At 40.7% G+C, this 144,179-nt stretch overlaps 2 protein-coding genes across 3 annotated transcripts; one reads left to right on the forward strand and one right to left on the reverse strand.

Annotated features, from left to right (window-relative positions):
* Positions 1 to 14,933: 14,933 nt before the first annotated feature.
* On the reverse strand, positions 14,934 to 23,629 carry LOC134222879 (uncharacterized). The gene is made up of 2 exons (XM_062702023.1): positions 23,571 to 23,629; positions 14,934 to 15,972 (listed from the first exon to the last, which is right to left on the reverse strand). Exons 1-2 carry the CDS (start codon positions 23,627 to 23,629, stop codon positions 14,934 to 14,936), a joined length of 1,098 nt encoding a protein of 365 aa, XP_062558007.1.
* Positions 23,630 to 25,378: 1,749 nt separating this feature from the next.
* Positions 25,379 to 110,314, forward strand: LOC134226410 (protein TIS11-like). Of its 2 annotated transcripts, XM_062707170.1 has the most exons (4): positions 25,379 to 25,707; positions 25,982 to 26,449; positions 93,083 to 93,765; positions 108,227 to 110,314. In XM_062707170.1, the coding sequence occupies exons 2-4, from the start codon at positions 26,390 to 26,392 to the stop codon at positions 109,050 to 109,052; spliced, it is 1,569 nt and encodes a 522-aa protein (XP_062563154.1). In that variant the 5' UTR covers positions 25,379 to 25,707; positions 25,982 to 26,389; the 3' UTR covers positions 109,053 to 110,314. The 2 variants fall into 2 exon arrangements, with proteins under 2 accessions (XP_062563154.1, XP_062563155.1); XM_062707171.1 differs by lacking the exons at positions 25,379 to 25,707; positions 25,982 to 26,449 and adding an exon at positions 81,045 to 81,295.
* Positions 110,315 to 144,179: the final 33,865 nt, after the last annotated feature.

The raw sequence follows: 144,179 nt of genomic DNA on the forward strand, positions 1-144,179 counted from the left end.
CCGGAAGTTCCTCCAGGAATTCCTCCGGAAGTTCCTCCAGGAATTCCTCCGGAAGTTCCTCCAGGAATTCCTCCGGAAGTTCCTCTAGGAATTCCTCCAGAAGTTCCTTCAGAACTTCCTCCAGAAGTTCCTCCAGAATTTCCTCCAGGAATTCCTCCGGAAGTTTCTCCAGGAACTGGAAGAACTTTCGATGGAATTCCTGGAGGAACTTTCGAAATAATTCCCATAGGAACTTCCGGAAGAATTTCTAAAGTAACTTACATTTCCCGGAGAAATTCCACAGAAATTTCTGAAGGAACTTCCAAAGGAATTTCTGGAGAAACTTCCGTAGGAATTCCTGGAGGAGCTACTGGAGAAATTCCTGGAGGAACTACCGGAGGAACTGCTGGTAGAATTCTTGAAAAAACTTCGGGTGGAATTCATGGAGGAACTCCTGGAGGTACTTTCGCAGGAATTGCTGGAGGAACTGCCGCAGGAACTCTTGGAGGTACTTCCGGAGGAATTCCTGGAGGAACTTTGTGAGGAATTCCTGGAGGAGCTTCCAGTGGAATTCCTGGAAAAACTTCCACAGAAACTCCTGGAGAAACTACCGGAGGAACTACTGGATTTATTTCTGGAGGAAATACCAGAGGAATTCCTAATGGAACTACCGGTGGAATTCTTGGAGGAACTTCTGGTGGAATTCTTGGAGGAACTTCTGCAGGAATTTCTGGAGGGGCTTCCGCAGGAATTGATGGAGGAACTTCCGACGGAATTCTTAGAGCAACTTCCACAGGAACTCTTGGAGGAATTTCCGGAGGAATTTCTGGAAAAAAATGTGGGGAAATCCCTAAAGGATCTTTCCAAGGGATTGATTCCTGGAGGAACTTCCGGAAGAATTCCTAATTGAACATCCTAAAGAATTTCTGAAGGATATTCCGAAGGAATTCCTGGAGGAACTTTCGAAGGAATTCTTGGAAAAACTTCCGAAGGAATTCCTGGTGGAACTTCCTGAAGAATTTCTGAAGGAACTTCCGCAGGAGCTCCAGGAGGAACTTGCGCATGAACTCTTGCTGGAGCTTCCGCAGAAATTCCTGGAGAGACTTTCGGAAAAATTCCAGAAGAAGCTCCCTGAAAATTCCTGGAAGAAACTTATGAGGGAGTTGCTAGAGGATCTTCCGGAGGAATTGATGGAGGAATTCCAAAAGATTTTGAGGAGATATTTCCAAAATTTCTGGAGGAACTTCCGAGGGAATTCCAGAATGAATTTCCTGAGGAACCTCTGGAGAAACTACTGGAGGAATTCTCGGGTGAAATTCCGAAGCAATTTCCGGAGGACGAAAAATTAAAAATTAAATAGGAGGAAAGACGGCTTTGGCAAGTTTTGTTCCATTATTGTCAGGGGGTTTTTGTCGACCAAATTTTATGAAATTTGGCCACAATATTCTTTGATATGCAAATAATGTTTAGGCCAAATTTGAGCATAATCAGTCATAATAGAACAATAATAGAACAAAACCTGCCAAAACCGTCATTCCCCCTATAAAAAATAAAAAAAAATGAAAATTTAAAAGATTTAAAATTAAAGATTGAGAATTAAAAATTAAAAACTAAAAAATAATTAAAAATTAAAAATTAGAAAATTAAAAAAAATTGAAATTAAAAATTAAAAAATTGAAAAATTGAAAATAAAAATTAAACATTAAAATTTTAAATTTTAAATGTTCAATAAAAAATAAAAATAAAAATTGAAAATTAGAAACTCAAAATTTTAAATTTGAAGTATAAGTATTTGTAGATACAATAAAATGCGTTTTTAATAAATAAAATTTGAATTTGTTTCATCTGAAAAAGTGTTTTTGAACATAAAAGAAAAAACCCGAATACCCCTAACCCCACTGCTGAAAGCGGGATTCATCCTGACCGGTTTTTACGTCGTTTTTCCCAGTTACATCAAAAATATTACGTCGAATATAAATTACATTGCTCTTATTTGAAGATGAAACATCAATTACGTCAACTTTTTGTTACGTCATTCAGATGTAATAACACATTATATTTACGACGGCGATGATGTGTATCAAATCTGATGTGATATTACTTTTTATTTTTTACTGTGGACAATGTTTGGTTCCATGACCCCATTTTTGGCACTTACGGCACTGGGTAGGGTTTTGGAAATTTCCCCCAGGCCTGTGGAAATGTTCCCATGTAACACGGGCATGGGACATAATACAGGCCTTTTCCAAAATTTTCATATTATTTAGTTCACTTTTGTTAAAATGAACTGAAGAAAATTCTTGAAAAATGCCCCTCTGGGAAGTAACAGAGTGAGATTGCATGTAATGTAATCAATAAAACTAATGTAAATGCAGACCATGTAATCGTTTTCTCAATGTAATTATGCGTTTAAAATCATGCACATAAACAGAGCATGAATTAAAACGTATAAATACATCACCTTACCATTATTACTACACTCTGTTTATTTATAATCCATTAAGTTTACATGATATTATGTGAACCGAAACAAAAGATGGCCACGCTTGCGACGAGATCGGTAGAATGTAAACAAAACAAACAATTCCATCAACGCAGCTGCAAATGCAGCGGGAAACCTCGGGAAACCTTCGTTTTCGACCGCCGTCATACTAAAGTGAAGATTTTTCATTGCGACTACAAAGCAGAATCCATGATGCTGCATTTCAACGGTGTACTTCATCAGGAAGCAAGACCATGCTGAGGGTGGCTGGGTTCGATTCCCGGTGCCGGTCTAGGCAATTTTCGGATTGGACAATCAATTGTGCCAAATTGTTTCAATTTCGTTTCAATAGTTTGCATGTTGGATAATAAAAGTTCGACCTGTTGATGCTTTCCTTGCAGCTTTATGTTCAAGCAATTCAGATGTTTGGTGACATCTATTATAAAGGCCAAGCTACTCACCCATTCAGGATCATGCAGCTTGGGCATTGGTTTTGCTTTATCTTGTAAAAGTAGTGTGATTTCCTTTCGAAGAGAATAAAATCTCTCAAGCAAGGTACCACGGGTTAGCCAACGAACTTCGCAATAACACCGCAAATCTGCGTATTCTGCTTCCATTTCTGTCAACATAATTTTGGAATTAGTGCCGGTTGAGTTTCCTTGCATAGGTAAAGATGATTTTCTTAATAAAACGAGCGTCGCTGCACCACGAATATTGGTAATTTTTTGCAAGCAGGTGGCTTTCTCACTAAACGTAATTTTCAAATTTTCTGGGAGAACTTTAACTATCCACAAAACTGGCCCATTTTGGGGGTCCCGTAGCGTAGTTGGCTACACGTTCGCCTTATAAGCGAATGGTCATGGGTTCGATTCCCAGCCCCTCCACCAAACCCTCGTCAGTCGCCGGATCCGCAGCCTATACGGTGGCGTTTGGGGTACGCGCCTTACCGTCACGGCTGCCTGATGACGACTGACAACCTGTTCTTCTCGGAGGCATTCCTCCAATGTTACCCGGATTAAATGGCAAGCGAACAAAGCAACGATCATTGGATACACGACATGGACAAACGGACACAATGGACTCACGACAAAGATGAACTGGCAACGACAACAATAACGAATATGGATATCTAAAAATAGATTCTGTGTGGATTCTGTACAGCAGAGTACCACAGTAGATCACGGCACAGTAGCGGTTAAGAACACAGAGTGCCTACCAAATAAATATATGAATAAAAAAAAACTGGCCCATACTGCGTTATTCGGCACCCTGCTTGTCCAGATTGAATGTTTTAATCAGTAATCAGTAACCTACAGTATTTTTCAATATAAAATAAGAAAGAGCATCTCGAGCCAGATAGAAAAGATTTCGTGCCGGTTATGAAGTATTTTTCCTTACACGCCGCGGGCCACAAAAAATAGAGCCGAGGGCCGCATCCGGCCCGCGGGCCGTACTTTGGGCAGCCCTGACTTAGTCAGAACCCGATCACGACGAGTTCCATACTGTATGTTTGAATCGCCATAACTCAGAACCTGTTACACTTTGGGTAACGTTGGTTTCAAGAAGTGAAGACGATAGAGTGGAATCAGAACGGGCTATCACTCTGCGGACCTGAGTTCGTTTCTCATGTTAACCGTTTTTTTATTTTTATATATATACATAAAATAGAACATATAAATTTAAAACAACACATAAATTTGAGATGATAAGTGATGTAAATATAAAATGAAATATAAATTTCTATCGTTTATCATGCTCCAATTATGTGCATGATATTTGATGTAAATGTACATGATTCGTTCGAACAGTGATTCGATTTTCTCAAATTCACCATTAATCAAATCGAACTGATTGCTCAGTTCGATAGGAGAAGAAATAATGTCAACGTTAGATTTACAAGTAATATCTGAAGTCTCCAGCTTCCTTCTATTTTTTCCGCGCTTGGGCAGGACGGTCTTGAAACCTTGTTTCTTTGAAGGAAGTGGAGAATTCAGAGACTCCCCCTTCCTCTTGTTTTTGTTAATGCTCATTGCTGAGCGTGGAGACGTGACCTTCTAAGAGGTTTTTTTTTTCCAGAACGGTGCCCCTGCAGGATTACCACCGCTTGCCGGAATTTTACTTCCGCAAACGGGTCCAACGTAAAACGATGGCACGAGTCCTTGCAAAGATCGTAACGGGATCAGTGGGTACAAATAGCACTGAGAAGCACTGTTGAAATTAAAACAGCTTCGGGTAGTATTAAAAACTTCCTTCCGCAAAGAGAGAAAAGAACCACACAGAACGAAAGCACGATGCGGTCTGACTCCAAAAAAGTTTGGAATAAGTTATGTAGGAAGGTATGTGGCTATGGCTATTAAACTACCAAATATTTTTTTTTCCAAAGTTCAATTTCGAGCAATTTCATTACTGATGCCTCGTCATACTGATTCAAAGAAGTGTACTCTTTGTGTGCCGTTATAAGCATACTCGAAGTCTTTGCATCGATCTACAATATCAAACCCGATTTTTTTTAATTCGTTAGAATATTCAAAAAGGCACGTAATTTATTCACTACAACATTCTATCATCATACATTAAAAATACATACAGAAGCCTTGATTCAAACCTTCCCTTATTTACGATCATCTGATCGTGGTGCGATCGTGATGAGAAGCCAAAATAAGAAGCAAAAGAAATTCCCCTCAATTTAAATCCCAAAATCCACCCTCGTCGTCCGATCACGACAGGCACCGAATCGTTAAAACCAAAAGGGGCGATTTAGATAACCCTCCGGTAGATGAACACAAAAAACATAAAAGAGTCTGAAAGAAATCACGATTCATGCTGATTGATCAAGACACCGACCACATCGCAACCGGTAGAACGAGGGAGGACGATCTTGCCGAAATAACGACACGGTAAGGATATCTATACGCAAGACGCCAAGTGCAGCAATGTTCACCACCACTATTCCTGTACACACCGGGATGGAGAACACAGACTTAAAGCAGCATCGAGGGAAGAACACGACGAGGAAGCCCGAAAAATATAAAACATCGTATTTTATTTTCTCGTTTTTCCTTCTCTGCTGGTCGGTGATCATGGTCGATCGGTCCTACAAACCATGACTCTAGCAGGTAGAAAAAGAATCCTTTTTGGTTGCTTTGGTGTTCACTTCTCGCTTATCTTCTTTTTGGCCCCTTGGTTAGGGGTTTCTGGTAATTTCTGGTTATTTTTTTTTCTGTTTGGTTATGTCCCAGAACAATACAGTGTGGGACAAGAAATAGTTATCGTCGGGAAATTTTTGAAAATCGGACATTACATTCAAAAGTATGTGCTTTTTCTGACATCGATTTCATAAAATGGATAGATATTCGATGGTGCGAGCATTAATTAAGACACTAGATTCAACGCAAAGCACAAATTTTGCAGCATAATAGATACAAAACTTGCCAGTATAATTACGAATGATTTTCAGAGCTTCACAAAGTTTTAATTCAGGCGACTGTCGATAAATGTTACATTAGAGCCTCCTGGGAAGTTGGAGGATCGTTGCTTTAGATTTGAAAATAATTTTATTAATGTCCTGTAATTATATAATTTATGAAAATCTCGAATTATGAACATTTTCAGATAACGACACTTCTATTGCCGCAATCTTAACGTATCAATAACATATTTTGAAGGCGTATTTCATTTCAGAAGCCTTATTCTGTGAACCACACTATACCGCTTTTCAAAACCAAACTAGCACAGACGATGCTTGGTTTGCTTCATTGCGTCAGGACCAAGATACGATGGAAAGGTCCTCTTCCACAAATGGATGATGAAGCCAGCGGAACCGAAAGAAACGGGCGACGCCAGCAACGAGAGAAACAACAACAGCAACTCAAAAATTGGATATGAATCAGGTTTGAAATGGAGAACGAAAAAAAGGTTCCTTTTTCAAACATATTTACTTATTTTTTATGAGCGAGTCTACAGAACATGACGGAATGGACATATCGCTTTGCTGCGTGTTTATTCGGCAAATATGTATAAAATTTCGTGAGGATCGTACGGCTTTCCCTGGTATAGAACGTGCTGGGCTGCGGTGCAGAATATAAGCGAGTTGGCTTAGCGCGATCAATCCAATGCAAATGAGGCTAAAGATCACGACGATGGTTATGATATGGGACCGCAACCTAATGGTGTTTCATTTTTCTTTACTGATAAGGATTAGCAGAACTATCGAAAAAGAACTCGCTTTCTGGATATGCAAATATGTGTTTATCGTGGTGATGGAGACGATAGACGTTCTTGAATTTTATTTTCGGTATGGTGACAGACTATCAAATTTCGTATTTACACGTGCTTAGTATAAGAATTATAGAAATAGTCGATCATTTATCCGTTATTAGTTTGTTGGGAAATTATAAAAAAAAATCATAGTTCATCCTTAGTAGAATCATACTTTTCGTAGTAGTGGTTATTATTAGCCGCTCTTATCCAGATTTCAATCCCCTTTTTTCACTCTGCTGGAGATATTGAATACTAGTATAAGTCTAAGGACAAGTATAAGAGCTGTACGACATGCAGGGCTTACTTGAAATTAGGAAAGGTTTCAAAATCAGTGGTGCGGATGCTCAGTCTCGGTGAGTGAGATTTGTAGGATATTGATACCATTGCCTGTTCCCACTCACTTCCTAGCAATGAAAGCTGAAAATGGTTAGCAGCAACAAGGATAAAGTTAACAGAAGATTTCTTGATCACTACGAAAATCATTCAATTTGATTATTCATAATCATTAATCATATCGATCGTTAATCATTAATCATACAAATATTGTGTCAATATTCAATCACGATCGGTAATTGTTAAACATTCTTCAAACTTTTATTCATTATTCATAATCGTTAATCTTTGTCAAAAATTGATTTAATCGTTAACCATAATCATTAATTATTGTCAAGAAACCATTTAAATGATTTAATCATAACGAATGTAATCATTCATTGGAAACTTTTTACACTAACGCTGCATATATTATTATTGCCAATCTAGCTGGAAAAAAACTATTTTATTTGTTTAAATCACTCAAATTACTTTATTTTTCAATTATTGTGATTTAAAAACAGTCTGAAGGATAATATGACCTTTATATTCAGCGAGCTCACTTTTTAAGCGTATAGTTTTCATCAATTTTTCGGTCACCTCAAATTCCACGACTTTTTTAGGGATCGCAGCAAGCCATGCGCGCGGACGTTTGCTTTTAAATTTGTTGTCACGGTTTTTGTTCGTCTCCGCAAGAAATAGATTCGGCTGATGTATATATTTTGCATATGTGGAAGAAAAAAGTTTAAGTTATCTGAAGTTTGAGATTCACGAGTTTGGCGACTTTTACTCAAGTGTATTCTTATTTGAGCGTGCGAAATCGTTTGTGCAGTTTGAATACGGGGATGTATTTGGTGAAAATATGTATGATAATCCCAGGAAAATGTGGATCAATAAAAAATTGCTCGGAATAGCGCTGGAAGAGTAGTGATTTTTTATTGGAGACAGCTTTCTTACATAATGCCACTGCCGGACAGTGGGGGTTAGATTGAAGATACACACACACACACACACCTCAAATTCCACGACTTTTTCAATGCCATCTAATATTTTCTTGGTTTTTTGTAGATTTTTTCGAGCCATAAACGTAAAGTATTATTAGCTCCAAGGGCCAAAATTAAAGACAAAATGCGTAAAAAGCTACCCCAGTGCACCCCGTATAATAAATATATGACTGTATGTCGAATCCGATCAAAATGCTAGTTTATGAGGGTGCAGATTTTCCAACTGTGTAGGTGAGTGAGTGAATAAGTAATTGAGTGAGTAAGTAAGTGAATGAGCGCCAAATATTGAACCGCTAATTTTGTCGCCTATTGTTGAACTTTCGTGCACGTGCGTTCAACAATAGGCGAAAAAATTAGCCGTTCAACATTTGACGAATTACCATAATCGTATTAGAGAATGAGTGACTGCTTAAGTGAATGAGCGAGTAAGTAAGCGAATGAATAAATGAGTGAGTTAGTAAGTGAGTGAATGAGTAAGTAAGTAAAATAGTAAGTGAGTGAGTAATTAAGTGATTGAGTGGTGAGTTAATCAGATGGTGGGGAAAACTTGAGATTTAGAAATAGTGAGTAAACGAGGGGAACGAGTGATTGACTGAGTTAGTAAAAGGACTTGTTAATCAATTAGTGAGGAAGTAAGCATATGAAGCATATAAATAAAGGGGCCCTCCTTAGCCGTGCGGTAAGACGCGCGGCTACAAAGCAAGACCATGCTGAGGGTGGCTGGGTTCGATTCCCGGTGCCGGTCTAGACAATTTTTGGATTGGAAATTATCTCGACTTCCCTGGGCATAAAAAGTATCATCGTGTTAGCCTCATGATATACGAATGCTAAAATGGTAACTTGGCTTCTAAGGTTTCTAAACCTCGCAGTTAATAACTGTGGAAGTGCTTAATGAACACTAAGCTGTGAGGCGGCTCTGTCCCAGTGGGGGATGTAATGCCAATAAGAAGAAGAAGAAGAAGCATATGAAGCAGTGAGCAACTGATTGGATGTAGCAAATAAATAAGTGATTAAGTTTATGAAAGAGTGGGTAAGTGAGTAAGTAAGTAAGCGAGATAACAAAGGAATGATTATTAGAGTTGTAAGAGTAAAAGAGATAACAGTCGAATTAATCAATAGGTGAGAAAGTGAGTGAGTAAGTGACTAAGTGAGTATGTGAGATAGTGGGTGGGTAGGTGAATAAGTGATTCAGTGAGTGAGTGAGCAAATGTAAAAGTATATTAGTGGGTAAGGAAATTAGTTAGTGAGATAACGAGCAAATATGTGTGTAAGATAGTGACTGAGTGAAAGAGTTAGAGGTTATATAACCCAACAAACAATTGTGGCTGAATAAGCTAGTTTTTTAGCTGAAGAAGATTATTATTGGTCGAATGAACGCTCTCTCCCTTAGCGATGTTTGTTGGGAAGTGAATGAGTAAAATAATCAGTTAGTAAGTAGATGAGAAAAAAATAGCAAATATTTTAATATGTGATAATTTATTTATTTATTTATTTATTTTATTAGTGACACTTCACCACGATCGTGGCATTCATGTCAGATTGGGTTTTAATACATTACGTATAATTGTTTGTAGGCTATTTACATTACAATTGTTTGAGTTAAATTTCATTAAATAACTTGCATTCTTTGATAAACTTGAGTACTGCTGCTTCCTTTTGTGAATTGAAAGCCAGTGTTTCACTGAGTGATCCGTTGATCCCACACTCACTCCGCTGTTGAGTAAATCCTCTACAATCAGTAAAGATATGCTGTATGGTAATTTGGGTGCCGCAATAAGTACAGATGGGTGGACTAGATTTGCTGAGTAGGTACGAATGGGTGAGACGGGTATGTCCAATCCGAAGTCGTGTAAGGATACGTTGTTGTGATGCGCACGTGCGGTCTAGTTGCTTTACAGGAATACTTTTAATTTGTCTTAAATTTGACTGGTTTTGGCGCCATTCTAGTTCCCAAGTTGACCATACTTCGTTTCGAATAGCCTTCGAGACGTCCTGGGATGGTATTGGTATGTCAAGCTTCTGTTGGTTCCGTGATGCTTTGGCTAAGTTATCAGCTAGATCATTCCCACTGATCCCACAGTGTCCTGGAACCCAGCAGAAAGTAATATCCTTGCCCTCGACGTTTCTCTCCACGGATTGGATCCATGGATGTTTAGATCTTCCTCCCTTTAAGGCGTCAAGACAGCTGGCAGAGTCAGTAAAAATAATTGTTTTTTCTTGACCATGAGCGGTGCTTACTGCCATATGAAGAGCGTATGCCTCAGCTGAGAATACACTGCAAATGCTTGGTAGGCGAAAACTTTGTTCCTCAACACCAGCGGCAACCCCGGATCCTGTAAAGTCGCTGTCTTTAGAACCGTCGGTGTAGACGTGTGTGTGGTGCTGATATTGCCCTGTGATGAGTTCCGTGAAATGCGGGAGGACGATGTTCTTATTTGTACCAGCTTTAATTCTCCTCTTCAGTCGATTGTCGATACATGGGGGTTTTGCACTCCATGCTCGGTCGGCTGCTCTTAGGGTACAATGTATGTTCGGTAAGTCGAACCCAGTTGTTTCGTGGAGGAACTCTCTTGCTCGTGTTACTACTGGATAATTTACAGCCAAGGGATCTTTTTCTACCAATCGTACAGCTAGTTGTGCTAGTCTTTGTGCTACTACCAAGCGAAAAGGTAGGCAGCCAGATTCAGCCATAATGGAAGTAATTGGGCTGGATACAAAGGCACCGGAAGATGCCCGAACTACTTCGTTATAAGTTGGTCCTAGTATTCGTTCTAAGTCTTCGATGTTTGTGCTCGTTAATCCCAAACCAAAGAATAGTTTCGAGGTTACTAGTGCTGATCCTGCTTTCAACAGTGTTGATCTACTGCTTCTTTTCAATCGGCATCCGAGAATTTGTAGGATGTTGAGTCGTTTGCTACAGCTATTTTTGACGGATGAAAGATGTTGTTTCAAGTTGAACTTAGCGTCACATAGGATTCCAAGGATTTTCATTTTGCGTACTTGAGGAATAGGTATGCTATCGATAATAATTGCACGACCTCTTTTACGATGGTTTGACTGGCAGGAGTGTAGAAGTTTAGATTTTGTTGGCGCAATGGAAAACCCTACACTAGCAGCCCAATTAGTGACGGCTAGGACTGCTTCCCGTAGGAGTCTTCTAATTGAAGCTGGCTCTGTTCCTTTCATTATTAGGATAACGTCATCGGCGTAGAGCAAGATTTCGACGCCGGGGGGTATTTTGTTGAAGATGGGCTGCATTGCCACTAGGAAAAGCGTAACTGACAGTATTGATCCCTGTGGCACGCCGTTTTCAGCTTGCCTGAGACTGGATGTTGAGCCATTAGCGGAGACTTGAAAGTGTCTATTTTCGAGAAAGCTGGATAACATGTTCATCATACGGCCAGATATTTTCCATTCTTTCAGTGTACGTATAATACCGGGTTTCCATGTAGTATCATATGCTTTGGCAATATCAAGGGACACTATTTCGACGTGCTGGTTATGTTGCAGGGTAATGAATGATTCGAACTGTGCTAGGTGAGAATCGACACCTTTACCAGAGCGGAAAGCGTGTTGGCGTGGATCCAGTCTCTTGTTCTTTTCAAGTTCAGTTATTAGGCGGCGGTTTATCATCCTTTCAAATAATTTGCCCAAACAGCTTAGGAGTGATATTGGTCTATACCCATCGGCCTTGCTCCTATCTGCATCTGGTTTAGGTATTGGGATAACTGTGCCTATTTTCCATTGCGCTGGAAAACTCCCGCTGATCCATATTCGATTAAGCAGATCCAGCAACGCCGTTTTAGCGGAAAAAGAAAGGTGTTGCAGCATTGGGTAACTTATGTTATCGTTTCCGGTTGAGGAGCCGCTTTTTCTATCAAGCGCCCACAATAGCTCGTCCATAGAGAAGTCAATGTTGTATTGCTTGTATAAGTTTGGACGCTGAGTTGTGGTGGATATGCCGATGTCTGATTTGTGCTGTTTTTGAAACCTGTCGGAGTAGTTTGTATCGGAAGATTTTTCTGGTATTCATCAGCCAGAGCTTCTGCTATCATTTTCCCATCATTAGTGAAACCAGATGGAAGGTTGAGAGTGATTGTATTACTCGTTCTCTTACCTTGGAGTCTATTAAGCTTATTCCATACCTGGCTTGCTGGGCTATTATCATTAATACTTTCAGCGAACTCTTCCCAGCATTTCTGTTTTGCTTCCTTGATGGTTTTGCGGCTTATTGACCGGGCTTCTTGAAATAGTCTCAATGCATCAGTTTTGCGGGGATCATCACTTCCGAGTCGCCTGAGGGCGCGAAGCCGCTTGCGCCTTTGTTTTACTGCTGCTTCGACATCGTCATTCCACCATACTACTGCCTTCGTTCCATGCTTGCCGCTGGTTTGTGGGATGCATTCTTCCGCTGCAGAAATGATTCTGGCTGTGAATTCTTCCACCGTCAAGCGATGCTCAAGACACAGGGTTCTGCTTGTAAGCGCTTCGAACCGCTCCCAGTTGGCTTTGTCTTGGATCCATCTTTTTCGGTAGTGTGGCTCGCATGTTGTGCTTGGTGTGTCAATTACGATGGGAAAATGGTCGCTATCTGAACAATCCGGTAGGGTTTTCCATTTGAATTTCGATGCAACGGATGTTGAGCAGATAGAGATGTCTAAGGCCTGGGAATTCCCAGTAACCGGGTCTATTCGAGTGTGGGACCCGTCATTGAGTACAATTAGGTCGTGTTGCACTACAAGTTGCAGTATTTCGTCACCTCTTTTTTTTGCTTCGCATTGTAATGAGCCTATCCTGCTGCCCCAAGAGACATGGTGTGCATTCAGGTCTCCCAATAGGAGTATCGGTTTCGGAAGTTCCTCTATTAAGGCGTCTAGTAGTTTAGCTGCTGAATCGTTAGTTTTGGGTGGTAGGTAGATCGAGGCGATTGTGATCTTCGTCGGAGCTTGAAGTTGTACCGCAATAGCTTGGATGTTGGTTCGTATTGGGATCCTTTGGAATGGTGTTCCGCTATTGATTGCCATACCAGCACCTTGTCTACCGTGAGGAGAACAATGGCTGAAGACAAACTCATACATGTTGCCGAGAAACTTAGCTGGGGGTCGCTTTGGATCCATATTTGTTTCTTGTAGGCAAATCACAATTGGACGGTATTTCGTGGCCAGGATTTGTAGCTCATTCTGATGTGTCCGTAGACCGCAAATGTTCCACTGTAGTGCGAAGGCTGGCAGAGTATCTTCGCCATTGTTGGGTTCTAGGTTGGTAGAGGAGTTTGTGGGAGTTGACTGTGCATTGAATGGTACATAAGAAGGAATACTTGCCATGAAGAATGGCTCAACCACGCCGACTGCCGCCAGAGGTTCATCGGAGAGTTCCGGGACGTCTCTGGTCAGGGTCGACGTGGTAGGCCTCGCACTTGACGAATCAGATGATTCCATACTGGTCAATGGTACACAGTCAATTGTACGATACGTGTTGTATTTAACAGGGTTTGGAGGAATGTTAGCAGGCTGGGCTGGTAATTTCCTCATGGCTGCGGTCCAGCTGGAAGTTTGATGGTCAGTGGGTCGGGAGATTCGGTGCCGATTTACTTCGGTTGCATAATTTGTTAAGTTCGATGAAGCTGTCGGTGTGATAGCGCTGTTGACGTTGGGCTCGACTGGATTCCAGGAGGGTGGAGGAAGCGCAAAGCACTCGTAAGTGGCTTCATTCATATCCCTCCAGACATTCACTTCAAGTGGTTGAAGCGGGGAGCTCACTACATGCTCTCCATCTTCTCGTCGATAAAATTCACGGATTTGTCCTAGATTGGTAGAAGATCTTGTGGGATTTGACTGTGCATTGTATGGTATATTTGAGGGGATACTTGCCATTAAGAATGGCTCGACCACGCCGACTGCCGCCAGAGGTTCATCGGAGAGATCCGGGACATCTCTGGTCAGGGTCGACGTGGTAGGCCTCGCGCTTGGCGAATCAGATAATTCCGCACTGGAGAGTGGTGCACAGTTATTTGTACGATATATGTTGTATCCACCAGGGTGTGGAAGAGTGTTAGCAACTTGGGCTGGAAATTTCCTCATGGCTGCGGTCAAGCTGGAAGTTTGATGGTCAGTGGGTTGGGAGATTTTATCACGGATCGTTTCGGTTGCATAATATCTTGAGTTCGAGGAAGCTGTCGGTGCGGTAACGCTTTTGATTTTCAACTCTGCTGGATTCCATGAGAATGAGGGAAATGCAAGTGGTTGGAGGGGAAGTTGCTACAAGTTCTTCCTCCACTCGTCGATAAAATCCACGGAATTGTCCTAGATTGGTAGAAGAGCTTGTCGGAGTTGACTGTGCATTGAATGGTATATATGAGGGGATACTTGCCATGAAGAATGGCTCAACCACGCCAACTGCCGCCAGAGGTTCATCGGAGAGATCCGGGACGTCTCTGGTCAGGGTCGACGTGGTAGGCCTCGCACTTGGCGAATCAGGTGATTTCGTACTGGACGATGGTGTACAGTTAATTTTTCGAAAGAAGTCGTATGCAGCAGAGTTAGAAAGTGTATGAACAGGCAGGGCTGGTAACTTCCACATGCTTGCGGCCAATTCAGAGATCTGACGGTCTACGGGTTGGGCGATGATATTCCGGATCGTGTCACTTGCCAGAATCGTCGAAGATGGAGGGGGTGCTGCATGTTTTCTGCCTTGAAACCGCTTGTCGTGAAAGTTGATGTTTGTTTGTTTGGTTGCGTTCATGGTGTTAAGGCGTTGTTCTAATTCATGATCCAAGTGGTTGTTGCTGGGGTTAGGTTGTATACTGGGTGTGGATGATGGTTCTTTCATTTTCGTGTCCATATTCGTGGCTATGTTAGATAGGGAGTTGTTGAGATTGTAGGGTTGGTTTTGAGCCATTAGTTGTCCGAAATTCCAGTGTTGCTTTTCGTACCGGACTGTTGCAAATTACGTTTTCCACGATTCTTGGCTGCATCGGTTGGGGAGATTTCAAATATACGTTTATTGCTACGGCTTCTGGTGCGAATGTTGTTGATCGATCCAATATCACGATTGTCTCTTTTTTTTGCGGGTGGCGAGACAAAACTGTTGTCCTTCCTTGAGTGGCGTTGATCTGTAGTCTGCGGTGTTGCGGGTAAGTCGGGTTGTGTAGAGGATAAGTAGCGTTGATCTGAAAACGGTTGAGCATCTATCGGAGTTAACGGCTGAGTGAGTAAGGTTGTTTTGTAGCCAGACTTGAAAGAATCGAGTTCTTTCGCTAGGATGGCTATTTTATTTTGAAGAGATGCGATCAAATGGTCCTTTGTCACTATTTCTTGTTTCAGTTGTTCTTGAACTACGCGGGCGATATTTTCTCTCCTATTTTCCTCTAGGTACCGGCGTCTTGCTTCGGCGAAAGAGATACATTGATTAACTTTCATGTGGACAATCTTGTCCTCCTCCTTGAATTTTGCGCAATCACGCGATGTAACGGGGTGTTCGCTTTTACAATGGAAGCAATATGGTGTGTTTTCGCATTGCTCTCCATCGACTAGGTGGGATGGTTGAGAGCATCGCATGCAGATGCCGGATTGCTGACAGGATTTGCGTAGATGGCCATACATACCGCAGTTGAAGCACATCATAGGAGATGGATAATATGGTCGTACCTTGATTCGCAATAAACCGAAGTACACGTAGTCTGGGAGAACAGTTCCGTGGAAGGATAAAACTAAAAGCGGGGTGTTCTGCAGTTTACCATTAGTTCGCTTTTTAATACGACGCACTGCATGCACGTCTTGGTCTGCTAGGTTTTCCGCGATAATGTTTTCGTTAGTGCAGATGGAATCCGGTTCGTAAACAATACCCTGGACGGTGTTCAGCGTCGGATGTTGAAAAATTTCAATTGGCGTGCCGTCGGTAAGTTCCGTCAGCGTAATGAGCTTGTCGATAACTTTTCTGGAGTTTGAGCGGAGAAGGTATCGAGACCCACGCCCTCTCGAGAGGCTTTCACATTTCTTGCTTGTTTTACACCGATTGCTAATTCAACAGTTTTTCCGATGATAAAAGGTTCAGGAAGGCGAGGTTCTCTGTATGAGCCGTTTGGTTCCATGTGATCGTCGTCAACCTTACAACGCAAAACTAGGACAACGGTTTGTCCTATTTCGTCGTCGGTTCGCATCCATCCTGGTGTTCTGGTGGAACTGGGCGTACTACAATAGTCATCCGGGCCCCTCCCCGATGGGGTGGGTTTACCGGCCATAAGACCGGGCGTCAGGGGCACTTTTTCGGATCCACTTTACTTTTTCGTGAAACCACAACAAAAAAGTGGGATTGAGTTTCGGTTTGTTTTTGGAATCGATTCGCACTCGGGACGCGGCGATAGATATAGCAAATGACCGCAACGCGTGTGTTGGTGACTTCAGTATTGTTACTCTTACTGCACCGTCGTGAGAAAAATGTCACTTAATATGCACTGCTACTGGGGTTATTTACTTGGATTTCACCAAAACTGCACAATGCCGTGCGGGGCACTGATTCGGACTATCGCGTGAGCACTTTTTTGGGAATAATGGGAGGTGTTATAAACGAAATAAGCTGATTAATTTTTCCAGCACTTGGCGCGTGTTGATATACAACGTAACCCGATTGCTTGGAACTGAATATGTGATAATGTGAAAGACTGAATGTTTGAGATTATAAAAATATGAAAAAGTAAGTCTTCACTAAACCATTCAAACATTGCAAAGATTTCACCTTTTGTTCTAAGGCATGATCAATCTTTGTTAATTAGTTCACCAGCTGACCAGCTTGGGGGTAGCAGGGACTATGTCCAAGGGCCTAATGATCCCTCCTCAGGCCATCTGCCAGTTGTGGTGCCTGCCTACGATGTGGTGGGGTTTGACAGTGGGCATTTAAACTTCTATAAAAAGCTGCATGTATCCGCAAGTAGGCTCCGCCAAAGCGACCGTGGGCCGCTCAAAGCGCACAAGCCCAAGTCCTGGTGTCAGGTGGTACGCTAAACAGCTATGACACGACGGCCCTCAGACGAGACAGGAGGTTTGAGCAAGCCGCCCTTAAAACCAGCCATTACGAACGACATAGAAGATAATACGACTCGATACAATCGGCAACGACCTAGGCGACGAATAAAGAATCATGATTGGAAACTTGAAACATGCAACTGCAAGTCGCTAGGCTTCGCAGGTTGCGACAGGATAATCTACGATGAATCCCCGCAGCTTTGACATCGTAGCGCTGCAGGAAATATGCTGGACAGGACAGAAAGTGTGGAAAAGCGGGCTGGGAACCGGCTTCATAGTGCTGGGAAAGATGCGCCAACGCGTGATTGGGTGGCAGCCAATCAACGCAAGGATGTGCAAGCTGAGGATTAAAGGGCGTTTCTTCAACTATAGCATCATCAACGTGCACTGCCAACACGAAGGGAGACCCGACGAAGAGAAAGAAGCGTTCTACGCACAGCTGGAGCAGACATACGATGGATGCCCACTGCGGGACGTCAAAATCGTCATCGGTGACATGAACGCACAGGTAGGAAGGGAGGAAATGTATAGACCGGTCATCGGACTGGATAGTGTGCACACCGTATCGAATGACAACGGCCAACGATGCATAAACTTCGCAGCCTCCCGCGGAATGGTAGTCCGAAGCACTTTCTTCCCCGCAAGAATATCCACTAGGCCATAAGGAGAACACCGTACCAAGAAACGGAAAACCAAATCGACCACTATGCACTTACCGCAGTGCGAATATTGAATGCGACCACTACCTCGTTGCAGTATGTCTGCACTAAAAACTCTCGTTGGTGTACAACACGCGTAGGAGTCCTCCTCCACGGCTAAACATTGGGCGGCTACACGACGGTAGACTAGCCCAGGACTACGCGCAGCAGCTGGAAGTGGCACTCCCAGGAGCACGCGTGCAGAACATTCGACTTCCGGCTCCGAACCTCCAGGAAATTCAGGAGGAGATCGGCCAGCTGAAAAACAATAAAGCCCCTGGAGTTGACCAACTACCAGGAGAGCGGTGGTGAGGCACTGGCTAGAGCGCTGCACTGGGTAATTAACAAGGTTTGGGAGGATAAGGTTCTGCCGCAGGAGTGGATGGAAGGTGTCGTGTGTCCCAGCTACAAAAAGAGCGATAAGCTGGATTGTAGCAACTACCGCGCAATCACATTGCTGAACGCGGCCCTGCAATGTACTCTCCCAAATTTTATGCCGCCGACTAACACTAATTACAATAGAGTTCGTGGGGTAGTACAAGTATCTCGCGGTCCTCAGCCTCTTACCCAGCAACTCTTATCCCTAACTCCCCGTGGTGCTGGTCGGGATACGAGCAACCTTAGGGAAGATCGGGTAACCAACCTCGGTGGGAACTATGGTTGTATGCTGACAGGGAATGGGGGGGGGGTTGCTTCTCTCCAGAGGTGCAAATCTTATTGAGCGTCTGTTCTCCATGTCAGGATCGGCTCACAACAGCGTCTGTTCTCCATGTTAGGGGCGGCTGATCATCGTCCGAGTGCCAGCGAGGGACTCTAAGTAAAACTGTGCACCATGGTCCACCGGGAATAAGGAGGAATGGTCCTCCGGAAATTTAGGGGGTTTGGTGTCACCCGAGCAGCACAATTGAGACAAAAATTGTTGCAGCAACTTAACTGTGACAGAATCTGGTCACATATGAGCTGCAGTAACTTATGTGGAACATGTGTGCTGCTAGAGCAGGCCCTGTAAGCCAGCCTTTAAAAAAACATAAGCAACGAACAATCTACAAGAGAGTACGGACCGGAACCATCGGCGAAGACAACTGCGACGAAAATGGACTAGCGATTGGAAACTCGGTTCGTGGAACTGCACATCTCTCAACTTCATCAGGAGCACACGCATACTCGCCGATGTGCTCGAAGACCGTGGATTCGGCATCGTAGCGCTGCAGGAGGTTTGTTGGAAGGGATCAATGGTGCGAACGTTTAGAGGTAATCATACCATCTACCAGAGCTGCGGTAACACACACGAGCTAAGAACAGCTTTCATAGTGATGGGCGATATGCAAAGTCGCGTGATCGGGTGGTGGCCGATCAATGAAAGAATGAGCAGGTTGAGGATCAAAGGCCGGTTCTTCAACTTCAGCGTCCACAGCCCACACTCCGGAAGCACTGATGATGATAAGGACGCATTCTACTCGCAGGACATATCGTGGCGCTAACATCGACTCTGACCACTGTCTGGTGATGGTTGAACTGCACCCAAAACTATCCGTCATCAGCAAAGTTCGGTACCGACAACCGCTGCGGTACGACCTAGAGCGACTGAAGCAACCTGATGTCGCCACTGCATACGCGCAGCATCTCGAGGCAGCGTTGCCGGAAGAGGGTGAGCTCAATGGGGCCCCTCTTGAGGACTGCTGGAATACAGTCAAAGCAGCCATTAACGACGCAGCGGAGAACAACGTCGGGTATATGGGACGAAGTCGATGGAACGATTGGTTCGACGAAAAGTGCAGACAGATTCTGGAGGAGAAGGACGCAGCGCGGGTGGTCGTGCTGCAGCAAGGTACCCAGCAGAAAGTGGAACGTTATAGACGGAAGCGGAGACAGCAGACCCGCCTTTTCCAGGAGAAGAAACGCCGCCTGGAAGAAGCGGAGTGCGAGGAGATGGAACAGCTGTGCCGTTCTCAAGAAACACGCAAGTTCTACCAGAAGCTCAACGCATCCCGCAAAGGCTTCGTGCCGCGAGCCGAAATGTGCCGGGATAAGGATGGGAGCATCTTGACGGACGAACGTGTGGTTATCGAAAGGTGGAAGCAGCACTACGAGGAACATTTGAATGGCGCTGAGAGTACAGGCAGTGAAAGTCAAGGCAGCGGAGGAGATGACTACGTCAGTTCAGCGGACGATGGAAGCCAACCATCCCCCACCTTAAGGGAAGTTAAGGATGCCATCCAACAGCTAAAGACCAATAAAGCAGCAGGTAAGAAGACGAGTCAAGTACAAGACACTGAAGACGGCCTTACTATTGAGGTCGAAATGCGTATCTGTCGAGATACAATTAAGTGGTGGAATTCAATGGGATTGTATAAACTCGTCTTATGACAAGTGAAGACATTCCACTAAAAAGCTCAAAATAATTTTTTTATTAGCTGGTAAGGATGGCATCGGAGCTGAGCTCATCAAGATGGGCCCAGAAAAGCTAGCCACTTGCCTGCACAAATTGATAGTCAGAATCTGGGAAACTGAACAGCTACCGGAGGAGTGGAAAGAAGGGGTTATATGCCCCATCTACAAGAACGGCGACAAGCTTGAGTGTGAGAACTTTCGAGCGGTCACCATCATTAATGCCGCCTACAAACAGTGTTGTCCTACACTCAGTGCGTAAAATTCTGCTCTTTGATTTTACTCTATCTAAACCATTTTATAGTCTTAACTAAGTAAGTGCAACTAATAGAGCGATATTTGAATTTTCTAAATGTCATGGCAAACTGTCAAAAAAATGCACTCCAGAGCCACAGGAGCGCGCGCACTGAAAATACACTGGAGTGTTTTCACTGGAGTGTATTTTCAGCGCGCGCGCTCCTGTGGCTCTGGGGTGCATTTTTTTGACAGTTTGAAATGACATTTAGAAAATTCAAATATCCTTCTATTAGGTGCACTTACTTAGTTAAAACTATAAAATCGTTTAGATGGAGTAAAATCAAAGAGCAGAATTTTTTGCACTGAGTGTAGGACAACACTGCCTACAAACTGATCATCTTCCGTCGTCTGTCACCATTAGTGAATGAGTTCGTGGGAAGTTATCAAGCCGGCTTCGTTGACGGCCGCTCGACAACGGACCATATCTTTACTGTACGGCAAATCCTTCGAAAATGCCGTGAATACCAGGTCCCAACACACCATCTATTCGTTGATTTCAAGGCGGCATACGACAGTATAGACCGCGTAGAGCTATGGAAAATTAAGGACGAGAACAGCTTCCCTGGGAAGCTTACCAGACTGATCAAAGCAACGGTGGATGGTGTGCAAAACTGTGTGAAGCTTTCGGGCGAACACTCCAGTTCGTTCGAATCACGCCGAGGACTAAGACAAGGTGATGGACTTTCGTGCCTGTTGTTCAACATTGCGCTAGAAGGTGGTGCAAAAGGTGGCAGAACTGTACAACCGCCTAAAACGTGAAGCAACAAAAGTTGGACTGGTGGTGAATGCGTCAAAGACAAAGTACATGCTTGTGGGCGGAACCGAGCGCAGTGTTACGATAGACGGGGATACCTTTGAGGTGGTAGAGGAATTCGTCTACCTCGGATCCTTGCTAACGGCTGATAACAATGTTAGACGTGAGATACGAAGGCGCATCATCTGTGGAAGTCGGGCCTACTACGGGCTCCAGAAGAAACTGCGGTGAAAAAAGATTCGCCAAAAGATTTTTTTGGCAAAAAGTTCATTTCCAATGTAAAACGTTGTCAAACTCGGTGTGGATCATAGTGTGCTGTGTCCAAGTGAAGAAGTGCTTGATTTTGCCAAGAGCCCCTTACGCCTGTCATTAGCGAACAAAGTTCGTGTACTCTGCATCGAAGCTTAGAACCGGTAGTAGGGCACAATCGTTAATGCGAACATATTAATATTCGGTTAGTTACTGCAAATAAATTCTTTTTCGAGTCGCTTTAATCCAGCAGAGCAGGTATCTCAAGCATACCACATCGTTACGTTTCTGCATGATTGAGTGTTTGGTTTTGATGACATATCAAAAACTAAAGTGTGCATAAAAATTGCCCCGCCATAACAAAAAGGTGGTAGAGAATTAACACTGTTGTTTACATTTTAGAACCAAATCCAGATGTCGCTCATATCGGGATAGGGCTTCACTGCTCCACCTTCTCCCCCTGGATTATGCTTGTCAATTTATTGTCATCTCCAACATTTTTGGCCTAATCAAGAAAAGGATACGGAAGCTAATGATCAATTATTTGCAAATCGCTGCTGACGAAGAGCTGAAGAATTCATATTTACGGTTGTTATAGAAGCTTATAGAGAAAAATCAAGAAGTCTATTTTTGGATCGTTGAACCAGAACAAAGAATATTCCGAACTATTGGTTTTCCATCTCTGAAGACAGCATAAATCTAAAGCTAGCTGGTGTTGAAGAAAGGTCCTTCCTCATCCAGGACATGCGAATTGAAACTTAGTGAGAGAATTCCATTATAGGGTAGATAACTATTTGGGCAGCATCCTCTATTCCCGTCAGCAACGTTCATTACTCGAGCGCATTGCAATTGAATTGCTTTTTAGTACATGGTTAGTTTCTGTCGATATCTAGTGATGTACAAAAAATCAAGCCATTTGGTTGGAACGCGGTCGAGTTATTAACGTTGTGGACGGGAATAGGGGGTGTTGCCCAAATGGTCCCGCTCCGTATATATATTAACCAAATTATATTGAAACCATACCATTATTAACCAAAAAAAAAAACAAGGGCACCCGATTGAAGCGATTTGATAGGAAGAGTGGGGTTACCAACTTCCTATTGTTAACATCTCGTGGATACAGGGCGGTCTCTTCTCCTCATCTATTTAGTCAATCGGAGAAACAAGGGCTAGATCATACAATTGTATGTACTTGCTTCTGGATGGAGATTCTCTATTCATCCCGTGGATTCGCATAAGTGTCTCTGATTATGGAACCACCCCACCCCAAACTCGGTGTGCATTCCTTACAAAAAATCAAGATGGCCGACTTGGCGAAATTGACAGCTCAAACACCCCAATTATATATAACACAGTGTTCGTTCGCTAATTGGGGCCCGACCCCGCCTCAACTAGCGAATGCCGTTCGCTAATGGGGCGTTTCCAAAAGCATATATCGGACAGTATAAGCTTTCCTCTATCAGATAAGGGAAATAGTTTTGGAGAAAACCGCTTGCATTCTACCGAATTGATAACACAATGTTTGTTTACAAAATAAGTTATGCCCAAATCGTAGATCAGTCCCAAAATAAGCAGATAATACTAAAGATTGTTGAAATTTTAACCCCACAGACTAAAATTTGTTCGACTAAAAAAAATGATAACATTCTAGAGGCATTTCAATTCTCATTTCCTGTATTCACTATTAGTATAGATATCTCACTAAACCTACATGTATTTGATTAAATATGAAGTTTTTTAAAAGAAATTCGATTATCTGGAATGTAACAGTTCAATATCTGTAATTCATTTTACAAATTCCCGTATAATCATTTCCAAGCTGTATAATATTTTACTCTGTTTTACTCAACCTTCGCTATTTTTTGTAGAGCTAATTGCTCCAAATAAGACAATTCATTAAATACAATAAATCATCTATTTTTAAATGTCATGGAAGAAAAATACTGGGAGCTACTTTTTAAAAGTTAATCATGAAATATTTTGAATACGATATATTTTGCTATGTTTCCATAATAAATAAATCAAATAAAAAAATGATTTTCCAGGAATAAATTGGATTGCAATGCATAATTGACTTTCAATTTGTAAATATTTAATGATAAATTTTCCGTATTATCCAGTACCTACAGATTTTGGCACAGATTTTTGAAAATTTCAATGCAGATGAAAAAGATTTCTGGGGCCATAGCTCAGATAAAATTGTGACAACACGGCATATGACCATTCGCTTGTAAGGCTTGTGAGCCCATGAAAAGTATTCGAAAGTTCGATAGAGCGTGGGTGAATCTTGCTGCTGACTTTGTAGGACCTCTACATTCGGGACACAACCTTCTGGTGATATGGTGGATCGAATGATGCAGCAGCTCTCTTCCGAGTTTGCGGAGTCCGACCAGGACTTCGCCATTCCCAGCACTTTTACCGTTGTTCAGCTCATTTAACACCTAATCCAATATTGGTTGTTTCACGGATTTACCGTCTTCTTACTATGTTAATCCTTACGTTCACCGTACAACAAGTCCTCGAAATATGCTTTCTACTCGACAGCCATTTTAGTTTTGTCTGTCAGCCAACACTTTTGCTGTTGTGTTCATTATTCTAAGGCAGGGTCGGGGGGAAAGGGGGCGTGGACCTGAGCCCCCACAAATCTTATCTACCAAAACCAACCTTTTGAGCCCCCCACAAGCCGTCGGCCCCGGGGCCCCCTTCCGACTAAATCCGGCCCTGCTCTAAGGACATTCCTTAACAAATTATTGGTGTCGCCAAATCTCTTGGCAAGGAAAAAGGAAAAAGAAGCTGTCTTTGCCGGTCTCGTCTCAGGTTGTAGAGTACCAGATTTTTATACGTGATGTAGACAATTACCTTGAAAGCAATTTTTTTACAGGATAATTATAACAACGTTTGTTATCATTTTGATATGAAGGTATCAGCCTCTGATTCAATTGTGTTACGGCTAAAGGGATTTTTGATATATGTTTTGTTGATTTAACAACAACCAGCTAAATGTATACCATATTTTGTTACATTGTTTCAGAAATAAATGACTCCCCTTGTTATAATTTTGTTATGCATTGCTGATCGGGAAGGTTCCCTATCCACCGGGATGGGACTGCCACCTTAGATATTAGCTTCCGGGGAATAGCATTTCTCACTCAGCCGCTGGATGCCAGATCAGAATCGCTCGATCAGTCGGGACGAATTTCTGTAAAATCTCGTACGTAGGTTAATGCAAGCAAGTAAATTAAATCTCATAAATAGCAAGAACAGAGAACGTACCTCCTCAACCACGTGCTCCATGCAGCCGAAAAACGTTTGTATCAGAAACCCTATCCCATTAGGCAATTTAGCCAGAATCAACCAGCCCGTATCTTCCCCGCAGAGCACCAATCAATCCTTTACCCATAATCAAAACACAACAAAACATTTTGCAAGAGAGAGAGAACTGAGAAACGAACCGCCGCGCACCAATCCAACCGAGAGTAAATATCACCGGAGCGATCGGTCGAATAAAAACAATAATAAAACTTCACTAACATCAACTCAACGGCCCGTGTTTGATGATCAACCAGCAAGAAAAATTCAACACAAAATAAACTTTTATATCAAAACAACACAACGCAAAGCGAAAACTCCATGCGGAAAACAGAATCGTTTGTACCAGCATTTTGAGAGTTTGAGGGGAAAAATGCTTCAACATCCCTACCACACTGTTACTCTGACGGTTGCGGCGATCTGAGGCGAACTGCGGAAGAGAAACAAGAGCGAGAGAACTTAACACCGGGAGAGAGAGAGAGATGTGGGCCTCGCACGCGCGGGTAACCGGAGAGACTATCATCAGGGCTCAGCGAAGTCAGCGCCTGCTTTGGCATATCGACGTACCGTTCCAGGCACACTAGATTCAGTTTTGAAACGAGCGGCGTACAGAGTAGAGGTAGCCTTAACTTTGAATCACCCCCTTATCGTACTGTACTGTGCCAGAAACCAACCAACAAGAATAGTGTTGTGAGAAGCTCTTGAGTCCCAATTCGAAGTAAAATAAAACAGAAATAGTCAGTTTTTTCCACGCAAGTTCTGAAAAACAGTGCAGAACACTGGAAACTGGCTCGAGCTTTGGGACAGAGACTGATCAAACAGAATCGTTGCTTTCGCGCGTAGTATTTGCTCGTGATTCGCTTGTTGAGCTTACCTGGCTAATCCGTTCCGCCACCGCGTGCTTCGAAACCAGATTGCCGTGAACGCACACCGAGAATCCACATTCGTTGCAAACGTACGTAGAAGTTTGTTCTTGCCCAAGAATATTCTGTGTAGAAAACAAATTCAAATCAAACCGAGGGTTTGTTCTGGATTTTTTTGCGATTCGGTCAAGACAGATTCCAGAAAGAACAAACTTTCGACCAACGAAGAACGAGAGTGAGAGTCGTAGAAATTCACAGTCGTGGATTGAACCATTTCGTGAATGATTGCTATCATATCGTTTGTGCGCTGAGTGATCGAATCGAAATTGAAAGTGATTATTGATTTCTTTCTTTTTTTCTTTGCAGAAAAAGAAGAAGAGTGGTATTTGGTATGCGAAAATAGAAGAGAAGATCGAAGCATAAAATCGAAAAAGGAAAATTTCCAGCAATATCAAAGTGTAGTAGTAGTAGTGCTAATCGAAAATCGTTCTTTGCGAATTGGCAATAGATAGTGCATTTTCAACCATAACAGAGCAATAAAAGAATACAGCGAAGATAAGTGATAAACCAGTGATATAAAAAAAACGGCGAAGAAATTTCACACAGCAAGTGAAACGGTGCCTGCTGCGCAGAGTTCTTTCCTCGTTTCGTTTCGAGCAGATCGGAAGAGGGTGAAAATTGACCGACCCGGTTAGTGCGACCGCCCAATTCTAGGCGTTTTGTGAAGAAAAAAGTCCAAAAACTGCCGCCACGATAGCTAGAAATCCACGGAGAATGTCTACCGCGATAATGCACACCGGGGCGTTCTACGACTTTGGAGATTTTACACTGAAGGTACGTAGCATAAGTTGGACATTGTAACATTGGGCGTCGTCGTTAATTCGGGCGTTGAAGTCGCTCTCTCCGCAGCTTGATCCCCGATTCTGAATTGCAATTTCGATTGTGGGGGCGTGATTTTGATGAGAATTTGCGGTCTACCTACTGCGCATGAGCCAGAATTAGAATCTCAACGACCTGTTGCCTGTGAACAGAAACCGTTGAAATCTTTCGATCAACAGCGGCCTGCCTGTCTGCCTGCCTGCCTGCTGGAGACCGGGCGATGACGATGGGCTGGTTATACTACCGGGATGCATTAGGTAGCTTGCTAGTGGGGGAATAGAAATTCCTGTCGCCATCAAGTGATGCACTCACCAGAAGTGCATCGCTGGATTTTCCTCATATCATCGCTCTGATGGGAACGATGTAATCGAAATCATCTGTTGATTGTGATGAGAGTTTTCAAGTGGCCGGGTCGTTGCGATGGAGCTCAACCCGCAGCCAGTGTGGAGAATGACGAGGAGCGACCGAACAAACAAGAGATATGTATTTTTAGGTGATGCGATCGAACAAAAGAACGCTCGACGACGCTGCTGCTGCTGCCGGGTTGGTGTGTGCGGGGGCAAGGCAGCTTGATATGATAAGCCGAAAGCAAGCACACTCGACCTCTGGTGATGTGTTCTGCTTGGCTGGTGGACCTGACGGGAAATGAATTAGCACTTGTGGGACCAGGGACAACGTGATGCGATTTTTATCGATGCTGATAGAAGTACGAGTTGGTTCTGGTGTTGGTGAAATATTGTCCAACACGCAATATTTATCAATTATCATGGAATATATTTGATTATCTATCGCAATAGATAAAATAGCTGGTCGCGCAGTGATGAATATGCCCGACATGGACGAAAACAAATATTTAATTATCACTAATTCTGGATTGAAATTTGCTGGAATAGGAGAATTAGTTTTGTAAACATGGGTTAAATAACCCCCCGGCATAGCTTCACAAAAAAAAAGATAAGCGCTTGGGTGTATAATCAGATCGTTTTGTCACTTGTTCTATTTGAGATTATGACAAATCTTTGATTAGCGAATTTGGACAAACCATCGCGTGTTAGGTAAACATTTTTTTGAATATGATTTTCTTCGTTTACAAAACAATTTAAATGCCTTTCAGCAGACTATAAATTGTCAGAATAACGTAATTTTCCATCGATTGTTAGGACGTGGCCAAAGAAGATTCCTTTTCAATATTACACATTTAAATTATTCAACTGAACTATAAACCTGCAAAGATCTGTCAACATTATTCAGAATTATTGGCGAATACGGCCTTACAAAATTATTCCACGTGGTTTTTTATGAGCTTCCTATGGAGGCTTTAAAAGTAAAGTCCTTATTCACAAAAAATCGTAAAAGTGGTACTTTGATCCATTGTTTTGGAAAAGAATACACATGAAAGTAGGGTTTGAAACATCGCGTATTATCTAAAACAGAATGACTCATTCAGCGTACTTCTTTATCGACTCACTCATTTGATTGTCACTGCGGTCACTGCTTGCGAAAAAAATAACATAATAGGCCTTGATTATATCGACGTTTGTCGATGAAAATGACTCACAGTTGAGCATCGGACTTTGTTCTTTGTGGTTTATTATTGTACCGCTCATAAAAAATCTACTCCTTCGCTTATTTTAGTCACAACGAAAAATAGGAACCAGAAATTTTTTTTTAAATTTTGCCGCCACTTGCTGGATTCTGGCGGTGAATGCTTTGATAGCATGCTATTTGTACTGCGGATAAATTTTACACATCTATGAGAGCCTTGAAAAATTATCACGAAAGCAACAATGCAAGGCACAATATATTCAATTTATTCCTGTGCAAAAAAATATCAGTTTGTGGCATCTAAATAGTCAATAACAAACACATTTTCAACGACAAATTGTCATAAAGTGGCAGTGAGGCATTAAGTAATAGTGGTCAGAGGGATTAACTGAGTCCTGCAAAAGCAGCCACTGTCTGAATTTTTGTACAAATTTTGTACAGAGAATTAAACTGAATCCTATGAAGGCGGCCACTGTGTCTACATTTTTGTACAAATGGCTGCTTTGTGGTGGCTATACAAAGTGGCCAAGGTGCTTTACTGAATATTATGAAGGCTGCCACTGCCTGAAAATAGTAAAAACAGTTAGTCTGAGATATGGACGTCAGGGGACGGCCAATTTTTGAACAAATGGTTGCTCTGCGGTGTTCATAGTTGCCAGAGTGATAAACTGGATCTCATAAAGGCGGCCACTGTTTAAATTTTTGTACAAATAGTTGCTATGAAGGCGGATACTGTCTAAATTTGAGTCTGAAGCGTCCATAGTGGACAGAAAGATTTACTGAATCTTATGAAGGCGGCCACTGTTAAAATTTGAGTATAAATTGTTGCTTTGACGCTTTCATACAAAGTGGCCAAAGTGATTGCCTTATTCCCATGAGAGCAGCCACTGTCCAAATTTTAGTACAAACTTTTGTTCTGAGGCGTCCATTGTGGCCCTAGAGACGAACTGAAACTTATATTAACTTAGTCTCTTGAAGGCGGCCACTATCTCGATTTTTGTACAAATTGTTGCCATTCAGCGTTCAAAGTGGCTAGATAGATGAACTAAATCTAATGAAAGCGGTTACTTATTTTTTTTAATTAAGTAATTAAGTGAGAACCAGTGTACCATAATTGAGATTGTGACACAAATAGTTGCTCTACGATGTTCATTATACAAATAGTTACTTTGAGTCATTCATACAAAGTGGCCAAAGCAATTGAGTTCTATGAATTGCCATTGCCATTGTTTGTATTTTAGTAAAAAAAAATGTTGCTATGAGGCGTTCATAGTGGCCAGAGGGATGCACTGAATCCTATGAAGGCAGCCACTGTCTGAATTTGAGAACAAGTTATTGCTTTGAGGCGTTCATACAAAGTGGCCAAAGTGATAAACTGAATCCTAAGAGAAGAGCCACTGTCTGAATTTTTGTACAAATAGTTATTCTGAAGGGTTGATAGTGGCCAAAGTGATTCATTGGGTCCCACGTAACTTTGAGACGGCCGCTATTTAAATTTTTGTTCAAATGGCGTTCATAACGGCTAGGCCGGTAGACTAAATCCTATGAAGGCGACCACTGTCTAATTTTTTTTACAAATAGTTGCCTTGAGGTGTTCATACAAAGTGATTTACTGAGTCCTATGAAGACAGCCACTGTCTGAATTTCAGTACAAATTGTTGCTATGAGGCGTTCCACTGGCCACTATGGCCAGAGTGAAGAACTAAATCCTATCTAAATTTGCGTACAAATATTTGCTTTGAGGCGTTCATATAAAGTAGCCAAAGCAATAAACTAAGCTCTTCTTATTATTATTATTATAATTGACATTACATCCCCAGGTTTCTAAGCCATGTTACCATTTTTGCATTCGTATATCATGAGGCTAACACGATGATACTTTTATGCCCAGGGAAGTCGAGACAATTTCCAATCCGAGAATTGCCTAGAACGGTACCGGGAATCGAACCCAGCCACCCTCAGCATGGTCTTGCTTTGTAGTCGCGCGTCTTACCGCACTAAAGCTGAAACTGAGCCGGATATTGTCTGAATTTTAGTACAAATAGTTGTTGTGAAGCATTCATAGTGGCCAATGTGATTCACTGAGTCCCATGAAGGTGGCCACTATCTCAATTTTTGTCCAAATTGTTGCTCTATGGCGTTCATAGTGGCCAAAGAGATGAGCCGAATCCTATGAAGGTGGCCACTGTCTAAAATTTAGTACAAATGTTTGCCTCAAGGCGTTCAGTTGAAGTGGCCAAAGTGATTACGTACGAACTGAATCTTATGAAGACAACCACTGTCTAAATTTGAATACAAATATTGGCTTTGAGTGGCCAAAGTGACAAACTGAGTTCTATGAAGACGATTATTGTCTGAATCTTAGTACAAATAGTTGTTGTGAAGCGTTCATAGTGGCCAAAGTGATTTACTGAGTCCCATAAAGGTAGCCACTATCTAAATTTTTATCCAAATTGTTGCTCTGAGTCGTCCATAGTGGCCAGAGTGATGAACTGAATCGTATAAAGGCAATTACTGTCTGAATTTGTGCAATAGTCGTTGCTTGGAGGCGTTCATACAAAATGGCCAAAGTAACTCACTTGGGGCCCTCCTTAGCCGTGCGGTAAGACGCGCGGCTACAAAGCAAGACCATGCTGAGGGTGGCTGGGTTCGATTCCCGGTGCCGATCTAGGCAATTTTCGGATTGGAAGTTGTCTCGACTTCCCTGGGCATAAAAGTATCTTCGTGTTAGCCTCATGATATACGAATGCAAAAATGGTAACTTGGCTTAGAAACCTCGCAGTTAATAACTGTGGAAGCGCTTAATGAACACTAAGCTGCGAGGCGGCTCTGTCCCAGTGTGGGAATGTAATGCCAATAAGAAGAAGAAGAACTCACTGAGTCCTGCCTGAATTCCAGTTTTTAGTTGCCTTAGGCTTTTAGTTAAGGCTTAGAAAGGCGGCCACTGTACAAATTTTAGCACAAATGGTTGCTTCGAAGCGTTCTTACGAAGTGGCCAAAGTGATTCACTGAGTCCCTCGAAGGCGAACATTATCTCAATTTGTGTACAAATGAGACGTGCTCTAAACCGTTCATAGTGGCCATTTCTGTAAAATGGTTGCTCTTTATCTTTCTTAGTTGCCAGTGTAATTAAGTGAGTCGCATGAAGCGGCCACAATCTCAATTATTGTACAAATGGTTGCTCTTCGGCGTTCATAGTGGCCGAAGAGATGAGCCGAATCATATGAAGGTGGCTACTGTCCAAATTTGAGACTTTCATACAAAGTGGCCAAAGTGATAAACTGAGTCCTATGAAGGCAGTCACTGTCTAAATTTGAGTACAAATGTTTGCTTTAAGGCGTTCAGACGAAGTGGCCAAAGTTCGAACTGAATCTTATGAAGGCAACTACCGTCTAATTTTTTTTGTAAAAATTGTTGCTTTGAGGCGTTCATACAAAGTGGCCAAAAAGAATGACCGAAGCCTATGGAGATAACCACCGTCTGAATTTCAGTACACATTGTTGCTCTGAGGCGTTCATGGCCAGAGTGAAAAAATGAATGATATAAAGGCGGCGATTGTCTAAATTTGAGTACAAATGTTGGCTTTGAGTGGCCAAAGTGACAAACTGAGTTTTATGAAGGCGATTATTGTCTGTATTTTAGTACAAATAGTTGTTGTGAAGCGCGCATAGTAGCCAAAGTGATTCACTGAGTCCCATAAAGGTGGCCACTATCCAAATTTTGGTAAACCGTCTAAGACGAATTAAGTACTGTCCATTTAATTCCACCAGTTAATTTTCGTTATCTTTGCAGATACGTATTTCGACCACAACTGTGTGGTCGTCTTCAGTGTCTTGTACTTGACTCGACTTACGACTAGTCGAGTCAAGTACAAGACACTGAAGACGACCACACAGTTGTGGTCGAAATACGTATCTGCAAAGATAACGAAAATTAACTGGTGGAATTAAATGGACAGTACTTAATTCGTCTTAGACGGTTTAATACATTCCACTAAACGAGCTTAATATATTTTTCTGAAAATGCCCTCAAATTTTGGTTCAAATTGTTGCTCTGAGTCGTTCATAGTGGCCAGAGTGATGAACTGAATCGACCACTGTCTAAATTTGTGTAATAGTCGTTGCTTGAAGGTGGCCAAAATAACTCACTGAGTACTGCCTGAATTTCAGTTGTCAGTTGCTCTGAGGCTTATGGAGGTGGCCACTGTCCAAAATTCAGTACAAATTATTGCTTCGAAGCGTTTTTACAAAGTGGTCAAAGTGATTCACTGAGCCCCTCGAAAGCGAACACTATCTCATTTTGTGTACAAATGGCGTTCATAGTGGCCAGAGAGAGGAACAGAACCCTATGAATGCGGCTGTCAAAATTGTTGTACAATTAGTTGCTTTCAGGCTTTCATACAATGTGGCCAAACTGATTTACTATGTCCCATGAAGGCGATGGCAGTATGCTTATTTGGTATCCTTTTCTTTCCTTCAAGGAAAGAAACCAGAAAAGTATATTGTTCAAAGGGTGTTGAAAAAGCTTGTAAGTGGAATAACAGTGACTTATCAGTACTGCAAGTTTGGTCCTACCTCTTATGCAAATTAAAGGAACGGCGACGCAAGTGCCTTGTCCTATCAGTTTTTGCATTTCTACAGATCTTTTAGAGTGAAATCAGTAGTGATTCAGTTTCATTCCATTCATATTTTTCAAATTTTCATTCATTTTGAACTTTCCGTCAAAAATTTGTATTTGCCCAATCGATTCTATATTTTATTTAAGGTCAACTTCCCCAAGAACCCATATTTTTTGACCCCTCTATTTTAACAATTTGAAACCAAAAATGCTGTTTTAATGCTGTTTTTCAAGATTGGCCTAACATTTGCCCGACTTTGAACGAACATCGGGTGAATTTTTTAGACCGGTTCACATGTGCAGCACTTTTTTGTTTTCGATTTTAAAAATAGTTAGAGGCTTCAAAAATTATGGGTTCTTTGGGAAAGTTGACCTTAAATACGCCAAAGAATCGACTGAGACAATAAAAAGAGATACAATTTTTGACGGGAAAGGTCAATTAAATAAAATCATTTTGTTGCTGCCAAGATTGATCCGTAGATAAAATGACGCATTCGTACACCAAAACAATTGAAAAATCTTTGAATCTCGTGATTCAACTCTGCAGAAAATAGAACTAAGCGTTATACTAGTTTTAAGTTTTTGACAGTTTTCTGGTATTAAAAATGAATCTAGAACCGCTGCTGGGAAAATTATTGAATCAGATTCATATTCAAACTGACAGCCCCGAACGATTTGAATCACTGCTGATTTTACTTTTACAACTGTTTTGAAGCAAGCAAAAAAGTTCTTCAAATCATGAAAAAAAAACTTATTCATCTTCCTACATTTTCTTACTTCACCATTTAGTCTCAAATGCGATTCAAAAGAACGGCAAAAAATTGTAGCCTATTTCACTTCTTTGCCTTTGAGTCACCATGCTCACAGAACCCGAAATTTTAATTCGCCTCGATCCCAGTTCGTGCGTGGCAAAACCTGCCTCACTTGGACCCTTTTTCAGATAAAACCGTTCGATGATAAGAACAATCTCATAAATGACTGTCAAATGATAAGATTCGATTGTTATTATGGCAATTTAATTCAAACAGAACGGCAGCATACAAATTAAATTGAGGCGGCTCACTGATAATATTGTTCTGGTTTATTTTGGAACAACAGATCTAAAGATGATACAAATTTTAATTGGTAACCATTTTTGCTTGTCTCGTAATGTCTCAATATGATATGAAATTGCATTTTGTCGTTAGGTGAATTACCCTTCGTTTAGTTTTAAACTTCATTCAACCATATCGGAAACGGTCTAATTTCCGTTCAAATAAGCCACAACAATTTCACTTTCATTGAACTCAGCAAACGAACGAACGAAAGAGACAGCCATTACTCTGGAGCCGAGCGAGAGATGTCGCCATCTCGAGGGGTCCAATTACCAACATCGGGTCCCTCCTCAAATCCTCAATGAACTCGCGATCGCGAGCAATAACCATCCGTTGGCGGTGGCGGTGGTGGTGGTGGCGACCATTAAAGCAATAAATGAGTACGAATTTAAATAAACGCTGCCAATGATGACGGACGGCATATGGAGCAAGTGTCGACTCGAGTCGACACTATGGCGCCCAACAGTCGCCAGCGGCATTACCGAGTTCCCAATGTGATTTGTAGCGTTTTCGAATAAAAACCAATTAATAATAAAATCTTCCATCGCCGGCCCGGTCCGGTTGACGGAGCCAGCCGTTCGTTGCTGGGAGGGTCGAACCATCATCGTACTGTCCAGCAAATAGACCCGCTGTTGTTGTCGTCGCTGCCGTGATCAGCTGCAGTTATTGGAGGATCTTGTTTTGAATAAATTTTCAGCCAGTCAGACAGTAAGCGAGTGAGAAACACTCGAACCGTGCGAGCGTGCGCGTTCGAGTTCCGGGTGTCTCCCTTCTCTGCCCAAAACAGCAACAACGTTATGGTTGACGTTTATGACCGTGCGAGATGTCAGCGGTGACGAAGACGATGGCAGGCAGAACGGGAGACGCGATTTTGAATAAGACTCAATTTCTTCTCATTTAATTCAATTCTGGAACTGGGTCCCCGGCTTCGCACTGCGACCGCGGTCGGTCGAAGGGGCTTTTTCTTTATCACTTGTCTTCATCAAGCTCAATTGCAGCTAGTTGAGGCAGCAGTTCGCTCCACTTGCAAACGCACCGCGCGCGTAAGCCGGGCTCCGTTCCGCGGCAGCATTGACGTCATGTGGTTTTCCGCAGTCCGCAGTGTTTGTTTGTTTGGCTGATCGACACGGAACTGTCAGATAAATTTTAATTTAGACAAACAAGATTTGAAATGGATGTTCTGATATCAAAATAACATCTAAAACGTGTCTAAAATATCATGGCAATAAATCGGAGTTTTCTCTAAAGATATTCTAAAAAATAAAAATAAAAATGTTAAAAGAGTCGTTATCGATAATTCCTTATCTTGTTGCGTTTTAATGATCTGACTACTAACCGCAGAGCAATCAACCACAGAAGCATTCGTGGAAGAGTAACTTGTTATTAGTCAATCCCTGCATTTATCCAGTGCCAATCGATCATGTTGTTGTGCGATAAGCAGCGATGACAGCATTATAATTAAATGGTACAGTATTCTGTCACTTATTTGTCTCTCGTTATTTAAATGACGCGACGATCCGGAGACTTCTGGTTTTGGTGATTTTTTGTATTGTCTCTAGACGGAAATCTTCATTTCTATTTATGTAAATATTAAGCGGTTGTGAGTTTGAGTCTCGCCGAGACACGTGTTTTTTCCACAAATTTATAATTTGCTCATCCAAAAACACGTGTTCTGTTATTTGCATATTCGCAGCAAAGAAATTTAACAAATTGAATGATTTTTCCAAGAATAATTGATGATTTGCGTCTTCCATGTCAATACAGTCGTGATTTGCTGGTTGGGTCATAACGAACTAGCTAAGGAGTTTTTTTCTTCTAAGTATTATTTATCGGTTAGTTGAGTAAACAGAGCACCAGCATAAACATCACCTGTGACGTTTATCCAGCGCGCAACAAGCGCATCGGGATTGTGTTATGCATAGGGTAACCAACTTATTTTAAATATACTGAAACTCGAAAATTAAAATCAAGTTAAAACTGCCAGGGGATATTAGCGAACTGATCTTACAGATTATACTTAAATCGGTTAAAATCAGTCGGAAATAGTAAAAATTTGCATTTCTGTAGCATTGACAACTGATGCCCTTTTCGAATTTCTATTTAAAACGTGCCATTGGATACATGAAACCCTATATTTATAATCACTTCCTCTATGAGATGCCAATATTAATCCCATTCGAAACGAGTGGACGTGGAAAGTAGACTTTGGCTTCAACAGAAGAACGATATTCTCCGATTGCTTTACTCACAATTTACACTGCGTCCGACGTGAGAAAGGTCAGTCCTCGTCAGGAAATCAAGCTTGATTGAGGCTTTATAGCCCATTGTGGACAGTAATTACTCTTCGCGAGATCCATCGACTTCAAGTCGTCCTTATATAGGGAAGCCGTTTTACAGCGGCACGATCGATTAAGCAATACGCCCGTCCTTCCCGCGCTACCGCGTATCAACGGCACCACCACCCAGTGAAAGTTATACTGTCGCGGCATCGCACCACGCAGGCTCATCCGCCTTGTCTTGTCACATCTGCCCGGCTGTCAGGCTGTCGGACAACCCACCGCCGCCGCGCCGGTAGGGGTGGAAACAAAAATTAAATAACCAGGAGAAATTATGCAAATTTTGTGTCCAAAACTTCGTTACTCCCGCGTTGTTGGTTGATGGTGTTTGGTTTTCGGGTATGAGCGTAATCGCAGCGTAACCGGTTGTTTATTTTTGGTTTCACCGAACATCAACAATCACAACACCAACAACATCCACTGCTATACCCCAGGTGGCTGACATTTCGGTTAAGTGGTGTGACAGACTCTGATCTGCTGGGAGGATGTCGGTTACGGTCGTATTACACTTGGGAGTTTTCGATTGTTTACAGTGTGGAGTTGATCGTTTATTTTTATTTGCCAAGTGGAATCTTAATTCAATTTGATAAATAATTCACCTTCGAATTATTTGACGAATTCATTTCGCTAGTTCTTTTGCAATCCTGTATAGGAAATAAGTGATTATAAAGTATATGAAAGATCTTAAAGTGAAACGACGTTCAAAGCTATGAATCAGTAAAAGCATTAATTTACCTAACATCATAATGATGTTCAATGATGCTCATCTTCGATTTAAATATTTGTACTGAATCACCATCAATTTTATAAGGAAGCACTTCCATAGATCTGGAAACCCGAAATCTAATTACAAGTTCAAGTACAAAAAATAGAGTTCAAAACAATAATCTCAAGCGTGCATTGGTCGTTCAAGAGTAAAATTTAAAAGTGACAATTAACCAGGGATTAATCAAGATCCTCACCTCTAGTCACAAGTGGCGTCCAACCTATGACCAAACGAAATTTTTATTGGGCGCCCCTTTCTTACAGAGGAAAACAAAATGTGCAATACTGACCTAGCGGCTGTTACTTGCAATGAATTGCAGGAACTGACGGGCTATAAAGTGCATCAGGGAGTAGCGTGATTAAACATATACGAAGCTTTTTAAACAAAAAAAAAATCAAGAAGAGAAGTGTTCAAAATCATCAAGTCAATATTTTTTTTATAATTTCTGTAACCACCGTTCGAATATTATTGAAGCATTAAAATTTCACCGAATTTCTGGAAAATTCAAGAAACGTAATGTAAAAGAATTGATTTTTTTTTCATGGGTCAAGGACTATTAGATATAAAATTCAACTCTGAAGTGATTTGATTGAGGGTTGGAGTCGCAACAGACCTAGACTTTTCGAATCAAGAAGAATCTCACTCTGGAGTAGGTCTGTTACTGGGTTTGCTGTTTGGTTAATAAAATTCAACTCTCCTACTCAATTGAAGCATCAGCAAATCAAGCAAATCAAGAGAAAAAATCCAACTGAAGACCTGGATTCGGTAATAATAATTTTAAGAAATGAAGAAAAATCCATAATGAGTACTGATTTTCTTAAGGGAGTTCTGCTCCAATCAATTTGATTTGTGAAGGCAAATAATTGGTCAACGAAATCTCTCGATGCAGAGGATCCTTTTTAGCAAAATCTACACAAAAACCTCACCCCCATTTTCTTGTAAGTCATTGGAGCATAAAGGCCCTTCATAATATGGCCAATCTCGGTAACCGTAATAGTGGTCAAAAAATGAAATCATCCGCTCTACGTAATATGGGAATCAAATTTCATGATATTGAAGCAATTTTTGTGTATTTTTTCTGGCCTCTTGTAGCTGGTTCCGAAAGTCTTAGAGAAACCGAAATAGCATTCAAAACTAAATCCAAACAATTCGATACGTTCAAACGAGCTAAACAAATTTTCTTAGATTTGCTCTAGAAGTCTGTTATAGATTGGCCCCTTAAAAAATAGCTCTATCTGTTAAACGCATTTTTTTTATTTCGGTGCTCCTTGACGGCTGGCGCTGGCTAACAATTGGGCCGAAAACTGTCTGATCGAAAGTCATTTAGCCGAACAGGTCATACGGCTGAAAATGTTTATTTGGTTAAAAGGACTTACAGCCAAAATGTCGATCAGTCGAACTGGGCAATTGGCAGAAAAAGTCGTTTGGCAGAACGGTCCATTTAGCCTAAAATGACATTTGATTGGTCTTACAGTCGAAAAGGTCGTTTGGCCGGACAGATCACTTGGCCGAAAAGGTCACTTGGTCATTTCTCATTTGTTATTCCTTTTCTCTCACTTCTCGTGTATTACTTCTCCCGATTTTTTTCTCGAATTCCACTAAATAAAAATATTCCAATGAATAATAACATGTCAGAACAAAATACTCAAAAGAAAAAGGACATGGTTCTCACACCGTTTGCTTTCGTTCGACATTTATCGATGTCAAAATGCATTTAAATTGACATCGTCACACTTTTGATCACAGTTTGGAACCACATTTTCAAACTGTGTTGTTCGATTTAGTGTGAACAGCGACCTATTTATCTGTAATTTTTTTATCATTTGATTTATAATGTGTTTCTTTCATCTGGTCTGGTCATCTGGCTCATCACATGTTCGTCTTTATCTGAAATAGACTAATCTGTCACAGGACCTATTTGGTTGAATGTTTGTTCTTGGTCATAGAACTTGTTCGGCTGAACGGGGTTTTCTGCCAAACCGCCCGTACAGCTAAACGACATTTTTGGCCATATGACCTGCTCAGCCAAGCCCCCTTTTCGCCCAAATTAGCTTTTCGACCGTATGATCAATTCCTCCAAATTACTTGTTCGACAAAACGACATTTTCGGCCAAATTACCGGTTCGAAAAAAGGAGATTTTCGACCGTTTAACCCGTTCGGCCAGGAGTTTTTTTTTTCAAGCAACAAAAGACATGTTTGGCCCAAAGATCTGTTCCGCCAAGTCTCTCTTTCACCCAAATGACTTTTTCGGCTGAATGGGTTCTTCGTCTAAACGTCTTATTCAACCGATCGAAATTTTTGGCCTAATAACCGCTTTCCGGCCAAACGTTCTATTCGGCTAAATTAAATTGACCTAACGTATTATCAAGAAAGGATTTTAAGACAATGTCCCGAATGTCACTAACCCGAACGGAAAGCGGCAATTTGGCCATTTGGCTATTTGGCATAAAGGCCATTTGGAATCAAGGCCATTTAGCATAACGGTCGTTTGGCGGAGTTGTGAACAACGTCAAAAGAAACAGTCATTTGACATAACGGACAAGCGGCAATTTTTTGTTTGTTTTCACTAAATTAGTGGTGCTGGAAAAAAAGCCGGAATGGTGCTTATAACACAGGTCGAAAATAATATTAAAAAGACAATATCCTTACGTAAAAAGCATGCATTAGCCGAGTATGAAGCAATGATAGTTGGTATCCCTTTATTGGATTCATGTTTCATCTTGTGAATAACAATGATTGATTCTTCTACAAAAATAACGCATCTATTGGGATGCGTTTGCCCGGGTTCAGGCAATGGTGCATTTGATTACTTCTTTTAAGGTAGGCGTTTGTTCAGAATATGGCAATGGTGGATGTGGCAATGGATCCCTTATTTGAAAGTAGACGAACATGATCCCTTCTTCAAAAGTACGCGATTTTTTTAATAAAGGCAATAATGGATGTGATCCCTTCTTTAACAGTATGAGATTACCCAAATTAAGACAATGGTGGATGTGATCCCTTCTTTAAAAGTAGGTGCTTGCCCTCCACACTTAGTTTTTATTTTTGCAGCTCGGCAAAAAATCGCACAGACATGCGCCAGCAAAATAAAAAACTGATATGCCGTCAAAATTTATGTTTGTTAGCTGTTTTTCAGCGAATTATTAGCTGATTTTCAGCAATTTTGACAGAAAACTCGGCAAAAAACGTGTTTGCTGGGGCACGGCTGTTTGAATCTCGGTAAAAGTTCAACATTTTGCTGAGAACCCGGTAAAAAAATAAGTGTGTGATTACGGCAATCAATGGTGGATATGATCCGTTCTTAAAAAGAAGGCGCTTGCCCGAATGAAGGCAATTGTGGATGTGATCAAAGTAGGCGTTTGTCAAGATTAAGCAGTGGAATGCAAAACAGCAACACTGCCAATGACAACAACATTGTCCTCTCTTGTAAATGTTGAAACAAACTCATCTCGCAACAGGCGTTTGTCTCAAACTGCAACAGAATAGGACAATGATCGTCTGCCACGTATCTAGCGAACTAGTGGGCTTTCGATGATATTTTTGATTAAATAAGTATCAGTATCAATGTTTAGACATAAACATAATCATGTGTTGACATGATTTGTGTTTTACGCCAGAATAAGCCAAATTGTGGATGATATTCGTCCTTCAGATGTAGGCTTTCTCAAAATATGGCAATGATAAATTTAATCTCTTTTTTTCAAAATGTATTGGGTGTTGTAGTATTTCACGGAACGGCAGAACACCAAATAGCAGCCGAAATTTTTCGACCAGCTTCAATGCCGTAAATTTATTCCGTTAAATAAAATCAAACTAATCACAGTAAACAAAATATTCCTTACATTATAGTATTCTCCGTATTTGTCCGAACGACAATCTTCCCAACACTCATCACTTTTCTACCGATTTTTACCCCTTCAGTGTTGCCAGTTTCACCGCAATATTCTTCTGAACAATAGGCGTTGTCTCAAAAGATATTTTGGTTACAAGATAATGATTTTCGCTTCGGTTACCTTTGTTCTGCTGTCCGAAACATGTTAGGTACCGAACTGCCAAATCGAATAGGATAGGGGATAGGGGATCTAAATGGCAATTTATCTGGTAACTAAAATATCTTTTTTAGCACCCTATCCTCGCCAGCAAAAGATGTTCCGGACAGCGACGACAGCGAAAATCTATGGTGGATTTAATTTCTTCTTTGGGAATAGTTGTTTGTCCAGATTCAGGCAATGTTTGATCTGATCCCTTCTTCAAAAGAAGTTGTTTATCCGGCATTTGCATTAAATGAGTCAAAGATGGATGTCATGCCTTCCTCGGAAGTAGTTCTGCCACTTCGTTTGCCCATCTTTCCGAAAAATAATACATAATACAAAAAAATATATCAAATAACCCATTCCCTTTCACAGCTTCAAATTATGCCAAATGACCGTAATGACAAAAGTTCGGTAATGCCACATGGCCTTTGACCTCATGCCAAACGGCGTTATGCCAAATGACCCAGACCTCCTAAACGCCAGAGCCCCGAAAGACTATAACACCGAATGGTCACTTCTCCGAATTATCGTTACTTCGAATGGCCAATCGCCCGAATGTGTCAAAATTGGATAAAAAATAGAGAAAGGCCAAAACACATGCTGGGTTTATTCACAAATTAAGAAACGCAAAAATTGGCAAGTTCCAATCTACACCCACCCAATTTTAATGTTTTTTGTATGGAAGGTGTTAAATTTATGTATAACCGAAACGCCGAAACGCGCCCTCTCACTAAAACGTTATGTTTCGGCTTTTTAAAAGCTTTCAATAGATATTTGGATATTTGGAATATTTGGCATAGCTGAAATTAGTGCAAAAGAAAAAAAAGTTTGATTGTAACTTAATGGTTACTTGATTGTTTTCTATAATTTCTCTATTTTCACACAACAATAATTAGACAAACAGTCAAATGTACCTTGCAGCCATAAAGATGGGCTAACTATTACTTTTTGCTGTTGAAATGGATCGAATAAAGTTGGAAGATGTAAAATTTTATGCAGCTCTAGAGAAGGAGACATTAACTCTTTCACATTATTCCGGGCAAATGCGTGGTTTGAAGAAACATTTATCCTCCGGGCAAATGCGTGAAGAACGGGTCTTTTACTTTTTTGCATTATTTGTGGGCTTCGTGGCCGTGCGGTTAGCGACGTCAATCGTCTAGACGCATGTGCTATGGAGTGTGGGTTCGATTCCCGCCCCGGTAAGGAGGTAACCTTTCGTGATCGAAAAATTCTTCAATGGTCCACTGGGTGTTATGTGTCCTGTCCGTTGTCTCATGCTAGGTGTTAAATTTTCAGTCTGTACGACCTCTGGTCGAAGACGGTGTTCCTGTCTTTTGAAAAATAGAATTCGGGCAAATGTGTGCTTTAACAGAAGCTGTTTTTACTCTTCTCCTTTATTCCGGGCAAATGCTTTAAAAGGAAAGGTTATTTACTCTCTCGCCTTATTCCGGGCAAGGACGTGCCTTGAACGGAGGAGTTACAGTATCCCCCTGCTTATCCGGACCTCGTTAATCCGACGACTCGTTAGTCCGGATCTCGCTAATTCGGAATTTTCCGGATTAAAAAGTATCAACGCCCATTTAAACACATTATGCTGTCAGTTTTCAAACATGTGCTGGGATTTTGTTTTGGTTCATTTGTATGGATTTGACAGTCGGATAAACTAGAGAAACCCCGATAGTCCGGCCATACATTTGTCGGATCAGCAGGGGTATACTGTATTTTATTTTCTCCCCTTATTCCTGGCAAACGCCTGCCTCCAATGAAGGTGACAGCAACGGCCTTTCGCGGCAATATTCGGCCTTTCAGAGCAATATTCGGAGCAAAGGTGCTGGCGCTCGGAAAAGTTACTTTCGGGGCAGTGTCGTAGAATCCGGGCAAGTAGCATTTGGTCAAAATTTAATGGCTTTCAACCGAGTGACTTTCTGGCCTATTCACAAATTACATAACGCTTTAAGCCTAGTACGCTGCTGAACTGTACTGTGCAAATAGATAGGACACGGAATGAAATTCCGTGAGGAAAAAAATTCTATACGGAAAAGTGGCATCTCTCTCATACTCAAATTTATTTTGATAACTTGATCAAAATTTCCGTAAAAGCCATTCCGTATCAGCAGCGTACACACTCAGTTTTTATTTCTGCTGCTCGGCCAAAATACGTACAGCCGTGCGCCAGCAAAATAAATAACTGATATTCCGGCAAAAATAGCGTTTGTTAGCTGATTTTCGGTAAATTATTTGCTGATTATCAGCAATTTTGACAGAAATCTCGGCAAAAAACATGTTTGCTGGGGCACGGCTGTGCGATTCTCGGTAAAAGTTCAACATTTTGCTGAGATCCCGGTAAAAAAAAAATAAGTGTGACTATGCTTTAAGGGTGGTATGGGATCTGACAGAGCAATACAGCCCTTTAAAGCGTTACGAGAGGGTGGGTAGAGATTGGTTAAATGGTTAATTTTGGCGTTATGTGGTTTGTGAATGAATCCTTCGGTCAGAGACATTGTTTTTTTAGATTTCTTTGTAGTTTATCACCTCAGAACGATAGAAAACAATGCGAATTTGCGTTATGAGGTGATAAACTTCAAAGAAACCCCCTGCTTGTCACTTTTATTCAAAAGAGGTGAAGTTGACGAAGACAATTCTCTCTTGGACATTCGCCCTTTTACCAGATAGAGCTTGAAATGTCTATTTTTAGGCGTGTGTTTCCGATGCCAGGTTCATTTCGACGAGTGTTGATGTAGTCACCAAGATCTCTGGTGCAAAGAAGTTCTTCCAGAGCATTGCATTCGTCGGTAGGTTTTGCTTGAAGGATCGCATCTCCTGCATCTTCAACTCCTGTGTATCGGAAGACATACTTCCGGCACGAGAGAGCTGATTCCCGAAACCAAATGACCGAGATTGATGCTTCTGGAGTGGATTGTTGCGTACTAGAAGTGAGGATTTCGTTCGCTGAAGTTGGTTCGACGACGATCGATGCCTCCTCGATTAGGTATCCGAGCCAAGTTTTCTGTCTGAAGCTGACACAGCAGAGCCTCAATTTGTTGCTTCGAGAACATTTTCCTGGAAAATATATGCCCGTATTTCGAAATGCAGATTAATTTGCGAACAAAATAGTACTCACCAGTTGTTTTTCGATAACGTTCAATGCAGTTTTGTTTTCTTTCAAGCGTTACCGAAAATGACAGCTGCGTGATCTATTCATGAATTAATTCACGTTTTCAGGAACATAATCACGTATATACGGAATCATGACCATCATAACAGGGTTATGTAGAATTCCGTTGCAAAATCAGTGTGAGCAATAAAGAGACACTTTATTAGCAAGTTATGAATTTTATTCATGAAAACATGATTCTACATGCAAGTCAAGCTTGCAGTTCTGATCTTCATGATTATTTTTTCACAAATATAGGAACGGTTTTTTTTGCGTGCAATGCTTTTATAGCACGTGGTATTACCAAAAAAATGCACGAGAATCTTGCAAAATGATAACTACCGTTGGGGACCAAAATCTGTCCACCTCAGCAGAAATCAATAAATCAATAATAATTCAATGTAATTAATTTATATAACAATTTATCTTATCCTGTTCATTTACTTGACAGTAAGCATTTTAACCATTTAAAAGGAAAGTAGGCTTAGGAATTTAAACAACAACTATATACATGGGACAATAATGCGTCCACCAGCAGTATAACTCTACCAAAAGTGACTGTATTCAAACTATAAATCACAATAAGTAAAGGAAGATAAATGGGAACTTAATCATAGGGATCGCTTCTCAAGGTGCATATTGAACTATTTGTAAAGGTAGACTAGTCAATCGATTGATTTAATTGATTTAATTATTTGGTCTAAAAATAGTTGTACGGATTTCGGTGGACGGATTTCTATTCAGTTTATCATTTTATCATGTTTTTCGTTACTTTCAATGTGTAAAAGTGGAACACTTCAAAAATAGAGGCCCTCGTGACCCTGTATTGACGACCAATGTTTTATTTGCGTTAGATTTGTATTTTCTAGATACTTTTACATATACTGAAGTGCTCAGGTGTACGGATTATAGCCCCACCATTTTATAGCTTGGTCAAATATTCTCTTGCATTTATTTCGATTCTTTAGTCAGGGCAACCTCGGTACTGAGCATAGGATTTTTTTTTTGTTCTGAACCAAAATGATAAAATTCCTTGTATAATTCCCTTATTGCTCTTTTTCGATATCGACAAAATCCAAATTCCTTGCATCGCCCTCTTCGACCTATTACCGCAGCGCTAACCTTGAAACTCGCTCCCGGTACGTTCCAAAAATATATAAAAAGCAAACCGTCAAAAACACGCGGAAGCTCTGCTTTTTCCCCACGTAACGCCATAACCCATCGCCCAGCTGGTCTCCCCCGTTGGTTGTTTGCGCGCACTGTGAAAACCGGACCAAACCCTATACACATTCCATCACTTCGCGTCGTCAGGCTGACTGACTGACTGACTGACTGGCCCCGGTTGACACCACACACGCTCATTATCATTATTTAGCATCCACACCAACCAGCAGCGAAGGCGGTGGCGGCGGCGGTGACGGAGGGGCGCTATAGGTTAGCCTTAGGGTAATGTTAGTTGGTAGCGTGGGGTGCCGGTGGCTCGATCGCAAGGTGGTGAACCCGCTCCGCGGCAGTGACTCATAATCTAAGCCAAGCCGCAGGGCGCGCGGTCGATCCGGCGTAATTTCTCCATGCGCGCGTCCTCGCCGCGCCGATTGCCTCGTCGCGCTCGGCCCAGATCGAATGTCAAGGAATTTCCGTTGCCCGGGACGACCCGTATTGAGTAGAACCGGGTGCGGGCATGGAACGACCTTCACCCCTCGACAATGAGGTGATTTTTTTTTCCATATTCGGGGGTGAGGCATACTTTTGGCAGGACTAAATCGAGCAATCATCGTTATTATTCTGGGGTTTGCTTTTTCGTGTTGTATCAACGTTCTACATGTGAAAATGTTCGAAATAGTTAAGATCCAATCTTACCAAAAGTGGATCGATTCCAATTCCGTTAGAAGCAAATAGGGGGAAAAGGCAACAAATTATGCGGGTGTTTCGGGTGTAACTTCTATACAACAACGATGCGGGTGCCTTCATAGCAGGCAGAAGCATATTTTTCTCCTAGTTAAAACTAGTTATTAGGGGGAGAAAACCAGTTCGAAATGCAGGGGCGGTACGTTCCCACGATTCAACGGATATTGTTGATGTTTTTGAAATAATTACAATCATAGTTCGTTGTTTTGTCACATGTGCTCCGTTCTTAAGACGTTGGTGGGATCAAACGTATCAAGTTTCCACAGCTCAGAGGTTTGAGGAAATTTGAAGAATACAATTTGTCTGGAAAGTGGGTCAACATATGGACAATGAAATTCGTTGACGGGTTAATGAAAGGATCGATACACTTAGGTGTGACGAAATGACGCCACACTACTCATCAGAGACACTAAACCCCAACGAGGTCCATCAACGTACTCCAATTATATACGTGCCTGACCTATAGACAGGTGCTGCTGCCATAGACAGCCTTAATGTTGACCCAGATGAACCAATTAGTGTCTCGTCGAGCCGCCATCATCGGCCTCGATTAGCGATTCCGAAATGCGCCGAAACTTGACACAAGAGCAATAAATAATAACCGTGACTCCGGTGGGCGGCGGCGATGTTTGTAAATTACATAACTTTCACTACAGGTGCCAGAGCAAAGGTGGTGCGGTGGCGGGCAGTAATGAGAGCGTATAAGTCAACCCGCGTGGCCTTTACCGTACTGACTGACTGATTGTTGGACTGATGCGATCGGAGCACCTCGATACATATACCGCCCGGTGCACGATTAGATAACAGACCTAGATTTGTGCGATGTTTTTACGATTTGATTTGCTTGAATGTTGTTGCCATTTTTCATGCGCTTTTGAAGTGGCTCTTATTTATGAAACGCCGCAGCCCATTCGTGGGTCCATCGATCAACAACAGAGTTTGGTTATTTTAACTCTTATGCAATAACCAAAGCTTCAGTTTAAGAGTCTTCAAAGTATGTGCAGTTATTGAACGCCATTCGGTTGAAAATTGCGCCACACTGTTTTGAAATCTAGTTTACTTGTACCTCTTATCTATAATTGTAAGAAAGTGGAGCTTTTCAACACCTAAGCTTAGGTGTGTTGCGAAGCCTGGCTTTGGTGATGGCCCACAACTTCACAATCGAACATTGTTCCGGCGGTGGGATGACGTATTTTGATACAAAAAACATCGTTTATTGTTTCGATAATCAATTTATACATCGGTTACGCGTAGTGTAAAGATGGAAACTTCATTCAATACAGCATCTTACTTCCGTCATGCCGCAAGAATGGCCTTTGCAGGCACTCGTCTCGTTAGACGTCTTTTGGGAAACTCTGAACAAATATTCTGAATAAATGGTAGTGTTGAATTTGCTGTAGCAAAAAGAAACATAATATGACCAGGATTTTTATTGAAAACTCTAGAATGACTTCAGTTCTAACAAAAAAACTTTACAACACAAATTGTTTGGATTCATGTTTTTAATAGAGGTAATAAACTATAGAAAAAGATTGTCGCTGTCGTCACTGGCAAAACATCTTTTGCTGGCGAGAATTGGGATGTCAACGAAGGAAAAATCAGGACGGATAGGATTCCAGACGAAAGCCGAATAGGATTCCAAACGAAATCCGAATAGGATTCCAAACGGAATCCGAATAGGATTCCAAACGGAATCCAAACAGGATTCCAAACGGAATCCGAACAGGATTCCAAACGGAATCCGAACAGGATTCCAAACGGAATCCGAACAGGATTCCAAACGGAATCCGAAAAGGATTCCAAACGGAGTCCGAAAAAGATTTCAAACGGAGTCCGAAAAGGATTCCAAACGGAATCCGAAAAGGATTCCAAACGGAATCCGAATAGGATACCAAATGAAATCCGAATAGGATTCCAAACGGAACCCGAATAGGACTCCAAACGGAATCCGAATAGGATTCCAAACGGAATCCGAATAGGATTCCAAACGGAATCCGAATAGGATTCCAAACGGAATCCGAACAGGATTCCAAACGGAATCCGAACAGGATTCCAAACGGAATCCGAACAGGATTCCAAACGGAATCCGAATAGGATTCCAGACGAAATCCGGATTGGATCCCAGATGGAATCCGGATAGGATTCCAGACGAAGTCCAGATAGAATTCCAGACGGAGTCCGGATAGGATTCCAGACGGAATACTGATTGGATTCCAGATGGAGTCCGGATAGGATTCCAGACGGAATCCGGATAGGATTCCAGACGGAATCCGGATAGGATTCCAGACGGAATCCGGATAGGATTCCAGACGGAATCCGGATAGGATTCCAGACGGAATCCGGATAGGATTCCAGACGGAATCCGGATAGGATTCCAGACGGAATCCGGATAGGATTCCAGACAAAATCCGGATAGAATTCCAGACGGAATCCGATAGTATTCCAAACGGAATCCGAATAGGATCCCAAACGGAATCCGAAAAGGATTCCAAACGGAATCCGAAAAGGATTCCAAACGGAATCCGAAAAGGATTCCAAACGGAATCCGAACAGGATTCCAAACGGAATCCGAACAGGATTCCAAACGGAATCCGAACAGGATTCCAAACGGAATCCGAACAGGATTCCAAACGGAATCCGAACAGGATTCCAAACGGAATCCGAACAGGATTCCAAACGGAATCCGAACAGGATTCCAAACGGAATCCGAACAGGATTCCAAACGGAATCCGAACAGGATTCCAAACGGAATCCGAACAGGATTCCAAACGGAATCCGAACAGGATTCCAAACGGAATCCGAACAGGATTCCAAACGGAATCCGGACAGGATTCCAAACGGAATCCGAATAGGATTCCAGACGGAATCCGAATAGGATTCCAGACGAATTCCAGACGGAATCCTGATAGGATTCCAGACGGAGTCCGGATAGGATTCCAGACGAAATCCGGATAGGATTCCAGACGGAATTCGGATAGGATTCCAGACGGAATTCGGATAGGATTCCAGACGGAGCCTGGATAGGATTCCAGACGGAATCCGGATAGAATTCCAGACGGAATCCGATAGTATTCCAGACGGGATCCGGATAGGATTCCAGACGGAATCCGGATTGGATTCCAGACGGAATCCGGATTGGATTCCAGACGGAATCCGGATTGGATTCCAGACGGAATCCGGATTGGATTCCAGACGAAATCCGGATTGGATTCCAGACGGAATCCGGATTGGATTCCAGACGGAATCCGGAATGGATTCCAGACGGAATCCGGAATGGATTCCAAACTGAATCCGGATAGGATTCCAGACGGAATTCGAATAGGATTCCAGACGGAATTCGGATAGGATTCCAGACGGAGTCTGGATAGGATTCCAGACGGAATCCGGATAGAATTCCAGACGGAATCCGATAGTATTCCAGACGGGATCCGGATAGGATTCCAGACGGAATCCGTTTTGGATTCCAGACGGAATCCGTTTTGGATTCCAGACGGAATCCGGATTGGATTCCAGACGGAATCCGGATTGGATTCCAGACGGAATCCGGATTGGATTCCAGACGAAATCCGGATTGGATTCCAGACGGAATCCGGATAGGATTCCTGACGGAATCCGCTTTGGATTCCAGACGGAATCCGGAATGGATTCCAGACGGAATCCGGATAGGATTCCAGACGGAATTCGGATAGGATTCAAGACGGAATCCGGATAGGATTCCAGACGGAATCCGGATAGGATTTTAGACGGAATGCGGATAGGATTCCGGATGGAATGCGGATAGGATTCCAGATGGAATGCGGATAGAATTCCAGACAGAATCCGGATTGGATTCCAGACGAAATACGGATTGAATTCCAGACGGAATCCAGATAGGATTCCAGACAGAATCCGGATAGGATTCCAGACGGAATGCGGATTCCAGACAGAATCCGGATTGGATTCCAGACGGAATTCAGATAGGATTCCAGACGGGATCCGGATAGGATTCTAGACGGAATCCAAACAGGACCACTTATCAAGTCAAACTTTGATGTCACTCATAGCTCGTGTCATGAATTTTATAAAAATCATTCTAAACATTCCTTTATCATAAACTCCTCGAAATGCACTGAGCCTCCGCCCGATCACAAATTACCCAACAAAAAGCGAAATTACTGCGCTAATGGCTGACTGACTGCCGACGCTTGTTGTGGTCGAGTTCTCTATGTCTTCTTCCACTGGTTCTCTTCCCCTAATTGGCTCATCTTTCATAAAAAGTAAGAGTTTAATTACGCCAGCATTTCCCTTACCCCTCTCCACCCGCCAGTACACATTCTCCTCGCGTGAGGCGGCGTTTTCTTCAGGGCCGCACTCGAAAGAGGAAGTTAAAATTGCATAAATTAATTGTTCTGTTCTCCGTCCGGCCCCGAAACCCTTTACCACCCCCTCCTGTCTGTGTGTCTTCAATCAACCTGTTGTTGTTGTTGCTGCAGCCACTTCTGCCGGGGCGCGCGCGGGGCGGTTAGTCGATGTTGAATGTTCACGGCGTGTGTTGCTCGAGTGGGTTTTCTTCTTCATTTAGTTGCCTATGTACATGCAACTGGTCCATAAAACATAAATCAAGTCTCGCATACACACAGAAGCCCATTCAGCAAACTACACTGACTGCGCAAATTCCGGGCGCTCCTCGGCTCCGCGCTCTTCTAGAGCGGCGGATCCTACATATACGTAATTTTGTTTTTGTTCTCGCATCGCTGGCCAGCACCCATCAGCACAGCATGCGCAATAACAAGAACAGCGTGGTCTTCCATCATGACGGCGGGCGCTTCCACGGCTAGAGTACGGCGAACTGATAGAATCGGGGCGGATGGGTGAAATATGTGGATTGCGTTTCGAGGCAGGTTGTTACTTTTTGTGGTTGGGAAATTTCGGCTTTGGAAAGCCTCCGATTGCACGTTTCTGCTTTACTAATTTATGGTTTATGTTCTGTTCTCTTTATTTTCAGGTAATTTTGCGGTTTAACAATCGGTTGAGTAATTGCTAGAGTTGGTAAGTTGGTAAGAGAAATCGCGAAATGATTTTGATGATGGGTTTGGAATGGAGTTAGAGCAATCCAAACAACTCTTCATTGCGCAGTGTCATCACGCATGGGGTTTGACAGGAAGTGCTTTTGTCGTTCGCGTCTTAATTTTTATTAGTCTATTTATTAATAGGTTACTACCATCCGAGAAAATTTTTAAAATCATATAAAACAATCTAATCGAAACAAAAATTATTACCGGAACGTCGAGTTCATTTAAACTCTAATCCAGTGGAGATATATCAGTTTCCACACTGATATTCTTCCCTCCCCCTTCATACGGGAGCTTGGCAGAAGGAAGGTCGTGTGATACGTGCCATCACAAATATTGCCCTCCGCTCGCTTTCAAATCGACTTCTATAAAAACATTCTTCATGCCTGCCGTATCCTAACGAAACTATCAATTCTATACTTTCGCCTCTAATTCTATCATGAACATGTACGTCTAAGTTTGGAAGATGATATTAGCATTTCCATATCATCTAATCCTATGTTGCAGCGTCCTTCCTATGTGGAACTGACTTGTGATTAGCAACAACAAAGGGACGGATGTCGTAAACAAAAAAAAAAACTATCCATTGGGCGCCAATATGTAACCCAACTCAATACAATCTTAATTCTTAACATTACTGGTGCCTTTCGATTCTGCTTCCAGCAGTCAATTCGAATGAGTCTTCCGATCGCTAAACAAACAACAATCACCGATCGCAAATCGATCCTCATTTTCCTCCGCCATGCTGAACCAATAACGCGGAACTGCGAGCATCGATCGTGACGCGCAATCCCCCCGGCAAAAGAGCGTATAATCGCTTTAATTGGAACACCCCCGCGCACCGAGCCAAGTCGCTTCGACTTCGGCGCAAAGAATCCAAAACCCAAAGAGGAAATGTCAGTTGATTCATTTTCGCGCCAGCGCGCCCGCGTCCGTCCCAATGCATGTCTCTCACCAGTGGGAAACTTTCACACGAACTCCGTCCGTCCCACGCTGCAAAGTTGCATCAGCGTCGCTGCCTGCCGAACCATGCTACCTAGGTGTTTGTCTGTGTGTGAGGACAAGACGCCGGCACAATCTTGCCAATAGTCGGGGGAAATCGAAAGGGAAAACCGGATCAAAACAAAGGCTTGCTAATCGAAATTGAAAACCGAAGCCATTTTCCGGACTTACGGTTTTCGCGCTAAAGCGGAAAATTTTGCCGGCACGTTTTCCGTTGGTTGCGTTGAGGCTTTTAGATTTGCATGGTCCGGAAGATCCGTTGTACATATTTAGTGGCCCTAGTGACCCTATCTTAAGGTTTCCCCAAACACACGCGATGCGACAGTCGCGACGCGATTCTATCGCTTGGCGACAGCGATTTTGTCGTCGGTAATATGGAAGCGTAAATACCAAATTGCTTGCAGCGACCCAACGATAGAATCGCGGCGACTAGTTGTCGCCGTCGCGGCGATGAAATCGCTTAGGTCTGGGGAAGCCTTTATTGTTGGAGTCATTCCATCAGGACAAGCAAAAATCAAACAATTTTCTTGTACAATATTTTTAGAATGGGTAGAGGCTTAAAAATAGCGATTTTTTAGGAATCACTATTTTTTTTTTAATTTTTGAATGGCAACCGTCATCATCATCATTTCATTTTATTTTTGCAAAAGTTTCGTAAAAAGGTAACATTAGTGTTCGGCCTGTTCGGCGGTTGATAACAAGTTTCTATACCTAATTTTCAAAACGACTTATCTGCTTTTGTAAACAAAGATTCAAACGCCGATTTGACGAATCTGAGAGCCCTCCCACACAAATCAAAACCATCCATACGTAGGTGGAGGCTTCTACTACCTGTTGAGAGTGTTGGTTTGCGTGGGAGTGCTTTCAGATTCGTCAAATCGACGTTTGAATCTTTGTTTACAAAATCAGATAAGTCGTTTTGAAAATTTGGTATTGGTTTAGTCTCGGCAGTGTCATATAAAAAGACCTGTTAGGCTATGAGGACATTCAGCGATGGCACTGACAATAGAAATCAAAACAAAGTGTATGCAGTTGAAGTTAACTCACTGCTGGTGTAAGCCACGCTTAAAAATTTTCTGAATTCTGTCCAAAAATTTGTTCAAAAATTCAAAATGATTCCCTTTGAATGTCAAAAATGTTTCCGTTCGAAAGCCTAAAAGGAATCCGTTCAGAAGTTCAACCCTAGCAGCACACATGTTCCACATGAGTTAATGCAACTTATATGTGACCAGATTCAGTTACAATCAAGTTGCTGCAACAATTTTTGCCTGACTTGTGCTGCTCGGGAAATGTATTCCATTTGAAAGCCCATGAAGATTCAGTCTGGAAGCTCGAGAAAATCCGTTTAGAATCCTAAATTTGTTCGAAAACCAAAAAGAATTCCGTTTAGAAACCCCAAAGACATCTCGTTTTGGAACTCAAAAGGATTCCGTTTGGACACTCAAATTATTCCGTGCGGATTTCAAAGAAATTTTGTTCGGAAGCCCAAAACTATTCTTTTCAGAAGCCCAAAAGGCTCCACTCGGAAGTCCAAAGAATTTTGCTAGGACGCCCAAACTATTCCGTTCGGAAACACAAAGAACGGAACGGACTTCTTATAGACTTACAAACGTAGGCTCCACTCGGAAGTCCAACAGAATTCCGTTTGGAAGCCCAACAGAATTCTGTTCAGAAGCCCAAAAAATCGATCGAAAGTCTAAAAGAATTCCATTTGGAAGCACAAAACAGTTCCGTTTGGGCGCCCAAATTATTTCGTTCGGAATCCCAAAAGGGCGGAACGGACTTTTAGGCTTACGATCCGAAATCGTTATGACTTCCAAACGATTTTTTTATCTTCCAATCCAAATTCTTTTGGACTTCCGAATGGAATTATTTTGAACATCTGAATGGAATCATTTTGAGCTTATAAAAAGCATCCTAGAAGGATTCCGTTATGAATCCCAAAAGGATTTTACTCAAAAGTTCAAAAGAATTTATTTCGGAAGCATAAAAAATCGTACGGTAGTCCAAATAAATTCCATTCAGAACGGAAGCCCAAAAAATTCTGCTTTGACGCCCAAATTATTCCTTTGGGAAAACCAAAGAACGGAATGGCTTACAAACGCAGATCTTTGTGGCTTCCAAGCGGAATTCGAGTTTTCGATCCGAATCCTTCCAGGCTTCCGAATGGAATTCTTTTGAGCTTCAAAGAATCACAGAAAGAATTCCGTTTGGAATCCCAAAAAGATTCTAATCGGAACCCCTAAATGATTCCGTTCAGAAGCCCAAAAGGTTCTACTCGAAACAGAATTCCGTTCGGAATCCCAAACGAATTCAGTTCAGAAGCCCAACAGAGTTTTGTTTGGAAACCCCAACAGAACATCATTTGGCGTCGCCCGGACTCCCAAATTATTCCATTCTGAAATCCAAAAGAACAGAATGGGCTTTTTTTAGGCTTACGAATGCAGATCTTTTTGGCTTCCGAAAGAAATTTAATCCTTTTGGGATTCGGATTGGAATTATTTTTGGCTTCTGAACGAAATCATTTTGGGCCAAAAGATCTACGTCTGTAAGCCATTAAGAGGTCCGGAACGGGTTCTTTGGGTTTCCGAACGAAATAATTTGGGCTTCCAAACGGAATCGTTTTGGCTTCCAAGTAAAATGCTTGGAATGGAATAGAATGGAACGAACTTCTTATAGGCTTACAAACGGAGATCTTTGTGGATTCTGAACGGAATTCTTTCGAGTTGTCGATCCGAATCCTTTCGGGCTTCCGAATGGAATTCTTTTGGGCTTCTGAGCGGTATCATTTTGAGTTTACGAAAAGAATCAGCGGAAGAATTCCGTTTGAATTCCCAATAAGATTTTATTCGAAACCCCTAAATGATACCGTTCAGAAGCCCAAAAGGTTCTAGTCGAAAGTTCAAAAGAATTCCGTTCGGAAGCCCAACAGAAAATCATATGGCAGCCCAAAAGGACTCCGTACGGACGCCCAAGTTATTCCATTCGGAAATCCAAACGAACGGAATGGGTTTGTTTTAGGCTTACGAATGCAGATCTTTTTGGCTTCCGAAAGGAATTCTTTGGAGATTTCGATTCAAATCCTTTTGGGATTCGGATTGGAATTCTTTTGGGCTTCTGAACGGAATCATTTTGGGCTCCCAAATCCTTTTGGGATTCAAAACGAAATCCTCCGTTCAGAAGCCCAAAAGAATTCAAATCTGAATTCTAAACGGATTTGGGCCGAAAGCCAAAAAGATCTACGTGTGTAAGCCTATAAGAAGTCCGGAATGTGCTCTTTGAGTTTCCGAACGAAGTAATTTGGGCATCCAAATGGAATCGTTTTGGGCTTCCGAATGGAATTCTTTTGAACTTTCAAACGATTTTTTTGTGCTATTAGGCTTCTGAAAAGAATAATTTTGGGCTTCCTAACGGAATTCTGTTGAACTTCCGATTGGAGCCTTTTGGGCTTCTGAAAAGAAGAGGGCAGATCAAACGAAATTCTTTCAGGCTTCCGAATGGATTTATTTTGAAGTTTTGTTTGGAAGCCCCAACAGAATATCATTTGGCAGCCCAAAAAGTTTTCGCTCGGACGCCTAAATTATTCCATTAGGAAATCCAAAAGAACAAAATGGGCTTGCTTACGAATGTAAATTTGATTGGCTTCCGACAGGAATCCTTTTGAGATTTCGGCCCAAATCCGTTTGGAATTCATTTGGGCTTCTGAGCGGAATCGTTTTGGGCTTACGAAAAGAATCCCAGAAGGATTCCGTTTAGAACCCCAAAAGGATTCCAATCCGATTCCCAAAGGATTTTAATCAAAATCTAAAAAAAAATCTTTTTAGTATTGCGGATCTTTTAAAAAAAATCCATTTTGCGGATTCCGCAAATTTCTTCCGCAGCTGTCAAAGTTCTACCACCAGCCTGCAAATCTTCAATACACTAAAACTAAAACCTGGTAATTGGCGTTGTCATAGTAGAATGTCATGCCAAATAGCAGAGAAAAAGTATGAAGTGACAGCTGCGGTAGTTTGAAAATTGAACCGGAAAAAGGAAAGTTTTCTCTGGAACAGCAATATTCGGATTGGAATTCTTTTGGGCTTACGAAAAGAATCCCAAAAGGATTTCGTGATTAAGTTTGGAATTCAAAACAAAAAATGTTTCGAAGCCCAATAGCCTTCACTGGGAAGTCCAACAGAATTCCCTTTAAAAGCCCAAAAAAAAACTAGTTCAGAAACTCAAAAAAATCATTCAAAATTCCTAAATAATTCCGTTAGAAAACCTCAAAAGAATTTTAATCGTAAGTCCAAAAGGATTCCATTTCGACACCCAGGAGAGCAAAACGGACTCATTTAAGGCTTGTGAACGGAGAACTTTTCAGCTTCCGAACGAAATGCTATCGAGTTTTCGACCCAAATCCTTTTGAACTTCCAAATGGAGTTTTTCAGGCTGTTTAAAGGAATAATTTTAGGCTTACGAAAAGAATCTAAGAAGGATTCTGTTTGGAATTCCAAAAGCAATCCGGAGGTTCCTTAAAATTGCATTCGGAAGCCCAAATGAAATTCAGCCCAGATCGACAAAGCCCAAAAAAATATTCTTTCCTAAGTCCAAAGGATTCCCGTTTCAGTTTCCGTCCAAAAGAACTCCGTTTTGGTTTCTTTTAGGCTTACGAATGGCAGTATTTTTGACTTTCGAACGAAATTATGTCGAGCTTCCGAATGAAATTATTTTGGGCTTATGGAACGGAACAATTTTTGGCTCAGGAAAACAATCATGGATCTGGAAGGATTCCGTTTGGAATCCCAAAAGGACTATTTCAGAAGCCCAAAATGATTCCCAAAAGCCCAAAAGCCTCCACTCGGAAGTCCAACGGAATTCCGTTTGGAAGCCCAAAAAAATTCAGTTCAGAAGCCTTAAACAATTCCGATATGTGTGGCTCCAAATGGCTGTAGCGAAATGCGATGACGGTAGCTCTCCGTCGGTGCGTGTGCACGCCACGGAGATCTAACAAGAAGAGGACGTGGCTAGAGATGTCGCAAATTAATCGATTACTTCGATTAATCGATTCATCGTTGTGATAATCGATTAATTTTGAATCGATTATTACCCAACGATTAATCGATTCAATAATCGAGAGGAATCGTGAGTAATCGATTAGTTACTAATCGATTAATCAGAATTTTACGACATCATAAGGATGTCGAAAATTAATTGATTATTTCGATTAATCGATTCATCGTTTTGATAATCGATTAATTTTGAATCGATTACTATACAATGATTAATCGATTCAATAATCGACAAGAATCAAGAGTAATCGATTAGTAACTAATCGATTAATCGGGATTTTACGACATCTCTAGTCGTGGCATGGCTTGCTGCTCATCGATTGGTACGCTGAGGGTAACTTATTCAAACCCCACACGTTATGCAACGTACACACCAGTCAAGCAGTTTGACGAACATTGACTCCGCCCCCAAGAAAACGCTTTGGTTGCTGCTTTGTTTGAACGTGTGTGAAGTTGTTCGAACACCCGTTTGACAGTTGGCGACTCGGAAGGAAAAAATTAAAACGGTTTGATTTTGGTTTGAGTTGTCGGGGGTGGAGTCAAGGTTCGCCGAACATGTTTGAGCATTTGTAGTGAAGTTGCACAAACCCCCATGTGATATTGTTGGTCGAATAAATTGATTGTTCGTGCCGCTGTTGGTAAAACTTGATGGATGTTTGAACATACGAGAGGTGGAGTCAATGTTGGTCAAACTGCTTGACCGTGTGTACGTTCCATTAGGAAGTCCAACACAATTTCGTTTTAAAGTCCTAATGGATTTCGTTTGGAAACCCCAACAGAATTTCACCCGTTAGAAATCCCAAAAAATGCTCCGCGAAGCTTTTTGGTTTCCTAACGGATTTCTTTCGAGTTATCGATCCAAATTCATTAGGGGCTTCCGAATCAAATTCTTTTGGGCTTACGAAAAGATTCCCAGAAGTCCGAAGGAATTTCGATTGGAAATCTTAAAAGAATTCCATTCGGAAGCCCAAAAAAATTTCCTTCGGGCGTCAAAATTACTCCGTTTGGAAGCCCAAATCTCCTCCTTTGGACTTCTTTTAGATTTACGAATGGAGATCTGTTTGGATTCTAAACGGATTTCTTTCGAGTTTTCGATCAGAATCCATTTTGGGCTTACGAAAAGAATCCCAGAAGGATTCCGTTTGGAAGCCCAAAAAGATTATGTTCGGAAACCCTAGCCCGGTAGAGAATTCAGTTCAGAAGCCCAAAAGAATTTCGTTCGAAAGCTCAAAAATACCTGAATCCAAAAAAACCAAATGGATATAAAAACCTTGCTGCCAGCACCGTCTTATTGACTTGGATTTATTTACGGTAGATGCACAAAAGTCCATAGAAACTATAGAAAAGAAAAAAAAATTCAATCAATTAGAGACACAATTTTCTTTCATTAAAAAGTTGTGCTCGTAAAACAATGATAGACTTTCGCGCTTGCGCCCACTTTCAATGGCATCATCAAAAGTGCAGGCGCAGTGCTGTCAGCGTGGTTTACATTAAGCTGACAGAAAGTGGTTCGCTGGTTATGTAAAAAAAAACCAACATCGCCTAGTGGATGAGTCAGGACTTTTGTTGCAGATTGGCGACGAGGTTGTCGTCGTATCCGTGTTGTTTAAAACACGACAGACCTAAAGAAAATACTCTTGCAGGTTATGCAAGTTCCAGCCAGTGTCTCTTGAACGACGACGTCAGTCGAGCTCGAGAGGCCACGGCAGGCACGCCATAGTTGACAATGCAGTTCGAAACCGAAAACGAGGGCGGATGGTGCGGAGTTTGCGAAGAACACTCCTCGGCCACACCTCGCCACTTTATCGACTTGACAAGACTGTCATTCTGCTCGTTACGCCGTTCCAGAGTGAAGAGGCCGCTCTGGTCTGTGTTTTCGTTTGTTCATTCATTCGTTCCACTGTCCGCTTTATCACATCTTCCAGCGTCTTCAACGGCTATTACCTAACAACTCTAGACGCTGAACTAGCAGTCGTTGTTGGGCTTGACGGCGACGACTATGCGGCAACTGCAAAAAAATCGTGAACAACTGCGAAACGAGTTATGAAAGGCAGCCATTTATAATAACCATAACCACATCGTTTATTCTTATGGAACAGCTTTCGGTTTTCTTTGCGATCGTCGTCGTCATCGTCGCCATCATCGTTGAAGAAAGCTCTCTAGCAGTGCGTGGCCTCAAAGTGGGTCACAATGTAGTTCCAATGCCATCGCATTTTAACAAGCAACAATTATCGGCGACAAAGTGGATTCAACGCTGAGAAAAAAAATCGTTAAACACTTCGATACATCCGTTAGTCGGTTTCGGCTAAAATTATCTCATACCAGATGTATCAATCAAAAGTACAAACATCACACTAAGCAGTGTAGACATTCATTGAACATTCGACGTGATTCGACTCAAAGCGAACGGTTGCCACATTCAAATCTGTATTTTTGCCTCTGAAAATCTTTATATCTGTATCTCAGGTCAAAAAATCTGTATTGCAAATCTGTATCCATCTGAACATCTGAATTAAATTAAAATCGTCTTTAATAAAATTTGTTTTGAAAAGATAAAGTCCGGAAATACTATGCGAAACTACAAGTCAGACATGTCATAATATAACATTTTTTTGCACATTTCTTTCCAAGGTTTACAAATAAAGCAACAAACAACCAACAATGTTTGCTTTCTCAAGGTTTAATATTTGATCATTTACGAATAACATATGTCAAGAATCCATTATAGCAATATGCACAACAACTTTATTGGATAAATATTCAGCCACACTGAAAAGAAGCACTGATGAACTGTTTCAAACCATTTCAGATATGATTAATGATAGTTAGACCTGATTCTATAGTATCATTTAAGAGCCTTTTCTGAGTCCACATGTATTAAAATATAATCTGAACATTTTCCGTAACATAATCTGATCGAATTTCAAAATAATTGATCTGCATAAATTGCCAATTAAGAACAAAACCTACCAGATGTTCTGTATTTTTGAATTGGAATTTACTTAATATAAAAGTTGCTTTTAATAAGATCATTTTAGAGTAGCATAAAAGTAATTTACAATATTTTTTGGCACTAATATCCTCAAGAAATCTGTAAAATCTGTAAATTTTCCAAAAATCTGTATATCTGTATATACAGATTCTTGGTCACAGCCTTACTTCAAAAATCTGTAAAATACAGAAAAATCTGTATATGTGGCAACCCTGCGCACAAGTATAAATGGTTTTGACCTCAGCCATTCATCAAACAACGAAAAGAAAACGGAAAGCCAAGTCGCGCTCATTTTTCTCATTCGATTTGCATCGTCAATGTGATTTTTTGTTTGTCCGTTGTACTTTCAACGTTGGAGCCAACCGAATTGATTTGACAGTTTCGTTCGATCACGCCGCCCGCCAGCTCTGAACGCACGCACGTGGGCATCACGCTTGGCTGGAGGGCGCCACCTAACGCCAATAAACCGGATTTCTAATCGGATCTCATCGTTTGGGACCATTTCAGCTTAGTCACCTTTTTGGTGGTTTGGGGGGAAAAAATACTTGGGCGCCGGACCCGAGGACCGCTGTTGTAGGCCAGATTGGTTTGTTTTGATTAATGCGTTCGTCAAAATCCAGGTCGACTGCTTTTCGGAGGTTCGGAAAACCTGTCACCGCACCGGGCTTATCATTTGATGCGGACCTGCTCTGCTTGAGCGGGGTGACCTTATGGAAAATTGGACATTTGAGAGATGCGAAATCAAGATTCAAAAGAATAAGACTTTTTATCACACTAAGCACTAAAGTAAGAGTTATTAAAAGCGGTTCCACTGTTACAAGTTGGGATATTTGGTTGTGATTTTAACGACTAACGAATGAGAGAAAAATAACTGATTATAATTTCCATTATCTTTTAATATCGGATTGTGTATTATAACGTACACGGGGGTCGCTTTTTACGCGATTATTGTTCTGGCCTGCAAATGCAAATTAAAACATTGAGTTAAACCCCACGAAAAAACACAAAAATTCGAAGAAAAATCAGCTATGGAAATAATTATTCAGTGATTCGATGTTGCAATCACAAGAGGACAATGTACCGGAAAAGATATGAGATATAATCTAGTTATGTCTGTTTCTCATTTTTTTCAACGCCATACCGCCCTTCGTCAAAATTTGGCATCTAACCTTGGCGAACACTACCAACTGGTCGGTATTAGGTTGTCCGACAGTTTAGTATACGAACGTAGTAAAACTTGTTTATAATCTTGGCATGTACGAAATTGCTAGAAATTGCTTTTATAAGAATATATTAAAAGAATATTCCCGCACTTTGGGCGCAGATTCTGGGAACCCTGAGAACGGAAAAACGGCGAATTAAACTATATTCTGAGTAGTTTTCGCTATGCGTGTTCGCATTGGTCACTCATTTTTCTTGAGCTCCTGGAAGGCACTCACCTCAAAATGTCAAGGGGCATGCAGATGGTCAGTGAAACCACCAAGACTTCATTCGTAAATTTCGAATGGTTGTTAAAAAAATCAATATTGCCTGATTTTCTCAAAATTGCACGCGGCGAACCCTTCATGAAAGGTACCGCCGCGCTTTCTGCAGCCCGTTTACTTGATTCTTATGGGTGAATAGCATTGCGGTGTATCGTTTAGCGCGGCCGTACCTTTCGACAGTCATTCGCCGCGTGAAGTTTTGTGCAAGTACCCATTTGGGAACATTACAAACGCCGCGCAGTGTATCATATCCAGAAAATCTGACAATACTTTGCTAAACTCACCGCAAAAACAAAATAGTGATGGGATTATACTGCCGTAATCTGGAAAAGTGACGTAACCGCCATTTTACAACATGCATGTTTTCCATTTTTCTGTTAAAGAGCTCGATGAGTAGTACTCGTTAACACCATTTTTGTAAAATGGCGTATACGTCACTTTTTCAGATTACGGCAGTATAGGAAAGTTTTTGTCAATGGTAACGAAGAGTTAAACGAATAGGCAAATTGGTTCCCGTCTCTAATTATGTGAGATTGAAGAAAATTAACGGAGGTGTTCGTTAAGTAACATTTGTGATAAAATTCTAAAACTTTTGGAAAAAAAATATAAACTAAATAATATAGGCGACATTTAAAAAAAATCATTGAAAAAAACTTTCAGAGAAATAGAATGCTGATGTAGTTCAGATTTTATTTTATTTTTTTGCAATATGAAGAAAATTTTGCAACAAATTCAAAAGATTTTTATGGGAAGTTTTAAAGTGACGCCCGACTTGCAATTAGAAACGATTTTTTTTTTGATAATATAGAGGAACTCTTCCGCTAAAATATTAAGATACTTAGGAAACAGTTCTTTATTGACTGCCACCCAACAGTCGTAGACTTCCTTACGACTTACGGCTCTGATTGTGAACAATTCAATTATTATTGATTTCTTTAAAAAGAAATACTGGGACATCAACCAAGTGCGTTCCAGTGGAACTTTTTGTAACTTTGGCATGATTTTCTTTTAAAATCCCTAAAACAAACGCTAAACTATTCGTTAATTAAAATTTATAATCCATCCAAGATTCTTTGAAGAGAATGCACTAGAAAAAATATTTGAATATACGTCACCAAAAAATATTTGAATATACGTATACCACAATCGCTTGTTAAATACTAGAATGTTTGTATCAGAAAAGTTTGTTACGATTTTTGAAATAATTCATGAGAAAAATCTGTTTCAATGCTGTATGTAAATACGAAAATAATGTGTAAGCACTGACTGGTCACCCTCAGACACTACAGCTAAGGGCAACGGTGACATTAAGGAGAGGAGATTCATGATGAGTGAGCTGTTTTGTGAGCTATCAGAACCATTCATTAATTCATTTATATGAAAAGATCTTTAAACAAACGTGTGTTGAGAGCTCCAGATTTGATATAGTTCTCGATTCAGTTAACAGTATCCAGCTCTTTTTGCAATGGTTCCGGGAGGGTCTTACAAGCAAGGGCATTTCGGTGAATCATTTAATGAATATCTTTGGCGTGTGATTGGAATTCAGATTTTGACCCAAGCCTTGCTGGTGCACCATCCGAGCAGCACAGTTCTGATTGATCCAAATCTTCTGTTAAAAGAAGATCATGAATCAGTTTCTTTATGCCGAGATCCAATAAAACAAAAGTGTCACTAAAGTCGCAGTTCATGCAGAAAAGTAAGACTAACCATGCTGCCGAATCGTTCAGAACATTGACGAGATGTAGCGGCTGGCAGTCTCCCGATCTCAATTCGATCGTAAACCAAAGAAATAATCCTGCCAATGCTGTCAAAACTAAAAATAAAGATGAATTTCTGAGTCGAATCCAGGGGTGGCATTGCGCACCTCGACTCGAAACGAGCAAACCATGCAAACTGTCATACGAAAGAGCTGTCGAAAGAGGATGCGCAATGCGGCCCCAGGTAACGTGGTCCCACCAGTAAATACCAGTTCAGATTCCTCGAGACCGGATTCCTTCTGCAATCTAAGCCGAATTTCTCCTGCAATTCAATTCGGATTCCTCCTATAATCCAGTCCGGAGCCCAGTCCGGATTCCTCCTGGAATCCAATGTAGATTCGTCCTGTAATCAAGGTCCGGAATCCAATCCAGATTCCTCTTGCAATCCTCATGGTGTTTGGTGTCGTCCTGCAATCCAGTCTGGATTCCTTCCGGAATCCACTCCAGATTCCTCCTAAATTCCAGTCCGGATTCCTCCTGGAATCCAGTCCGGGTTCCTCCTGAAATCAAGTCCAGATTCCTCCTGGAATCCAGTCCGGGTTCCTCCTGAAATATAGTCCGGAATTCTGCTGGAAGCAAGTCCGGATTCCTCTTGCAATCTATCCGGATTCCTCATGGAATCCAGGACGGGTTCCTCCTGGAATCCAGTCCGGGTTCCTCCTGGAATTTAGTTAAGATTTGTCTTGGAACCCTTCATATTTAAATCTATACCGGATTCCTCCTGGAATCAAGTCCGGACTTCTCCTGGAAGCCTGTTTGGATTCCTTCTGTAATCCAGGCCGGGTTCCTTCTGGAATCCAGTCTAGATTGCTCCAGGAATCCAGTCCAGATTCCTTTTGTAGACCTGAGTTCCTCCTGGAACTCATGCCAGGTTCCTCCTGAAATCCAGTCCGCATTCCTTTTGGAATCCACTCCATGTTCATCCTGGAATTTAGTCAAGATTCCTCTTGGTATCCAGCCCAGATTCATTCTGTAATTCAGGCCGGTTTCCTTCTGGAATCTAGTCCAGATTGCTCCTGGAATCAAGTCCAGATTAATTCTGTAATCCAGGTCAGGTTCCTCCTGGAATCCAGTCCAGATTCCTCCTGGAATCTAGTCCGGATTCCTTTTGTAATCAAGGCCGGGTTCCTTCTGGAATCCGGTCCAGATTGCTCCTGTAATCTAGTCCAGATTCCTTCTGTAATTCAGGTCAGGTTCCTCCTGGAATCCAGTCCAGGCTACTTCTGGAATCCAGTCAAAATTCCTCTTGGAATCCAGCCCGGATTAGTATTGAAATCTAGTCTGGATTCCTCCTGGAATCAAGCTTGGATTCCTCCCGGAATCCAGTCCGGTTTCCTTCTGTAATATAGGCCCAGTTCCTCCTGGAATCCAGTCCAGATTCCTCCTGCAATCCAGTTCATATTCCTTCTGAAATCCAGTTTGAATACCGTCTGAAGTCCAGTCTGGATTTCATCTGAAGCCAGTCCGGATCATACCGGTCATATTTTCCAGCAGTGCACACGTAATTCTTGATAGTTTGTCCCATGTTAAATATTTCAAAGCCTAAACCTATTAAGTGTCCCCGAGATGCGTGGCAACATTTAGCTCTCATAATAAATTACAATCAGTTCTAATAATCAGTGAAAACGAGACTCGAATCGAAGTTGAAAGGTCAGGAAAATGTCGAAACTGATGTTTTTATAATCCAAAACTTCAACGCCAGTAAAATACTTCCGATCTCGGTTCCGACATACCCGTATCAGTCGAACTCTTAATTTAAAATTTCCAAAATATTTAATTGGGTTTCGCCCCGATGAGCGAACCCTCAACGTGTCTTAACTAATAAACAACTGATGTAATTCCAATCAGCCTTTCGATGGGCCATTTTTTAATCCATACATGACTATTTGAATACCAATTTTCAACAACTTAAACTGTGAACCCATAAAAAGCTACTGTTGCATCAGTAATCGATTCATTCCAATCCGTCATAGGACCCGTTCTCAGAAGTGCTCATCGAGAACCTCCGCACTTGACTTACTGCCGTGACATGACTAATCGCGACCCCAGAACCAACCCGTCCATCGTATCGCCGAGTTCGCAATAACCAATTATTGCTGTTGTGTGCTTCGAATCGTCATTCTTTTGTGCCAAGACGCGACGCAAAAAAAGGTTTCAGATCTGGGCAAGAAATTGCACCACAAAGGCCTGCTTATCAGCTCCCATAGCGTTATCATTTGCTTTGTCACGGACAATTGTGTCCCATAGCATGACAAAACGTCACATTTCCCGGTTGATATCGCTCGAAGCTGTGATATTTCTGCACGCAATTAGAAAATTATACGTAGTCCGGCTGATTTGACGGTGGAACAGAAATGCAAATTATATAATTTTCACATCCAATCATCTGACCGGAGAAAGTTTTCATTCTTCACGGTACCGTGCATACGTGACAAATTCAGTCGAACGGGCAGAAATCGCTGATACGGAGAGAATATCTCGTCCAGCGTGAACAATAACAATGTCGCTCACCCGAACAATGGAACTCATACAGCAAACCGTCAGTCAACTGGCGGTGATAACGTTTGACATTATGTTTTTTTTTTTGCTTCGTCCATTATAGTTCAGGCAAATTGAAATTTACAGCGAGCGAAAATTGATTGCTTATCATCACGACGAAATGCTTGCTCGTACGGTTCATGACAACGAAACCACCACGCGATAAATGAAGCTTAATTGCATTTATTTACGATGCGGTCGCATATGAAATGCACAAATACGCTTGCGACAAGTCCCACATGGTCCAGCGATGGCAGCGATGTAATGACAGATGACGCTTGTGGCGAGCGGTCAGTCACAGTAAATAACGCTAAGCGAGCGTCCAAGCGGAAAAGACGCACAGTTTTGCCGGGTGTGGGCGACTATTTATAGAACCATGCGGACAACGAGTGAGAGCGTCACAAAGAGTGGAATAATTATCATACATCATCATAGCAACAACTGTCAGGATGACACTTGGACATACGACCCAGCATCATGGTGAGTCGAGCCACCACCTCCGCTGAGAGTGCATTGATCTCGGTTCGAACGATCAGCCATATTGTCCCTTGCTCAAGCGCTTTTCCGCGTGTGTTTCCACGCTGACCAACGGGCGTCCTTCAAGGTGGCGTGGTTTGCGCGATAAAAGTCTTTGCCAGGGCACCTTTTTTTCTTCACGTGAAGAAGAGTGATTTACAGCCAACCAACGCCACCCGGAACTCGTCTGAAGAAAGAGCACTGCAATTGCGCTATGCAAGAGCTATATAGAAAGGGCAATGACGGCAGACAGACGAGGACGGGTTTCCGTACTCTTAGTTGTCACAAACCCATTGGTACAAAGAAAACCGAGATAGGTTCATTTTATGATCCGGCTTCTGATGGTCGGGTATAGTTCAGTTCGTCAGTCTCCACGCGAAACAAAGAAGTCAACGCTGTTCAATGGCAATCAAGCGCTGCTGCTGAAACGAGTGGCGCGCTTCGCGCTCTATTGCCCGCCGCGAAACCCGTCATCCGCCTCGCCACGCCAAACGCGAGCTATTACCCAAAAAATAATAAAATAACAAGCGTCGTACACAACAAACTCCGCTCCGGGTGAAGAAAACGTGGAGGAAACAGAGGAATATAGCAAAAACAGACACACTTTTTGGTGCGAATGACTGAAACATGAGCGGGGTGCTTTTTGTTCAAGGTCACACACACGCTTCGCTCACTTGTCACTGCCGCCCCACACCACACCGCCCCAATACGCGGCGACCATCAGTAGACGACACAGCGCGCAGTGTGTTGTAACTCGTGTTTTCAGCTGCTTCTTGAGGTGGCACGACGACCGCGTCGTTGAACCGCACCAACCAACAGCAAAAACAATTGTGCGAGTTTCGGCATGTGGAATTTGGAACAAAGGCTGCGCTGGGCGGTGTGGCAATGTTACGGCCCTACAATTGCTCGAAGAATTGCAGTTGCGAACGATATGGTGAAAACTTCTTAGAAGCTCTTGGAGCGAGTTGGTTCTTGTTAACTTTCGACCTCCGCACATGGTCTAATTCAAGTTGTTATCAGTTCGAGGAGAATTTCGCTTTCAATATGGCACTCACTCGGCTGAATCATTTTAGATTGATGGAGACACGGCATACAACAATGGCTCATAATCACATCCATTGGTGGCCGGCGACATTCGCGCTAATGACAATAAAGCATTTGCTCAGCGGCCACAATAGGAAAAATAACATAACTCAGATGGGCAAGTTTAGAAATGGTAATCTACTACCACGGCCATTATCCACAACAATAAGTGAGGTGTCTCAACTGTTGCGTGACTCGGCTAATTATGGACACGTTGATTTGCTACTACCAGCGGGCTGACACATCGCAGACCGAATCGGTAGCCCATCAGCTATGGACTGCCTAATTCGGGAGCTCGCCGTAACTCGAAAGAATTAATTTAAATTTCCAACGCATTGACTCGTGATGCTCATTTGGTCGGGAGGGTAATGGTCCGTCCCGTGTTTATGATAGTATCGACTGGTGGGACAGTTGGATACGCAACCTGAGTGGAAAATAACTCAGATTATTTGTAATTTTGCAATACTGTTTGATTTGTAGGAACTGTCATCACACCACCAACGGGTATTCGAAGATATCAGTGTCAAACTTTTGCTTTTTGCAGTTTCGTAGTTAGATCGATTCTATGATTTATATTAATATCTAAATCTTTATTTTGTTTATTTTTACAGGTATGGATCTTATTACTATCTTGAAGAAAACCAAACATATCAGGTACGGTAATTTGTAAATAAATATTACTTTACGCTTCGGGGAAACACAATCCTACTTACAGCCCATAGCAAAAGCCAAACACTCTTGATTTTGACTTGCTCATGGCAATTATATTCTAAATTCTTCATATCGAATCAAGAATAAAATTGACAAAGGTTTCGAAGCGTTTCTCGAGGAAATTTCGAAGTGTTTCCCCAAGCAATTCCGAATAGTTTCCCGAGTTCCAAGAGGAAATTACGAAGCGTTTCCCGAAGAATTTCCCGAAGAAATTCCAAAGAGGATATTTTGAAGCGGTTCGCAAAGAAACTCCGGAGCGATTTTGAAAAGTGTCCTAATAAGGCATTTTATGAGACAGATCGAAACAGCTGGTTTTTCGTGTTTATCTACTTTGACAATTAGTGGGAGCCCGTTTGTTCGGTAATTGCGCGCCGAACATACCGATGGGTCCCATCATCAATTCTGTCTGTTTTACTTTTCGTCTACCAGGGTTTTAGAACAAAGTTTTTCATATGATTTCTAAAATGTATCGTTAGATAATTCATACCGTTGCATTCTAAGCATGAAATGCTGAAGAAAACACGAATGAAAAGTAAAACGTTACAAACATTATTTTGTTTTCGGACCTAACGGAATGTTCACGCAGAATCATATCAAAACAAAACATTAGAAGTAAATAATCGGGCCACCGCGAAACGTCTCATAGAATGCCTTATGATATTTCGAAACGTTTCTGAAGGAAAGGCGAAGCGTATCCCGAAGAAATTCCAACGATGCGATTTTGAAGCGTTTCCTGCAAATTTTTTAAAGAATTTCTTCAGGCAGTTTTAAAGCTTTTCTCGAGAAAATTTTGAAAAAAAATCTCAGGAAATTTTGATGAGCTTCCAGACGAAACTCCGTAAAGTGTTCCAAGGAAATTTTGAAGCATTTCACAAAGCAATTCCGTAGCGTTTCTCGAGGAGCAAGCGTTTCCCGAATAAATTCTAAAGAGTTTTAGAAAGTAATTTCGAAGCATTTCTCGAGGAAACTCTGAAGCGTGTCCTGAGGCACTCTTGAAGCGTTTCCGAAGCAATTTTGAAGTGTTTCCGGAGGAAATTTTGAAACGTTTCAAATGAGAAATTTTGAAGCGTTTCGCCAAAAAAATCTGATAAGCGTTTGCCGAAAAAAAATTGAAGCGTATCACAAGGAAATTTTGAAACGTTTTCCGAAAGTTTCCCAAAGGAATTCCGAAGAGTTTGCAATATATTCCGAAGTAAGAATCGCTCCCGGATTGCCGAAGCAATGGTTTTCAAATTGCGAGCGAATTGTCAGAGATATCGATCCAGATTGCCATTGGAATTGCCGGAAAATTGTTCTCGAATTGAGATATTGTTCCCAGAGGAATCGTTTCCAATTTGTTCGAGAAATGGTTCGCGGAAGTATCGTTCCAGAAATGCCAAAGGAATCGTATACCAATTGCCGGAAGTGTCAATTATCGGAAAAGTATTGTCGGAGAAATCATTCATGCATTGTCTGCGGAATTGTGCCTGGATTGCCTGAAGAATCGTACCAGGATCGATTGCTTGCGGAATTGTGCTAAGATTGCTGGAGAAATTGTTTCGGTACTGCCGTAGGAATTGTTCGTGGATTGCCGGGGCATTCGCTCGTGAGGAGGATTCCTACAGGAATCCGGGAGTGTGGGAGAAGGGTGGAGTGATTAATTCACTCCGGAATTCAGAGAGGATTCGTTAAATCCAGAGTAGACCCGTTGGAAAACCCAGTTTGAACATGTTTAGGAATCTAGAAATGATTCGCTAAATAATTCGGAGTGGATTCCTTCGGAAACCCAAGGGACATTTGTTCGGAAATCCAGAGAACACTAGTTTGGAAACCCAGAGTGGACTCGTTTGGTAATCTAGGAATGATTTATTTTGAAAACCAAGGAGCATTTCTTTGGGAATCCGGGAACAATTATTAAGAACGACTGCTTCAGCAATCCACCAACGATTCATTCAGCAATCCGAGAACGATTCCTTCAGCAATCCAAGAACAATTCCTCCGGAAATTTGGGAAAGATTCCTCCGGCAATCCGCGAACGATTTCTCTGGTAATTCATGAATGATCCCTACAGCAATTTGAGAACGATTCCTCCAGTAATCCTAGAACTATTCCTCCGGAAATCCGGGAGCAATTCCTTCACTGTCCATAAATTCATAACAGTCTAATGTTTGCTTGATATCCTATCTACATGGGACTGTTATGGATTTATGGGCAAACCAGCAATTCACGAACCATTCCTCCGGTAATCCTTGAACAATTCCTCCGGCAATTCGAGAACGATTCCTCCGGTAATTGTGAAACGATCCCTCCGACAATCCGTGAACAGCTCTCCGACAATCCGCGAACGATTCCTCTGGAAATTCACGAACGATCCCTCTGGAAATTTTAAAACGAACGAATCGTAAACCGAGAACGATTTCCCTGGAAATTCGATAAGGATTTCTCTGGCAAGTCGAAAACGATTCCTATGACTATCCGCGAATGATTCCTCTAGAAATTCAGAAACAATTTTCCCGCAATTCAAAAATTATTCTTGTGACAATCTGGGTACGATTATTACGGCATTCCATAAAGGATTCCTCCGGCAATCCGTAAACGATTCCTCCGGCAATATGCGAACGATTTTACCGGCAATCCGGGAACTATTTCTCCTGCCATCCGGTAGCTATTCTACCAGAAATTTACAAACGATTCTTGCAATTCGCAAACGATTTCTTCGGCAATCAGAGAACGATTCATCGTCGGAATTGTCGAATTCGTTAAGGATTCCTTCGGCAGTCTTCAAACGATTCCTCTGGAAATCCGCTAACGATTCGTCCAATCACTAATGATCCTCCGGCACTTCACGGACAATTCCTTCGGAAATCCGCAAACGATTCCTCCGACAATGTGGGAAAGATTCCTCCGGCAATCGACGAACAATCCCTCCTGCAATTTGAGAACGAATCCACCGGCAATCCGGGAACATTTTCCCTTCAATTCACGAACGATTCCTCCTGCAATTGGAGAACATATCCCTTCGGTAATCCGTGAACAATTCCTTCGACAATTTGAGAACGTTTCTTCCGGAAGTTCGGAAACGATTCTTCGGCAATCCGTAAAAGATTTTTGAGGCAATTTACGACCGATTCCTCCGGGAATTAGCGAACGATTAATGTGGAAATCCGCGAGTGATTCCTTGAGCAATCTGCATGTTGTTTGCCTAACGAGTCACAATCCAGCATAAGCATTTTGCCATACATTTACTTCGAATGAAATAGTAATAATCTTTTCTCCCTCCACTCAAATAATTCCATTCCAATTTTTCCATCGCCCACGTTATTTCAACCCCTGCGTGCGTTACAAAAACTATTGCACCAAACGAGCTCGCTGTTATTATGACAAACCCACTCAAAGAGATTCGTTCTGCCTCGTACAAACATATTAGCGTGGCGTGACAGTTCCACAAAACCAACCAACTAACCAAACCCATTGAATAGCAAAACCCTAAGTTCCTCATTCAGCTGACTTCCACATCAGCGCCGTTGCATCGATTTGCGCGTATTTATTTATTATTGTGCTTTACTTTAATTACCGCGATCGTCGTCACCGCAGCAGCGCTGCGCGGCTCGCCCCCGTCTATTCAAGCGCAAATCTAACCGATTGACTTTTGCTTTTAATTCATTGATTGAACGCGACGTCGCTATTCATTATGGTGCTGGGGGGGATGGTGGCGACCGGGCAGTGTACGGAAAGCGATTATGTGCCGTGCGGCGTGCGCACGATCACCCCACCTAAAGTACGATTCCTTCGAAGCGGAAGGCGCGCCTGCGTCTGTCACGCTCGTAGAACGGGTGCGCGGGTGTACCATAGATAAAAGGGAGGTAATTAAATGCTAAACGATGGATGTCGTACTTTCATTGATCGGATGGCCAAAGAGGCAGTTGTTGTTTACAGTTGGATGAGTCCAGATATGGCAAACGAGGGAAAGAGAATTTGGAGTTTGCTCGCTGTTGACATCCGGAATGGGGAAATTTTAGTTGTGTTGGTAGCATAAACATTTGAGCTCACAGACGTAATGGTCACGGATATGGTAAACTTGGTGATGATGAGTTCAGCCGGAACAACAACGATTACCTCATGGTTAAAGTAAAATTTATTACGGCACATGGACTGGACTTGTATGACTGCAAAGGGCACAACGTGACTGTTTTGATTAGAAATCATTTGCTTGATCATTATTTTCAGATGATAGCATCACCATTATATACATGATCGTGATTCAAATATCAATTATATTGAACTGCGATAAAATCGTCATATATTTTATTATATTCACGAAATTAAGTTAATATGATATTAGTAGGTTCATTAAATATTTTTAGAAAAACTGTTTAAAATCACAGTTTGGCAGTAGAATTTCCTGAAGGGTTTGTATCAAATTGGCATCTACAAGCTGTACATTAAAAAGCAATCCATACTTCATTTGCTTCATTATAATTCTCAATACACAGATATCTATGAAATCAAAAATCACCCTATAGCCTCCTCGAACCAATCAACAAAAAATGCATCGAAAAGGCAATAACTTGTCAAGGTCTTCAACCGCCGGTGACCGCGAATGGCAGCCGAATTATTCAATTTTACAATTTTCCACCTCAACAACTGGGTCAGTGGTGCCAAATAACACACCTCACCGCAATTCAAAACCGAAATCAAAAGAAAGAGTGAAAAAAAAACATCTCGATCGCAATCACGCCGTGTTCCACATTCCCATAACGAAAAAATCGCGCCACTCCGAATCGATCATAATTCAGCCTCGCGAAGGTAAAACGGCAGAGAGCGGCCAACGACCACTCTGCTGCGCCGCTGCAGCAGCCCATGCTCCGGCTCGCCGCACTTTCGATGGAGATCGCGAGTGTGCCACTTTTTTTAGATTATGTCATATCTCGGGCCCCCGAAAACGTAAATACCCCTCGCTCGCGCTGACGTCTCACTGCGGCTCTCTCCGGGCATCGTAGCCTGCAGCTACTACGCGGTCGTTGGACCAACCTTGCTGAAGGACGCGCACGCTCAATCTCGCGCAACGCACACGCAATACACAAAGATCCAACGTCGTATAGAGCTCGCAAGCCCTTACCGTGCGGCGTGGTGAGGGGACTGCGAGTGAAAGTGTCCTAGTTTTACCCGGCGCGATGAGTGCTCTCTGCGATCTGAAATTGTATAATCGTGTCCCCCTTTTCGGACCCTTGGCGTAGTGCAGACGGGTGGACTAACCGGTTCCTTCTCGCAAGAGCACACTAAGGTCTCATAGTGGCAGCGTTTTCCGGTTCAGTGGACCAACCAGCGGAGGTGGGGCGTCATAGTAAACCAACTGATCGATGCACGGCGAGCGGCACAACGGGCTATGATGGCGCTGAAGATGCTATGACGGACATGAGATAATCGCAAAACGATGTTAGGAAAAAACAGAAACCAGTCGAGTGACAAACGGGCTCTCGAAGACCTTGGGAGTGGTTATGCAAGGTTTTATGGGTGAAGACAAGGAGGCGTGCGCGCAAGACGGATGGTGACAAGCGGGCTATTACACTGGAGCGGGAGGGGCGTGACACTTTAACCCGTTTGGGCAAACGATTGCTGAAACTGGTTGTAGACGGTTGTGGTAATAGATGCATTATTGGCAAGACGATTCATCATCGCGCCTTATGTGAGAGTGTGAGGTGGTGTTTAAAGATCATGTAAACAATCCTGACATGCGAAGCTTACTAACCCAACTAAGTAGGGAGTGGAACAGTGAATGATATCATCAATCCGTGTGAAGATATGTGTACCTATACCCGATACACGATAGCGTGCATTGAGGCGAGTAAACACAATGGCCCATATGACGGAGCTGAGAAGAGCTCCTAGGAGTTACGTAAAATCAGTGGCTGAGTGCTGAAAGGAACGATCGACTACTGTTTCCAAGATTGCCGGGTAACACGTGAGCCCCGGCAACAATGGGCGACCGTTGGGAAACAAAAGTCTAGCAGTACACGATGGGGCCGCGTCATCATCGTCCACGGGTATGCACATGCATGCAATCGTTCGCATAACTTGCGAACTAGATGCAGTCGGTTTCGCACAGTGATTGCTATCGTGGAATTTGCAATCTTTTGCACTTCATTAGTGCGTGTGCCTATATTGGCGTGACGAGGACCAATACTGGCGATAAACGGATCGCTAATGTCGTAATGATGACGATTAAATTTTTGAGACATAGTTGAATGTTTGTTTAGAGACTTTTCAACCTGGAATTAAGTCATGAGACGTGCTCGATAGTAAATGTGGAAATTGTATTACACTGGCTGACACTGTGGAAATTTCATCGTACTAAAGGCTTGGCTGAAATGAACTTTGTGAATCTTAATGTGGTCGTAATTTGAATGTAGAGACCTCTCGGATGACAATAGCAAAGAAATTCTAACATAATTGTTTCGCAATTTGAATTAAGCCGTATCAACTACATATCATATGACCTACATATCTGAAAGTAGAGAAGCATTAGTGACAAAAGTATGAATCTACGACTTACCATTTTCAACCGTTTTGTCTCCAAACATGTGACTCTTATCTTATCCTTTATCCTCTAAATGATATCGATATCATCAGTGTCTTATACTGCTGAATAGAACAGAAAAAAACGTGGGAATTTAAAAATATATATCATAATAGAAAAGATCTGTATTCACCTTATTCAGAAACATAATCTGTGAAACAATCGCCTTCGGCATGGGAATGCGTTTATTTAAATTATCATAATAGAAAAGATCTGTATTCACCTTCTTCAGAATCAATATCTGTGAAACAATCACCTTCGGCAGTATTGTAGAGATTTGCGGTGTTGGGGCGCCCTTTGTCGGCTTCGGCGATTAAGTTGGGCGCTTTATACAAGGAACATATAGTATAGAGCGCCCAACTTAATCGCCAAAGCCGACAAAGGGCGCCCTTATTCTCTAATGAGTTTTTATAATTCAGAATGAATGGCAATGATCAATTCTAGATTGCTTTGAGAATAAGTCGTTTGTGCAAAAGTGAGATTCTTAATTAAGAGAACCCATATTTTTTTACGCTTTTTTAGTATTTTTAAAATTTAAAACAATAAATCGATCAAGTGCTGTCACGTGCTGTTTTTCAAGATTGGCCAAACATTTCCCCGATTGCACGTGCAGCACTTTTCCGATTTTTAAAATAGTTAGAGGCTTCAAAAAATATGAGTTCTTTGGAAAAGTTGACTTTAAATAAGCCAAAGAATCGACTGAGACAATAAAACAGGATACAATTTTTGACGGGAAAGGTCAATTGCTGACTACATTTTTGTTTGCAGTTTTTACAATATTAATTTAATTATCAGGAACCCACACGTAGATGCTGAGTTCGTTTTTTTTTTCCTTTTTGATTATTTCAAAATCCTGATCGCACTCCATATAGGAATGGCCGGAAAAAGACTGATTATTTTTTTCCTCTTTATTTAAGTGATTTTTTAATTTTGAAGTTTAGTTCATCACCAAGACTGGTTGTATTTACGATCTGCAACCCAAAATTTTATAATATTGTGATTCTTGTCCAGACCTCCACAGTTAATGCAGAATGCAATAAGATGGACGATGTTCAAAGGTAATAATTGAGCCTTACGCTTCGATTGGATTTTGACGCTTTTGGGAACGAAATCATTATTCGGCGAATGGGCAAAACGATACAATTCTGCGTGAAAAACTCAAGCGCGATGCTCTTCGTCTCTCTGCAGAATCGCAGGTGAGTTTGCTTGCGCATGAGGCCTCGATGATTGATGTTTGAGCATGATTCTACCAACCCTGGTCAAGGGTTGATCGAATAAGTGATGAGTAGAGCAACTTCAGACGAAAATACATTAAAAAAAAGTCAAACTTTCTGGACTATATGGCCTTATCGACTATATGACAAATGTGCTGGCTAAACGTAAGTTGTGCATTTAAAACAACTCCAAGATCTGTACTGGAAATACATATATCAGCTCTTTTATATGCGACGCATCAAAGCTAGAATAATAAAAATGACAATTGTGTTGGATATAAGAGCCGATATGTTTCTAGTACAGTTTAATGGGATCGAATCATGTGAAAGATCTTAGAGTTGTTTTAGATGCACAACTTACGTTTAGCCTATTGGGTTGTTTAGGGGTAAAGATATGTTTACATATTCTGCATCTGTATAAAAAACTAAGCCCAACATCAATTTTACAGATTTTTTGGAGCACCGGAATTATTTTTAATTTGTATTTTAAATTTATATGCGACTAAAATTTGTTCTTATGCTGTATGGGTCAGCTGTCATTCTATGAATGTTAGTGTCATTCTATTGATTGAAATGGTTTATTTCTTGCTGTACAAACATGTAAATAACAGGCTTACAAACCAAATAAAAACATGTTGGTGATCAGAAAAGCATGCTCTTTATGTTAAACTGTAAAAAACTTTTTTCTGCAAAGCAACCCAAACTTATGTTCAGTTTTGTTTCTAATTTTTCTTCTGAAACTAAGCTGAATGTATATTTTAAGGCAAAAACAAATACAAACATATGAAGTTTAGAGATCTTTTTTTAGTGAACTTAACTCAGCATGTTTTTTTTTGCCAAATAGGTCAATAAACATTTTCCATACGCACACCCCTTGTGCTGTACCCATTCTGGTTACTCAACTATAGCACTCACGGAGGAGCTCAGATGAGTATTTTTATGTGTATTAAGGACAAGCCTCCCAGAATACAAATTTAAATCTACTCGCGTTTCCAAGAGAACTCCAATCAATAAGGAAGCAACGCACAACTTTCATTAACAATGGATCAATCAAGGTAACTCATTTTGCACTCACCGCATCAAAACAACGGCGGCACTGTATACGCATATTTCTATTCATGTGTGTTTGACAGAACATGTCTACGGTGGCGCGATCTGTTCATTTCATAGCGGCAGTTTTTGCTTATTGATTGGTCCATTCAGCTTTGCTGCGTCGCAAATATTAAAGACTATAGTCGACCCGGCAGACGTTGTCCTGCATAGTAGGCGAAAATGCCCATGCGAAATTCCCATACGAATCTTTGTTTTAGTTTTTCACAATTTACTCAACCTTATTTGTGATTTTCGGATGAGGAAATGTCCTATAAACCCCTCGGAAACGACAAACCATCATACCTACCTGCTGAAGGAATGAAGAAAATCTATCGAGCCGTTTTCGAGTTATGCGGATACGAACACAGACCATTTCATTTTTATTATATAGAAGATGACAGTTAAGGCAACTTTACACCTCAGGAAAATTTAATTCCACCAATTAATTTTCGTTATCTTTGCAGATACGTATTTCGACCACAACTATGTGGTCGTCTTCAGTGTCTTGTACTTGACTCGACTTGGTGTCAGTGTCTTGTACTTGACAGACTTGGAAGTCGAGTCAAGTACCAGACACTGAAGACGACCACATAGTTGTGGTCGAAATACGTATCTGCAAAGATAACGAAAATTAACTGGTGGAATTAAATGGACAGTACTTAATTCGTATTAGACGGTTGAATACATTCCACTAAAAGAGCTATATATATTTTTCTGACCTCAGGAAAATTTTCCGCTGGATTTTGGTCCCCGTGCATTTTAAATGGGGCCGGGACAAGGGGTGTCTCACATAGATTAAATTGAATTTATCTGCAGAAATTAACGAAGTAATCAAAGCGACTTTATTTCGATGTCAATTGAGTTTGGTTATAAGACCAATTGCTGATTTTAGCAACGTAACGTATAAACCATCTGTCAAATCGAATGATGACAGTGATAGTAAACAAGTATTATGGAAAGAAAATATTTATATGTGAACTATCAAAGAACGTCATAAATTACACCAAGCAGAGAAAACATGCTTATTGCCATAGTTAGAGTGATAGTCCCAGATAGCTAGACCATTGTAACATTAATAAGACTTTAGTTCTTTTTGGGGGCCGTGTTTTAGCTTGGGTTGCATATCAAGATATTAAGAGATTAAGATCAGTAGATGTTGCACATATGTATATGATATAGATGTTATCCCCAATTTCAGACTAATTCCAATAGACGAAACTTTTCTAATTTCTTGGGCCTAGTGAATAAATCTAAACCTCAATCTAAATCTTAGCTATGAGGCTGTCACATTCCACTTAATACACATTTCTTCCGCTGTAGAACTAAGTGCAGAAGACCGGAAATGAACAACATAGCCTCGGGTACCAAAAAGGGGCTTTGAACATCCAAGTATTTCTACATGGGATCAGAGCATATCAATAAAGTCTTTTACATGATGACGAATGTGAAATTTGTGCTGTAATTATTCAAATCCAAGCTCGAGATCAATGGAATAATAAATTTGTAGGCAACGGGCAACAACAGCTTAGTTCTTGTTAACGGCTGAACGCAATGGAATTTCCAAAGATATTTTCAGCTGTTTTCCTTCTTAATCATCTCGGCAAGGGTTAGTTTACAATCTGAAATGATAAACAATGAATATATTATTACATAATGTAAAAAATATAAAATCAGAAATCATGTCCATTTTCGTGTTGCTGGAAAAATAAACAACTTGATGTCATTGGTAACTTTTAAAATCTACGCTTGCTTGGACTAAAAATACAGTTCAGTGCCGCAGAAGGTGTGTTGCAAAATTGATCAAGCAGTAGCAATGAATGCCATTCGTTTTAAATCGAATTTATTTCGATTCAAATTCGCTGCGATTGTTAAAGGCTGCCTTACACCTCGGGAAAATTTTCCGCCGGATTTTGGTCCCCGTGCATTTTAAATGGGGCCGGGATTTTGATTTTCCGTGCCCAAATCCCGAAAACATCGCATATGCAAAAATACATGGGGAAAAAATCCGCGGATCAAATTCCCGAGGTGTGAGGCTACCTTAAGGCTCAAGACTCCATCACAATATTTTGAAAATTAATGACTGTATCGCTTGTTTGTAATAGTGAGGCAATTGGTACGGAAAAGTGCAGCAGCAATAGATAAATTTTGTTTACAACTGTGGTGGGTGGAAATGGGGTGTTAAAATATGCCAGCTGATGCATAATGTTGCCAGACTTGACGAAATGTTTATTCTATATCATAACACATGTTCGCGATGTATCAATTATATGGGTATTTATCGGTTTAAAACATTTATTCACCACTTGGAATGCAACAGAAGCTTACATAACATGTTTAAATATTTATTTCTGGTATATTTGTTCAGTCCGACAAACAACAATGACTTTTTTCAATAAATAAATCTGGCAACGGAGAGGAGATGATTATTTTCTTTTGTATGCACACCTTTGTTTGCGTGCTGGCTGGCGTATACGTTGTATTGTTCGGATTGAATGAAGTTGCATCGCGTAGATTTTGTTCTCACCATTTCACTTATTGCGCTAGTGAATTTGAGTCTTCCGCATTTCATTGCATTTACAATACGGTCGTCAAATTTGTCTCTCACTTCGATTTTCAGAAAGCAGTTTTTGACAGTTTTTGGACTTGAAGTAAATTAATCGGTAGTCAAGATTGAATAAAAAGGTGAAACTCAGTTAGTGAATATGTTTTAGGAGTGATTAAATCAAGGAAACAGTGGAAAAAGATCAAGTGAAAAATCAAGTGCGTGTGTATGTGTTTGCTCCGAACGTTCGGAGTTAGTATGCGTTCGAAAAAATACGAATGCCGGCCCAGGCAGTTTTCAGCGTTTTTTCAGCAATCCCTCAGTAATTGATAATTTAGATAAGTGAAAAATTAATATGAAAATGCAATGAATATGCTATGATGGAGGTAAGTCGGCAAATAGCCCCAAAATATTGAATTTAGTTCAAAACTTTATTAGTATTAGTGCGGATTCGAATAAAATCATCGTCATTATCGAATTGATTACGGTTTATAGAGCCTTAACGGTGAGACACCCCTTGGGCCGGGAGTTTGATTTTCCGTACTCAAATCCCGAAAACATCGCATTTGTAAAAAAAAATCCGCGGACCTAATTCCAGAGGTGTGAGGCGATCTTTATGCACTACTTCCTTATTGATTGGAGAGCCTTTGAAAACGCGAATAGATTTAAAATTGAATTCCGAAAGGCATGTCCTTAATAGAAATAACAAATACTAATTTGAGTTGGGTACGATTTTGGTGCCTTTATCGTTTGTATCAAAATTTAAGGATAGATGAATGTAAGTATATGCTTCCTGAATCGTGTTATTTGTTGAAAACACGTCTATGTCGAAACAATTTTAATTTTTAAAACGATATGTTATAACGAAATCAAATGATTAAACTTAAAATCAAATGAGCCCTACGAACTATCTCTATGATAAAAACAAAAGATATTTTAGTTACTAGATAAAGATTGTCGCTGTCGTCGCTGTCCGGAACATCCTTTGCTGGCGAGGATAGGGGAACTAAATGTCAAAGAAGAAAAATCCATACGATTTGACAGCTTGGTACCCAACATGTTCCGGACAACAGAACAAAGGGAACCGAAGCGACAATCTTTATCTAGTAACTAAAATATCTTTTATAAAAACGGTCTTATTCAAATCTAACTCGTGATTACTCGAAAACTACTCTCAAATTCCAATTGGAGCTCCTTAACTTTTCTGAGAACTCACTGGAAAGCGAAGCGCCAAGAGTGACTTTCACGACTGACAATAGAAATGGTTTTAACAAATATTTTCGTGTTGTTCTCATGAATATCAAAATTGCACATTGCTGTTTAATTATCGTATTTGTTCGAATATCAATTACGTTTCTAAGGCATCGGTAAACAATTCATTCAGAATAAGGTATTTCTCTTCTTTCAATATCACGTGATTCAAATCCTCGATTGCGACTCGCAATAAATCTATTGGGAACTTTTCAAACGTACGCCTAGACTTCATCATTTTTGCGCCAAACATCAACAAAGCAGCTCACTTGTCGCTCACCGCGGTCGTGCGTAGCCATGTAACGGGATTAGTAGTGCGTGCTTGGCTGTAGTGGAGAGCATTTTCTTTCGGCGCTTCCCTTTGGCAACGAATCGAATGATTTTCGAACCCCTAATCCGAATCCGCCGTTTCCGCGTAGTGATTGAAATTATCCCGTGTGTAAAATTAGTTTTGCCTTTCTCGTCCGGCCGGCCGAGCCGACTTCAAAATGGAAATCTCCGAGCAGAAGGTGAGTGTGTTGATTTGTTCTGCCTCTGCGGGCTCGGGATAGTGAGTGTTGCTCTAATCAGACCTGTTATCAGTAAATGACCCCGATCGGTTCCCGCTGCTGCCATCGTCTTCCTGATGGGAACCGGCCTATCAGCTATGGCGGGGTCCGCGTGTGCTATCAGTTCTTGAAATATTATTGAATGCACACAGTGCCTACCAATTTTGATAAGGGCAAGACATCGTGCGACATGAGAGACGTGTACGTAACAAGGTGTTTTGGTTCGTGAGGGGTGAGGAATCTAAACGAAATGGCAATTTAGTGAAATGGGGCGACATTGCCAGGTTTTTCCCAAATTGTCAGGGCGTTTCAAAGGTATATAATAATTATTTAGAAACTCTGAACATTCTTTGCTTTACGAAAAATCTTTGAGCCTGACTTAAGAGTAATAGGAATACATAAATTCTCCTTAGAATAACAAGTTAAAACCTAACGAAGTCATTACATTCACTTTTGCTTCAGATAGGGTAACCGGCGGTAATGTTGGCCCTGGATGTAACATTGGCTCATCACGCAAATAAATCAATATTTCTGCGATAATACGTCGATTTGTAGGGAGATATTAACCACTGCTTCTTTAGAAAAGTGTATCAAACATATAGCTGCTTCATAACTCTGGATTTATACACTTCTTAAACTATTAAAAGCAATTATTTGGCGTGAAAAATCACTTTGACTCGATTTTTTAGCAGCCATGTTTCGTTGACTTATGCAGGCTGTCTGTGCTAGAGTTTTTCATTTGCCAAATAAAAGAGTTTTCTGAATGAACATACCTGCTTTCGCACATCAGATGAATGGATAACAACCACACTATGTCAGCTATCATTTTTATTTCACAATTTCCATTAGTGTAGCGACATAATTAACCAAAACTTGTTTGGACAATACTGGGGGCACCCGTAGCCAAATGGTGGCATGCGCTTTCGATTTGTAGCACTACGCTAGTATAGGTGAAACTCTAAAATCAAAACATTCTCACCAATAACCCGTTCTGGAGAAAATAACCGAAAGCTGCAGATAGAATATCCGATGCTTGCGATTAGGTTGCTGAGAATTTTTGAAAAAACAGGTTAATCCAACAAGTTTCTTTCGAAAATTACATAACGCTAAACTATTGTCAACCCACACCCAGCCCCTAGTAACGCTTCATATATGGTAGAGTTCTAAAATTTTTAAAGTCCTTAACGCTCAGACAAGTACCCTCCCATGATGCTGACCTCATGATGCTTTTCTCGAATCACGATATACCTAATCGCTTTCATTCGCAGAACATACCAAAAATAATTGCCTACCCTACGGCTTCCAAACACGACTCAAGCAAAAGCGATTCAAGAATCAACCTTTTGAGGTTCGATACACCATTTTCTTCATAATTTTGCAAATAAATTATTCAATTAGTGTATGAATATTTAGTTTTATCATCTTTCGCACGAATCCTACAAACATTTTCTCACTTAATAATGGAAAGATACAATGGATCGTATGTTTCATTAGATAAACTTTCAACGTCATTTCATGTGAATAATTTCAAGTCAAATTACTTGACAAATACCTTCATCATAATTTAGATCTATTATTGCTTGCAAAAAGCATTTTGATCTGTAAAATGATACCGAAAAAGTATTCTTTCAACTCGGGAAGTTGAAACACGTGAGAGTTTTGAGAGGATTCACAACAGCTGATCGATATAGAGAGGAGTGGAATCAAACGCACGTACCAATCATGAAACTTCAATGCAGGCAGAGTTAAAAACAAGCATCCAATAATTGTATTTATGAATAATTGTGTAATAATATCAGGTAGTTGGCACAGTTATAACTGTTTATGCACAGTACAAAGCAAGGAATTGCCTAGAATAAGTTTTACAATTGGCTTTCTTCAGTAGTGCGTTAGGCATCATCCCCACCTAAAGCATTGTTTACATTTTGGAAAAAAGTTTCTTTGAGAGTATCGCGAGAGCGAGAGCAACACAACTGCCATGGTTTCAACTAGCAGTAAATCTCAAAATTATGCGGCAGCCAATAATTAACGTATGTAATTTGTTTGAAGGCACAACATGAGGGCTAGAACATGTAGCCTTTTTGCAATTGCAGTTTTTAATACAGTTTTCATTCTTCTAAACTTCTTCACTTGCAAATATGGTAAATATTTGGGAAATAAATGATACATATAATAGTATTTTCGTTAGCATGTCCTTGGTAATCGTGCTGTTGGGGGAATCTAAAACGCACTCTCACAATCAGTGTGGTAGTATTTTACATGCAACCAATTAGAATTCACGCTCAATAAGATGATTTGATTTTCTCTAGTTGTTTGCATGCTGCCTTTATTCAACGCAAGCAAAATGACTGGTACTATAAACAGCAACCCATCTTTATCTTTCGTATGTTCGAAATCAACAATCACTCGTCCCAAGTGGGCTGAAAAATTATCCACATGATAGGGACACGGATGCCGATATTTTGGCCATTTCTCTCGAGACTTTCGCTGGTTTAAATGAGATATTGCGGACATTCATCGTCGTTTTTTGCTATTTGGCATCAAAACCAAATGTAAGCAAGCCGGCTGGTGGAATAATTCTGGTTGGAAATGCAATATATGAAGATTTATAGCGATAAATGTGCTCAGCCGTAGCATAATGGGCCAAGGTTTGAGCCGTTACCCCTACGTGTTCTTAAATTTGTGGGAAGCAGTACTCATTTAGCGGAGAAAAAATGAAGTTGTCCTTCTCAGGATTGCCACTACAGTCGGTTTTATAGATTTGTTGAAGTATATTTATTGCTATTTCATGTGCCTTCTAAACATCAAGAGCACTAATCACTGCCATCTGCTGGTTTGAGTTTTTCCCAACGCACAGGACGTAATAAAATTGTAGCTTATTCTACGTTTGAATAAGATTTCTGAGATTGAGGCTCGATAATATGCAGTCTTGAAGTGAATTTCACGAAACTTATTTGATTCAGTTCCAGAATTGTTGCGTTTTAGCATGATAAAGAATTTAAATCAAAACTCCAATCGGAAAGCGATACTATCTGACATAATTTCTGCCTGTTATACTATGCATTTTAACGGCAAGTGATGAGGCAGAGAAAAAATAATTTTGGCTATTCGACCAAAATCATTTCATTACGTTCAATGGATTCATCAAATACAAAATAAAAATATTGAAATTGCTTCTTATATATTATAATTGTTTGGGTTGGCTTCGCATATTATTGCTTCGGTTTCTAACAGGGCGTCCGAAGTTTATAAACGAGAAGATCGAATAGCCTATTCAACTTACAAGATTTATAACTTGATAACGTGTTACTTTCCTAGATCTAATTTTTATTTCGAAAAATGTAATGTATATCGTTGTTATACTCGTTATCTCTGCTTTACCTAAGGTTATTTTTTCTCAAAGTGCAGTGCATCATAAAGACGTACACTAGATTCTGTTTTTATACGATTTACATTTTCTCAATTTTCCACTCATCCTAAATGTTTAACAAAAATTAATTATCATGTGATTTTTCTTTGATTTATTCTGGATTTTTTGAAACATTTGGCGAAGAGTTTGGAGGTAAATTGAAGTCACACGATCAAAAATACGAGCGAAAAAAATCATGTAAAAACAGAATCCTGTGTAATTTTAATAAGAACATTTATTTTTATTTCTTTTTGGCTCGCCGCACTTGACAGATATTTTTACAAGAATCTATGAAACAGTGCGACTGCAATGAAATTAATTCCGCTATGCCCGGTTTTCAAAGAGGAATTGGAAATGACAGCAAATCCCCAAAAATAAATATTTTTTCGAACACATTCGAAAATTTAAGAATTATTTGATTCATTAGTTTTGTCATGTTTTATTAGTAGATTATTGATTAGGTGAATAAAATTAATTAGAAAAAAGGACCATTTGGGCAGGACCACTAAATTCTTTCATTTGATCATAGAAAAAGGATCGTATAATTATTCGCCTTATTTTAAGCGAACGCATGCCTTAAAAAGTAGTCATATTCTAGTCAGTTGTTTTTCGTATTTCGTAGCTAGCGGAAGTCTGGCAGTAGATCGGTTTTGGACCATTCTTAGGTATCGACGGATTTATTTTTTTAGGCTATAGGCTAATTTGCTCTCGGAATCCCTTCGATGACTCGCAGCTTGACAAGGATAACATACCCTGAAAACCGCCGTAATATACTCGCTTGGCTACCAAAATTAAGCGATGGTACCTAGTATTTCTTCTTCAAGGTCGGTTATATAAAACACGCCAGAGAACATAATATGGCCCTAGCAAAATTTTCCCTTGTCAAACTTCTCCATATTGTTGGAGTGCCATCGAAACGCTGACAATCTTGGTAGAGACCAGACTGCTTATAGACACCCAGTTATTTTTTATACAATTGGGTTTTAGTCGATAAGGACCTTAAGCGTCAACGAAACTATAAATTAACCCCATGGCAAAATTCACAAAAAATCAAAAAAAAATCAGGTGGTTTTAAAAAAGCTTGTGAAAGTTCAGGTTAATCGGAAAATTAACGAATATCAACCGTTTAGAAAAAAACCCAGATTAATCCACCTAGCGGTGATGGCGCCTTTCTCGCGTAAAAAGGTAATAAATGTAGCCTTTACGCTTACACCTCGATGATGTACAAGAAAGGCAAAACAGTTACACCGTCTAATGTTATGATAGAAAATTTACACTAGTAGACGACAGATGGCGCTGCCAAAAGTTTCTCGAATTTCCTATGTTCGAATTTTGACTTTCGGACAATTTCATAGTACTATGAAACTGAACGAAGAGCATACTTACGCCTAAATGCGTGCAACATGAGCATCTTTATAGTACGATGAAACTCTTAATGGGAAGCCACGGATAAAATATTCATAGATGCAAGGCATTTTCATAACACATTATTGTTCTATGTGACTATGTCTCATCACTATTTTAATATTATCTATTTTTTGCAATTTGCAATTATTATGAAATTCAATAGTGATCAACAGCGTTTTAGTCTCTGTCGGATGCAACTTGTTGCAAGAAAATCGATTAAGAGTTTCTATGTGAAAATTTGGCTAATGTTTTTTATGGCATTTTGTGCACACACACACGCACACACATACACACACACACACACGCACACACGGACAGACAGACATTTGTTCAGCTCATCGAGCTGAGTCGAATGGTATATAACACTATGGGTCTCCGGGACTTCTATCAAAAGTTCGATTTTGGAGTGAAATGATAGCCTTTCGGTACAACTTAGTTGTACGAGAAAGGCAAAAATGGGAGTAGTGTTCTGTCCAAGTCGATACCCCGTCCAATACCATAGACCTGGGTGCTGCGGATAAAGCCGCTTTTCTGCGCTCAAGCGAGTTGAGGGATATTTTGGAATCACTCCCATAAACAAAATTATTTTGCAGTTACTTGACTGTCAAACGTTTCCCGCACTTCGAATAAATTTCTCTTTTCATGCTGCATGAGGGCGCACAAATGTGCTAGACTCGACATAACTTTACGATTGTTTACATACATTCCTGCTTCAATCAGCTGCTGAATCTCGTGAAATTTTGTAACGAGTGCTTTTTAGTTGCATTCCTACTAATTTTCCACTCGAAATATAATGTGAAAATATGTGTTACAAAGAATACAAAACTCAAACTAAGTTTATTTTTATTTTTCCCCCAATAATAACAATATTTCTCGATATAAGATCGTAAACGAACATAACCACAATCTTCAATGTTTGGCTCCGGCACAATAAGGTATTTTATGAGACGTTTCGCGGCGGCCCGATTATTTACAATAAATTTTAATGTTTTGTTTTGGTATGATTCTGCGTGAACATTCCGTTAGGTCCAAACACAAAATAAATTTTCTAACGTTTTACTTTTAATTCATGTTTTCTTCAGCATTTCATGCTTAGAATGCAACACGTATTGAAAATCGTACGAAAAGCTTGGTTCTCAAGCTCTAGAAACCGAAAAGTTAAAAAGGTACAATTGATTATCAGACCCATTAAAATGTTCAGGGCGAAATTAAAGACACTATATAGTTTATAGTGTCTTTAGGCGAAATAACCAAACAAACGGGCTCCCACTATTTGTCAAAATAGATAAACACGAGAAAAACAGCTGTTTCGATCTGTCTCATAAAATGTCTTATAGACAGTTTTGGCTTCAGTTTGACAACCAAATCGATTCTATTCGCACCACCCAGCCATAGACTAGCGGTTCTCAATCTTTTTTTGAGAGGTACCCCTTCGTGTTTTGCATTCATTGAGGTATGTTGTTACTGTGTTGTTCCTATGTTTTGCCTTTAAATAAAAATAAGCGTAACTCATAAGATTCTCTTGAAAGAGTGCTTCCAAATCTCTTAAAAGGAGGCTTTTGAGCATCTTGAAATAACGTTTATGAGCCTTTTGAAAGTAGGCCTTTTAAAACGGAAGCCCCCCTTTAAGAGACACGGGAGCCCCCTTTCAAGAAGCTCGGAAGCCCCTTTTTCAAGAGGCTTGGAAGACTCCATTAAAGAGGCTTGGAATTCTTCTTTAAGGTCACTCCTGACAGATTCCAAGTTTCAAAGTGCTCGCGTTTTCGGGAGCACACCATTCGATACGGAAGCAACGCACAACTGTCATTTTTATTTTTTCACGCATGCTGCGACGCAGCAATCAATGAATCAACACTTTGAAACTTGGATTCTGTCAGGAGTGACCTTAGAGAAGAATTCCGAGCCTCTTTAATGGAGGCTTCCAAGCCTCTTAAAAGTGGGCTTCCGAGCCACTTTAAGGGGTCTTCCAACCCTATTGGAAAAGGGGCTTCCGAGCTTCTTGAAAGAGGGCCCCCGTGTCTCTTAAAGGGGGGCTTCCGTTTTAAAAGGGGCTTCCAACCCTCTTAAAAGAGGGCTTCCGAGTCTCATGAAGGGGGATTTCCACCCTCTTGAAAGGAGTCTTTCGAAAAAAGGCGCGCGAGCTACTTGTGAGGAGGTTTTCGAGACGTGGATGAAGGCTTCCAAGCCTCTTGCAATGAAGCAACTGAGTTCTTTTTAAGTCTCTATGCCTCTCAACTGAAGGCTTCTGAACCTTCAAAATCAGGATTTTAGTTACGAAGCATATTCTTAACATACTATTCAACATTTTATTTCGATCAAGCTTAAACATTTTTTTTTTAATCTTTTGTCCCGCAGCCCTCCGATAGGCTTTGATTTACTTATTGCCATGCATATTATGTACAATACAAAGTCTTGGAATAAAAAAATATACTATTTTTAAACATGTACATGTAGAGAGTATATGTAATTAAGAGTAGCGACATGTGCCGCATTTGACAGGTCTCCTGCTCGTTTGGAACACGATTTTGTATGGGAATGACAGATGAATTTTGTTCCAATTCTGACTGTTGTCACTCTTAATCACATATACTCTGATGTACCCCAGGTTGAGAACCGCTGCCATAGACGATGGTAATTCTTTCTTATTGCGATGCTCGTTTACGTTAATTCAAAGGATTTCGGATGTGGTCGGATCCTAAATTGAATTCCCTGCTTGTATCGGTGATGAATGCTCTTCCTCACTTACGCTTCTGAATTCGTGTTTCAGACTGACATTGTGTTATTTGAGCGGGAGTGTACGATATTTGGCGAATCCTTTGCATTTTCACTCCTCCTCCCTATATTATACTTTTTGTATGAAACATCTAAAAATGTTATATGAATCGTCATTTTTTTTTCCTTTATTAAAGTGTTTTTTTAATTTTAAAATTAAGTTCAACACTTAAACTCAACCACCACTAAGCGTTACGTAATTTGTGGACTCTTCCTATTGGTTTGCCTTTTGAAAATCGTAAAAAGCTGCTGTTCAAGCTATGGAGAAATGCAAGTATTCTGTGCTGCCTGCTGATGGATACCCGATTTCCCAACTTAGATGTAGGACCGGAACGGCTGCTGACCGTTGGTAGGAGAGGCTTAGCTGCTTTGAGAAAGATAGAGACTTCCTAACTAACGAAACTTTATCAGAACTAGTGGAAAAATCAAGTGCTCTTGATTGCTCTCTCAATTCAGATGCAGGGCAGGAACGGCTGCTGGTCGTTGACAGAAGGGGCTCGACTGTGAGAGGTATCGAAACTCCCTCAAAGCTAGTGACAGGACCTCATCTCCCACCTCATATGCAGGACCGGGACCGGCTGCTAACCGCAGGCAGGAGGGCCTTATCTGCGTTGAGAAGGATCGGGACTTCCTCAGAGTTAGCGGCAAGACGCAGCTCGGGAGACCTCATTTTGTCAACCAGTTGAGATGGATACTGAGTCAACTTCAACAGAAAAACCCTGATTAATCCACCTAGCGGCGATGGTGCCTTTCTCGTGCATTATAAAAATAGTATTTTGGCCATTACTTTTGAGCCCATAGTCCGATCTGGCCAATTTTCAATAGGAAACAATGGGAGAGTATTCTGCGTCGAGTGCAACATGTTGCGAGTAAATCGGTTAAGGATAAGTGCCTGAAAAGTGAGTGATATTTTTTTACTCATTTTTTTAATAAAAAATGTGGTATTTTGGCCATAACTTCCGAGCCCATAGTCCGATCAGACCAATTTTCAATAGGAAACAATGGTAGAGTATCCTGCGTCAAGTGCAACATGTTGCGAGTAAATCGGTTAAGGATAAGTACCTGAAAAATGAGTGACATTTTTTTACTCATTTTTTCCATAAAATGTGGTATTTTGGCCATAACTTCCGATCCCATAGTCCGATCTGACCAATTTTCAATAGGAAACAATGGTAGAGTATCCTGCGTCGAGTGCAACATGTTGCGAGTAAATCGGTTAAGGATAAGTGCCTGAAAAATGAGTGACATTTTTTTACTTTTTTTTTATAAAATAGTGGTATTTTGGCCATAACTTCCGAGCCCATAGTCCGATCTGACCAATTTTCAATAGGAAACAATGGTAGAGTATCCTGCGTCGAGTGCAACATGTTGCGAGTAAATCGGTTAAGGATAAGTGCCTGAAAAATGAGTGACATTTTTTTACTCTTTTTTTTTTTTATAAAATAGTGGTATTTTGGCCATAACTTCCGAGCCCATAGTCCGATCTGACCAATTTTCAATAGGAAACAATGGTAGAGTATCCTGCGTCGAATGCAACTTGTTGCGAGTAAATCGGTTAAGGATAAGTACCTGAAAAATGAGTGACATTTTTTGGGTGGGGTGCACAGACACACACACATACACACACACACACACACATACACACAGACATCACCTCAATTCGTCGAGCTGAGTCGATCGGTATATAACACTATGGGTCTCCGGGCCTTCTATAAAAAGTTTGTTTTTGGAGCGATCATATAGCCTTTACCGTATACTTAGTATACGAGAAAGGCAAAAACGGAAACAGTGTCTATTTCTAATACTATGATAGAACGCAAGAAGTCTTCTCAAACAATGAGGTTAAACGAATAAAATGGATCGGGTTTGGTTTGTGAAGAAGCGAGTAATGCAGCGCCACCGAAGAAGACCAGCGGTAACTAGCGGTAATGGTGCCTTTCTCGTGCATTATAAAAATAGTATTTTGGCCATTACTCTTGAGCCCATAGTCCGATCTGGCCAATTTTCAATAGGAAACAATAATAGAGTATCCTGCGTCAAATGCAACTTGTTGCGAATAAATCGGTTAAGGATAAGTGCCTGAAAATGAGTGACATTTTTTTACTCAATTTTTCTGTAAAAAAAAGTGGTATTTTGGCCATAATTTCCGAGCCCATAGTCCGATCTGACTAATTTTCAATAGGAAACAATGGCAGAGTGTCCTGCGTCGAATGCAACTTGTTGCGAGTAAATCGCTTAAGGATAAGCGCCTGGAAAATGAGTGACATTTTTTTTACTTAATTTTTCGGTAAAAAAAAGTGGTATTTTTGCCATAACTTCCGAGCCCATAGTCCAATCAGACCAATTTTTAATAGGAAACAATGGCAAAGTGTCCTGCGTCGAATGCAACCTGTTGCGAGTAAATCGGTTAAGAATAAGTAACTAAAAAATGAGTGACATTTTTTTTGAGTGGGTGCGCACAGACACACACACACACACACACACACACACACACACACACACACACACACACACAGACATCACCTCAATTCGTCGAGCTAAGTCGATCGGTATATAACACTATGGGTCTCCGGGCCTCTTATAAAAAGCTTGATTTTGGAGCGATCATATAGCCTTTACATATACTTAGTATTATACAAGAAAAGCAAAAAGGAAACATTTACATTTTCAACTAATTCGGGGAAAATGCGAGAGTGAAGGAACTCTACTTTTTCATCTTGCTCCTTACGCCATTGAAGAGGGAACGCGTGCTTAAAATGCAGGAAGCATTTCCTATTTTATGATGTTCTGGGTAAACGACATTTCACTAATTATTTTATTATCTGTCTATACTCTGGAAAAAGACATAAAGAAAGATTTTCATTTTGAAATTAAGCAAATGGTACTCATTTTTAAAACATTTTAAAATATTGTGACCGCCGAGGTGAGTCTATGATCCGGAATTTCTGTCCATTTTCGCCGAGTTTTAGATAACATGTTTTTTGAAAAGATTTCAGTTAAAAAGCGCCGTGCAAAATATAGAGATTAGGAGGAACAGATAAATTAGATAAATAAAATTTGAGCTTTCGAAAACCTACTTCTTGTTTCAACCATCACGAAGACGAGGGAATTGGAAACATGAGCAGAATATTTTTTTTTTCGTATGTCTTTATTAGAGAGATTTGCAGCCCTTGGCTGGCTCATCTCTGAAAGAGCAGATTAGTTAAAAACCTGGAACAAATTAGGAAAATCGAAAATCGAAAGGTGTCAACAAATGAAAGAAGACTTGAATCTAATAATAAGATATCCTTTGTTCTTCAAATAGAAAGTCATTTGATCTGGATTCACCGAATTTCGCAAACGTAATTTATTATCACAATGTTGACGACTAACGGAATTACTCACAAAACAGTCGATTTACACATATTTTGGAAGCTAGGGACAGTTTCCAACATATTCGAGTATTATAAGCAAGTCAGATAAATTATCTAATTAGATTAAGTCGTCTAAAATTGAATAAAATACTTCTCACAGCAGTATTTGTGTTTTTTTTTTAAATTTTCAATGAATTAGAAAAACATATGGAAACCATCACCCCCTTTACTTATTCCAAAGATGGCACTGTGCCAACCACTTCATTTACCGTACTAATAACATGCTTCCAGTACTTTATGGAGCTTTGGCCGTCCATCCAGAGATAAGATAGCCACTTGGTTCGATTGAAACCAAACCACTACATTGTATGTATAACTGATGGTGAATGCGCTCGGCAACGTTCCGGGTCATCATTTTGTATTCCGTTTGACCGGACGGTAAAATATTTTGAATTTCAAATCTTCATCCAGTTCGTCCGTATTTTTGAATTCGGGATGAGCGGTACTTGTGAGGAACTGCAAAATTTATCTCAATGTCATAAGGTCAAATGTTAATCTAAACGTTGAATATTTGTCGTAGTCAATCTTGCCAACTGATGACACTTTTGACCTTTGAATAAAATGTAAATGAAAAAACTGAGTTTGAGAATTATGTCTGTGGTTGAAACAACAATACTTTTTATTACCGGATAAAAATTGCCTGATAAATGTGTATTCCTATTTTTTAGAGTCCTAATTCTTTTGCTCAACCCAACTCAACCCAATAATACAACTAATTCCTCTATGTTTTATACGTTTCCATTTCAGAATCAAACAAATTCCAGGAGCACAGCGCAAATGACAATATCGACCAACAGTAGCAGCACAAACTCCAGCACCAGCAACAGCAGCAGTAGCAGTCCCCTGATTGGTAGCAACAGCCATCACGCTACTAGCAGTCAGATTCTACTTCAGCAGAACATCAACGTGGCTGTAGCGCACCAGCACCAACAGCAACAGCAGCAGCAACACCACCACCACCATCAACAGCAGTCCCACCACCATCAGCAGAGTCACCACAGTCAGCACCATCATCCCCATCACCACAGCAGTCACCAGCAGCAGCACCACCCACAGCAACAGGCCAACGCAAGGCAGTTGTTGCTTCACAATGCGCTCACCCGGACCACATCGCACCCGGTGGGAGCGGCGGCGACGGCAGCGTCCTCGGCCACTGCCGCCTCAACGATGGAATCGTTGATGGAGCTGCTGCGGATGTCCACCGCTGCCAGTGCGGCGCTGGTGCAGTCCTCCAATGGTGGCAGGATCGCGGCCGGAAGTGGCAATAGTGCTGCCGCGGCGGCAGCAGTCGCTGCGCTGGTGTCTTCATCGACGGCTGGCGGTGGTGGTGGTGGTGCGGGCAATAGTGCGGGGGTTGGCGGGGGCGGAGGCCACCGAAAGTTGGAACGTACGCAGTCGGAGCCGCTGCCGCAGCAGGTCAATACCTCGAGGTGAGTCGATCTACCATGTTGAAATTTGCTGTGGACCAATTAATAGTTTGAAGGGTTGGGCGAATCTTAGTGGTAGTTTTGGAAATGCTACAAATGATAACACTTTGACGGTGTTCTATTCAAGCAAATTCAATATCAATTTGCCCATCTGAAAAAAAACATGTGCTCTGCAAGAAACCGAGCAAGACGCAGTTTTTTTTTAGTTTTGAACTGATGCTAATGATGATAATAGTAACGATGACGGAAGTGATAACAATACTAATTATAATGATGATGTGAGTGATTATAATCTTCCGGACTATAATGAATAGGAATAATAGAATATTCGGAGCAAAAGATAGAATATCCGTCTTCGACTAGATGTTGTATAGACTTAACACTATAACAGGCAGGGCATAACACAAGATACCCAATCACTAAAGAGCTTTTTCCTATACCTTTAGATTTACGTCATACGCATATTTGTCCCATGTTTGCTGGGATTTCCTATGTACATGGGACAGTTATGCGTATAACGGCAGTGTATGTCTGAACTAGGCTGGTTCATCTTTTGCCTCTAGATGTTCTGAACAACCCTTCATTAACAGCTAATACACGATTCTTTTTAAGTAATAAATCTAATTAAATCAAAATGTTAATACCATTATCTGCGAAACTTTGCACTGCATTAGGTTCGATTCGCATGGAATCATTCGGCCGTTACAATTTTAGCTTATTTACAGAAACAAAATAAACTTCTCATCCCTATACCTAGATCTGCCACAATTACGTGCATATTTTCATCATTTGAATCTGTCTAAGCTCAGCCGTTTCTCTATTCTTTCTATAAGGTTTCCACTGAATAATTTTTAATTTAAAAAAAACTTCAATCGCTTCTAAATCCAGAGAACGTTTCTTCTGATATCAACCGCTGCACTCTTTTCTCCATCCGAATCCAAAATTAGTTTGGTGCCGTTTGGCATAAATAATGACATAATATTTTAATCTGCCAATGATGGTTCAGCGAAAGGGTACTAACCAAATTTATTTACTTTTATTATGCAGCATGAATTATTGCATTTATTTTTAAGTGACTGATTTACTGCCCATATTCACATAAGCGTCCCATGTCAGTTTTCTTCAAATTAGTAATGTGCCGTTGAATTTTTCAAACTCATTTTGCATGAAGAAATACAAAAAATTCTAATAAATTGATAAACCTGCAATCTTTCTGAAAATCTGACATAATATTCTTTATCTGTTGACATTGTTATGAAACTATAAAAAGGACCATAGTTATAATTATTTTTTGTGCAAAGTTGTTTAAAAATTTGGAATGTGACCGTTCTGAGAACAAATGGCAAGATGGGACACCACAAGTTATCACTTTGTTAAATATTAGGTCATTTTCAGCTTATTTCTGGAAGAAAATGAAAATCGTTCAAAAATCGACATGGGAATCTTATGCGAATCGCGCGCGACAGTTTATGTCTATTAAAATGCCACAGCTAAAATCGGTGAATATAATTTAAAAGAGTATGCAATTTAATTTAATGTGATCGTATGTAATCGTTATAACGGATTTCTTTAGATTCTCATGTACCTTTAGAAATTCCTATTGCCTTCCAGATATTCTTACGGTCTTCCTGGAATCATGATTCAGCTCCAGGAATCCTCGAGAGATTGTATCGTTATCTATGTTATCAAAGACGTTATCTATAATCCTTACAAAGTTTATAAATTCGTATGGATTTTCAAAAAATAACGAACATCTACAAATTTATGCAGGTCCTTAGATATTTTTACGATTTTCACTGAATTCCTATTAACTTTCAGTAATGCTCGCAGACTTTGAATACTCCAAGAAATTTTAAGATCTGTAGGAATTTCGGAACTTGCGGATAACTCTGGACGTTGAGACGAAATAATGAACCCGTCGGTTAACGGACGATAAAAATACAAACTGTTTTTATTTATGTATGGTATGGAATAATACTCGGCTGTTATTTCTCTCACTCTCTGTAACCACACTACCCCCACCAGTTATGCCAGAAATCTGAAACCAAGTTCGAATCGTTCCAATCCATTTGATCAGTTCCAGGAAGAGCTGAGATTCGAATAGACGACCTTGGGCAGTGCTTATTGTTTCGGGAACACCAACGCGAGATACTCTAGTAGTGCAATGGCACGGCCTATGTACGTTCTACCTGTTCATTCATGGAACAGGTAACCATTTTAAGTTCAGAAGTAACTTAATGAAATTACAATAAAGCCGATACAAATATTGAAAAACTATTTTATCTCCCCAACACCTACGGGATATTTTACCAAATAAAAAAAAATACCAAAAATAAAATTTTCAGGGGGCAACAAAATAAAATTCGTATAATTTTGAGTATTTTAAAAATATTCTCTAACAAATCCGATAATTTTTTTGATTTTTTTTCATTTTAATATTTATTTTTTATTATACCCCCCCCCCCCTTGACTTTTCGGAGACCAGTAGGACAAAAAGTTAATTAAATATTTGTAACAGCCTAATTTTGAATTAAAGTTTTACGTCATATTTCTAATGATGCTTTAACATCTGATGGCGTACAGTCAAATTGGGACTTGAAATGTGTTTCAGCCAGAATCCAAAAGAGAATGAAACAGTCTCTCACTTATCACCTCTGTATACATATACGATGTGTAGCGTAGCGTGAGAGACTTTTTTCGCAAGCTGCCATGATAAAGAACTGATTTGAGAGGCTATACTTCATGATAAATTTCTTTTAAAAAGCTCCAAATTTCCAAGGTCAAACACCTGGATATAGGTACCAAAAGCTCTCAATGATTGAAAAAAAAGAAAAGTTAATGAAAGAAATGAAAAGAGGATATTTTCTTGAATTTTTGATTAACGTTTGATAAATGAAACCACAATAATAATACTGTCTTGGCTTTGGCTTAATTGACTGTGCAGTTGCTAGTCATGATTGGCCGAAAAACTACAACAATATGCACAGCTCACAAAATTAATAGTTTTCTTGGAGTTAGAAAGCACTCACTATCAAGACCAATAACGATGCCGGCCACTTCCTCAAAAGCAATTTTGGATTAAGAGAGGAAAATTAGTTTGACATTCATTGCTACGACAGACCGAGGAATCTTCAGCATCTCCGTGAGCGCCACGGAAAACAATTGTTGTGTTGTGTTGTGTGTTGAGAGAGGTGTTGTTGGTCTGTTGAGAAGGTGATTCATGGGAAGTCACCTTTTCCCATCAGTTCGTTTATTTATGAGGCTCAATTGTTTAATAAAAAATTCTACGGAGCCGAAAACATTGGAAATAAAACAAATAAATTATTCAAATGAAGTTTCAGAAGCATTCCTGCGGGAGGTCTTCTTTCAATTACGTCGTTCTGCGCTGTTTCCGATGATGTTTTTCCAGTTGCTTCGTCGAATCCGATAACGACACCGGAGTACGATTTCTTTATTTCCGACTAGAATACTTTTCCCTTCCAATTTGACACTTCTAGTGACGGAGGAATTTCCTGTTTTACATCGATTACACATCTCTCACGCCAGTGTACATATGAGCCATAGGTTTGGAGGGAATTCTCCCCGGATCACAAAATCAACTTCCCCGTACTCCATAAGACACTGCTTAAGATTGTTATCCGGCAATTCTGGTGGAAGGTCAAACACCCGCATATAGGTACTGCACATTTCTACCGGCAATTGTCATTTTTACTTCCACTGAAGTTCCACTGGAATAGTGAAATTTTCGCGGTTCCCTATTCTTCATTAGCGATTCCTGCATTGCATCCATCGAAACGAATTTCACAAACAGGGAACGATCCATCGCTAATTTATATACCGTTTCCATAAGAGATACATCGGTATCCAACTGTCGCACAAACCCGGCGATCTCCACCCAAGTTGATCGGGGAGCGGTAGGCGGAAATCGAAATTGAACCGTATTGACTATCATTTGGCAATTGTTTCAAATCGGCCGCACTGAGAAACCGTACGAACGAGAACGACAAAAGAAGCAAAGCACGTTGCCACCTACAGTGCCATCAGACCGCATCGTGCTTTCAAGCTGTGCGGTTCTTTCTCTCTTTGCGGAAGGAAGTTTTTAATACTACCCGAAGCTATTTTAATTTCAACGGTGCTTCTTAGCGCTATTTGTACCCACTGATCCCGTTACGATCTTTGCAAGGACCCGTGCCTTCGTTTTACGTTGGACCCGTTTGCGGAAGTAAAATTCCGACAAGCGGTGGTAATCCTGCAGGGACACCGTTCTGGGAAAAACCTCTTAGAAGGTCACGTCTCCACGCTCAGCAATGAGTATTAACAAAAACAAGAGGAAGAAGTCTCTGAATTCTCCACTTCCTTCAAAGAAACAAGGTTTCAAGACCGTCCTGCCCAAGCGCGGAAAAAATAGAAGGAAGCTGGAGAATTCAGAAATTCCTTCTAACTCTAATATCGGAAATAATTCTTCTCCAATCGAACTGAGCAATCAGTTTGATTTGATTAATGATGATATTGAGCAAATCGAATCTACCTCTAGCCCAGGTGATTCGATTCATGCGAAAAAGCAAAGGATTCCGCCAATTGTGGTATCTGTTGCCGAGTTTTCTGGCTTCCGGAATGAGATTTTGAGTAACCTTCAGGGGATCAAGGTTTCATTTCAGATTGCTAGGAAGGGTGACTGCCGCGTTTTGCCGGGATCCTTTGACGATCGCAAACGTCTTCTTCACTATTTAACTGAGAAGCGCCATAAATTCTTCACATACGACGACAAAACTGAGCGATTGTTCAAAGTCGTCTTGAAAGGTCTCCCCAGTGATGACAAATCACTGGATGAGATTAAAATTGAAATTTCTCAATTACTTGGATTTTCACCAGTCCAAGTAATTAAGATGAAAAAGAAATCCCATTCTGGTACTTCCCAGAGGGCATTTGTCAAGAATTTTATTTAGTTCATTTTAACAAAAGTGAACTAAATAATATGAAAAGTTTGAAAAGGCCTGTATTATGTCCCATGTCCGTGTTACATGGGAACATTTCCGCAGGCCTGGGGAAATTTCCAAACCCTACCCAGTGCCGTAAGTGCCAAAAGTGGGGTCATGGAACCAAACATTGTCACATGGATGCTAAATGCATGATTTGTGGTGGAACCTCTCACGCCAAGGACGCATGTCCTGTGAGAGAAGATTCCAATAAATTTAAGTGCGCAAACTGTGGGGGCAATCATAAATCCAATTTCTGGGAATGCCCTTCACGCAAAAAAGTTTTGAATTCCCGTGCAAAATTGATGACGGGAAATTCCAATCGGATCCCAGATTCGCCGGGTAGAAATTTTTCAAACGCTCAAACTTCGAAACCAGTTACCGGTCGAGCAATTCATACCCACCACAATTCACAAACAAATTTTGCCGCTCGTCAGCGGGTAGCAAGCACTTCAGTAAATTCCAATTTTTCCAATGTACCTACGTATGCAAACATCGCTGCTGGTAGACAAAATTTCTCTTCTCAAAATGAGGTTTATACCCATGTCCCGGAAAATAACGGTCATGTTGCCGATTCAGGTAGCATGACTGCTTCCGATTTTGATTTTTTAACTGAACAATTGCATCACATGATTGATGCAATGTTCAAAGCAAATACCATTCCTGAAGCTGTTCAGGTTGGTATAAAGTACACACAAAAAATTGTTATCGGACTCCGTTTCAATGGATCTAAATAATTGTGTGAAAGTTCTAAATTGGAATGCCCGCTCTCTAAAGGGTAAGGAAGATGAATTATTCAACTTCCTTTCAGTTCATAATGTGCATATTGCCATTATAACTGAAACGTATTTAAAACCAGGTCTCTCCATTAAAAGAGATCCAAACTATTTTATCTACAGAAATGATCGTCTTGACAGCGCCTGTGGTGGGGTCGCCATTGTCATTAATAGACGTATCAAACATAAATTATTTTCTTCGTTTGAAACCGAAGTTTTGAAACCTTGGGAGTTTCTGTTGAAACAAATTTTGGACAATTTTCCTTCATTGCAGCCTACTTGCCTTTTCAATGCAATGGGCAGCAAAAGAATTTGTTGAAAGCTGATCTTCAAATTCTGACTCGCAACAAATCAAAATTCTTCGTAATTGGTGACTTCAATGCCAAACACCGTTCATGGAATAATGCTCAAAGCAATTCCAATGGTAAAATTTTATTTGAAGATTGTTCTGCGGGATATTATACTATTCAATATCCCAATGGACCAACTTGTTTTTCTTCCAGTCGAAATCCTTCTACAATTGATTTAGTTTTAACGGATTCAAGTCAGCTGTGTGGCCAATTGGTAACTCATGCTGACTTTGACTCTGATCACCTTCCTGTGACATTTGAAATCTCACAAGAAGCCATTTATAATCCAATCAGCTCTACTTTTAATTATCATAGAGCTGATTGGGATTTCTCAAACGTATATCGATAGGAATTTTGATGTTGATATTCCTCTCGATACCAAAAGTGATATTGATAATGCTCTCGTATCTTTGACAAATTTAATTGTCGAAGCCAGAGGCATTGCAATTCCGAAATGTGAAGTTAAATTCAACTCCATTATTATTGACGACGATCTTCAGCTACTGATCCGTCTTAAAAATGTGAGAAGAAGGCAATACTAAAGAACTCGCGATCCCGCGTTGAAAGTTATTTGGCGAGATTTGCAAAATGAAATTAAAAAACGTTTCGCTATTCTGAGAAATACCAACTTTGAGAATAATGTCTCGAAGTTGGATCCCAGTTCGAAACCCTTTTGGGAATTATCGAAAATTCCTTTAAAAAAAACCTCAAAAGCCAATTCCAGCGCCTAAAAAGGAAAATAAAATTTTATTAACAAATGGCGAAAAGGTTCAAAAACATACTCATCAGTTGAAGAGTCCCCATAATTTTAGTCCAATTAAGGATCAGGTTACACGGAGCTTCGAAGACATTCCCAATCAAGAGAATGTTTTGACCCTTCGTTGGGAACTTGGATAAAGTGAAACCTATTACTAGAAAATTTAAAAATATGAAAGCCCCGGTTGATGGTATTTTCTACATACTTATCAAAAAACTTCCTGAGAGCTCTTTATCCTTTTTGGTTAATTTATTTAACAAATGTTTTCAATTGGCATACTTTCCAGATAAATGGAAAAACGCCAAAGTTGTTCCAATTTTGAAGCCGGACAAAAATCCAGCTGAGGCTTCTAGTTATCACCCAATCAGTTTGCTTTCTTCAATAAGCAAACTGTTTGAAAAGATTATTTTAAATAGAATGATGGTTCATATTAATGACAATTCTATTTTTGCTGATGAGCAATTTGGTTTTCGCCATGGGCATTCAACCACTCATCAGTTATTAAGAGTTACGAACTTAATTCGGCTCAACAAATCTGAAGGATATTCGACTGGAGTTGCTCTTCTTGATATAGAGAAAGCATTTGACAGTGTTTGGCATGAAGGTTTGATTGTAAAATTGATGAATTTTAATTTTCCTCTGTACATCATTAAACTGATCCAAAATTATTTATCAGATCGCTCACTGCAGGTAAACTATCAGAATACTAAATCTGATAGATTACCTGTAAGAGCTGGTGTCCCCCAAGGCAGCATACTGGGGCCCATATTGTATAACATTTTTACTTCTGACTTACCTGATTTACCACCAGGGTGTCAAAAATCTTTGTTTGCAGATGACACGGGTCTTTCAGCCAAAGGGCGAAGCCTTCGTGTCATTTGTAGTAGATTGCAAAAAAGTTTGGATATTTTCTCCACCTACTTGCAAAAATGGAAAATTTCCCCGAATGCTTCCAAAACTCAGATTATAATTTTCCCACATAAGCCGAGAGCTTCTTATTTGAAACCTTCTAGCAGACATATTGTCACTATGAATGGGGTTCCAATTAATTGGTCTAGCGAAGCCAAATATTTAGGACTTCTGCTAGATCAAAATTTAACTTTTAAAAATCACATTGAAGGCCTTCAAGCCAAATGTAACAAATATATTAAGTGCCTATATCCACTTATAAACAGAAAATCAAAACTTTGTCTTAAGAACAAACTTTTGATTTACAAACAAATTTTTAGACCTGCCATGTTGTATGCTGTGCCAATATGGGCTAGTTGCTGCAATACCAGAAAGAAGGCACTCCAGAGGATTCAAAATAAAATTTTGAAAATGATTCTGAAGTTGCCTCCGTGGTATAGTACCAATGAACTTCATAGAATTTCTAATATTGAGACATTGCAACAAATGTCCAACAAAATAATTTCCAATTTTAGACAAAAATCGTTGCAATCTTCTATTGCAACGATTAACTCCTTGTACCCTTAGTATAAAATAGGTTAAGCTTAGTTTAAGTTGAAAACATTGTAATTCCTACATGGTTCAATTCAACCAGAGGAAAAATTCTAACTGCCAGAGGCAATTGAAATGTATTAATAATAACTACAAATATAACATAGCAAATAAGGATGATAGTGTTAAGAAAACACGGAACACCTAGTCTAAGAGATGAATGCATGTATTAGATAATTAGCAAATAAAATTAGTTAAAAAAAAAAAAAAAAAAAAAAAAAAAAAAAAAACCTACAGTGCCAGAAGCTACCACAATCCAAAAGCAAATTAGCTGATAAACGTCCGCGTGCGACGAGTGCAAAACAACAACTTGGAAGTCATCTTGGTAAGCAACCAAATATTCATGGTGTACGAAGTTATTTCAGAAATACGATACACACCAAGTCTCACTGGCGTAAAACGACATAGATTTCACGTTAGAGCTGTATATTTGAAATTTAGTGCGCTAATTATTCTGATTGGATATCCATATGCTTCGTAAACTCGCAAAAGCAGCCGACGCTAACTGGCTGCCAAGATATTGAATGTTTTCGACCTTCTCCACTGCTTGCCCGGCTACCGTAAAGTTGGAGTGATTGTTCGTGTTGACATCCAACATTGACGTCTCATTGATGTTGATGGTGGGACCCGCCGTAGAGGAGCGTTCGACTAGGTCGTTCAGCTTACTCTGCATATCAGAGTGCCGGTGCGCTAGTAGAGCAATAACGTCAGCCAAATCGAAATCGTTTGGATGCTCCATAACTGCCATCCCACGGTTTGGCATACGGTTAATCGATCTCGTCGATTACGATGAGGAACAGTAGCGGTGATAGAATACATCCTTGCCTCACTCCAGCGACTACCCGGATGGGGTCAGACAAAGCTCCGCCATGCCGTCGGCGAGTCGTGTCTATGTTTTCCTGTATCCGATTTAGGATAACTTTTCACAGAACTTTGAGAACAATGCACAGTAACATGATGCCCCGCCAATTGTCGCACACAGTCAGATCCCTTTTTTTTGGACTTTCACTAAGACGCCCTGCATCCAGTCAGCCGCAAAAGGCGCGGTTTCCAGATATTGCAGAATAGTTGATGCAACATTAGTTTCGATAAAGGCATTCTTGATGGCCGTCCACTCTTCTTCTACCCCACTTTTCGGAACATCCGCTGCCCGAGGTCCAAGTTCTTCAATGAACGATCTTTTCACAGCAGGATCTTCATTGCGTGAATCGACAACTCACTCCACAGGCTGAATTCCAAAATGTGTTGTACGCCGAACTATCAGCGTGAAGGCTTTTCTACAACTCTGCCTAACAAGTCATTCTTTGAATTTCACTAACAACGAAGTTAAAGCGCTAGTTGCAGTAACTTATAATAGATGATAATAAAATATCAATCATTTAGTTTTAGTCGCTGCAACTAGTGCAAAAATCGAACTATTAGCACAGAGAACAGGCGTTGAAGCTGCACTCGCCATGTTGTGATAACTTTTGATTGTTCATTTTGAAATAACTTTGGAATGTCGCCGTTATCCCGTGCAGAATCAGCGCTAGCGTCATCAAAATGCCACTGTGCGCTAGTGTCGTTATGCATGCAAGAAATAGAGCTAATAAACTATAGAGGAAGCTTGTCGCTGTCGTCACTGGCGAAACATCTTTTGCTGGCAAGGATAGGGCACTAAATGTCAACGAAGGAAAAATCAGTATGTTTTGACAGATAGGTACCCAACATGTTTGGGGACGATAACAAAGGGAACCGTAGCGACAATCCTCTATAGTTTATTAACTCTATTAAGCAACGTACACACCAGTCAAGCAGTTCGACGAACATTGACTCCGCCCCCAAGAAAACGCTTCGGTTGCTGCTTTGTTTGAACGTGTGTGAAGTTGTTCGAACAACCATTTGACAGTTGGCGGCTCGGTTGGAAAAAATTAAAACGTTTTGATTTTAGTTTGAGTTGTCGGGGGTGGAGTCAAGGTTCGCCGAACATGTTTGAGCATTTGTAGTGAAGTTGCACAAACCCCCATATATTTTTTGATGGTTGGTGCTCAAGTTGGCGCTTCGGTCGTTCGTGTGTGATATTGTTGGTCGAATAAATTGATTGTTCGTGCCGCTGTTGGTAAAACTTGATGGATGTTTGAATAAACGAGAGGTGCAGTCAATGTTGGTCAAACTGCTTGACCGTGTGTACGTTCCATTATGCAAGAGCATACCAGCGCCATCGTGTTGTCAAAATGAGATTGTGAGTTGCAATGTCGACGTCGATGCCGTTGCGGTTCGGTGTGTTTGTTTACACATGTTTTGCAAGAAATTTTGTTCGAGCCTCCATGTCTGTTCTCTGTGCTATTAGGTAGAGTTGTAGAAAACCTTCGCACTAGAAGTCCACCATACTACACATTTTGGAATTCAGCTCCTGGAATGAGTCCCTGATAAACTACCGAATGATCGAACCCAAACTACTAAACGGTCGAAAACATTTTTGGTCTAAAAGTTTTTCAGAGGTAAAAAAATAGTTGTTGAAATCAGCAAATGCAATTAATTTTTTTTTAATGTTATGAAAAATAAAGTACGTTTAAATGGATTATTAGAAGCCTACGGAAAAAAGTTTTCTACAAACCTCAACAACCACAAACAGGTTTGCTCCGTCATGAATTCTAAGCTCCCATAAATATTCATAGACAATCATACGATTTCTTAGATGTTCGCTTTGAATCGGTAGATCAATAACCATTTTCTGATAAATTGATTGAACCCATTGAATATTTATAAAAAATTCTGTAATCCATAAACTGGAAGCTTGTAAAATTTTTCGATAATCGTGAGAATTTAAAGATCGATGTCATGCTTCTTTGCATTCCTTAAACAGTCTTGAAAAAACAATATTTGTACTGAAAGTCATAGAAAATTTCTCAAATTATGTAAGTATTCTGCCCGTAAAGATCATTTAAAGTCCCAATTATTTTTAGAACAGTTACTGCTACCGCAAGCATATCTGTCTCATATTTATATGGATGGACATGTGACAGTAACTGTTATGCTTTTAGTGGCAATATTGGTAAAATTTCGGAAGACGGATGGAAGTGATGCAACTCTCATATCAAAGTCCTGGCTTGTAACACCCACGAATTTGCGCGAATCGATTTAAGCTAATGATAATATCGGAAATCGACCATAATCGATATTTCCTATTTGTCCCAAGCACGACTCGGAACGAGTATGCGCCTCTTAGACGCGATGTCAGCGCTGTGTTTATTCTGGGCATCAATAAGGTTCCGTCTCCATGTTCGGCTGATGCAGATATGGTCGATTTTATTTTTTCAGTATGTCCATCACGAGAGAACGTAGCTTTGTGAAAGAGCGATTCCACAGAATTCTACTCACTGTTTTCATTCATTTCTCCAAGACGACTTCTCATGACACGCTAATAGTCCGTGCTGTCGAGGTCGATCCTAACTTTCTTCCGATCATTGAAGAGCTTGATGTCACCATTCGGAACTTTATCCACGATCACATGCAGAATTAGAAATTTTCCTTGTCCTGTGACTCGGCAAGATCGGTCAGCGCATAACATTGGATAATCATGAGCAGTCTGAAAACCTGGAAAATTGCCTTTGACCAAAATGGGATTTTTATGTATTCGGAAACATCGTCCAAAAATACGTGTCCTGGCAAAAATACGAAAAACGCGATTTTATTTTTAATAATTGATTGCTATATTACAGACTTGCACGCTGGCAAGCATTTCAATCGAACAAATTACTCGGTTAGACCAAACGACCCAAACTTTGAGTTGTTTTTTATCTGGCATTTTGTTCATCGATAGCAGATTGATAGGGAAGGCCAACGTTAAGTTGAAGGAATTGAACTCAAGTTTGAGTTTTTTTTTTACCTATTTGAACCTTGTGTTAGGTGGAAATAATTTAGTATTTAGGGGAAAGTGGGGTAAGATGGCCATATGGGGCAAGACAGCCAACGTTAGTTATGCCTTAAGTGAGCATTATATTCACATTATTATTACAAGGGATGGTTCACAATAATGTAAAAGGGCTATACAACTGAAAAATGCACTTTGACAACCTCACTTGTTCTTGTAATATTGATTTGAAGATGGTTTAGTTGAAATTCTAATTTTCTTATAATTTTCTAGTTACATAATTTAACAATTGAAGCCTAAATTACTCATTTTTCAGGACAAATTGATATTTACCGAAGGTTTTACATAACTGTAGCATATATACAATAATAATTTGAGGAGATTCACAGTAATTAGGTTTGATAGGATATAAATCTTTGGATATACGTCGGCTTGGGGCGGTATTGCCAACTGTATAGGAACTAGGTCATCTCCAGGATTAAGAGTCGCCTAACACTTAAATGCATTTAAAAAATGATCAAAATAGTTTCTGCGTGAATCAGAGATGATTTAAAACAAAGGATATGGTGTTAACAGTAGAAATTAGTTTTAGACAAATTCTGATATTGTCGTAGTGCCAGTTGTCAAGAAATCAACATGAAATACGACATTTTTAAACGAAGCATCATTTGAACATAATCCATAGAAGTGCAAGAAATGTGTCCCCTATTCTAAATAAATTTAGCACACTTTTGATATAGTTTTTGGTCCAGGCTCGTCTTGCCCCGAGGGGGTGGTCATATTGCCCCATATGGTAAATATAGGCATCATAAAAACAGCCTTTTTAAAACCAGTTTATAAAATACTAAAACTTTATTAATCAGTGTTTATTGATACTTATGTCAAAGACGGGTCATCATAAAGGTGTTTCATGGAGAAATCAGCAGAATTTGAAGCAGTGTCACTATTTTACAAGGGTTACCGCTTAGTATGGCCATCTTGCCCCACTTTCCCCTAGGTACTTTTTTACACGGGATCAAAGGAAACTTCTTAAACTCGGGTTGGGCCATCGAACTGGAAATTGACTTTCCCCACCAACCGTCCATATTAAGTAAATTGAACTTAATTTTGTGTTGTTTGTGTTTAATTTTGGGTAGATGGATTAAATCTTGTAATCTCGTCGAACAGACATTCTAACATGAACCTGCAAATGGGGCAAGATGGGTCAGCACATGCTGAAGGGCATAGTTCGTGTTTAGAACATATTTTCCATTGCTGATACAATCATGTTAAGGTTACTTTTAATACGGACGGCTTGTTTTCATAAGAAAGTGCAGACATGTCTTAATGTAGAGCCTTTTCTTCATCCAAGGCTTAAAAATCCTTTTTATTCAATACAATCAATGGCAATAAAGCTATCTATCTGTGTATAATTTAATATTGGGATTTAAAACAGTTAATTGCATATTATTCGGCAACTCGGCCGTACAAAAAAACAGTATTAGTTGCAGGATTTGATGGTGACCCATCTTGCTCCGCTGTTTGACTCATCTTACCCCGGCATTTTTTGATTGACAGAAAAATAGATTTCTACTGTAATGACTCTAAATGAAATAAAAAGTGGATTTTTGTTATTTCACACCCCTGGCTAATAGATTATGAGCTATTTTTTTATATCCACGTTGAAAAGTTGAATTAAAATGCTTCTGTTTTAGGGCATTCAAGGTTCGCTTTAGACGGCCCATCTTGCCCCATCCTACCCTACAATCGGGATCATAGATAAATCGGGTCAGTTTTGAGAATTGTTAAGTGGTCATGTCGGCTATTATTTTAGATCTCTTTGAATTTGGCGCTTTTTTTTTCTGTTTTGTGATTTTTTGCCATAAAAAGAGGCTCGCGATCCACACATTTTGGATAAATATTCAGGTACTGTATCTGTGCCGCCTGTTGGTGTGTTTAAAGATGTTTAAAGAATCATCCTTTCTTAGGGGTCTTGAATGTTTTAACGTCCCAGGTTTTAACCATCAGAAAACGTTACTGGCTCACCTTTTTATTTCATAGCTCCTAATTCCTTTCGAAAACAAATGGACAGACCATGATCAATATATACAGCATTCAAAATGTCAGTTTCTCAAAATTGTGTTATATACTTTTCGATTACAATATTTAATTTAAACATGCGTAGTAGAAAAATAGCAGTTGACGCATTAACAATATCTTTAAATCTCGGTACATTCGACCAACCGCATTTTCCTTCTCTCTTCCCTCCGCAGATACAAAACCGAGTTGTGCCGACCGTTCGAGGAAGCGGGTGAGTGTAAGTACGGCGACAAGTGCCAGTTCGCGCACGGCATGCAGGAACTGCGCAATCTCCAGCGCCATCCAAAGTACAAGACCGAGCTGTGCCGTACGTTCCACAGCGTTGGGTTCTGCCCGTATGGGCCCCGATGCCACTTCGTCCACAATGCCGAAGAGGCCCGAAACCACAACCGTTCGGTGGCCGCCTATCATGCTCAACTGGCTGCGGCTGCCGCAGCAGCAGCAAACTCCAACGGCCAAAGTCAACAGCAGCAGTCTTCGAATGCAGTGGCCGCTGCAGCCGCATTGCAACAAGCGCAACTTCAGCAGACCGCTGCCGCTCTGCTCCAGCAACACCAGCAGCAACAGAAACAGCATCAGCAGCAACAGCAACAACAGCAGCAGCATCAACTTCCACTCAGTCCAGCCCTTTCGATGTCCACCGGTTCGGACCGTGCTTCGCCGATTGGATCCCTCTCGTTATCGCCTACAACCTCAATGGCCAGCTTCTTCCCCGAACAGGGCAGCCCAACATTCCCTCCGACGTCGACGTCGTGCACCGTCGGAGGCGCCACCGGTCAGGGTGCATTCAACTTCCCGGCATCGCCACCGGCTAGTCCCATCGATGGCGGCCACTCACCGATGACCACTCCTCCGCCACCGTCTCCGTCGCTGGTGATGGCTTCCTGTCCCAAGGGCCAAGCACCGGGCGGAGTCGGGGTCGATTCGGTGGAGGCTCGGCTACCGGTGTTCAACCGCCTCAGCTCGACGGTGGACGCTTTTACCAACCTATTGATCTAGACCACGTGGGCCTAGGAGACAGAGAGCGAGTGTGTGGTGCGCATGATAATGATGTGCGTGTGCGATGCGTTGTGCGTTGTGATATATGTAATTTTTTTTTGAGTTTTGCTTTATACACACATAAGTACCCGATTGGAAATGCGATTTTTTTTGGTAGGAGGAAAAAGTGGAAGGTCGGTATTGCTGTGTGTGGTTGGGAGCACTGGTCTGTGGTTCTAATTCCTGTACGCACGCGCACCCACACAGTCACACATTTTTCTGAAATAGAGAAAAAGATTGGATTGGATCTGCTATAAAAACAAAGTCACGCAAGAGCGCAGCACACGCACAAACCTGGACAAATAAGCATATTATTTACATGTATAACATTTTTTACATATACCTTATAAATACTGTTAGGGAGAAAGAAGAAAAGGCAGCCTTTTTTAGAGAGCTGCGGTTCTTTTTGGAGTTTTTTTTTTGCTGCGGGAAAATTTCAAACTATTTATTCAAAAGGGCACGAAACACACTCAAACAAACAAACGAATATTTATTTCCACGAAAAAGCACACTCATGTGTATACAATGGCACAAACTCTGAGAAACAAGCTGGAGCAACGCGGAAATGTAACACCCGACACACTTATTTAATTATTTATTTTTATAATTATACAATTTTATTTAAAAATCCCTATTACAAAAAAATGCGAGGAGTGAACACACATACACATGGATGCACGGATCACAAAAACACAAAACGTACAACGCAGGCGCGTTTTTTGATTTATGTTCTCGATGCTCGAAGACGAAATTTATCGAAAAGTTTCCCACAAAAAAAGGCGGTGATTTTGTTCAGTGTAGATTAAGTTGGGTTCTTTTCCTATCCGTGTATTTTCTCGGCAAAGGTGTGTTTGTGTGTACCTGTGTTTGATTTAACCTAATTAAAGACGAAAAGCACGAAAACAAACGATTAGCAGTAGCCTTCGTTTAGCTTATTTTTTGATGATATGTAAATTTTGATTAGGTTCGAGAGATCGACAATAAGAGAAAGAAACGGTTACAAAAGGTGTTTCCAGTGAGAGGATTTATAGAGAAACCAGGACGAATTTTGATTTCACAAAAGTTAGTTGAACCATTTTCTTTTCTTCTCGATTCGATTCCAGCAACGACGTATAATTTTTGCCCTCGTGTGTTTCACAGATTGATTATTAATTTAAATTAATTATTATATTATCATGCTATCTTTATTATTTTTAATTTATTTTATTTATTTCCACCCTTATGCTTTACTTTCTTATTTTATTCGCAGAAAGAAAACAAGAGTAGTATGGAAACGCAGTTGGATATTTCTGACTATTAAAAAGACACCCCCTTTATTATTTACGCAAGAACATTTTGTTCAGTGCATTCGTGTTTTTTTTTTCTTTTCCCTTAGGGTAGTACCATCTGTTGTCGAAATCTTCGTTTAGGTTCAAATTTCATTTAATTAATTCAACATACGCTCACTTTGCTTTGATGTTTTAAATAATGTTGATCATAAGTTGACACCGCATCAAAGACTAGGACAACTGATGCAACTGCCCTATACTTGTACAATTTCACTGATAGCAACACAGTCAGTCAGCCAATCAGTCGCCTTTGGTCACCACCAGATAGTGCCTTATCTCTGATAATGTTAGTAGTTTACAAAGCGCCGCGCGGTACAGTGATGTACGCGCGCAAGAGCGCCAATTAAGTCATGTACAGGATGAACTAATAATCATTTTCCTTAACGAAAAAAAAATACACTTTATCAAATCAGGTTTGTAAATTGATTGGAACAAGCTATTTTTCATACAATGTAGTAAGCGCAAATACAAAGATAGAAATGTGACACGCCAGAATGGAACTACAAGCTAGAACGTAAGGTCCTCTATTGTTTATTTTTTTCAAGAAAATGAAGGTTCCTCCGGGCCCTTCGAAACTCTTCCAACGATTCTTCCAAGCAGGATTAAGATTTTTTTTATTGTTCTATAAGAAACTAATGATATGAGAGCCACCCCAAAGACCAGGCTTACGCCCCCTTCGGCTTCAGTCGCCGCAGACTTTGTTCCACCCTCGTCAACAGAAGTGTTGCGAGTTTTTCAGTCTCATTGTGATCATAGTATGTAATGACTTTTTAATACGTGTTTGTTTTGATAAGCCTACTGCCATCTGTGTTACTAGGAAGAGAGGAATAGTGAAGCTAGAGGAGGAGAGAAGGAGAAGATACTAAAAGAAAAGACAAAGAAGATGGGTGGGAAGTGAAGAAATTTGGTCGCGGCGTACGATAGAAGCCCGCTGGGGGGCAGCCGAGCTGCGGTGTGCTCTTGGATACTTGCTTTAATTTCCCTTGTGAGGTTAGATTGTAAGACAGCGTGAGTTTAACAGCTAAAAGAGAATATATTTGTATAGAGAGGAAAACAAAACCGAGAATGATACACTCAAAACAAATCTTCCATTAGGGTTAAGATGAACAGAGGATAAAATGCAAATGAAGACAGCGATGATAGTAGCCTTGGGTACGATGATAACCGGAATGTTTGCGCAACGAGTCCAATTCCCTCCTTTAAGATTACACAATTTTGCAAACTATATTCTAATCGAGTCGTTTATGTTTGCAAGTGATTCCCACAACATAGTAAAATGTTGCTTCGCTGCTTCGTTGACCATAAACTGTACTCTAATCTCCGCACACTGAAACGCAATAAGCCAACAAGAATTAAGAACAAGATCTCCTTTTTTTCTTCTACTTATTTATTGCATTATTTGTGTGTATGTAACTTATTTAATAAATTATACGTAAATGTTAAGCTAATTAATCACCTCTCCCGTACTTGCCCATATCGTACGAAACCCGTCGATTTCCTGTTTTTAGACTACTCATCCGCACTTTCATATGTTTATCGTACATGTATGTAGAAGCAACGCATTTGCGGAGAAGCAACACATAATCAGCACGTCTTCCACGAAAAGTAGATTATCTTCACAAAGCAAAAATAAATGGCAACGAGGCAGAACGGACGGAGATCGGAACAAACTGACCGAACAAGATGACTCGATTTGAATAATTTAAGCCCCACTCCCTTTCCTCAAAATTCCCAATCCCAGATGAAACCTTGCTAAATCAACCCAGCTCCCCTCGTGCGCAATTAGCAACTGATAACTGATGATAAACACTAGAGTCTGATGTAGAAACAAATCAAATACACTGATGCGAAATAAAAGACGTTTAATCTATTATCCCGATAGGCGCACACACATATAAACCCCCTTAGAAAACCAATTATGCTAATATATTTTTATACAACATATACGTTCTGTGTCTTATCGTGTAGAACCTTATTTAATTATTTATGATCAAGCGCCAACAAAAAACTGATATTTAAACAAAAAAAACTAGCCTTCGCAGTTGCAATCTATCATTTTGTGTCAGTGTTGCTGCGGCAACAGCATGCATATGCTCACCCCACTCTTATCTTATTTATACGATTATTTCCCTTCCCTCATTCGTTTAGCTGTCCCGACTAGCTATTATCATCATTATAGTAATTATATTGTGAAATAAATAAAAAAAAAAGAAAAACTTAATGAAAATATAGAAACACGCAAATCATCGAAGGGGCCATCTACTATGCAATCCTGAGTTATGAAATAGTAACAAAGCAAAACAAATCTGCTCTTCTCTCTTGTTGCATTCTTCTGTGTAACGCGCAAAACACGCAAAAAATTGTACATTTAACCGAAAAATAAAACGGTGGGAGAGAGACAGAGTAGGCCAAAACACGGACATAGAAATCTTTTTTACACATGCATAATTATTATTATTTTATATACAATTAATAAACACAAAAGCTGTATATTATATATTTGTTTTCTTATTTAAACGACAAAAATAAACTAATAACCATATCAGTTTTTCCTTTTGTTTCTAATACAATACTTGCGCGCCAACAAAGACAGCGTTATGGTGAATATATTTGAAAAATTGGAGAACAAAAAATATGAAAAAAAAACTGTAAAACCAACCCTGATTATATGTAAAATGTCAGCTACCTTTAAAATAAACAAATAAAATAACGCCAATGTGCCCGTTTCCCGTCAGGTGGCGGCGCGTCGGAGTAGAAATTTTCAAAAAAAAAATCAGTCTCGATGCTTTTATTATCCGAACATGCCCTGCTTGTCTACACCTATTACATAATATGTATATATCAATTCTAATTAAGCAAACAATATGAAACGCAACGTCATAATATGTGTGCAAATTAAGCAACAGTTATCTAGTGACGTGACATGTAGATGGCGTTGCGATTCATGATATTTATTACACACTATGGTCGCCAAACACTAGAAGTAAGAAACCATGGAGGAAGATTGACACTCAAAACGTACCTTTGCTGACATTTATCGCTTTATCCTCGCCAGCAAAAGATGTTTCTCTAGTGACGACAGCGACAATCTTCCTCTTATTATTATTATTATATATATTATTGATAAACTAGTTGATGTTTATTCGTGGACGCAATAGCGCCCGTGGCAAGTTTTTTTTTTTTTTTCAATATAAACGGTTCATTAATTCATGCATTACAAAAATCAAAATAATCAACGTCTGTTGTTTGTGACTTTTTTTCATCAAATGCTGTTTCTGGTTGTCTAAGGTTTTGTCACTGGTTTTGTTTTTTTTTTTTTTTTTGTGTCTTTATTAAGGAGACTTCCAGCCCGAGGCTGGCTCGTCTCCGGGATTAGTGGTTTTGTTTTCTGCATCTGATAATAAAAAAGAATTGAAGTGTCAAATATTTTATTTTTAATTAGAATTTCCCCGCATGCTGCGTCTGGTTGGCTAGTCACCGGACAGACAAACAGGGCTATTATATATAGTATTCAGACTAAGGCCGAAGTGGCCTGTGCGGTATATAAGAGTCTTCTCCATTCGGCTTGGTCCATGGCTACACGTCGCCAACCACGCAGTCTACGGAGGGTCCGCAAGTCATCTTCCACCTGATCGATCCACCTTGCCCGCTGTGCACCTCGCCTTCTTGTTCCCGTCGGATCATTGGATCGCAACACTTTCCTTTCAAAAACTCCCAGTGTGCGTTGGTCCTCCACGAGCATCGTCCAGGTCTCGTGTCCGTAGAGGACTACCGGTCTTATAATCGTTTCGTAAATAGTCAGTTTGGTACGGCGGCGAATTCTATTCGATCGGAGCGTCTTGCGGAGTCCAAAGTACGTACGATTTCCAGCCACTATGCGCTCCCAAATTTCTCTGCTGGTATCGTTATCGGCGGTCACCAGTGAGCCCAAGTACACGAATTCTTCAACCACCTCGATTTAGTCACCACCGATAGAAACTCGTGGTGGGTGGCTCACATTGACCTCTCTTGAGCCTCTTCCTATCATGTACTTCGTCTTCGACGTGTTGATGACTAGTCCAATCCGTTAAGCTACGCTTTTCAGTCTGATGTAGGCTTCCTCCATCCTCTCAAAGTTACGTGCCATAAAATCAATGTCGTCTCGTCAGCAAAATCAAATAACTGAACGGACTTCGTGAAAATCGTAACACTCGTGTCAAGACCTTCGTATTACTCCCTCCAAAGATATGTTGAATAGTAGACACGAAAGACCATCACCTTGCCGTAACCCTCTGCGCGTTTCGAAGGGACTCGAGAATGCCCCTGAAACTCGAACTACGCTCATCACCCCATCCATCGTCGCCTTGATCAACCGTATTAGTTAATCCGGAGATCCGTTTTCGTGGTCCCGATCGATTGTTTTATATGCGGGTTTGAAGTCGATAAATTAATGACTACGACAGTGTGGTCACGTTGTATTCGCGTCATTTCTGTAATAACTAACGTACGGCGAACACCTGATCCCGCCAAGTACTGCCCCACGAATTCGCTTGCAATTGGTGTTAGTCGGCGGCATAAAATTTAAGAGCATACCTTGTGGGCAGCGTTCAGCAATGTGACTGCGCGGTGATTGCTACAATCTAGCCTATCGCCCTTTTTGTAGATGTGACACGAGACACCTTCCATCCACTCCTGCGGCAGAACCTTGGTAATTACCCAGTGCAGAGTTCTAGCCAGTGCATCATCACCGTGTTTAAACAGCTCTCCTGGTAGTTGGACAACTCTTGGGGCTTTGTTGTTTTCATCCGGCCGATCTCCTCCTGGATTTCCTGGAGATTCGTGTCGTAGCCAAATAAAACTGAGCCGGAAGTCGTATATCCTGCGCTCGTACTCCTAGGTTCATTACCATACCGCCATCGTTGTCTACCACATTGCCATTCAGGTGCTCTTCGTAGTGCTGCCGCCACCTTTGAATCACCTCACGCTCGTACGTCAGAAGGTTCCCGTTTATGTCCTTACACATATCGAGCTGTGGCACGTGGCCCTTACGTGAACGGTTTAACTTCTCATTGAACTGTCGTGCGCTATTAGCGCGGTACTGTTGCTCCGTCTCTCCACGGTCTCGATCTTCCTGCTGGCACTTTTTCCTTCCTCATGCGGTGTTGCAGCAATCTCGCCCATGCAGATTCAACATTCGCACTGCGGTAAGTGCGTACGTCCGTGATATCGAAGAAGGATTTACCGTCGATTTGGTTTTCCGTTACATGATTAGGTGATTTCCATGTGGCCTTGTGGATATTCTTGCGGGGGAAGAAAGTGCTTCGGACTATCATTGCGTGGGAGGCTGCAAAGCATCGTTGGCGATCGGGACCACGAAAACGGATCTCCGGATTAACTGATACTGTTGATTAAGGCTGATGGATCGGGTGATGTACGTAGTTCGAGTTTCAGGGGCATTTTTTAAATTTCCGTGGGTTCTGTTTTAAAATTCCACGGGAAATATTTTGGAAGTTTTATTAAATTCCACGGGAAATTTTTTGGAAATTGTTTGCCTTGAATTTATAGTTATTTGAATTCTCGTTTGAACAATATGCATAATATTGTCCATTGCCGATATCTATGTTATCGATCTTACGTCTCACGTGACTCGCCATACGCCATACGCTACAACGCCAACGCGGCATAATTTGAATTGGCGCTTTGATGTTGCATGAAGAAAAAGAAGTAGAAAGATGATAATCGAAAAAATCTCCACAGGAAAACATACGAAGAAGTTTTTAAAAATCTTCTCAAAATTTCTGAAAGCAATTTATTTGAAAACGGTAAGCATTACGGGATCGGACTCTTCCGTTGCAAATGTTTCAAGCGCCTTCGTGCTGCCGTGTCCGCTTTGCTGCGTCCGATATTTATGACAGGAAGCAACTTTTCCTGAATTTTGTGGGCCGTGCAATACTGCAATGAGGTTCACTTCTGCTTAAAAATAGCTATTCTTGCTAAAAATCCTTTGAAAAGGCTTTTATTTGATTTAATTTAACGAGGTGCAGCACTCACTTCAGTCATAGCGATTGCATTTCCGGCACACTTCAAACTAGTTTCCGGCCTAAGCAAAATTTCACTCAATCTCTCAACATCTTACTCTCATTCTCTCTAGGGGCGGTAGAAAATGCCAGAGTCTATTATATATAGAGTTACGCAAAGAGTGAAGCCAAATCTACCTATTGAACTGTCAAACCGTCTACCTATCGAGCAAAGTAAACAAATGCTTGTTGGTAATGCGGAAGTATTGTTATCGCCTAATGATGGCGAATTAAAACGCATGAATTGACATGACATGTATTAGATTTGTTCTAGAAACAGCTTCAAAAAACTTCAATACACCCCCCAATAAAGTAGCAACAAGAAACTCACATGTTTGCACTCTATGGGTGACTCGGTTATCGAATTAAAAAGCTTTAGCAGTGAACACTCCCGTGAAGTCACTTCAAGGGTTGAACAAAAATGAAATTTGCAAACACAATAACAAGAGGATCATTCAGAATAAGTGTAAGAAGATCCTCTTTGCGCAACTCTATAGCAGACCCCACACGAGGCATATATTGACAATACTTTTTTCGTCAAACTTTTCATCAAACTTTTCTTCAATATTTTTTCACTGATTAACTAGCATGGCCGTAGCTGAAGAAAAAATCTTATTTTTCTTGAACTAATACGAATAAAATAGAGGTATAACCCACAAAACACGCACACACTCAACCGTCATCGACTCCTGTGGGTAAACTGCGGGGAAATTAAGCGAAATATTGAAAAGAATATAAAACTTTTCTGATTTTTCTCAATATTTACTTCAATATTCTGGGTTCGCACTCACACCATCAATCTTTTTCTTCAATAATCAAGAGTTTGTCAAACTTTTTCCGTCGTGTGGGGTCTGCTTATATAATAGACTCTGGAAAATGCGACGTAAACAAAAATATGCACTTTTTTTTGTTAAATATCTTGGCCACAGAGAAACAGACGTCTCACTCAACACATGTTACATCGTTCACCTTTTTAACGGTTGATTTATTTTTTTGAAGGTGGTCAATCGGCCACCGATGGCGCTTCCATCGATTTTGCTTGTGTTTGACGTTTGCGCACTACCGCCATCTGGTTGCCGCTTGGCCACACACAGTGATTTTAGTATTGGGCGGCAATGTATCCGTGACGATGATTTTGATTGCATTTTGTTCTAAGTGAGACGTCTGTTTCTCTGTGTCTTGGCTGTGCATATGCACAGCACATGTTGCGAAATGGACAAATTGATATGAAATTTGCGAAAAAGAATCCACGTGTCTTGGAGGGACTCGAACCCTCAACCTCCTACTCTCTAGATAGGCGTGATAACCCCTACACAACAAGACCACTTAAAGGTCACGTTTGCTGAAAAGCCGTCAGAATCCGAGTACCAACCTCCACCGCGGTTAGCTCTCTTTTTTGCAAATTGAATATCTTTCGGATGCTTGATTTGTCCAATCTCCACATGTGCTTTACTATTGTATACCCACATTCAAGCGAGTGCACATTGTTTATTAAACGAGAGGATCGCACTCCATGCCCCCCCAGTAACTGTCTGGGCGGGACGGTATAGAATGCGAATTCAATCGCACTCTGCTGTGCCAAAGGCTTGCTTGGCTAAAGCATTTGATGAGTTTGATTGCCTTCACTATCTAGAGAGTAGGAGGTTGAGGGTTCGAGTCCCTCCAAGACACGTGGATTCTTTTTCGCAAATTTCATATCAATTTGTCCATTTCGAAACATATGCTGTGCATATGCACAGCCAAGATATTTAACGAAAAAATGGTTTTCGTACGGCCGAGTTGCCGAATAATATGCAATTAATTAAAAATATGCACGTTCCACGACAAAGTGATGCCAGATGGTATTATTCATAATTGATTGTAAAATTTCTTTCGCCCTGTCATTGGTACGGAAGGCCTTCATTCCGCTACCAACGATACGGACGGCATTTCTCGGATATTATTGATGTAAGGTTCTTCAGAGGCCAGAACATTGAATCGGATCACTACCTTGTAGTTGCAAAAATTTGGGCGCGACTTTCCAGCGTCCAATATCCGTCGCTTGTCAGTTGAAGGAGTTGCTGAACAGTACCACCAGAAACTGGACGAGCGAATGGGAGATGCCACCGGATCTGGCGACGTCAACAGATTGTGAGAAAATATCCACGAAGCTGTGACTACAACATCGCAGGAAGTGTTAGGCACTGCACAGCGACGCCAACGAAATGTTTGGTTTGATGAGCGCCAGCGAGTAACGGACGAGAAAATGCTGCTAGGAGTCGAATGCTAGCGGCTCGTACCCGTTCCAACAGAGAGCGGTACAGTGTATCAAGGGCAGAAAAGAAACGAATCCATCGCAGAAAAAAAGGAAACACGAAGAGATGGGGATAGCTGAAGCACGCTGAAATGTGTCAATGGCGGGCGGCATAAGATTGCGCCAGTGCCCGCCATATGCAATAACCGAGAGAGCACTTCGAAGATTTGTTGAACGGTGAAAATAAAGGTGTATTAAGGAGCAGGTTGGACATTATCGGTGACGGTCAAGCTGTGGAACCACCAACGCTGGATGAGATAAAGAAGGCTCTAAACGAGCTGAAAAACAGTAAAGCTACTGGGAAGGACGAGATGCCGGTCGAGCTTCTCAAACACGGAAGTGAGCAGCTGCATCAATCGATCCACCACATTATCCAGAAAATATGGGAGGATGAAGATCCCCCGGTTGCCGGTTGGTTGGATGGCCTCATATGCCCAATCTATAAGAAAGGGCACAGACTACAGTGTGCCAATTACAGAGGGATCACCTTTATGAACACTGAATGCAAAATCCACGTATCCTGTTTAACAGACTGAGACCGCTTGAGGAGTCCTTCGTCGGCGAATACCAGGCAGGTTTTCGTGAGGGCCAATCAACGGCGGATCAGATGTTTAGCCTGCGGATGATTCTTGATAAATTCCGGGAGTATAACCTGCAGACTCACCATCTGTTTATTGATTTCAAAACAGCGTACGATTCAGTGAAAAAAATGAGCTGTGGCAGATAATGTCCGAACATGTTTTCCGGCGAAACTGTTTAGACTGGTACGTGCAACACTGGATGGCTCGAAATCAAGTATTCAGATTGCAGATGAAATGTCAACAAATGTGTAATATCCATCTATTAGTTGCACTCACTGAATGAATTCTATTTGATATTTAAAAATTGTGAAAAATAAAAGAGCAGATTTTTTGCCAACTGTGTAGGACATATCTGTGTACTGGGATACCCCCAGTCAATGAGTGGGCATACCCAGTAAGCTCACCTTGGGCTCCCGCCATAATTTCTCCCCAGAACCACTTTCCTGCATTACTTCTGGGGGATATGCAGATACGCTAGCGAAACATGGTATGTATCAGTGGAGAACACTCAACGGCTGCAGGTGTTCATCAACAGATGCCTGCGGTATTTAATTCGGGCCTGGTGGCCTCACAACTGGATCTCAAACAACGAGCAGATATGCAGTACTTTCTGTACTAACTAATTCACACTAACAAAGGCATTCATCCCATGTGAGGCTTACTTGGAAGCTGAATCACGATCTGACACACCATTTCGCCATTATTTGTTTGCTCATACTGACACACCCATTCACTTGTGCTGACACTCGCTCTTATCCACCATGTGGGACTTACTTAGGTTCTCACCCCTGACGTACCATGTGAGGTGAGGCTGACTTGGGTGCCCACTCTGCACTCCTCCGCCATGCCCCGAGGTGTCGAATGCGGTTGCCACCCGTTGCGACACTCTGACTTCGGCATGTGCAGACCACTCTGTCCCTACCCCGCGCTAGTATTTCCGCTCTAACTTATCAATCACAAGCTGTTCATGCATGTCGATTACTGCACGGCACGCCAGATTATCTGCAATTTGAGTGGTTGCAGTCGAAACTGTGTTCGGCTTTTCCACCGCTTGACACATCCTCTGGATAAGGATACCCGGGATTGTGTCCCGACCGCAAACGTCTAGCATTGCTCTCTATCGACATCGAAACGAGAACATATGAACCTGGGTAGTCAGGGAAGTCGGAGATTCACACGTGCCCAAATCTGTGGAGGTACTGAACTTCAGCATGGGGTCTCCCCACTCAGCTCGATATGTTCGGCATCAGCCGGTGGGTCTGCCTACCTTTAGAAAAGATATCCCACTCGCACTGTCATCTGGCAATTGAAGTTAACCTGATGCATTCGCGGGCTTCTCTGGTTATACCACGTAGCTCGAAGCAAATCCTAGTCCTACATGATTACCAGCCCGACTGGTATCATGTCCGCTATCACGCAGGATGTTTAACGTAATATCGTGCGGCAGGCAGATATCACTTTGAGACACATCAAGCGTTACGTGCTCTGCAGCTTCCGTAGGTAAATTGGTTACCCGCAGCGCACTTGCCCATCATTGCTTTTGAATATATGTCGCTTTTTGTATAGCTTTAACAAAGTTCAGCATATGCTTTTGCTGCCAACAAAGCTACCATACTCTCTGGAAATTGATTCTAGAGACCTCTAATAGCAGTTTGTGCAACAAGTTGCAGAATGATGATTTTTTCAGCACGAGTTGTACGTTTATCTAACGAGGCTTGCCGAGTTGGATAAATACTACGAGTGCTGAAAAAATTGAGATTTGCAACGAGTTGCAAAAGCTATTTTTTGCAATGACGAAAATTGGACTAATTTAATAAAACTGCACCAAAATTATAGTCTAATTTAATCCACATGATCATTCATGGCAATCAATTATGTTGCTGCAGCGAACAACCAGATGTTACCGTGCCACATTGCATAATTCGATAAGCCGTGAAACGATAGATGTGCTTGCCTTTAAAATTGTTTGACGTCATGTCCTTCAAACTATTTCAATTATTACGCGACGCAGAGAATACACTATTTGAACACTTACCCAAGCTTATTCAGCAAAATGTAGTCATGTAACTACTGTTCTCACGTTGGTTTTACATTATAGCACCCAAAATGAGTGCTATAATGAATACTATGCAACCCATTTGATTTGCATAATGTTCAATAAAGCACTCATTTCATTTTTATGGAAAAGTAGGCCTTTTTATAACTCAAAGACGAACTGTAAACCTGATATTATGATCAGGAATTGCAAAAAATGATTTATCAACACGTGCTGAAAGTTTGATGAACTTCCTCGTGCATTCAAAATTGGGAAGAGTCATGTCAGTAAACTCTATTAGCGGCAACCAAGCTTCACCGAAATGTCCAATCTATTTACCGAAAACGATCCATATGGAAACAATATTTGCCTCTTACAAAAATATCATACGCCAGTAAACTGTTTTCCCTCGTCTGACGACGATTGTGTAAATCTCATGTTGACCTTCAGTGGTTGAGATGCTTTTAAAATATGGATATCCGATCTCTAGCACGCACCAATAATATACGTACGTACGCTAAGCACAACTGTGATCGAATCATTTCTATAGGTGAGAGGGATGATAAACTGAATCGCACCAATATGGGTGTCAATGAATAAATTACTGAGATTCTTTCATTGAAAAGTGGCATGTAAACCTTTTATCTCGCAAATTTTTTTTTCAGATTGAAGTCAATGAAAATAATTTTAGACCAGACTGTCAAAAAATAACAGCTACAGAGAGCATTTTGGTACATCATCCTCTCGACTCGTCGTTGATGGGTTTTTGCTATATTTGCTTCATTTTCGCTTTCGTTTGTCCAATGAATAACGTTGGGTGGCTTGCGTCCGTCGATCGATGATCACCTTGCAAGAATTTCGAAATGTTGAATGTACAAAGGTACGCTGATCCGAATCACTGAGCTCATTCGGAAATTACGCAAATCTAAAAATGACAAACAAACAATATTTGTAATATATTAATTATAATCTATAAATTTGGTACGGCAAATGCTGGGTAAAGCGTACCATTGGTACTTCGCATACCTGAAGGAATAAAATAGACCCCATCTCGCGGTCCTTAGCCTCTTACCCAGCAACTCCTATCCCTACCTCCCCGCGGTGCTGGCCGGGATACAAGCAACCTTAGGGAAGATCGGGTAACCAACCCCGGTGGGAACTATGGTCGTATGCTGACAGGGAAGGGGGGGTTTGCTTCTCTCCGGAGGTGCAAATCTTATTAAGCGTCTGTTCTCCATGTCAGGATCGGCTTACAACAGCGTCTGTTCTCCATGTTAGGGGCGGCTGATCATCGTCCGAGTGCCAGCGAGGGACTCTAAGTGAAACTGTGCACCATAGTCCACCGGAAATAAGGAGGAATGGTCCTCTGGAAATTTAGGGGGTTTGGTGTCAGGCCCTGCAAGCCAGCCAAAAAAAACTCACGCAACGAACAATCAACAAGAGAGTACGGACCGGAACCATCGGCGAAGACCACTGCGACGAAAAGGGACTAGCGATTTGGTCGCACATGAGTCACAGTGACTGATAAGTGACAATTATGCTACTCGGGTGATCGGGTGGTGGCCGATCAACGAGAGAATGTGCAGGTTGAGGATCAAAGGCCGGTTCTTCAACTTCAGCATAATCAACGTCCATAGCCAACACTCCGGAAGCACTGATGATGATAAGGACGCATTCTACGCGCAGCTGGAACGTGAGTACGACAGCTGCCCAAGCCACGACGTCAAAATCATCATAGGAGATTTGAACGCTCAAGTTGGCCAAGAGGAGGAGTTTAGACCGACTATTGGAAAGTTCAGCGCTCACCGGCTGGCGAACGAAAGCGGCCTACGACTAATTGATTTCGCCGCCTCCAAGAATATGGCCATTAGCAGCACCTACTTCCAACACAGCCTCCCGTATCGGTACACCTGGAGATCACCACTGCAGACAGAATCACAAATCGACCACGTTCTGATTAAAGGACGGCACTGCTCCGACATTATCGACGTCAGGACATATCGTGGCGCTAACATCGACTCTGACCACTATCAGGTGATGGTTAAACTGCGCCCAAAACTATTCGTCATCAACAATGTTCGGTCCCGACGACCGCCGCGGTACGACCTAGAGCGACTGAAGCAACCTGATGTCGCCACTGCATACGCGCAGCATCTCGAGGCAGCGTTGCCGGAAGAGGGTGAGCTCGATGGGGCTTCTCTTGAGGATTTTTGGAATAAAGCAGCCATTACCGACACAGCGGAGAACAGCGTCGGGTATGTGGGACGAAGTCGACGGAACGATTGGTTCAACGAAGAGTGCAGACAGATTCTGGAGGAGAAGGACGCAGCGCGGGCGGTCGCGCTGCAGCAAGGTACCCGGCAGAACGTGGAACGTTATAGATGGAAGCGGAGACAGCAGACCCGCCTTTTTCAGAAGAAGAAACGCCGCCTGGAAGAAGCGGAGTGCGAGGAGATGGAACAGCTGTGCCGTTCTCAAGAAACACACAAGTTCTACCAGAAGCTCAACGCATCCCGCAAAAGCTTCGTGCCGCGAGCCGAAATGTGCCGGGGTAAGGATGGGAGCATCTTGACGGACGAACGTGTGGTGATCGAAAGGTAGTAGCAGCATTACGAGGAACATTTGAATGGCGCTGAGAGTACAGGCAGTGAAAGTCAAGGCAGTGGAGGAGATGACTACGTTAGTTCAGCGGACGATGGAAGCCAACCAGCCCCCAACTTGAGGGAAGTTAAGGATGCCATCCAACAACTAAAGACCAATAAATCAGCTGGTAAGGATGGTATCGGAGCTGAGCTGATCAAGATGGGCCCGGAAAAGCTAGCCACTTGCCTGCACAAATTGATAGTCAGAATCTGGGAAACTGAGCAGCTACCGGAGGAGTGGAATGAAAGGGTTATATGCCTCATCTAAAAGAAAAGCAACAAGCTGAAGTGTGAGAACTTTCGAGCGATCATCATCCTTAATGCCACCTACAAAGTGATATCCCAGATCATCTTCCGTCGTCTGTCACCATTAGTGAATGAGTTCGTATGAAGTTATCTAGCCGGCTTCGTTGACGGCCGCTCGACAACGGACCAGATCTTTACTGTACGGCAAATCCTTCAAAAATGCCGTGAATACCAGGTCCCAACGCATTATCTGTTCGTTGTTTTCAAGGCGACATACGACAGTATAGACCGCGTAGAGCTATGGAAAATTATGGACGAGAACAGCTTCCCTGGGAAGCTTACCAGACTGATCAAAGCAACGGTGGATGGTGTGCTAAACTGTGTTCGGTTTTGATTTCGGGCGAATCGCGCCGGGGACTAAGACAAGGTGATGGACTTTCGTACCTGTAGTTCAACATTGCGCTAGAAGGTGTCATGCGGAGAGCCGAGTGTAACAGCCGGGGTACGATTTTCAACAGATCCAGTCAATTTATTTGTTTCGCGGATGACATGGACATTGTCGGCCGAACATTTGCAAAGGTGGCAGAACTGTACACCCGCCTGAAACGTTAAGCAGTTGGACTGGTTATGAATGCGTCAAAGACAAAGTACATGCTTGTGGGCGGAACCGAGCGCGGCAAGGCCCGCCTGGGATGCTCAAAATGTTCAAAATGTTCAGTCAAACATTTTTCGGCCTAGTGGCTTTCGGCCAAATGGCTTTCGTCTAAACGGCCCACCCCGCTTCCTTAAACGAGCAATTCGGAGCAAAAATCATGTTTAATACTTATCAAAACTGCTATCGTCGAAAGACTTCAATCTTAAAAGTTAACTCTTCAATCAGTAATTAACTCTTATATGAAAATTTCCACCCATCTCCAGAAATTACTGCCGGAATTCCCCTAAAAAATTCTACAGGTTATCCCCAACAGTTGTCAAGAAATCAACCAGAAAACTTTTCTGGGTATTTTCCCCGTTGATTCCTTCTGGAATTCCTCCAGAATATCCTTAAGAAATTACCCTGGAAATTCTCCCAATTTTTCTTCCACGAAATCCTCCAGGAATTCACCCAAATATCAGCGGCATTTACTTCAAACATTCTTTCGGAATTCCCCCATAAATTCTTTTAGATATTTCTTAGAAAACTCCATGAATTGTGCAGGATTTCGATTCCCGCTCCGGTCTAGGAAATTTGACGATTCAGTTTTGACGACGGTGGTGGCGCAAGAAAATCGTCAGCGGCGGCGGCGCACAGGTCTATTTTATAATGGTCATCAACAGAAGTCTCATTTCCTGGTTTCGAGCAATAAGATAGAATCTAAGCCATATTGATGTTGAATGACTGTTTTGATTAGGTACTCAAAGTTTACCATGTCCCGTTCAGAAGATATACTCGATTAAGTTGAAAACCGGAATACGGTACTGGCGAAGTTGTATTTTTCTCGCAATCCGTACGTTAAACCTAACTTCGCTAGTGGCGCGCTAGTCTAATTAGGGTCTAATGAGACTAGCGCACTACTAGCGAAGTTATGTTTAACGTACGGATTGCGAGAAAAATCCAACTTCGATAGTCCCCCATTTCGGTTTTCAACTTGACTAGCGATAAGGTAGACTGGGGGAAGTGGAAAAGGAAAAATCGATAGTGCATGTTCGAATTTGTGTAAAACCAGTTTAAATGATCTAAATACATTTAATCAAAATGGGCTATCAAAAACAGTCAATTTTACATCAACTGTGCGGTAATTCATACCATTTTGGTTGCTTGAAATTTATGGAAAAAGATTTAAAAATTAGGACTTGTTTTTCCTTTGTTTGGGATGGGGTAAGTGGAAAACCCATGTTACCTTGACCTTCAATTGTGATGAGTAGATACATATAACTAAAATCAAAACGGTAATTGCTCTGAGTATCTTTTGTTGAATAATTTCATTGGCTTAACGGAATAGGTCCCCAAGGAATTCTCGTAATAGCTAGTGCTGGTTTTGCCTTCTCGAACATTAAGTATACGTAAAATCTATAGGTTCGCCCCAAAAATGAACTTTTTATATGAAAAATCAACTAATCAACTTAGTTTAACGAATTGAGGTGATGTCTGTGTGTGCATTTTTGTATGTATGTGTGTGCGCAAACCACGTACAAAATTATCTCCTATTTTTAAGCACTTGCCCTTAACCAATTTGTTGGCACAAAAATTTGCATCAACGGCAAAACTTGCTATAAATATAAATGAATGTGAATTATGGAATATATTCACCTACTGGTGATATTTTTTCCTTTCTCAAACATTTTTTCATATGTAAAACATGTGAAAGGCATCAATACCAATAGGTGGCTTAATCAGGCATTTTCTTATGTACATTAGTCCAATCACCACTGAAATCACAATGATAACAAAGAAGGAACATATTAAGCTTCACAGCTATCAAAATAAACCCTGGAGGGAACAAAAAAAATAGCGTGATCAGAACATTTTCCTCTTCCCCCGCAGTGTTTGAGACCAAGGGTAAGTGTAAAATCTTTAAATTATTTGCTTCCATGGCACAAACCACAACAAATTAAATGTGATTAGTTTAATTGTATTGTAATGGTTACCTGTGAATCAAATTCACTGGAAAAAGGGACAATGTGTGCAAATAAGAATTGATTTTTAGAATGCAAAAATTAACTTCTCGCGAAACCTTAAATGACAGTTCAAGCGTTAACTGTGTTAGTGTATGTATTATACAAATTTTAATATAGTATTAGTGTGGGCATCAAAGTATATCCCGGATAAAAATTTACAGTAACTTGTATGACATAACCCATTGAAATACAATAGATTGTGTGGCAAACAATACAAACTATTGTATGCTTATTGTAAAATGTTCACGGTTGTAAAAGATCTTTATTGTACGTACATTAAAATAACAATATATTTAAATGTTTCCAATAAATTCTATTATATTTTTATTGTTCGCTTATGTTTAGTATTGCTCATCCAAAAACTAAACAATTTTTAAAAGTATTTGGGTTGGATGATCTGGAAATCCGTCTAATGTTATTGAATTAATATAATTTTGGAATATTTCATGGATTTATTATATTGATGAAATAACAATTGAAAACAATAAAATTACAATAGATTTGTTTGTTAAATAAATAAAAATGTTATACCGGTTCTCAAGTATATATTTTCATATTGCAGGTCTAGTTGCAGGTCTAGAAATGTTTTGCAATAAAAATTTGATTTCAAAAAAATGAAAGGGAACAAAAACTTTTGCTTATAATTTTACTCGGAGAATGGCTGGATTCATTTGAGCGTGTACAGTTTTGTTTATAATTAGTGAAGAGATGAAAATAATGAAACTGTATGGTGCAGAAAGTGTTTTTTTCATTGCAGTTTCTGCTGCTGGGAAAGCGGTAGATCACTATGGCTTCTGTACCGTGGTGAGTATCTAAAGTGTTGAAGCGTGTTAGAGCATCATTATCGGTCGCGAGCATTTTAATCACCCGCGCAGCGCTTTCATTTTAGTTTCGTCACGCGTTTCCGTATCGGTAACTATTTTCGGCTCTCAATTTGGTTACTGTATTCCGTACCGGTGACGTTTGACAGTTGACAGTTCATCAAATAGCAGCGCTCTTAGCGCGCTACCAAATTTAGTCACCTGTCAGTCGCGCTACTGTTATAGCAGCGCTTTTAGTAGCGACCGGTAAAGTGTCAAGTAATGATACTGCGCTGCCAAACGGCTCAAACTCACCACCGGTAATCTTGCTCTTAGAGCATCATTACTGGGCGCGAGTATATTGATCACTCTCACTGTACTGGCATTTTAGATTAGTCACTCTTTTTCGCATCGGTCACTATTTTCGGTATTTTCGGTTATCATTTCGGTGGCTGCATTCCGTATCGGTGACGTTCGACGTTTGATAGTTCATCAAATAGTAGCGCTGTTTGGTCAATTTGGTCACCTGTCAGCTGCGCTACTGTTTTAGCAGCGTGTTTAGTAGCGACCGGTAAAGTGTCAAATAATGATACTGCGCTGACAAACGGTTTATACTCACCACCGGTACAGTGAACGTTCGCTAATTGGGGTTTTTCTAGTTGGGGCGCTTTTTAGTTGGGGGTTCGCTAATTGGGGCGAAACCCAATTAAAAAGCAGCTAAACGTCAGAATGTGATGTCAAAAACGCGTTGACGTTTTGTTTCCGTGTTTGGCGGGATCGATATTTTCTGGCGCGTAAAATTTTCCTTTGTTCAATGCAAAAAGTAAACAACATTGACGCTTGTCAAAGCGCCCCAATTAGCGAACGGCATTCGCTAGTTGGGGTGAGGTCGTGCCCCAATTAGCGAACGATCACTGTAATCGTAATATTATACTACAAAAGTTCAATGTACATAATGAACGCAGTGGTTCATCCCGAACAAAAAATAAATGAAAATTTTATCATCATAATACCTGATGACATGCCTGGTAACATGTATCCTTGTTCCTTTACAGAAATGAAGCTTATGATAAATAAAATACTGCTGCTTGCTGGTCACTGATTGAAGATCGTTCAGTGGCTACCATTGGCCAATCTCACCAACGGGATATAATAAGAACTGATGCAGGTAATTTTTTCTTTTCTTCTCGACGTATTTTTTCTAATAAAATCGACATTCTTTTATAATTTACATTTTTCACAGGTTTATATTTATATGTATTGTCTATTCGGAACAAAGTTAGTACGCTTTTTAAACCGATGTTGGATTTTCTCCAGATACAGGCAACCCACTTAACTTTGGAAGTAGTGCGCTGGATTCGTCTAAAGATATGCTAAACAACCGGAGGAAAATAAAATAATTTGTAAAACAATTAATTGTATTGTATTTTTATTGGAATATTGGAGTATAATGTATTCTAAATCCTGTTGTATTTCTATTGTAAAACAATAGAAACAGTAATTGAAAACATTTAAAACACAATGTTTTCTATTGTTTTGTCGCTCGAAATCATCCCATTGAAGAACCGTAAAATCAATTGTTTTGCTCCGAATTTTGTATGGAAAATTTTCGATTTTTTTATTGTAAAGATACATAACAACCCCCCTTTTTAATTGTAAAAGTCCCATTCACCATTCATTTTATCGTGGAAAACCATTATTTCTTATGTGATTTTATTGTCAAAATTCCATTATATTCAATGGTAAAAATTATGTTTTAAATGGTGTTGTAACAATAAAATTTATGATATTTTAATGATATTTTTTATCCGGGATGCTTGCAAAATGTTATGGTGTGGTAAAAACTGTAGGGGAAGGTGGGTAGACTTGATCCCCGGGGAGACTTGATCACCCCCTGTTTTATCGAGAACTAAAGTAGTTTTGTTCTAGCGTATTTTTTAGTATAGATCCTCTAGACAAATGATCTTTATGTGGTGAGTTATTTTTTGGATTGACAACCTTATTTATTCTGCAGGGCGGTTTGTATATTTTGACCTTCCTAAAGATTTTTTTATTGGCCACGCAAAATTTGAACAACTTTTCATAACAATGACCAAAGTCTTTCGTTTTTTCACAGCAACAAGCCATAAATATGCTTATTGATCTGTACTGATGAAAATGTCAACATTCCATCAAAGTTTTAGGATATTTGGATTTAAAGTTATTGCCCCAATATGGGGATACTTGATCCCCCGTTAGTCACCCATACAAAAATTTGCCGAAAAAATTCAAAAAAATATAAATCTGTTCTTAGGCTTCTAATTTTTTGTAGATTTGACGGATTTGATGAAGGGTTGGCAGGAAAAATGATTTATTGCGTAGATCTCATAGAAAGGGGATCAAGTCTCCCCAAATTTTAAAATTGCATGTGCTGTCGAATTCAATAACAAAAATCGTTCATGTATACGCACAGCAATTCGATAATTCCGCGTATTTTGAAGGGAAAATATTTAAAAAATCTGAGGGCACCTTTCTAATTTTATCAAAGCAAGTTCTTGGAGAGGGATCAATTTCCCCCGAATATTTTCAAAGTCGATTTTTGACAGCACTCCAAAAAATCGATTGTGTATCAATAACAACAATAATTTAAGGACTATCATGCATCAGTAAAGTTAAATACTATATTTCTTAGAGAGTCTGTGTGGAAATCGCGTATGTTTATTTATTTTTGGTTGTGATACATCGGAAATCAGAAAAGGGGATCAAGTCTACCCAGTCTCCCCTAAAGTATGTACAATTCCAATTTTTCGAGTCGATTTTTACACTTACCCCCTTTTTCCACTTCCCCCAGTGTACCTTATATACTGCGTGTTCAATCAGTTCTATTGTTTTAGTTGGGGAATTTTCAGTTTTCCATTTTTGGACTACTGCCTATCAATGGCATATGGTTAAAAGTAAAACATGTCAAACAGTTCTCTTACAATCTAACAAGCGTGAGTGAAACCATTTGACCATTTCCCACATTTTTAACCAAATTTTGGTCTCGTCCATAATGCCATCTATGACAAATAAGCGTGGGTGAAACCATTTGACCTCTAATTTTTCTTAAGCCCGCATCAAATCCGACGAACGTACACACTTAAATCGAGAATTTCAGCTCGGTAATATTTTTTACTGATTTTATTCGGTAAAAGATGAATTGAACCGAGAGCTCAGTTAATTTCAAAGATTTAACTGATCTCTGTAATCATTTTCACCGATGTTTCAGTTGTAAAAAATAAAATACAGAGTTTCGGTAGATTGAATTACCGATCAACTCTGTTCTAAGTAAATGTCCTGCACTTGGCAAAACATTAACCGATCACTCAGTAAAAATTAATTCACTTTACTGAACATCTGGTAAAACAAGTACCGAGTTATCAGTTCTCGGCCAGGTACCGCATGTTTCGACGCCATATTTATTTGCGAGTCGTCAGAACGAATTTGTTTCAGTCGAGATTAATGCTACAGGTGGAAATTTCGCTTTATTGGATATTCAGGTAGGTAGAGTTCAAACACGTTTACCATCATGTATTTTTTGCGCTAGTTTGCTAAAGATTTATATGATAGATTTCCAGGACAAATATGAAAAAATGTATCATCAGCGTGCACAGTCGCTACTGCTATCTCCAATATGTGTTGTGCCGATTTTATGGAACTCGATCTATAATAAGACATCAGGTATGTAAACTCAATAAGATAACTGTTTCCGATAGGATAGGACAGCAAACATATGTTGTACAGTTTTCTGACTCTAAAAAACTGTAATAAATATGAAAACCTCAGATTGCATGTGTTTTTAGTAGGGTTTAGGGTTTCGACTTTTCGTTTCAATGAGACCAAAGCAAGCGTTTTTCGGGCCAAGGGAAAATCTTTTTTCGTTGTTTATGTTGAGAATCACCTTTCACCCATCAATCTTTTTTCTAGACTTAGCCTTGAAAGATAAACGAAAATCTTGCATTTTAAATGAAAATCCTTTTACGTTTCATCACTTTTCACCTCTCACTCACTTTTCGCGAGAATTATCGCAGAACAATTACAAAATTGTTTGGCCGCTCCGGAATTCGAACCCAGAATAGTAACAATAATAGCTGTGGGGATGCGCTTACTGTAGCCACACCACCACGCTATCTGTATAAAAACGTTAAGTTATTTGTTCCACATAAGCTACTACCATGTGCATTTATGGTGCAACGGAAATACTCGAAAATGAAAGAAAAAAGAGCAAACCAACGTGTGGCGGCAATCGAAGTGAGCGAAAAATGGTTATCACTCTCCAGGCTGTTTTTCTTTCCCGAAACGCGATTTCTCCCTGAAAATGTTCGTGAGGGAGCATCATGTGCTCCTGAGATTGAGTGAGCCTTACGAACCCTGGTTTTTACTCATTATCAATAAGAAAAATTGAAGTTAATTTCCTTTTAGTCAGTATTATAAATTACTGAAATCGGTAATTTTTTTACAGTTTCATCAGTATATTTTTACCGACTGCTCGGTATTTTTTGACAGTTCGCTACCATAAATGTTGAACCGAGAGCTCGGTAATTGAATTTGGTTACCGAGGTCACTACCGAGAGCTCAGCTGTTGAGAAATCGGTAATCTATTTACCGAGCCCGGTGAATAGAATTAAGTGTGTAACACAGCTTCTTAAGCGTTATCAGTCGCATTCAGTTTTTCCCATCAGAATGTACTTGGTCTTAATCACCAAATTCGGATTAGATTCATGGATTCAAACGCTTTGCCCATAGTTTTGTTATCCGAAAAGCGAATAATTTGACTGGGTTATGTGAGAAACTCAGTTATTGAATCTGACCCTTCACATGGTACCTCCTAGCGGAACACCAATCCCAAAGGTTTATCATCACCATCACTTGAGTTGATGAAAACCTCTTGCAGTTTATTACTTTGTTCATCCTAGCTACCGTCCATCGTTGTATAAATTATTCTTCTGAGCTTCAAGACGAATTCAAGCCATTATTCATCACTAAATGATAGAAGAAAATTTTATATTTGAGTCTATACATTATAAGTATTATACTTCAGAATAGTCTAACAATAAAGTTCCAGAATTAGCCTGCAAACGCTACCATCCACATCCCAATCTGAGCCTTGGTTACTATCGATCAGCTCGTAAATAACCATTCAGCAGTAACATATCCCGGTTCCATACCGCATGGCATGGACCAGCGACGATGGATGGATATAGCAAACCCAGCAGCGCTCGCACTTTTTTCCGCGTTCATTCGTTCCATTATATTGGCCGGCTGGAGAAGTTGCGCACGATTGAGCCGATGTGTGGTGATTGGGTGGCCGCCTATTAGTGCAGACAAAACAAGCCGCAGCTTAGTCGGACAAATGAAAAAAAAAACGCAAGCGCAGCTAATGTGGTTTAGTGTCGCACGCGGTAAACCTGCTTTGCCTCATACGGGGACGTAAATAATATGTAACCAAACACAACACATGTTTTGCTGGTTTTGTTTTTGTCCAGTGTGTGTGGCTGATGATGGCTGGCTGCAGCACTCTGTTGAGCCCTCAGCGTGCACCAGCGATTGATGAGGAAGTTTAATTATACACAGCCAGCGCTGCGCTGGCTTAAATAGCTCCAAACAAGAGCTTGAGATTAGGGGCAGCGTGAACAAACAGGGCGAAATGAGCTTCAGAGTGGTTATACTTGAATGTTAGGCAAATTCAAGTTCTTCTTGAATTACCTTAACAATAAATTTTACTATGAAGTCTCTTTAAAGCTTAAACATCTCTTTCTTGAACAAAGTTTCGTTTCTTAAAGGAGATTGGAAGAAATTCAGAAAAGAAGATGGATCCATCGTGGTATTCGGCCATTAAATCTTTCTGGATCTGAAATCAGGGCACTTGACTGAATTTGTGATATGGATTCACAGCATAAGCTACTCGTTCTCCGGTTTTAGGCCAGCTCAAGTTTTCCATTCACCCCAATGCCCCTGCTGACTAACATGTAGTGCAACGTGCCGTCAGGAACAGAGTCTATGTCCATAAAAGTAAAAACAAACCAAACTTGTGACGGCACAGCTGAGCTGGTTGGATTGGCACGCTGCACCAGTGAAAGGTGTTGCTGATGGTGCAAATGCATTCAAATAGTGCGGCACCACTACCGGTGGCGGTCCCAGCTTAGCCGATCTGCCCCGACTGAATGGTGGCACTCTTTCACACGGAAACTGTGGAAGGGAAACTGCTGCTGCCGGTTTCGGTCCCGCTTCAGGTGCCAAGCGGAAGGGAAGCCACGGAAGTGTGCGATTTTATGGGCACGATTTTCCGGATGACTGCAAAACATCTCGGTCGGCATATCTTATCGCCGATTCGTTGTGGGTGAGTGTGATAAATCTGTAATGTAGGTGACAATTTAATCGCTGGAATGCGATATGGGAGATTACGAGTTGAACTCGCTGAAATTTCCTGGATTAAATAGGAACTGATAAGTAAATGGTTCAACACAAGTAACGAACATACTATTTCAAAGAGTTCAAATCATAGATGAATATGATTCAGTATTCAGTCTAGACCTGTGCGTCGGTCATATTTTCGGATTCACGCGGTTTTGATTCACACGGTAGGAACCGCCCGTATAAATATCGACTTCAGTGGATTAAAATTGCAATATTCTACGTTTGCTGGGGCCCTCCTTAGCCGTGCGGTAAGACGCACGGCTACAAAGCAAGACCATGCTGAGGGGTGGCTGGGTTCGATTCCCGGTGCCGATCTCTAGGCAAATTTTCGATTTGGAAATTGTCTCGACTTCTCTGGGCATAAAATTATCATCGTGTTAGCCTCATGATAAACGAATGCAAAAATAGTAACTTGACTTAGAAACCTCGCAGTTAACAAATGTGGAAGTGCTTAACAAACACTAAGCTGTGAGGCGGCTCTGTCCCAGTGTGGGATGTAATGCCAATAAGAAGAAGAAGAGCGTTTGCCGATCATCAAACAGCACATTCAAAATAGTCAATTGCCGACGACACTTATCAATACCTGATTTCAAAATGTTATTTAAATTAAAACAATTTTGTTATTCTATTTTGATTAGGGGAAAATACCTATTCTTGGCAGTCTAAGACAATCGCCAAATTGAATGATAAAAATAATGAATAATTACACTAAAACACAGGTCCAGTTTAACTGGTATACATTTGTATGCTCTTTCTTTGATGGTTGGTGTTCACTAAATATAACAGCTTTTACCACAAACTCAATAAATTTAATATAAAGTAACAGGTTAACGTTTCTTCTGTTGGCATAGCAATTTCTATTATCAGCAATGAGTTTGCTCCCTTTAGCAACTAGACATGGAAGTAGAAAACTGATAATGCATTGGTGCCAAATGCTGGTTGTTTATATCCTCGAGTAGTAAAATTCATTCATATTAATCGGCCGCACGCTCATCTCGCTTCACTCAATTTTGGAACAAACTTTATCACGGTGCTCCCCTGACCGTTATTAACAAAAAAAATTCTCCATCAAAACTAATACCCGGAGCTGAATTCTGGGGCTATACTGCATCTCTGGACGTAATTTTAAAAAAATCGTAGGGCCCGTTTTGGAGTTACGCCCTTTTTAAGACGTAACTGATATATATCGAAGAAATGCACAGGATTCAGTTTCAACACGATCTAAATTTTCTAAGTTCCTATCCCCATCTAAAATGTTTATAGTATATAAATAACCATCTGACTTTTCTCTGGATTATTAGTGGTTTTAGGAACATGTTGCATGGATTTTGGTCATAAATTAAAGCCACACGATCAAAAATACGACCGAAACAAAATCGTGTGAAAAACAGAATTCTGTGTATAACATGTGTACTTGTGTATGTGTACTTCTCAACTTCCAAGGCGTCGTCAGCGATAAAAAAAGGATTTTTTTTGTTACAGCCATTAGAATTATATACAAAATTGTTGACTTTGACGATAAGTAATATGAGATTTGTCTAAGAACATTTAAAAATAAGATTAGCTTCATCTTAAGTCTACATTCAATTCTAGCCAACTACGTATGATTAACCCTTTTTATTTATGTTTAAATTAAATAGACAATATCAAATGCACACATATCTTCTTTTCACAATAAATTTAAGCTCGCAATAGATGGGTTTTATACAACTTCGGCGTATATGCCGATATATGCTCATTGTGCCATCCCTGCCCATGGCCGAATGTATTAAAAAATCCTTTTATATGAAACTTTGTGATATGATATTTGGAGGTCTTCGGAAGATCCTAACTTTCCCAGGAGACAACGAACTTATCAATTGCGACATAGAATCCAGGTGAAGGTTTATATGAGGAGTTGCAAACATTTTGAAAATGCTTCAAAACCTTTAAACAAAAACCACAGATGTCATTCACATTGTACCACTATTAATAACATGCTCCGATAACGCCAACAATTTTAGATTTAGAGAAATGACATATTAGAAAAAAGTTTTAAGGTCCATTAAGGGCTACTTGTTTATATAAAAACACAATTGTGACAAAAGTTATTCTATATAAAAGTTATTGATTTCGACTTGATACGTCATTTGCAATGCTCTCGTGCATGCTTACTGCTGAAAAAAATAACAAAAATGAGAGCAACGTAATTTGCCCTTCAATTCTATGTTTTTGATTGATATTGGTATGGGTACATGCATTCAAGGAGCAGTAACCCATCTGTTCTTTACTAAAGCTTCATCCATACATACGTCAACAAACTTTCTCAAATCCGCATTATTTTACTAAATGTGCGCAGCATCGAGAAGATCGTGGTATGCTCAGTGAAGCCGCTCAAGACACCTTTGAGGTGTCAGACATAACTCTACACCATAAACCCATAAATCTGCCCAGTTCGTTTTAACACTGCTTTTATGTAACGTTAACGAACAAAGAGTGTTCACATGGATTGAAAGAGGAGGACACTTCATCAATATAGAATCACTGTCCTTGTCTGGAATAACATGTATTTTTCGCAGCATGCCCGACTTTTTCAATTTTTATTAGTAGCTGAATATTTACAATAGTCCTGGAAATGCCGCTCTCAAGTTTTTCTCGGCCTCGCAATTAGTCATTATTCCTATTATCAGGTTTATAATCTTAAGGTCACCTGCGATAATGCACTCAAAATCGTTCAATTTAACAAGCTGTCCCATATAAATACGCTTCGAATTTTTCAGGTAATAAGTGTGGATACAAAGACAGCACTTGTAGCCGATTGTCATCATGTTTTCACACGGATTTTTTGTACCGTGTAAAAAAAAAACCATACAAAATTTTTGCAAAGTTGCTCCATTTTGCATGATTTGTCGAGAAATCATTAAACCTTTTTTTACATGGATTTTCAAATTTTGAGCTGAAAACTTTTTTACGCGGAACGCATCCTCCGTGTAAAAAAAATCGGGTGTACTTTTATTGTTGACGACTCAATGGAAGTTGAGAAATATGCATAAGACGAGATATTATATTGATTTTCTTCGATATCATACAGTTACGTCTTAAAAAGGGCGTAACTCCAAAACGGGCCCTACGATTTTTTTCAAATTTCGCCCAGAGATGCAGTATAACCCCAGAATTCAGCTCCGGGTATTACTTTTGATGGAGAATTTTTTTTGTTAATAACGGTCAGGGGAGCACCGTGTTTATTGTTTATCAAAACTGGTTTAAAGCAAAACATGAATTTTTAGCCTTGGCATCAATTTTATGTCATGTAGACAGATAGGCAAAAGCATTTAAACGCATTATAAAACAAATTTAACCCTTATGCGGCCAACAAAAAACAGACGTGAATGGCAGATAGGGTACCCGTGTACCCAGATATTGACCGTTTCATAACTTTTACCATTTTCAACCTATTTGAATAATGTTGGCCATTTTAGAGAAGGGAACTTATATGCTTTTTGTTCGCTGCCAAGATTTACCATTTGTTGTCTTTTGTAATGCCTTAGAGTCTTAGAGTTTTGTAATGCCAAAAGTCTATCAACCAGTTTGAAATAAACAACTTTGCGGTCCTTACATGATATGTTTATTTCATCAAAAAAAACATGGTGCTTGTGTACAAGACACGACCGCTCGACATAGCTACGTAAAACCAACTATACACATAAGAATGAATTATTGTCTGTCTGCCCTTATAGACTAGGAAACGGCATGAACATTTGTATGTAGAGGTTTTTGGAAACGATGAAAATTCTTATGATGGTATTAGACCCCTACTCTTCTGGAAGGGGGACTCCCGTACAAATGGAGTACAAATTTCTGCTTTAATCGAAAATTAATCTAAAAAATGGAATCCAAATTTGCGAATTTCGAATACTTAACCGTCTTTTAAATAATGTAACAAATATTTAATTAATCAGTTTTAGGTGAAACGAAGCTCGTCGTAGTATAGTATATTAACAATAGGGGTATTCACGTAGGGTGGTATTTTTACCAAGGCGTATTGGCTAAGTGTTTACCACTGGTTTCATGTGAGTGTCCGCTCGGCGAATGATGTATATTGATGTGTAAATTGGAATTTGGACAGGATTTGGCATCAAGCGCGCCGTTTCAATTTTGACACTACATTTCTTTGTTATGAGTGCAGCCTCTTTAGTGAAAATCATCTGTTTTCACCTACTCAGTGAGTGAGTAAAATTGTATTGCCCTCTCTTTTCTTCCCACGAAAATTTTACTCAATTTCCGTCTGAGTGTATGAGCGAAGCACGCACTAATGCATTTGTGCGTTATGGCAAAAAAATACTCTTTTAGTTCGTACTATCTGTGGGAGTGAGAAGAAGAACATCACAACCGGCATAGCTCAAATGCACGCATTAACATTTGCCCGTGTTTATTATTTTTTTAATTCAGGAGAAGCAAATTATCACCATGATTGTTCTAAATAACATTCTACGTTTGTTATTTTCTTATCTGAACCTCTTGGACGTGGTATTCTAGAACGGCGTAAATGAATACACATCAGAATCGAGGTGTATTGGCCTACAGCCTCGTAAGTTTGATTTCCCTTGTGAGATATACTAGCTGGTAAATATTTGGGTATATATACCAGGAATACAATAAATACACCGAATACCAAGCGCTACGTGAATACCCCTAATATATTTCACTTCGTGAGTCTTCATATGTTGAATAATGGGCAGCACTGTCCTATCCAGCTGCTGGAGCCACCCCATTCTTACACTACGTTTCACAGTTGAATAATAAATAATACCCTAAAAATAGGCAATTATTTATGGTTGAAATGCGCTATGTAGGAACGGAGATGATTATGATTTTTTTTGATAAGCTTGGAAAGTATTGAAGTTGCAGAAGGAAAACGGTCCTGATAGCCACATAAAGGTGAAAATACTACGGTGTTGCTATCACTTTTGATATAATTCATGGTCTGCGTAAAAATCTGAATAGAAGCATTTGTATTTTAACACTTTTTTTTAAATAAATGCCATTGCCGGATTTTTTGTTCGTATTTTTCCTAAAATCAAATCACAAAGAATTGTGCGTGGTATCTTTTTAGCGTGTGTTTGATATGCTCACAAACACATTCTCCCGCTCTATTCCGAAGTGTGCTGCTGCCAAAGAAAACGAACAGTCCCGATTTTATTTAGTGAAACATAGAGCAAATATTGCATAAATTTGCTCTTTGTGGTGATAAAGTGTAAAAAGTAGTTTACGTACCTAATTTGTCGTGTCATACGCAATAAAGAGGAGAAACAGGCGATCCAAAAAAGTAAGTAACAATTTGCTTTTCGTGCGCTGCTTTCTTTGGCAATGCAATAATGGCAAAGATTTCGTAGGTGCAAATTTGTTTCGGTGATTAACACATCAAATCTTGTTACTTCTAGACAAACAACTTATTTAAATGAAAGCTTAGACTTGAAATTGTGTGATTGAATCAAAATTATGTTCATAAATAGTGTATGTTTGCTGGAAAACGCAAATATTGTTGAGGGTGCCAACAACTGTCGCACCCTGCCAATGCCGTATTCTACCCTAATCAAATTTTAACAACATATCCTGCTTCACTTTCACTGAGATTTCGTTGTCATAGAACTTATTGTTTATAACTTTTTTCAAAAGTTATTTTCAATTCAGGAGTTTGGTACACTCCAATGTTCTCAATACATATATCCAAATTTCAGAAAAATTCTAACTACTGTTCTTTTAGTTTCATATACAATTGGGCAATGTTTGAGTGGCTGCATATTAATTTTGTTTAAAGAAAAAGAATTTGCAATGCTACCGCGTTCATCTGCTGTGACTCACAGCAGGTGCTGTGTCTCCTGGATCATCGAAGGACATAGATAGATAGAATCCACTAATCACAGCCACAATGGACAGTTTATTCCGCTCTTCGCGTTCTTTGTCAAAATCTCAATAGATGATCAACATAACTGAAAATGAATATTAGCTGAGTAAGACTGGGACACGATGACCAACCAAATTTGATTATTTTTCCTGAAATTTGGTTAAATATGCCAAGAAAGTTATTGGTGGAGTTTTTGAAGGAATTTTTGGAGGAAACTAGGGTTTTTTGTAAAGGCATTTCTTAGGAAATTTCATTAGGAATTCCTTCGAAAAATCCTATGAGATTTGTTGCAGAAATTCATATAGGTTTTCTTTCCAAAAACCCATTCAGATTCTGTTTGTCACTTACCTCCGCGGTTCGTGGGTAGAGAAGCCGCAACAGTTCAATATTATCAGCAACTGGTTAACGGCCAAAACAGCAGTCCATCAACACATAAGTTTGTCCATGCAAGAAACCTAGATGTTATTATCACACAGTTTAGTTCACATCCAATAGAAGAGTTTTTCACAAACTAATTGCAAAATGCACCACACTTTCTTCCGTGAATAATAGTGCCCCGTTTAGCTAGATAAAAGCACTACTTTTATTTAACAAATCAGCACTCGTATATTTTAACTTTAGTGAACGCGACGATTCAAAACCAGTGTTCTTTATTGCACGCAAATCGTTTGGCTACTGAGGGTCCGGCTGTGTACCTTTAAGCTATTTAGTTCTATCGGTTCGTGTTGTTTCTATGTGTTGTGTGTTATCTAATTATCTCTCTGTATCATCCGTACTAGTTTAGCGTCTGTTACAGGGATGTTAAGTGTTCAATGTTTTTGCATGATTTGTATAACAGTTTAAATTTTAGCCAATTTATTTCTAGATTTAAGTTTTCATTAATTAACTTTTTATCTTAGTAATTAATTCTAATTGACTAGCAATCATTACTACGTTCAAAGTTCAACATTGCCGGCCCCCTTGAACTAGCTTCAAATACATTATAAAACATTAACAATTAAATTTTGAGTGAAATTAGATATTCTTGATTGATGTGAGCGCTGTGTCTTGGAGGCCTGTTGATCATCACCATCGATTGGCGGTTGATTCGGTTGACTGGCCGCTTGTACACACCAGTCGCCGTCTTCACCGTAACAACTCGCACGACTCCATCGGAACCAGGATGCAGGCAGATGATTCGAGCTAGAGGCCAGCTAAGAGGTGGCACGCTGTCCTCTCGTAACACGACGATGCTTCCAATACGGAGGAGGTCTATCGGCAAATTTTTCGATGTCACCTGCAGTTGCGTGAGATACTGCTTGCTCCAGCGTTGCCAATAGCGTTGGAACATTTGCTGGATTCGCTGGTAGTGGTGTAACATTGAACCATGTCCATGTCCCATTAAAATTGAATTATAATAAAATTGTATTTGCTGGAAGGATAGGAGGTAGACAATTAGTTTGTAAAAAAATATTTCTTTTTCATCCGCCCTTTTGCACACCGTCCGCTACCATGTCCGCTGGTAGTATAGCTACCATGGCTAAATATCGGTTGGTACGCTTGATCGAACAGAAACCTCGTCTACGAACGGAGAGCGAAAGAGGATATGGGCTTGGTTGGAGCTTGGACTCGTTTGTCCGTGGTTGTTAATCTCGAGCCGGTGCACGAGACAGTCACGAGAAAGCCAGATTTGCCGCTTCGGCTTTTGTGTGTGGTGCTAGTGCTATATTTTGTGGCACCAAGTGGTTCTAATTTTCCTGGCGAAGATCAAATGCCGGCGATCAGAGGACAGACCTCCCTGGAGTAAAGTGCGAACCGAAATCGCGGGTGAAACGGTTAAATCTTGGGCACGCGGTGCGCGATGTGCGATTGTGAATCGTAGTGAGGTTATCCACTCGGTAGTGTCCAGGAGGCAACTTGAAGAGCCCTGGTATCAGTGACGAGTCTCTACTTGCGACATTCCGGTATTTAGACCGACGACTATCCGAAGTTCTAAGCGGAAGTCCGAAAAGTGTCCTCCCCCCTATATCATATCTCGCGTTAGTGTATATCAGGCTTCGTATACCTAGACAAACAGCGGTGAGAGTCCAGACGCCGCGTCCTAACGCCCTTACACCGGCGACCCATATCGACGGCGTCGACCACTTCGCGAGAAGAGCGACGGTGCGGGCCATCCTAGCGTCTAACCCTCGAATAGCAGAGTAGGCAGCCCCTGAGGGAAGAAAGGTAAGTTGCATGCTACCTCTTTATGTTATATTTGGCGCTCTAACGAAAGAGTCACTTTTGATCTATTCGAGAGTTAATTTTTCGCTAGATAAGGGGGAGATCTTGGAGGTGTTTGAAACGAATAAAAAAATATAACTCTCTAAATTAAATCCCTTCCGAAACACATGCTTTCAATTATTTTCTATCCATACGAATAATAGGTAGCGATCGTTCAAGAAAGGTAGACAGAGCGTGCGGATAGGATATTGATTTGCCATATACCTAGCACGTTGCTGATGGAAAGACACACACGATCGATTTAATCAATGGGTGTATAAGCAAAGCTGATAGATTTTTCTGAATTTTTGTTCTCTTTTGCATGCATTTATTTTCTGTTATTTATTGTTCATCGGTTAAAGCGTACATGGTATAGAGTGGTGGTCAATTGTTTCACCTTTAGATTTATTTTGTTGTAGATTTTATACTCTGTTCCCAGCCAAACTCAGCAATGTCGCTGGATCATGAGTATCTAGTTGGGATGTGCGCTACATACCTAACAGAGGAAGAAATAATTTTTGAGCTCGAGATTCGAGAGCTGTTAGAACGGGAGAGAAGCTTGAGCGTGAACCGCAGAAAGTTGAAAAATGCTCTGCGTGAAGAAGTGAATGGGAAACTGCGTATTTTTGTGTACCGTCGAGATCCCGACGGGGAGTTAAAACATGCAAGGAAAGGTTTGGTAGGGTGATGCAGGAGTTAGCAGATGCTTCTTTGGATAGACTCATGTCGAAAACGGGTTTATTGCATCTTTACCATCGTTTAAAACTTTTCAGAAAAACTTACGGTACATGCGGCTTAGCGAATGAAGTCAACTGGTTGTTTTCGAAAATAATTCAAACGTATATGGATTATTTCGACAAAAATGTTTTACGTTCGTCCATCCATACTCCTCAGCAGACAACAGAAGTTGATTTGCATGGAGCCACGAGTCTCGAAGTTCAAGCAGAGGCGTCGACACATGATTTGATTAATCTTGGACAATCTGTTGCTTCGCCATCCATTTCTAAAGTAGCTATCCCTAGAGATACAGTTGCTAATTCTACTCCCTACTTTGTCATCTACCGCGGAATTAGATCCGATAGTTTTCCAAATAATAGCTTCGACGCCAGTATCTTGTGTCGAAACCACACTGTCGAATAGTATCCCAGTTGTCACAAATTCATTATCCAGTGCGGTACAGCTCACATGGGCGACACCGAGTTATCAAGTGGCATCGCGGGTGCATAGAGCAAGGCAGGTTCGGTTCGATACAGGACGCGACATTCCGATAAGTGCAGCCGTATTACATGGTTCGATAACAAACGCGATTGCGTAATGTGATTGGCAAAATTCAGTGGTTCCAGCAAGCGGTTTAACTCCTACAAACGCCGGAAGCTGGCAGTATGGAAATAGTGATGATCCTTTTCAGATGGTGTTTACGTCCGGACCATCCAACAACCCGAAAACAGGCGACTAACTGTAAATTCGGAAGTGTACAAAATTCCCATTTCCTCTCAATGGTCTGACTCGTACGATTTTCCTCGTCACATGCCTGCAGCCTCGCAGCCCAATCCATATTCGGTCCCACGGTTCACACCCAACCGCCCTTTCTCAGGGAACCCATTTCAGGCTCATGCTCAAACCCCATACAAATTATTGGCTCCTATACGTTGGGTCGATCTATCCGCCGAAGACTAAATCGATACACTGATCCGATGCTTCATCCTAGGTATGACCAGAGGTGGACTTGCTTGGGTTGGATCTTCGTAGAACACCGATTCGAAACACGAACTCAAACCCCTATCACAATAGGATTAGAGATAATCGCGATTCAATCCTCGAACACATCCCTCAGCAGAATGCTAGGTTCCATTCGCCGGTTCCTTTACCTTGTCTTAATCCTTATCGAG

The sequence above is a fragment of the Armigeres subalbatus genome, chromosome 3 (genome assembly GCF_024139115.2).
Source record: "Armigeres subalbatus isolate Guangzhou_Male chromosome 3, GZ_Asu_2, whole genome shotgun sequence".
NCBI classification, from domain to species: domain Eukaryota; kingdom Metazoa; phylum Arthropoda; class Insecta; order Diptera; family Culicidae; genus Armigeres; species Armigeres subalbatus.

Bases quoted from the DNA above. Each gene is read 5' to 3' on its own strand.
- LOC134222879 (XM_062702023.1), bottom strand. From the start codon at position 23,629: ATGGCCCCAGAAATCTTTTTCATCTGCATTGAAATTTTCAAAAATCTG. The intron at 15,973-23,570 runs GTAGGTACTGGA...CTCAAACTCCAG, and splicing joins AAAAATCTGTGCCAAAATCT to AAAAGTTATCGACAAGCTCA.
- LOC134226410 (XM_062707170.1), top strand. From the start codon at position 26,390: ATGTCTACCGCGATAATGCACACCGGGGCGTTCTACGACTTTGGAGAT. The intron at 26,450-93,082 runs GTACGTAGCATA...TTTCCATTTCAG, and splicing joins TTGGAGATTTTACACTGAAG to AATCAAACAAATTCCAGGAG. The intron at 93,766-108,226 runs GTGAGTCGATCT...TTCCCTCCGCAG, and splicing joins CAGCAGGTCAATACCTCGAG to ATACAAAACCGAGTTGTGCC.